This window comes from Bemisia tabaci, chromosome 9, assembly GCF_918797505.1.
Source record: "Bemisia tabaci chromosome 9, PGI_BMITA_v3".
NCBI classification, from domain to species: Eukaryota; Metazoa; Arthropoda; class Insecta; order Hemiptera; family Aleyrodidae; genus Bemisia; species Bemisia tabaci.
In genome coordinates, this window is record NC_092801.1 from 11,996,120 (window position 1) to 12,105,815 (window position 109,696).

General features: G+C 40.3%; 2 protein-coding genes across 2 annotated transcripts in view; both read right to left on the reverse strand.

Moving 5' to 3' along the window:
- Positions 1–5,864, reverse strand: part of LOC140225456 (uncharacterized) — a 10,988-nt gene extending 5,124 nt beyond the window's left edge. Inside the window, exons 1-3 of the mRNA XM_072304426.1 lie at positions 5,700–5,864; positions 3,030–3,138; positions 575–682 (exon numbers count right to left, since the gene is read on the reverse strand). Of these exons, the coding sequence (XP_072160527.1) occupies positions 575–682; positions 3,030–3,138; positions 5,700–5,858 (376 nt within the window). The 5' untranslated portion in view covers positions 5,859–5,864. The remainder of the gene's footprint in view (positions 1–574; positions 683–3,029; positions 3,139–5,699) is intronic.
- A 17,187-nt stretch (positions 5,865–23,051) lies between these two features.
- Positions 23,052–106,185, reverse strand: LOC109040220 (uncharacterized). The gene is made up of 10 exons (XM_019056048.2): positions 105,875–106,185; positions 104,007–104,072; positions 38,345–38,512; positions 35,482–35,620; positions 34,520–34,564; positions 33,913–34,004; positions 33,145–33,196; positions 31,493–31,660; positions 31,012–31,086; positions 23,052–30,102 (listed from the first exon to the last, which is right to left on the reverse strand). The coding sequence occupies exons 1-10, from the start codon at positions 105,952–105,954 to the stop codon at positions 29,980–29,982; spliced, it is 1,008 nt and encodes a 335-aa protein (XP_018911593.1). The 5' UTR covers positions 105,955–106,185; the 3' UTR covers positions 23,052–29,979.
- Positions 106,186–109,696: the final 3,511 nt, after the last annotated feature.

The window sequence follows — 109,696 nt, forward strand, 5'->3', positions numbered from 1 at the left end:
TTTCTGACCTTCGTACGACGAAATTATAATACATTTTATTTTTGCGTATGGACTACTTATTTCTATGGTGTTGAGTAACCTTTGGTTTTGTAAACTTTGGTTTTATAGTCTTATCATGAAAGCATTTAAGTAAATTTTTAGGAGCACTTTTTTCTCGCCCTCTTTTTCCTCCTTACCTTCCTTCTTTTTTCCTTCTTTCTTTCTTTCTTTGTTTTGGGCCCGAGGGGGGAGGGGGGCACGCCACCATGCTCCCATCCCTTCCTGGATCCGCCACTGCAACGAAATTTTTTTTTTTTTTTTTTTATTCAACAAATTATGTTACAACCACCTGTTTACAAGTGTAAATTAACTTGGTTTTACAAATATAATAACAAACAAATTAACTATTTTTAATTTTCATTTTTAACTTTTGCATGTATAACCTATTCTCACACAGCACCCAGACTACATTCATACACCTTAAAACTAGAGTAGTGGATTAGAAAAAAGAATTACAATAAACAATGAAAAATAAATGAGAGAGATCATAAAAAAAAAAAAAAAAATGCAACGAAATAAGAAAATTTATTCATACCAAAGCGGATCCATTTCCAAGTGCCTGTGTTCAGCCCGTTGAATCCACAGCTGTTACTGTCGAAGTCGCAAAATACGTCACGAGGAAAACTGCGCTTTTGATCCACTCCTGGAAAAGTAAAAGTGCGATTGTAATAAACACGTGCACATTCAGTTTGCGTACGCGTGCCGGCGTTTTGTTCTCTTCTTAGAAAAATATTCATGACGATCTTCACAAATTGGCAACACCGTTCTCGACCTCTGTATGTCTAGGCCCCAAGTTCAGTCGGTCATTAAACGCCACCCCCCCCCCTCTCTTAATCGCCATCTTTGAAAATACTGCCGCCTTAATAGTGCCGTAATAGTGCCGCTTGAGACTTTTAGAACTTACCAAATTTCATTTGATACAAACCGAATTTTCAACAGTAAATTCGGAATATTTTCATCCAATTTTAAATTATGTGAAACACTCGGGGAAAAATATACATAACTTTCCTTTGGAATGTATGTGTACGCGAAGAAAAGTTTCAGCACCGTCTGAATGTTCAAAGGGCGTTTTTGCGCGTTTTTTGCGGGCGCACGGAAGAACGCGCACAGAGCCTGCGGGCATTGGGCATTTGGGCCTGATATTGATGGACAAAGCTATAGACAAAAGGGGCGAAGAGAAAATGGAGGGACCCCGGATCTCGTTGGTGGAAGCGGATGGTTGCAATAGTCAAGGAGGAGGAAAGTAATAAACTAACTAATGTAGTCCACGAGAAACCCTATGGTCATTCCACAATTTTCCCCATTAGTCTATAGCAACCACCTGTTTCAACCAATAGGATCGCTTCATTTTTCTTTTATCTTCTTCGTCCATCGCTTTGTCGATAAATTTCACTATCAGCCCTCTGACATCGTTCTTTAAAGGTCTGTCGGTTTTTCGTAGCTATGATACAATCACGATACGTCGATACGTCATAACGCTGACGCGTCATGGCTGGAATCGGACTGCATTTTGCAATTAGGAACTATAAATTCCGGCCCGGTTTAAAAATAACGTGTGTGCCATTAGTTTCCTTATGCATATAAGTGTTTTTTCAGATGAGCAGAATTTATGGTTCCAAATTGCAAAATGCACCAATTAAGGTTCGTGTTGTGATAGACAGTTGGACTACATTTTGCAATTTGGAACTAGAAATTCTAGCCCGGTTTAAAAACAACGTATTTGCCGTTAGTTCCCTATGCACAAAAGTGTTTTTCCAGAAGAGCCAGAATTTATAGTTCTAAAGTGCAAAATGTAGTCCAGTCATAGATTGCACCTCGGTTTATGAACATCTGAGGGCCCGGGACTTAAAAAATGATTTTTTTTAATATGACGCGGGAAAAATCGGGAATATACTATCAGTAAAAGCGCGTACATACGTCACGATTTTCGAACTTTATCTGTGAAGCAATTTTTTATAAAAATTCAATATTTTAGCGGGTTTTTGGGTTATATTGCACAGTTATTTCCAATTTTTACAGCTTTGGAAAAAAGCAATTTTTTATGATACATCTGAGGGCCCGGGACTTAAAAAATGTATTTATTGAATATGACGCGGGAAAAATTCGGAAAATGCTATCAGTAAAAGCGCGTATATACGTCACGATTTTCGAACTTTTCTGCGAAGCGATTTTTTATAAAAATTCAATATTCTAGCGGGATTTATGGGTTATATTGCACAGTTTCCAATTTTTACAAGCAAAATCCGAAATACTTCGGGAAAAAGGAAGAAGGTACGTATTTATGCTGAGAGGAACTAAGTGAAAATTAATGAAATCGACGTATGTATTTGTTCAGGGATTGAGTGCCACATACTCGTATGGTTCCTCAAAGAAGATGCTCCTTACATGCGGCGAATACTGCGACCAGAGGTGACGAATTTCCGAGTCACTTTTCACACAATCCTAATTTTAAAATCATACCATATTATAGTCTGTCCCAGATAGGAAGAGCGCTGGAAAATCAGAATAATTAGCACTATTTGGCGGGTTGGAGGTACCGCAACCCTTGTTACCTGTCATCTAGTCGCCTCTCAAATGCGTCGCACAGAGGGCCACAAGCCACCTCGAGGCATCGCATACTCCCTTCGCATCTTTCCGCGATGGTTTTCCCCGAGGCCCAGGAGCGGATTCCCGACGTAAGACGCCGACGCGCCGCGGAGCTCATAACCAACCCTCTGTACAGTGCGGGGTTTGCTCGGTGATTAGTCGGGCACTATAGAACGAACGATACCTTGCTTCTACATAGTGCAAATTATTCTCATTTTCCAGCGCTCTTCCTATCTGGGACAGACTAAAGACTAAACTCACGGATAGTGAATAAATTCTGAAGGAGAAAATAACTGTTTTGAGTATTTTCCTCGACCGGGGGTGGCACCGCCACTCTTGATTGTCATCCCATCACTCTTAAACTTCTTTTCGGACATAAAAGAAACCTTACGACAACGACGTACCCTCACACCGGTAGAGATCTTGAATTCTTCGAACATCACCAGGACTAAGATTTTCACTCCTGATTATAGGTTGTCCGCTCTTCAGTCGAAGCGTTTGTTCTCCGGGAGTCTAACAGAACAGTAAAATTTACATTGCGTTAGAGATATTACTTATATGTATGTGCAAATGGGACACTAGATGGAATCATAAATTGATCACTGCAATTAACGCATGTCCTTCATCAAACTTCCTCATAGAACACAACGTGAAAACATTATCCTGTGTTACACTATCAAAACTAGCCATCAAAATATCAATTGATCAGATTGAAAGAATCAGATAGAAATCAGGTGTTGTGATTGGCTTATTCGATGACTTGGACCAATCACAATTGGACGTATTTCTATCAAACGGAACCATGTGCATTGTGACATGAGCCCTGTTATGCATGCATTCTTATGGGTCTCGGGGCTCATGGCTTAATGCACATAGTTCCGTTTGATAGAAACACGTCCAATTACTTTTGCTACCACAATTGTAATGATATTTCGTGATAGGCAATTTTTTAGCTGCCCGAATTTTTCTGTGCAATTTAAAAAAACAATATCGTGCATTAGCGACGGAAGTTAGTGCGAAATTCAACATCAGTTTTCTCCAAATCCCCATACAACATATTAAAATCCATTAATTGAGGGTGGCTTAAAACTGTAGTGATAAGTCTAGTGTTATATTCTTTTAAGTGTCTTCTATTTTTGTCTGCACAAAGTGTATAATATCTAATCTCACTGATAAAGGTTAGGTTTGCGCTCATCACTTCATGGTGGGTATAACACTGTTCCGGTTGCCCGGGGTCGGACACCGCAGAGACCGGGAACTGTACCGTTCCCTATGGGCTCGGCGATGCTCGTCCCAGGGCATCCAATTTAGAAAAAAGACTGTACAATTGTAAATATTTTTAGTCGATAAAAGCTAATTACTAATTAATGCTATAACAATGTATCATATTTCTGTATAAAGAAGTCGATATGTAATAAAATAAAACAAAGTTTTTTCCAAATGACACATTTTTTGAGTTACCAAATTTTTTTATTCTATCTTTCTCCCTCCCTTCCTCCGTGCCAATCTCCTCTATTGCCTAATCCAAACGGAACAAGCAATAGATTTGCAAAAATCGAATGACGTTCCGAGAGAGCAAACGCTCCACTCGCTGGAGTCGTTTTCGCTATCGAATTCGCTGGGGGGGGGGGGGGGGGCAGGAGACCTCGCAAGCTTAAGGATAGGTAATTGAACTGATTATTTTCCAAATCACGTAAGCACCAAAATTGCGAATGAGAGAAAAACAAGAAAACCCGTTTTATTCGCTGTGGTGACATTCTTCAAATTCCAAAAATGTATGTTCTTTTAGAAGGCTATTTTTAGATCTGACATGGTTGATCATGCTAGAGGAAAGAAAGAAAAAACAACTCCTCTACCACCAAAATAGAGATTGGTGCTTAAGTGATTTCAAAAATAACCGGTTCAATTCAGGGATCCATGGTTCTTATTGTATTCAATTATTAATTTAATTTAATTTCATCAGAGGCGGATCCAGCAATTTGGCAGCACCGGATTTCCTCCATTTCAACCTATGTTAAATAATCGATTCTTGTCGGAGCACTTGGCCCTTCCAAGAATCGATACATTTCCATGAGTTTAAATGGAGAAAAATAATGCTGCGAATTTGCTGGAGCCGCCAATGAATTTCATGAGCAATACGTTCAGATTCTTGGGAACCGAAAACAAGAGTTTTCATAATTGATCATCCTGGTATGAAAAAAAGGTAGGAAAAAATATGCGCGATTAATTTTTCAAAACACCCTCGTAATTTCTCTCGCGAGTTTAAACACGGTATGACGCGTGATATCCAACTTAAGCTCAGATATTTCGAAGAAAATCGATGCCATTTCATGTATTATACGTTAGCATAAAAAGACACAAAAGAAAGGAGGTAAGAGGAAAAACTTAGGCATGCTGATTCTGACATGCCAGTCTAATTAATGGGTGAATGTGGCAACAGAGCAGGGGGAGTAGACACGGCATGGCAGGTTGTCGCCACTCAGTCTAGCGAGCTCAACTAGCGACCTTCAACCCTTTTGAACAAGCCGCCAACCGTTCGAATCTGCCGAGGCGCCGCGCCTGGCGCCTAAATTGTTGGATTTCGTCCCGAAGAACCTCTACGAAGATAAATTCTTCTTCTTCGCTGACCTAGTTATCCATATTGCACTGTTACGTTAGAGACAGTATCACGTTTAGCGTCTATTGTTTTTCATGTCACTTCATGCTATGCGAAGGTATGATACATGAAACGGCAGCGATTTTCAACGAGGAATCCGAATCTGAGCTTATATTTTGAATATCATGCGTTTTCTTTCTATTTAAAATCGTAGGAGAAATTAGAGGGGTGTGCTTCAAAATTTGGAGGTTTTTTTTTTCTTATTTTTTACCAGGACGATCAATAATGAAAAATCTCGTTTCCTGTTCCTATTGATCCAAAAATCTTGCTCATAAAATATAATCACAATAATAGTTGAATTGAATAAAAAACGCATTGCGGCGAGGAGAAGGATTTTTGAAAGAAAGATAGAAAGAAAAGAATTAATGCATTTCAAATCTAAATGTATGTTTGAAAAGATTAAGACTCATTTTTTTACCATCGCGCAGGCCTCATCATCGTACATCATTATTGAATCCGGGTCGAAGGGTACTCCCAGCAAGTTTATGTCCTCCCTCTTAATTGGTTTGAAATACTTGTAGCACTCCTGCAAAAATAGTAAAGCAAAAATTAGTTGAAATGTGTAAGTAGGCAACATTTGAGAAACCTCTTAATATCATCACCCTCAGGTCAAAGTATCACAAGCACCATGCGACGTTTCAAATTTTCCGCCGCAATTTTATTTTTTTACAGAGAAATTTTCGGTTGAATCTGTTTGAAAATTTCCCTGAATTTTATCGGCAGCACAAAGAATATTCAGTGAAATTGTAGAACAGCTCATTTGAACAATTTTTCTGTAAAAAAAATAAGATGGCGGCGGAATTTTTGAAACGTCGCATGGTGCTTGTAATACTTTGGCCGGAAGGTGAAATTATGCTGACTGATAGTGGGCGCAGAATGCGCAGGCAGGGATGATGCAATAGGAGGATAAAGGAAGGAAGGGTTTGGAAGGGGCGATGGACCTGGACTCGAGGGTTAGGTTAGAATTTTTGCGTTACGGCTACACGCAAAGACATAAAGACGGAGCACTAAAAGCAAAAAATGAAGCTTCTAGAGCTTCTTTTCAATCACCTCTACTATTGGCTAGAGGATTGGCGGCGAAATCGGGACAAGTTTGAATTCAAATGTAGGGCGGGAACTAATAAATAAAATTGCGGAAACAAAGTATTTTAGGTTGATTTTTGCCCAAATTCAGGTACACACTCATATTTTTTTAACTTTAGGTTAGTTTCAGTCCGTCGTCGACCGATTAATTTCATTTGGGAGTAACGTTGATCTAGAACTGTAACGGCCTGTTTGAACCTGCAGAACCACCATGAGCAGAAGAAAAACTAACTTTATCTGAGATTACTGCCTGTTACCGAGCAAAAGTAGGTGTATTATATTAGGACGCAGACCGAACTTTCTTAGTATATTCGTTTTAGGAATTTAAAATACGTTTCAAAGAAGAAATGTGCAAAAATCAAGAGGACAAGTTCAAATCAAATTTCCGTTTGCCGCCATGGATTCCCGCGCTCATTTACACACTCACACAAGCGCGCAGCGCCGAACCTAGCTTCACTTTTTCCCCGTGCTTTTAGATACGAGCGCTCCGTCTTTATGTCTTTGGCTACACGAGATTCCCATTTTATATAGAGTGAATTTGGATATAGATCCCAACACTTGAATAGAGTAAGTTTAAAAATATTTCGAAAGACGGAGGTAATGTTATTCAGAGGAATATTATAAAATTCCAAATAAGGACATTTGGATTGCATTTTCTAAAAAGGAACCAAGAGCATTCCAATTTTGCTAAGGTTGTGCAACTTCGTTTACCTTGCAAATGTAAGCGGATCATCTAAACAAGTTATATCTCTACTCTCATTAAAATATAAATTCATGAAAAAAATTACCTTTGTAAATTTAATTTTTTGCATGATTTCAGTAATGGTGCTGCCAAGAATGTAAGTTGCACAATTATAGCATCATTGGAATGCTCTTGGTTCCTTTTTGCAAAATGCGATCCATTTATGCGAATTAGTTTTATTCTAATTTTACTCCATTGTTCGACAAAGTCCCCTTTTTCCCTTTTTCCCCCGCTTTTTCCTCTTTTCCCCCTTTTCTCCCCTTTGTTCCTCCTTTTTCCCCCTTTTTTTGACCCGAGGGACCTTCCCCTGGATCCACCATTGAATTCGGATTGGTTATTACCGGTCGTATATTATCCCAAAGTACTTCTAGAGAATAGTGTCTATCGGGCCGCATGTGCTCATCGTGAAGACTCAGATTCACAGGTTTGTCGATCGATTCGTCGATCGATTCACGTTTTCATTTTTCGATCCATTCATGTCGATCGAATCGACACCGTTTTCCCCTTTTTCCCCCTGTTTTTCCTCTTTTCCCCTCTTTCCCCCCCTTTACTCCCCTTTTCTCCCCTTTGCTCCTTCTTTTCCCCCCTTTTCTTGACCCGAGGGACCTTCCCCTGGATCCACCATTGAATTCGGATTGGTTATTACCGGTCGTATATTATCCCAAAGTACTTCTAGAGAATAGTGTCTATCGGGCCGCATGTGCTCATCGTGAAGACTCAGATTCACAGGTTTGTCGATCGATTCGTCGATCGATTCACGTTTTCATTTTTCGATCCATTCATGTCGATCGAATCGACACCGTTTTCCCCTTTTTCCCCCTGTTTTTCCTCTTTTCCCCTCTTTCCCCCCCTTTTACTCCCCTTTTCTCCCCTTTGCTCCTTCTTTTCCCCCCTTTTCTTGACCCGAGGGACCTTCCCCTGGATCCACCATTGAATTCGGATTGGTTATTACCGGTCGTATATTATCCCAAAGTACTTCTAGAGAATAGTGTCTATCGGGCCGCATGTGCTCATCGTGAAGACTCAGATTCACAGGTTTGTCGATCGATTCGTCGATCGATTCACGTTTTCATTTTTCGATCCATTCATGTCGATCGAATCGACACCGTTTTCCCCTTTTTCCCCCTGTTTTTCCTCTTTTCCCCTCTTTCCCCCCCTTTACTCCCCTTTTCTCCCCTTTGCTCCTTCTTTTCCCCCCTTTTCTTGACCCGAGGGCCCCTTCCCCTGGATCCACCACTGAATTCGGATGGGTTATTACCGGTCGTATATTATCCCAAAGTACTTCTAGAGAATAGTGTCTATCGGGCCGCATGTGCTCATCGTGAAGACTCAGATTCACAGGTTTGTCGATCGATTCGTCGATCGATTCACGTTTTCATTTTTCGATCCATTCATGTCGATCGAATCGACACCGTTTTCCCCTTTTTCCCCCTGTTTTTCCTCTTTTCCCCTCTTTCCCCCCCTTTACTCCCCTTTTCTCCCCTTTGCTCCTTCTTTTCCCCCCTTTTCTTGACCCGAGGGACCTTCCCCTGGATCCACCATTGAATTCGGATTGGTTATTACCGGTCGTATATTATCCCAAAGTACTTCTAGAGAATAGTGTCTATCGGGCCGCATGTGCTCATCGTGAAGACTCAGATTCACAGGTTTGTCGATCGATTCGTCGATCGATTCACGTTTTCATTTTTCGATCCATTCATGTCGATCGAATCGACACCGTTTTCCCCTTTTTCCCCCTGTTTTTCCTCTTTTCCCCTCTTTCCCCCCCTTTACTCCCCTTTTCTCCCCTTTGCTCCTTCTTTTCCCCCCTTTTCTTGACCCGAGGGACCTTCCCCTGGATCCACCATTGAATTCGGATTGGTTATTACCGGTCGTATATTATCCCAAAGTACTTCTAGAGAATAGTGTCTATCGGGCCGCATGTGCTCATCGTGAAGACTCAGATTCACAGGTTTGTCGATCGATTCGTCGATCGATTCACGTTTTCATTTTTCGATCCATTCATGTCGATCGAATCGACACCGTTTTCCCCTTTTTCCCCCTGTTTTTCCTCTTTTCCCCTCTTTCCCCCCCTTTACTCCCCTTTTCTCCCCTTTGCTCCTTCTTTTCCCCCCTTTTCTTGACCCGAGGGACCTTCCCCTGGATCCACCATTGAATTCGGATTGGTTATTACCGGTCGTATATTATCCCAAAGTACTTCTAGAGAATAGTGTCTATCGGGCCGCATGTGCTCATCGTGAAGACTCAGATTCACAGGTTTGTCGATCGATTCGTCGATCGATTCACGTTTTCATTTTTCGATCCATTCATGTCGATCGAATCGACACCGTTTTCCCCTTTTTTCCCCCTGTTTTTCCTCTTTTCCCCTCTTTCCCCCCCTTTTACTCCCCTTTTCTCCCCTTTGCTCCTTCTTTTCCCCCCTTTTCTTGACCCGAGGGCCCCTTCCCCCTGGATCCACCACTGAATTCGGATGGGTTATTACCGGTCGTATATTATCCCAAAGTACTTCTAGAGAATAGTGTCTATCGGGCCGCATGTGCTCATCGTGAAGACTCAGATTCACAGGTTTGTCGATCGATTCGTCGATCGATTCACGTTTTCATTTTTCGATCCATTCATGTCGATCGAATCGACACCGTTTTCCCCTTTTTCCCCCTGTTTTTCCTCTTTTCCCCTCTTTCCCCCCCTTTACTCCCCTCTTCTCCCCTTTGCTCCTTCTTTTCCCCCCTTTTCTTGACCCGAGGGCCCCTCCCCCCTGGATCCACCACTGAATTCGGATGGGTTATTACCGGTCGTATATTATCCCAAAGTACTTCTAGAGAATATTTTCTATCGGGCCGCATGTGCTCATCGTGAAGACTCAGAGTATGGCCCAGCTCGTGCAAGAGTATAGGCACCGTCCAGTAGGAGCCACCTATCAAAATGCGTTGCTCTCCACCGATCCTCCCACGATCGGCTCCTCCTCCGCTGCAAGTGGAAATCAAAATTTATGAACGAAGACACAATATGAAATTTTTTCAGACGAAGGAAAAGTCCCAAAATGTCCTACTACCCTACCTATTTCAAAATACCTCTACCCCTTAGTTACAAAATTCAATTCGCCACGTTGCACTTTGGAAAAAAAACACATTGGATCTAGAGTCCAGACTCTTGAAAACATTGACAAGCAAAAATACTCTTGATTCAATCGGATTTTTGCTTGAATCAAAAGGGAATCCGCCCAAATTAAGAGGCTTGGTTCTTGATTTAAGCTAGATTCTGATTGAATCAAGAGTAATTTTTCTTGTCGATGTTTTAAAGAGTCTGAACTCTAGATCCAATGTGTTTTTTTTTTCCAGTGCCTCGTAAAAATGGGGAAGGGACCGTTCAATAGTGTTAAGTAACGCACTTTTTCCGATTTTTAAACCCCCCCCCCCTTGTAACGCACCTGTAACGCATAGAGTAGAGACCCAAGTGAAGTGACCTGTTGTAAGTAGCACCTTTCCATCATTAGTCCGGCATTTTGATTGTCATTTTGTCTTCTTGTTTTCCCTCTCTATTTCTTTTATAGGCGAGCAAAAACACTAAAAAAATGGCCCGAAACTGTGTGTAACATGATGGAGAAATAGTGCTGGGTTCACACCATTTCGCGCGGAAAACAAAGCCGGGAAATTCAAAAAATTAGGATTAGAGTCAAGCAAATTTTTAATTACAGTCTAGAATTTTTTCAGGGTTTTGACTCATTATAGTTAAAACATTTTTTACTCTAATTGTAATTTTTGAAATTTCTCGGCTTTGATGTCCCCGCAGAATGGTGTGGACCCAGCACTATTTCTCCACCTGGTTTCTTTTATAGTATACATGCAGATGATGGGATTAGGGTCCAAAAATGTTTTCATTACAGTCTAAAATTTTTTTAGGGTCTAGAGTTAAAACATTTTTGACTCTAATTGTAATTTTTGGAATTTCTCGGCTTTGATTTCCCCGCAGAATGGTGTGGACCCAGCATACTATTTCCCCACCTGGTTTCTTTCATAGTATACATGCAGATGAAAAACAAGAAAAGTTGAAAGTAGAGGCAAATAAAATGAAAAAGAAGATACACACCCCCCGTGTAAGTCTGCCTCCTTAATAGTCACAACATCCTTTTCTCCAGTCCATTGTTGGAAGCGCACGCAGGTTTTTTCTGTGTACTCGTGCATAGCTGTCATTATAAGAAAACACCTCCAAGAATCTGGGCATCCTGAAACGAGGAAAAAGTGTGAATTACTATTTTTTATTCTATATTACCGAATGATTTTTAAGGTGATTCGATGGACGCCATATTTTGCGTCAGAACGGCATGCGATCTATCGCATCAATTGGTTCCATTTTTTCAGCTACTCGTCATTTTTCTCGAATTTTGAGATCGCAATTCTGTTGTCAAGAGCCTAAAGCACTCACTTACCAATTTTAAGAAAGAAATTCAACGTAATAAAGGCGTGTTTTTTTTTAGAGAAAAAACATGGCATTCAATATTGATATCGAAACTGCACTCGAATGCGATATTTTCTCTCTAAAAAAACCACGCCTCTATTACTTTGAATTTCTTTCTTAAAATTGGTAAGTGAGTGCTTTAGGCTCTTGACAACAGAATTGCGATCTCAAAATTCGAGAATAATAATAACGAGTAGCTGAAAAAATGGAACTAATTGATGCGATATATCGCATGCCGTTCTGATACAAAATATGGCGTCCATCGAATCACCTTAAAGACCGTATTCGAGTGGACCATTCAAAGGTAATTTTTATTTCATCGAATGCATCCGAACTGGACTTTGTACCAAGGAACTAAGGAAAAGTATGCATTTTCAGTGGTAGGGATCACCACACCTATATTTCTTGAGATAAGTATGGTTATTGAGTAAAAATTTTTTCGAAATTAGAAAAGTTGGGAACAGATTCACATTACTTATTTTCGTAAAGTTTAAATTTTTATTAGGAATTTCAATAAAAATCTCAAAGGTAACTTTTGAAATATTTCTTTTTTCGTTATGATCTCATGACATATTTCAGAACTTGGTCCATTATGATTGTCCCCCGACGGATTTTGCAAATAAAGTTGTGAGAGTTTGTCTCGGTTAATCAGTTGCACGATTTTGATGGTGAATCTCCGGACATAAATATCTCGATTGCAATGTTTCAAAATTTCCGATACCACTATACATATTTTTCCTCTATGTCTAATCTGCCGTGCTAAGCAAGAACGCCGTAAATCCATCGAGATTTTCCCTCGTTTTTTGGAACTTAATTTTTTATATAATGAAAACTTTTTTACCCATATATGCACCTCAAATTTTCAGGTTAAGTCCTTGATAGTATCTGCAAAAGAATTCTGTAAAAACGTCGTCCCAAGGTACACAAGTTTTTCTGCTATGATACATTGTTTCCAAAAAATGTAAAATGGCGTTTACGGCGTTTTTGCGTTGCACGGCAGTAATACAACCTATGACCGTTCGAAATTTTCTCGGAAGGTAAAAAGTATCAGTTTAATTTAGTGCGATAGAAATTATCAACCATTCTAAAAAAAAACCGAACGCAAAAGGGGATTTGCTACCTCACAAAGCTTGATTCGTGGTTTCATGGTTTCAATATCGATTTAAACTTACCCACTGCATCGTCTACTTTGTAAATGACAGCTGCGTGCCTCCATAACAAATCCCTGGCGTTCAAAAGTTTCTTGCTTCTGCGCTTTATTGAACAACAAAATGCATCGATGAAGTGAATAAACCAATTATTAAATCTACACACGAAAGTGACTTGACTTGAGCAGGAATAATTTTGAACTTCTAGCCATTCAAGGAAGTACACTGCCGTGCAAAGGAAAAACGCCGTATAAACATTCGAGAGTTGCCTAAACTCCTCCAATAAAATGTCTATTTTTGAGCAAAGTTATAAATATTTTCTCTTTAAATTTGCAGTTGATATATGTAGATCTAATTACGAAGAAAATTCTCTGAAAAATTGAACGGAATATATTCACAAGTTTTCCTATACATTCGTTTTTGATTAACGGAAATTTGGCAACTGACGAAGGTTCTTACGGCGTTTGTCCTCAGCACTGCAATACATCTCTTGAACCAAGCAGAAACTATTCCTATTCCAAGAAGAAAGTCAGTTGTATCAAGCAGAAATCAGCATGATTCAAAATTTGTATTTTCATTTAAAGAGGGAATCTTCTTCACGACGAATTCAAGTCATGTTTTTCCAGCCCTGCGCAACATTTAAGCGTGTCACGTCGTATCAAGGTTGCGGTTCAACTTTGAGCGCTGAAATAATGAAAACTGAGCATATTGCAATGCTAAAAACAAGTTGGTGCCTGTAAAAACTAGGTATTGGAATTGATGGGAATGTGGAGAAAAAATGTGTATTTGAAAGAGAGAAAAAATGGATAAATGCACGGTGAAATAAATGCTTGATGATGGCGGGAAGGACAGAATGCGAAGCAATGATGAGATCTGAAATGATTGGAGATAGAGGAATAATTCGAAATACTCTCGTAAAAGTATATTTTAAAAATGAATAAATCATCAAAAGAAAAACAAAAATGAATAAGTGGGGAAAAAAGTAATATCCGACAATAAAACGTGGTTCAGAAGGAATTTTTGAAACATATTATGTAGATGAACGAAATATAACGAGTTGATCCATCTTAACTGAGGGGACTTTCCCTGCATGGTAAAAATTGGCAGTAGAATCTGTGTTCCAAAATACCGTAGACCTAAAGCCGGCTGTAAGATTTTCAATAGCTTCTATAGCCGGATGCACAATTTCTTATAGCCTTTTATAGCCGATGGCGATTAAGCAACAGCCAGGCGATAAAGTGTATGCTAAATGTTACTAATAAAGGATGCTAGGACTTATTGAGTTTTTGGACTACCGCTCTATTTTTGGGCCGTAGTATCTTGATTTATTTTGAGCGGAAAGCTGCATACTTTTGAAGGATGCCTGCCATTCCTAATATGTTGGAGCGCCTTCAATTTTGTATGATACTGTGCAATACCTCTGGTGTGAAATAGTTGCTTCAAGCGCCGTGGCACGCTGCGGCGCGGCAGGCGGGAAGCCAGCGCGAAAAGCGCATTAGCGCCTACAAACCTAACAGGGATACTTCAAGCATTGCGCAATGCGTGAAGTATGCCTGTTAGGTTTGTAGGCCCTAGTGCGCGCTTAACTCTGGCAGCACGCCGCTCCGCTCTGTGTTAGGCGCCAATATATAACCTTGCGGAGTCAGCGTTTTTCAATCCATGATTTTAAAATGTTTGCACATCCTGTATGGATTATTCTCATTTAATTGATGAAAAATTATATGTATTAAAGGAAAATATAATGTGTGTTTTGTAAATATTGTGGTGGTTCCGTATCAAACTTAATGATTTCCAAAGCGCACGAATTTCTACACAATTTCTTATAGCCTTTTATAGCCGATGGCGATAAAGTGTAAAGCCCGGCGATAGGAGCTATAGCCCGACTGTATACTTTTTTTTTTCGCTTCGTATAGCCCGGCTATATGGTTTGCTCCGCTTTCTTCAGCCAGCTATACGATTTTCTATTGCCTTCTTTAGCCGGCTATAAGAATTCCTATGGGTATTATGAAACGCAGCTCCTATCGCCAATTTTTACCAGGGTTGAAATAAAGGTTAGAATGGAGTTGGTCTCTGAATGACATGTGCGTAGATTGATGATAAAGGGGTATCGTTAAGGGCATTTTTTGAGCCCACCCTGAAATTCCTCAACTCCACAATTTTTTGGTCATTGGAGGTCTATTATTTTCGAAATGCATCATGTTTTGGTCATTTCCGGTCTATTTCGAGGTCTGTCACTGGCCTAAACTATGGAGGCCAAAATCATTAATGAAAATTTTTGCGAAAAATGGGGATTTCTCGGCATTCGACGCGCAGTTTCAGAACGATCCCTTCGAAGGAGCAAAACACCAGAATTAAACCTTTTTGGCAGAAAATCGAGGAGTTGAAAAATTTCAGGGTGGGCCCAAAAAAGGTCCGTAACAATACCCCTTCTTTTATTACTCTTTCGAGAAACAAAATTTTCCATCCTCGAATGCTGGTGGTCGCGACTACTGTATTGCAAGGAGACTCGATCAGAACTGTTGTTGAGGAACTTACGTCACTACATCAAAACAACGTCACGTTGGCATCATGAATGAAAAACAATTGAAACAAAAAAAAAACATGTCTGTTGAAATAGTTATTTCATGACGCAAAAGGGTGCTCATACAGGAAAAATTTGAACGTGCTATACAATTCATGCTTTTAGGGCACACTACTTAACGTTTAACATTGTTCGTTTTGCATTCAATGTCTGGAAACTTTCCGTCCCGCGGGAAAGTGTTTCAGGCTAGGGTCATTTAGAATACCTATATACATACATAAAGCCGCTTTTATAGCGCAGCCTCGCGCTCTGCGACGCCCAGTCGCCATTGCCTCCTCCTTATCGCCAACCTTTTACAGGACGTCCACGCCGTCGCCTTCCGGGAGGAAAGAGTACCTATGTACAGGAGAGAATTGTCATCTCTGTGCCGCTCTCTGTCAGGCTATCATGGGGCTCCAAAGTTGGCCCAACGTAAACAAACCCAACCCAGACGAATAAGTATTATTGGCTAAGAAATGAATGGTAATCACACTCAAAACTTAATTTTCGGCAAAAATATTCGTCGAAGTTCGATCCGAACTCAATTCAGAGGTTGATTATAAAAAAATTTCTGTCACATCCAAAATCGCGTCTAGAACTTCGTAGAACTTTGTCACCATCTTGTTTGTTTACATTGGGCCAAACTAGGAGCGGAGGGGCTGGGGTTTGTTCACATTGGGCCAACTTTAGGGCTTCATGATAGCCGACCAATCAGAGAGCGGTACACTTTTTCTGTGATATAAGGATTGAGATGGCAATACTCTCCTGTATATAGGTACTCTAGGGTCATCATCATCACTATAATCTCTCTAAACCCCCTAAATTTTTATTCTCAGCCACAGTTTATTCTACCTTTCCACTGATCCAATTCCCATGATTTTTGCGGCTGTCAACAGGTGACAGTCCCTACATGAGCCCGCTTTATTCAGATTTTGCAAGTTAGACTCAGGTTTTTTCAATTATATGATATAATTTTGGATGCTCCCATCGAAACAATGTAAATGTTCTTTTTTTGCCATTATTCGTTCTAGAGATCTGCCATGCCGATTTCATGATTTTTGCGGCTTGTTGATTCTTGAGTCTCTTATTTTTATTGTCAATCTAGAGAGACAGTCCCTAGATGAGCCCGTCCTTCCAACGTGAATCCGCTAGGCAGGTCTTAGATGGCGCAGTATAAATGGAATGTTACACGTGAAAATGTTATTTGAAAAAAAAAATGAAAATAATGAGCTACTCATTCCGTCATCTAATGAAGATACTTGTTAAATAAGCGCTTTAATGCAGATTCTTCCCACAGTGGTTAACTAACGAAAGCAACAGACAAGTTGTTAAAACTGAAAAAGAGTGGACATTTAAAACATCCAAAGAGCAGTCAGTTGCACTTACATTATACTGCATTAAAAAATGAAAATTATGGAAATATAGATATTCCACCGATGCTGCCTTGATAGCAAAGAGAGCAGTAAGTGTCAAATTTTCGAAATCGAGTTTCCTTCAGAATTCGTCAGATCTCTTTCAAATGAAATCTTTGAAATAGCTAAAACAGCAAAATTCATCTCATTGTATAAAAACGGGACATATGAGAAAGTCGTAAGTGCAAAAAAATCGCGTAGTTTCAGGCAAGACAGCAGTAAGTGGCATTATTCCTCCAGGGGGCCAATGTAAACAGTGCTTTCAAGTACAGTGCCGCCACCGAAAATGCCGCCGGAGAAATTGGCCGAGGAGGGCCCTCGGCCTCGGCCAATTTCTAACCTGAAAATGTGTTTGTTGTGTGTCCAAACCGCAGCCACGAAATCGTGCAGAAGATAGCGCTTACGGCTGTCTTCCCTGACAATAAAGCATAAAGAGGCTTGCCTGCGATACCATATGTAGCGCCTTCGACATCCGTGAGATACTTCAAACGCTACACCGTGGCACATGCATTCCGATGCGCAAATTGCCTACACTGCGCCTGCTGGAGTGTACACCGTGTTTTGAGGTGTAACCCGTCTATCCGCAATTCACGACGTAGTTTTACACAAAGCAGCAACTCGTGACATTATTCATCCAGAGAGCCAATGAAATTGGTGCTTTCAAGTGAAGTACCGCCCTCTTCTTCCGATTTTTAACCTGAAAATGTGTTTGCTGTGTGTCCAAATCGCAACCACGAAAGCATGCAGAAGATAGCCTTTACGGCTGTCTTGCCTAACAGTAGCCTAGCATGAAAATGAAAAATACCCTTTTCATGTAATTGAAATAAAACCAGTCGATTTTTAATCATCCATACGATTTCTAGGAATCTTTCGGATGATTAGTGGTAATTTGGCAAAGAACGGAGGCTTCTGTCAATAAACTTTTCTAGTCAGAAGATTCTGAGCCTGTTTTCTCAAAACTTAATTTTTGCACTTACTGCTCTCTTCGCTATCACGACAGAATGGTGGTCCTCTCTTACCTTTCGATCCCATCCCCGGACGCTAGCGTACTCGTCTTCGATTATGAAGACCTCGACCACACAAACCAGTGAAACAAACACGAAGATGAACAATTTCAAACGGGTAATCACAACCATCTTGCTGTAACCAGTTGCTGATTCTTACAAATGTCTTACTAAGGTAATATAGTTACGAGAACGAGGGGGGAGGGGGATTTAATCTCTGATCGGTTAAATAATCTGTGACTATTCACTGGAAAAGGATCCGTTGTAGCGAAAAACTCAAAACTGCAACATTGGTAACACTGCTCAGCGGAGCGCTCAAATGCGTAACCAAAAAAACGCACCTCGTAGTTGTCACACGCACTAGCCGTTGGTTGAAAGGTGTTTCTAATGAGGGTTTGATGTTTTCGAGGTAGTTTTTCCGAAGTTTTTTATCCGCAAAATCGGAGGTCATGTCGAATGGGTCCGCTGCAGTGCTGCGCGCAAGGCAGACATCGAATTGAATTTTCAGATGAACCGCGCGAGAATCACCACTAGAAGTCTAGAATACATTTTTTAACGTGCAATGGACCACTATAGAATGGATGCAAAACATAAGCATTTTGATTCGTGTGTCTGCTTTAAAATATGACGCAGAACACGAGTTGCGCAACAAGAATTACTTAAATTCACTCCAATGGACTACCTACTAGACAAGATACGAAGTTACCGAAGCATTCTGATACATGTTTCTTGACCAAAATTTCACGTTGAACACGATTTACACGACGAAAATTACTGAAATTAACTCCTAACCAAGATATTTAATGTTTAATTAATGTTAATGTTTTTTGACGCGTAAATTCAAACGGTACCTCCCGCTCATGAAAACACAATAGTCTACGTAAATCAAGTCGCACACTAAACTTTACCATGACAATCTCTCCAATATGAAAATCTGGCAACCTCAATCTTGACGCTTTGGTTCAGCTATAGCAAGTTGCTTATAGTTTGAACAACACATGGTGGGAAATAAACATTGCTCAATTGAGAAGCTTGCTGAAACCGTTGCAATGCGCGATTTGACTCACGTAGAGCTTTGAGTTTCTTGTAACTGGGCAATTCAAAATTCTCGTAACCAATTTAAAATAAAAACGTTAATATCTTAGTCAAAAGTTGATTTTCGTAAGTTTCGATGCAAGAATCGTGTTCTACGAAACTTGTATCAGAATGCTTAAATTCGTACCTTGTCTAGTGGTTTATTATAATACTAATGTTTATACATAGCATATACTGATTACGAAAAATTTGAATTTCCCGCTCACGAGAAAAAAGAGTGCACTTGAATCAAATCGCGCACTACAACGACTCCGGCAGACTTTTCAATTGAAAAGTAAGCAAGTAAGTAAGTAAGTAAGTAAGTAAGCAATGTTCACTTTTTAGAAGCTTCTTTCAAAGATTTTTGTCGTATGAATCGCGTTCTTCGCGGATTTTTTATAAAAATACACACACGAACGCTGCCGTGCGAAGGAAGAACGCCGTATGAGCCTCCAGACGTTGCCAAGTTTCCTTCGATTAAGTTACAATACTGGGAAAATTGTGAATATTTTCCCCCAAAATTTCCAGACAATTTTGTGCGCAATTTAATCTGGAATATCTGAAAATTTCAAGGAAAAATGTGCATGAATGTCGTCAAAAATACATGTTTTATTCGGGGAAAATTGGCAACTCTCGAATGTTCATACGGCGTTCCTCCTCAGCACGGCAGCACGTATATCTAAATGCTTAATTCGTACCTCGTCAAGTGGTCTATTGCTGTAGTCCGTGCGAACAAAAATATGAAAGGGACCGCGCACTAAGAATCACACTCCGACCTCCTTGACCGAAATAGTCTTTCTGATAAGTTTCAGCCGCACTTAAAAGTCTCCTCTCCCGATATCGGTTTCACATGGGGATGCAAAGCCTTTAAAACTTCCAAAAGAATTCCAGGACGATTGATTTCGAGTTTCTACTGACGCATTTCTTTTTTCCCCACTGCGTCATATCTTTTTTCATCGTACCCTGTGAATAAAGTCATCGAGCACGCCAAAATATTCTCATCTTTCAGCTTTGCGGTGTGAACATTTTTTTTTGGCCCTTCGTATGCTTTCACTCCAGGATTTCGACGGTGAAACTACGAGACCACGTATCTCTTTTGCGGTGTTCAAAAATCTCTGCTCTCATTTTATTTTTTAGACGGAGAACGAATTAATTTCATTCCTTGCGGTTTCCGCAGAGTTTTCTTCGTACAGGGAGGAAAAATCACGAAAGGTTTCAAAAATTGGCGTTGAGTGGCTCACCATGTGAAAAATAAAGTCTGAAAGGAAATCTACGAAGTTGCAAACCGAAATGCGTGGTCTGGTAGTTCTACCTTCGATTTGCCGTATTTTCCGAGTGTGCAAATGTGCTTCAAATTATTTTTTCCCCCATGGATCAGAAGGCCACAGGAAACTGACTGAAATGTAAAACAAAAGCTCTGAGTTTGTTTTTCCTCCTTCTTTTTCGCATTGCTGGGGATCGTTTTTTTGCCGAACGTTACTACCTTTCAAAGTTGGTGACGCTCGGAGTTTTCACACTGAAAAATATCGTGTATTCGTTTGGACACGCGTATGGCACATGCAATGGCCTCACTGGAAAAAAAAAACACATTGGATCTAGAGTCCAGACTCTTGAAAATATTGACAAGAAAAAGGACTCTTGATTCAATCAGATTTTAGCTTAAATCAAAACGAAATCCGCTCAAATGAAGAGGCTTGGTTCTTGATTTAAGCTTAACTCTGATTGAATCAAGAGTATTTTTTCTTGTCGATGTTTTTAAGAGTCTGGACTCTAGATCCAATGTGTGTTTTTTTTTTTTTTTTTTCCAGTGCTCTGTTAAATAGACTAGGATGCGGAACTATTTTCTTTATTGAAAGAAATGAAAATTTAGGGTGAACTGCGTCAGTTTGAGGTCGATACATCGATTCTGATTTTAAATTAGTGAGTGGTACAAAACATAATGGTACAAAATATAAAAGAAAAATTAAAGTGCTTTAGAAATCATTAAATATAACACGGAACCAGCTTGATATTCCCAAAACACACATTATTTTTTCCTCTAATACATATTTGTTTTTCATCAATTTAAATGAGAATAATCCATGCAGAGTGTGGAAACATTTCAAATTAATGCGTTGAAAAACGCTGACTCCGCGAGATTAAATATTAGAGCCTAACACAGAGCGGAGCGGCATGCTGCCAGCACGAAAAAGCGAAGCGCGCACTGGCGCCTACAAACCTAACGGGATACTTCACGTATTGCGCAATGCTTGAGGTATCCAGTTAGGTTTGAAGGCGCCAGAGCGCGTCTCTCGCTGTCGCGCTGGTGGCACAGCACGCCGTGTCACGACGCGGCGCCTCAAGCAACTATTTCACGACAAATGTATTGCACAGTATCATACGAAATTGAAGGCGCTCCGACATATTAAGAATATCAGGCATCCTTTAAGAGTACGGAGCTTTCCTCGCAAAATAAATCAAAATACTACGGCACGAAAAGAGAGCGGTAGTCCAAAAACTCACTAGGTCCTAGCATCCGTATTTAATCACGTTCAGCATACGTAATTTTTGAATTTCATTAGAGAAAAATGGGACTCGATTTAGGCAGAAACATTCTTGAGTATGCCGTCAGGAAGATTTTATTTTGAATGCAGAATAAAGTCGCTGAATGAAAGCGTGTTTCTGCTTGATATACTTAAGAGTGACTTAGCTTTTTATATAAGCATATTTTCTTCTTAACACAAGCATTATTTTCTGTATGGATTCATAAGGAAATCTTCTCGGCGGTAAATTTGAGCATATTTCTGCTTGAATCAAGTCACTTGTTCCTCTAATGAAGTTCAAAAATCATGCAAAACGTTATTGAATGCGGATACTGAGACTTATAAAGTTTTGGATTACCACTCTCTTTTTGTAGTCGTCACTCGATTTAATTTGCAAGGAGACTTTCTGCTTTTGAAAGATGCCATCAATCAAGATACGCTGAGGTGATTGATAGACAAAGTTATGGACAAAGAAGATAAAAGGAATATAGAGGGATCCTATTGATGGAAGCTGGTGGTTGCACTTGACAATTCCCAAGGAGCAGTGATCGCGATAAACAGCGATTTTATCGGTTGATTATCGCGATTATATCGGTGGCAATTTATCGCAATATTATCGAACAAAAAATTGAGATTTATGGCGATTAAATCGCTATGCATCGCAATTTTTTGTTCAATAAAATCGCGATCAATTTTCGTCGATAAAATCAAGATTAAATCGTCATATATCGCGATTTTTGTTGCGATAATATCGCGATAAATTACCGGGTGATAAAATCGCGATTTTATTGCAACAAGATCGAGGATAATCGCTCATATGTTGATGATCTTAGCGATTTTATCGCCGACAAAATCGCAACAAATCGCGATTTTTCGTTTGAAAAATGCTAATTGGGTTGAGGTGGTTAATAGACTAACTAACAGCAACCCAAGAGAAACCCTAGTGTTGGTCAGTCATTTCTACCTTAGTGTGCAGGAACCACTCATTCCAACCAATGGGATTGCTCTATGCTCCCTATGACTTCTTTGTCTATCGCTTTGTCTATCAATTTTAATAATCAGCCCGCTGGTTGAAAATAAACTCTGTTGATAAAAAAAATGCTCGGCATCTTCGACTGAGCAACAGTGCCACTTCTCCGTAAGATGACTTGTGTATATTCGCTATTAAAGGCGCTTTTCAAACCAGATTTTCTCGAGATTGGCATATGTAGCAGTATTCAAAAATAGGAATTTGGCGACAAACAGCAATTAAGTTATTGGTAAATAGTAAGAGATTGGATAATGAACATAGTCAAGAATTTTTGTCAAAAATACCTATCTTACAGTGATAAATTGCAATTAAAGAGCTATCTACCTATTTCGTATTCTAAAGTCGAACATGAATATTTATAGCAAGTTTGTACTTCAGAGGTACATATATTAAAATTGCTATATAGTGGAGGTTTCATAACAGTGAATAGCCAATAAATTGACTAGAAATAGCTAATTAAGCTATCAATCACTATGAAGCACTATCAATCTTGAAATTCTGCTACATGGAATCAAATAGAAAGTTCTATTTAAAGTGATCATCTTGCGCGGATAATTGTGAGGAACATAATAGAAAATCAATCCTGGTACTCTGGTACGGCGCCCTTTCCTTAAAGACTGGATGACAATCTTTGTAAGAAGTTTTCTACGTTTCTGCTCTTTCGCATTGAAGTCCTTCTTTCCATTTGTGGTCTCACATTGATTCACTTCAAGGGTGCTGATGAATAAAAAAGAGAAAAATAATTGAAACTTTCGCTTTTATTATAAAATAAAGTATCACAATTAAGGCAAGTACATATTACATAACAAGTTAGAACAATATGTTACAATTGTGACATTAATACGTTAAATGATGATCTAAATTTTGCCACGGATCCAGAAAGGGATCTTAAACTCATGTTATATGACTGAGGTGAATATTTCTTTATCAAACTCCCTGGAATTTTATGATTGGGCTGCCTTTGATTCTGAGTTATTTATCTTTTTGCAGCAGATGGAATTCGAAGTGAAAACAAGTGGGAGCAGTAGCTTCAAAACAATCTCATGGTGCGCAAAATAATGAAAAATTGATAGCAGTTAGATTCTTTAGTTTTCTGTATCTTGTGTGTTAAGACCTTGGGGCATTTGGCTTCAGAACCAGAATTTCCTTTGGTCCAATAATGAGGAACTCGTGGCTGAAAAGATAATTTTTTCAGGACTTTAATACGTTTGCTATTTTGCATGTTGCAGCACAGTCTGATCCGGGATCAAAAAGTGTTCTCTTTTCCTTGCTAACGAGCTCTCTGCGCACTTTCGCACATCAGATTTTCACTGTTTGGACACAGCAGTGGTGCCTTATGTATATGCAAGTGTATGTGTTAAAAGTACTACTTTTTAAGTTCAGTATTCTCAAAATTGACACACAGGAAGTTCCAGATTAAAAGTCATGCTCCAAAAATCGTGAAAACTATAATATTTGGAAAAAAAAAATTAATTATTGCCGAGTTCCTCAATATTTTTTAACTCGTTCTTGACTGGACTATGCAGTCAATAACATAAGATGAGACTGATGACTTTAATGTGATATTGGTGATGATATGCATGGATTAAGCTATGTTGATTCTGAACACTAGGTGTGCGGTGAGTTCTTCGAAAAAGACCCTTGAATTAATGAAAGCCAATTCAAGTGAGCACCAAAAAGAATACTGAACTAAGAATTTTGCCTAAAATTTACTCTATTGCGACTCTCTTTGGAAGTTCATAAGTTTCATTCAAGGGCCCCTTCAAAGACGAAATTCTATATTCTACTTTAGGTGATAAAAGGATAGCTCTGAATGAACACAAAATTTGGAAAACTTAATTTTTCTGGAGGAGCTCGGAACAAACCAGCAATTAAGAACCTGACCAGCAAAGATTAATTGGATTGCGTTCAGCAAAAGAAGACAAAGTTATACGTGAAACAAGGTTGCTCATCAGTTACTTGGAAAATTCTCCAGAATAATCAATATGGATAATTGACAACCAATATGGATAATCAACAATCGATATAGACCATCAACAATCAATATGGACATGGTTCCTATCTCGAATTTAATTCGGTTCCTTGGAGATTTAAAAGAAAAACGGATGTAACTTGGTTCTTTTGACAAGGAGTTGATTTCTATCTAATTCAGATGACGGGGAGAAACCAAGATTTGATACGATAAAAATAAAAATAATACGCCTTCTAACAAATGGGCCTTAGATATGGGAAACTCAAAATTGAGAAATTAATTCTTTGCTTAGAGAGGTTTTTATTAATGGTTGTGCCGGCCGTTACTAAGGACCAGACCTTTTCCTTCTCATTAAAGATTGTTCTCTCCTACTAAAAGCAACCAAATTTTGAGGCAGCAACAGAAGGCAGCTATATTTCACTGACCAAAAATTCTTGATTTGAAAATAAAAATGCAATTGGAACAAGAATAGAAGACTTGAAAAACAAAAATATCAATGGCTTAACTTGGAAATCACATATCTCAGTTCAGAACTTTGTAGACCTCCTATCATACTTTATTCTTAAGCTCAAATCCAGTCAATTTAGTTTTTTATAAATGTTCGTACATTTTTTTCTCTAATTAGACAATTATGACAAATTCAAACAATTGAGTTGCCTCATTTCCTTATGTAAATGGTGAAATTTTATAACATCCCCATTGAGATACTTGGTTTCAAGGTTTGGACATCAACACATCTTAAGATGTGTTAGTATTTGCATGATATTATGGTCTTCAAAAATAAAAATCTGAATTTTACATTAATTACAACAAAATATACAACGATTGCGTATCACACTTACAAGTTCTCCACAAGTATACATTTTACACACAGGACGGAAGTTCTTACGTACTGGAACAAAATACTGACATTATCACTGTTTAAAATATTAGAAATTGAAATGTGTACGTAATGAATCGGACTTCAGTTAGTGTTGAAGTTCCATTATGATATTTATTTTGTTTCACAATTCTAGAGGTGGGAATTTTTAAATTAAATATGCTATGAAAAGAGCCAAAATGAAAATTACAAAAAAAGCAATCAGAAAAAGACTAAATAAAATTATTCAACTGGAGAAAAGATGAGACAAACCCAATTTGGATCCATCAAAATGAGAGCGGAGACGAGTTTCGACCACTGATTTAACTTGGGACTACTGGATGGAAAAAAAAGATAAAATTCAGTTGAGCATTAGCAGGAACAAACTATAAACAGTCATAACAAACAGAATGATAGAATTGTTTTCCACTACTCACATTTACTTTTGGTTCTATTTTAGGTTGAATTTGTACTACATGAACTAAATTTCGATGCGATAAAATTTTAAAATTGAACTGAAAAAAATTTTCCTCCAAGCTACAATTGTTGCAAGTTATGCTATGTGAAAAAATTCAAACTGACATTTGACCTACAGGATGTGTTCTCAAAAAAGTATCTTAGACTACTGTTGCTGCCCTTCACATTCACACGTTTTCTTACTTTCAACCAAAATATCGATCTCACATTCCATCACAAAAAATTTGGAAAACTGAATAAATAAACAGATTAGAGATTAAAAAATTATCAAATGATTACACTGAGTACATAAAGACAATCAATTAATTGATTAGTAAAGTGAATCGCACCAAAATAAAAACACCTAGTTTGATCAAAGTAACGTTATTACATGAGCACCATTAAACGAAAATTTTCAAACAAGAGAGAACTGAAAAATATAAAGCCCCTACAATGAAATGATCTATGAGCTCCTAGAAAGGGATTCATTATCTATAATCCTTTTTCGTTTGATAATAGAATGAAAAAATTTATAATGGGTCAGTGGAGCCTTGTTTTTTGTTTTTATTTTTAAAATTCATTTTCTCGAAGTAGTATGTGAGATGAGCTCCCAGTAATTCATTCTGATTTTTTTTACTCAAAATGACAGAGAAAATCCATTTGAAAGCCACCACAATATGGACCCATTCGATACAGCATTTTTGGCGGTCTCTCATGGCTTAGATACGCGAGAGAGTCTGCATTCACTGATTGGCTGAAGCCCAGCCAAAGGAATGGCCTAGCATGTCATCCTCGACTGTAAACTCTTTCAAGTGAAATTTTTCATGAGATTTTTTTTTTTTTTGGAGGGGGGGGGGGGGGGCTCATGGAATTTTGCTTTTGTAGCAACAGTTGGATAGTCTACGTAAATGTTCTACCACTGACCCTATCACTGATGAAATGCTTCCCAGCTTGAACAGAAATGAGCCTGAAGAGAAATAACAATACTAATGAATAAAATTGCACCAAATACATCAAATATTCGCTGAAAAATTGCACAATATGTACTACGATTGCACAAAATCACAAGGGTGCACTTTAAAAAGGGAAAATTTTAAAGGAAAGAAGAAAGAAAAGAGGGAAAAGGTTGTTTAGATGTTTATAGAAGATATTCTCAACAGCAGCAGTTTCCTTAGACATTAGAACAGACATTACACTGCATTTGAGGAGAGAAATACACGGTTTTTGACTGGCACACTACCATGCTAAGGAGAAAACTCATATGTGCAATCAGGCAATGCTGAATTTTCTGGAAAACTTGTGAATTTTTTCGTTGTAAATAGAAAATTTTATTCATTATTCAATCTACGGTTTCTGAAAATGTCAAGGAAAAATGCTCTTAATTTTTCTCAAAAGTAATTATCTAAATTCGGCGACATTCAAATACTCTCGGAGAGTTTTCTCTTAGCATGGCAAGGCAACTAATTGAATCAGCCCCTGCTGAAAACTAGGGTCATATTCCAGTTTTGGAAAACTGAAAAATCGCACAAATACACAGATAATAACAGAAATATAACAATGGAACTGAAGTTTAGAGTAATGACGTGTACAGAACTCTGTAAATTTTTCCCACATAATAAAGAAGTCTGCCACTGAGTTAAAATATGTCAAATGTTTCACAACTGAGTTTCTGTTTCTGCAGGTATTATTGAATTTTATACAACCGAAATTACTTTGTAAATTGTAATTGTGAAATCACTAAATAGGAACTTAAGGACGATATGACTATGTATACAAACGAAATGAGTAAAATATAAGTACGAGGCTTTGCGTCACTAACGTAACGTGTTAAAGGATTACTCATTTTAGTGACAATTTAATGCTGATCATCAATTTTTTCACAAAAATAACAGTATTAATTCCTTATAGTTCTAATAATTAGTTCGGTGTAAAAAAATTAATATGTTACTGAAAATACAGATGAATTTGAAAGATGTTTGAAATTAAACATTTGCATTCTGAAAATTCTAGAAAATTTGTTTACCTCTTTCCCTGTTTTTGAAGTACAAAAGTTGCCTTGCAGTTTTAAAATTCTTCAAACAGGGCGCAACCATATTTGAGTAGGAATTTTAATATACAGCATCTTAAACAACACACTGAGCTATGCTCTTCAGAAAGGCTTGCTATATCAGTAAGCCCTGCCTAAACCGATGAAGATCTAAAATGTTGAGCACATTGCTTTCACAAGAGACAGATTTCGTGCACATGTTGCTTTCTGATTTGCGCTAGGCTACATCCTTTTTTAAGATGCCATGCCTCTAAGCTGAAAAAGATCATCTTCGCGTAATATGCAATATCTGTATTTTGCTCTGGTAAATTTTTACTAAAAATAAATTATTCTTATCACCTCCCCAAGAAATTAAAAGAAAATACTCTCAGTCTATTTAAATAAAATTTGAAATTTTCCTTCGATAGTCCATTAATAAAAATATGTAAAATAAAATTGAAAATTACAGTGGCAATTGGATACGACGACTTCTAAAGGACCAGCCTTATTTAATTGTTTTAACCAATGCATAAAGTCATTGAATGAATGAGATTTCACCTGCAGGACCGACTGGATCACATTGTTATGACCAATGAATTGTTATAACACTACACATCACTTGTATACTCTTGACAATTCAATTATCTAAAGTTGTTTTCTTTTTTCCTATCCTTCCGATTGGTGCAATAAATAGATATTTCAGTTCGACAGAAGACAAAATAAAAATAAAAAAACCTGTAATAGCATATTGATTGTTTTAAAATATGTCAAAAAGGGTAACCTTTAAAAATAAGACATGTGCTTTCTTTTCTATTATTTTTATTTAATGGCTTTCAGGGGAGTTATGACTCCTCAGAAGTTTTGTTGAAAACCATCCTTTCAAAACTGGTCTATAGATGAAACAAAATCAATTTTTTTTTTAATAATTGGTTAATTTGTTATTATGCAAATAGTATTTGGAACAAGTTACGTCAACTGGTAAAAACAACTGAAAAGTAATTTTTGATAATGTGACACCTCCTAAGGAACGGTTTGAAATCGCAAGCCAGAAAAGCATGCATTTACCGTGCGTGTTGACTAAAAAAGAAGGCATCATAGGGAATTTTTCATTTGAAAAGGCAAAATTTCTGGTGAAACCAAAGAGAGTTACCACATTCATGGCAGCTAAGCAAAGGTGGGTTTTACTTTTCAGATAAGATAACATATGAGAAAAGAGACCTTGGTGCCAAGGTACTTAAAGGGACCCAGCAAAAAATGCCACAAGATTTTGACGCCGCCTAAATTTCTTTAATTGAAATGATTTCTTTAACAACTTCCAGAGCACAATGTGATTTTTGGAATCCGACTTTCTACGTGCCAATTTCAAGAAAACCAGGATTGGTTTGTGAATTTTCCCGCATTTTTACACGCATCATTTAGTAGAAATTTTGCAACACATTTTTTTCACGGTTTTTTCTCCTAAATTTCACCACACAGCTCAAGTCCTACACCTCTAAAAGGAAACGTTTGTAAAAATGCCAAAAAATCCACTTTTCTTGACATTGGCACATGCAATTTAAAAAGTTCATTGTGCTCAAGCGGTCATAAAAAACATTGTTATCACATAATAACAAAATTAAGCTGAATTGAATTTTTCGATATTTTGTGCAGTGTCTTTTAGATACTGCCACTAATTTACAGAGGAGTGTTTCACAAACAGTTCTGTGCCATAAAAATCCAAAAGAGTCGAGTTAAATCAAACCAACATTGTGAGGGTATAAAGTTAGCAATCTGAAAGCCATGGTTCCATGAAAAAATTACTGGATCTTTAAGCTTTCATGCTTCAGGCTCAAAATTGGTTGATTTTTTACTCCCTTGTCTAATTCTTAGAGACTTGCTTGTATTTTTTCGTATTGAAAACGCACATCTTGACTCCTCAGTCCAACGTGACAAAATTTATTATTGTATCTTTAGAAATTTACCTCTGTACACAAGGGCCTCTTTTCTGTACACAGTCACATGTTATCAACGCAATTACATAAGGTCATAAAGCCTTCATATAATAAATTTCACTTTGGAGATACATTCAGAGCTCTTAAAGAGTTGCAAAAAAAAAAACCACCGTTACATCAAAAAGCGATGACTTGGAAGAATACAATAAGCCTTTCCATAAAAGTTCCTTTTGGGCTGGTACGGCTGGAGCAAAAAGCCTTTCTGTTGCGATTTCATCTCAACTTATGTTTGGAAGCATCTTCAAACACTAGATAACTTAAACGAGAACAAGTGCTGGCAAGACAAGGGAGGAAGTATGAGAATCTAGAATATCCTCAAGATTCAAAGCCACTGTCGGACAAAAGTGCGACCATTCAGGCGGTTTCATTCTCCTGAATCTTGATCCATTTTATCGAGTCTACTTCGGATGGCTGCCTCGAGAACGACTAGATCCGAATAGTCCAATTCCGATACCAGATGCATTACGGCTGACATTATGTTTGAGGTCTGTGAATAAAAGGATAACACAAACATATGATATATAGTAATTACGATATTTGGACTGCATTCAGCAAAAAGGAACCAGCGCAATTGCAGTGTTGTAAAAATGTTGCTCCCTCATAATTATCTAAAAAATCTCCCAGAATAGCAAATAGTTTTTGCTTCCCACCATAAAAATCGGTAATTTTCAAGAAAAATAAGTGTGTAAATTTTAATACTGTACATATTTCAAGTATTCTTTAATGAAGAAGTTGCACAATTTAGAAAACACTGTAATTACGCTGGTTCCTTTTTGAAAAATGCGATCCATTTAGCAACCCATGTAGCTAAAAATCAGGACTGGTAATGATATTGGCATTGTATTGTTCTTTACTGCTATGGAACTTCAATTTGGACAGAATTATGCAAGACAGGTAGAATTGTTGCTTGTTTACTAAAAATAACATGAATGAACTTCGATTCTTTGACCTCGAAGATATAGTTTCGACTTTCCTATTGTTTTCAAATGCAAAAGGTAGAAAGACATTTGATGGAGGTCGTAGGAGCCTGTGTTCACTTCAGATTGGTGCCAAATGACATTATTTGGTTCGGCGCAAAATGGTGGTGCTTTGAAATCGAAGAAAATTTGCTCTTTTTGAACTGCGTATTTCTTGCTTTTTGAGTTACTGTTACTCGTTTTTAAGGATGCTTCATGATCTACGCATCGTTTACAATTGGAAAAATGTATTCCCAAGTCAAAATTCGTTCATGATTTTGTGACCATGCATCGAAGATAGCAGTGGGGCTCACTTGGGCACCCTATATTTATACTGATTGGATTTCCTTCAGATTGAAGTCTAAATTTTTACTAAAAGTACTCTTCAAAAGAATGAAAATAAAGAAAGAATGTTTACTACATATGTTATTTAAACTTACTCTAGAGGCTGAGCGCCTGCCCAGGATTGAGGCTCGTCTGGAGAGAATTTCCTGCGACCTGAGGTCATTGTTAGACTGTGACACAACGAAACAGAAAGAATTATAATACGATTAAAAAAAAAAGAACTCAAAAAATTGAACGATACATAAGTCTTGAAGTTTCAAGACAAAAATCTTAGGTTATAGAGAAACGCAGTTTAAGTTTTCGCAAAAAGTAAAGGTGAATTTTCTGCCGAAAGATAAGGTCCTTTTTCATGGATCTCGTCACTGATACTGGCTACAGTAATGAAATGAAAAGTTTGCTTGGAATTACATAAAAATAGACTGCAAGTAGGCTGTGCTGATTTTGATAGCGCAGTCACAAAAATAAAAACAGCATTAATGACTTGGTGTTATCTCAGCAGAAAAATTTCTAAAGTTAAATAGTTTCGATATTCACCTTAAGTTATAGAGGTATAAGATACAAGCTGAAAATACTTACATGAGAAACTATTTTTGGATATGTCTGTACATAACTCTCTTCTTGCGACGAGTAATTTGGAATGTATCGATGGCCGTTGGTCGGACTTCCTTCACTGCTACTACTTTCTTTGTGAAGCCCTTGTCTTGAGCCCCAATTACTATGGTGATTATTTCCTACATTATTTTCCTAAATAGATAAAAAATAAAATGTTAGTAAAAAATATGAATATGCATTCCTTTTTCACTGATGTGGTTCAGCTCTACTTTAGCATATTCTGATTTCAGATTTTAAGACTTAGGTTACGATGATCTCAACAGAATCTTGCAGAAACATTAACTACACTACAGGGCAGCGAAAGACTAAATTGCCAGACTCATGAAAACAAGTATTGCTTATTTTAATCCTCTGATTTAGAGCGACAGCTCTGAGCTGTATGCTCTACACTGGGCCAGTTCTGGACTAACAGCTCAGCCATCTATCGACTTAGTATCGATGTTTACGATATATTGATGATTCTATGATAGATAATGTTTTCGTCAATATTTATAATCGTAGTATGACCAACCTAAAACTTATTTTGTACAGACATCAACTTCTTAAACTTTTCCAAATTCTTAATACAAAACTTACGGCCCTTAGATTCTTTCTCCAATCATTTTCCAGCTCTCCCACAAAAATTTTACATTTGCTATTTCGAAATGCTTCTCATTTTTAGTGCCAGCACTATACGTTTCTTTCAACTGACGCAACAGTAACTTATAGCTCAATTACTATATTTTTTATTATTGTGCCATTGAAGATGTAATGACCTTAAATTTTTCTGATTTTGAGATTTTCGTTATTTCGACAGCAATAACAATAATATGAAGTGATTTTAGCTAAATTTTCTTCTTGTTTCCTCAAAGAACTTGTCATAAGTGCTTAGTATTTCGATTTTAAACCCCGGGTAATGAAATTAGGAGTATTTGAGAATGCTCAAATTCTAGGTCAAATTCAGGATCAAATTTAATCATAAACCAACTCTTAAACTCTAGGTTAAACTCTTTAGGAGGTAAAATTCTGATTTTTATAATGAATAAGTCAGGCAGACCATTTGGATAATCAACATTATGAAATATCAAAAGTCTTCCGAGCGTTACGTTGAACAAACTGCGCTGTTACACTTGAACAAAATTTAACAAGGATTTTTTTTCATCTCTTGAGAGACAGAAACAGAGAAAATAGGAACAGAATACTCTACAGAACTATTTTTAGGATATTAGATTAATGATACTGACTTGAGTTCAGAGGCGAGTAATAAAAATGGGTAGGAACTTACAAGGTATTAATGGATCAATTATTTGATTGCTCCTTTGATAAGTTATAGTGCATACTATTTTGCAGACATTTTTAAACTATCGAATTAGAAACTTCCTTTTGAAAAAGAAAAATGAAAAGTGGGATTGTTTACTGCTGTTAAGCTAAATATTTAACTGTCAATCTTTCAACATTCTAACTTTCATTACTCGACAATCTTCTTCAATTCTTAGACAAAATTGTTGGGATTTGGATGGCTCAACATTTAAACAAATTGAGCACACTCCAAACAATGCTGTTCTCTTTTAATGGAACAAACAATTTTAAATACAAACATTTACATAATATAATGATAATAAAATGAAAGAACACACCTCAGGTAATGAGTGATTTTGACTAGAGTGATACCTTGTTGAGTTAGTGTAACTGGAAAAAAAAAAACAAATGAAAACAGATAGTTAGTGTTTCGTAGTTTCTTCTTGAGGCTTCAAATATAATTTCCTTTCAAATGAGTTTGAGTTTTTGATGGAAAAGACGACAGCTCAAAGGAGAAAAAATCGATGAATTGAAACATGGAAAACATTTTACCTCTTACATTCTTGAGGAAGGAAAAGAAAGAAATACATATCTGAAAATTAAATTTAATTGAGCAATATAGTCACAACAGTAGTGCAGTAAAATGATTTTTATGATATATTTCGTAAGGTTTCAAAATAACTTCAGATTCAGAGGTGGCCTGCATGGTTCATGGCAGGTTGGCTTAAAATATAAAAATGTGAATAAATTCAAGTATTTTCAAACGCAATTTTGGCAAATTTTTAATACAACTGCGTGTGCAGTGAAACGTTTCAGAAAATTATGTTTCCTGACAGTTCAAAAAAATAAATTGGTTAAGAAATATACTAGGTATTTTCGACTATTTCTGATAAAACCGGTTGTACCGGTTGAAACGGGTTGTGAATGAGTATTAAGCAACCACCAGAAAACGTAGTGGAGACTAGGTCTCTGGGAGGAAAATTTGGTACAATTTATTCAGCAAAACAAATATTTAAAAGGAGTGTATCTAGGAAGAGAGAATAATTTTTGTTAGAATACTTATGATGAACTGTCCAAAATCATTTTGAGCCTGAGGAGAAACGTACCTAATTTGTTCTTGAGCTGGTTGATATTCATAAATATCTCTATCTCTACTTGGACTATCTTCTGACTCTGGAGATGGCCTAGATTGTTCCTCCTGAAACAAAGAAGTGAGAGAAAAGAGTTTGTATTAGGCTAAGCTTGACAGAAAAACTCTGCAGACAACTGCAAGATGAATGTGAGAAAGTCACATGATTCAATGGGAAGTAGTGAAGTTGGATTTTGTTATTTAGACTTTTTCGCCGCCAAAATGTTAGTAACATATCTCCATTTTGAATTTTGAGACACTGAGATCCCTTTTTTGGTGGCCTGTAACTAACGTAGGAATTAATCTTCTGCATGCATTCACCTAAAATATTTTAAATTTTACTTTATACTCACTGGAGAAGGATAGTGATAAAAGAATGGAGTTATCAAACAAACACTCATTTAATTTCTAAATTCAGACAGGACCTTCACTGATTTCAATAAAATGAAGCTAGACAAAACAGAATCAGAATATTTTTGGAAGTGGTCTCCAATAAATATATAAGTCTAAACCTTCTTAGCTACTTTAATGCAAATAAAATACAGTGAGTTCAGCTAGGTAATAATATAGCTTAAAAAACTTACAATAATTTGTGATCTCTGGTACTGAACATCCTCAGTTTCAGATTCCTGGAATAAAAAAATAAAATCAGGTGGGTATTAAAATTTTGGATTTACTTCAATTTTATCAAACTTTGATTCACACTTTTGGAAAAATCACTTGAACAACAAAAACAAGAAGGATAATCATTACACATAGGTAAATGATTAAGAACATTTAAAAAAGTTAACAAAAATCCGTTATAGTGGCAAATTGAATACGCTTTGCCAGCCAACAGCCAAATCAAGCATTTTCTCATACACAGTAGCCAAGTTTCGACAAAATGATAGCTATTGCCAAATTTAACAGGACAATTTAATTTTTTACAGGAGAACGTTTGTGCAGATTCCTTCGAAATTTTTAAGGAATTTGCTTTTTACTATGGGGAAAATTCACAGAACTTTGCACAACAATCCGCACAACCGTTTTCATGTAAATAATTAATTGCCCCATTGAATTTGGCAATAGCTGATGTAGCTTGGTTCCTTTCTGCTTAACGCGGTCCAAATAGGACGTACATATAAAAGTTCATAATGAAATCTACAAAACTCCAGCGGGCCGATTATTGAAATTTATAGACAAAGCTATAGACAAAGAGTGAAAAGGGAATTTGGAGAGATCATATTCGTGAAAGCGGGTGGTTGCAATGGACACAGGAGGTAGGTAATAGACTGACTAACGGCAACCGACAAGAGACCTATTAGTATGTCCATCATTTTCTCCTTAAGCCCATAAGAACCACCAGTTTCAACCAATGGGATCGTCCCATACTTCCTATGTCTTCTTTGCCTATCAGTTTGTCTATAAATTTCAATAATCAGCCCGCAGGGCAGTTTGAATGATTTTTACACATGATCCAGCTAAAATAAGATAATTTTTTCGTGTTTCTTGGACTTTACAGACCAGCAAACACCCTACGGAACAGTAAGTAGACAAGGAAATTTACCTCTGGAGAAGTATCCGTTAAGTCCGGATGCTGCAAAATATGACCTCTTCGTGCGGCCTCTCGCTTTTCATCTGGCGTGATTTCTACATTGTCCAATTTCTTTAAATTGGGTAAATTCCTAATGACGGTCAGTCTATAACTGTGAAAGTAAACAGAAAAATGAAGACTCATTAAGAAGAAGACACATTATGTTGGTGTCAAATACAGAAATATGGTTAAAAAAAAAAAAAAAAAAATATGAGAGAGGTTCACTTGCTAAATGAATCACACGACAAAATTAAAAAGAGTCCTGCCTTTAGGACCTCTTGAGCACTTTAAAAAGAGGGATTGAAGGTGGAAGAACTACACTAAAACCAAAATTTCTCGAAATATTATTTTGACTTGAAGCGTAGTTTCTTATCGAAAATATTTGGGTTTTTTTTTTTTAGTTAAATCCGCGCGGATTCATCTCAACATCAGTTTTTTTAGTTAAAAAGCGTCGTTTTGCTATCGTCGAGTTTAAGTTTAAAAAACGACAGCAAAATAACGTTTCTTTAACTAAAAAACAACTGACTTTAAGTTAAATCCGCACGGATTTAACGACAAATTTTAAAAATTTCAAAAGTTGAGAGCAAAATAGGTTCATCATTTTGACAAATTTGGTGATAAAAGAGAGAATTTTTCAGAAGTGAACGAGGAAAAAATTTTGGATCGCGTGAAACGTTTGACCGAACGGCACTTAATGCACCCCTGTAACACCCTTCATCTCTGCAAATTAAAATCGAACCCAATGTTGTTTATTGGCAAGCAAGCGGGCAAAATGAACGCCATGAAAGTTCAAAATTATAATACAAGGACACAGAAGGACACAATTAAAATTGAGGATATTCCCATCGCTAAATGTTAGATTTCCGACTGCAAGTTAACGATTGATTGGTTCAATCAGAGCACAATTAATTGCCTACACCCAATATTGAAGGCGCTTCAAATCCCCTTTTACAACAGAGACAAGTGAATTAAGCTTGAGCATGAAGATGCTACCAACTATAATTCTGCCGTGCCAAGGAAGAACGCCGTATAAGCCATCAGATGTTGCCAAATTTCTTCAAATCATGAAATCATTCTTTCAAAATCATGAATTTTTGGGAAACTCAATGAATATTTCTCTCCCGATTTTTCAGAGATTTTTGTTGGTAATTTTATCCAAAAAGTCTGAAAATTTTGAGGAAAAATATTTATAACTTTTTTGAAAAAGTACCAATTTCTGAGAGAAGTTTGGCAACAATCGAATGCTCATACGGCGTTTTTACTTAGCACGACAGAATTACTGGCCCCCGCGAATGTTTCGGGCAAATTCAATTCCATCTTTCAGAAAAAAAATTAAATGACGATAATCGAAAGCAAGCGATTGAAACACGAATAAATAAAAATTCGGCTCGCAAATACTTGAAAAGTGTTGGAGTATTTTTGCCAACGTGCCTGAAATAAATCAGCATAAAGCTGAAAATCTCAATACAGAGGGAAAGGCTCATTCGAGCACAAATTTCCCTCTGAGAGATATGCTGTTTGGAGCAACACTAGTTACGTCCATCCAGGAACAGGCCCGCCACAAGGGGGGGGGGGGGGGATACTGGGTCCCTGGTACCGGGCCCGGCCCTGAGGGCCCGTGACGCAGGTGACAAACCACTACGAATTCATGTGTAACCCTTGTCTCGTAGGAAAAAGTGAAAAAATTACCCTAAAAATTCCGCAAAAGGTGAATAAAGTTTCAAAAACACGCTAGGGCACTATAAAATTTTTCTTACTTTTTTAGAGATTTTCAAGATTTTGAGTATATGTAGAATGATATTTTTAGTAACTGTGTTTCATTTTCTTCCGTTGTCGGATGCTAAGAGGCTCCTTTCTGGGCATCCTCGACTTCAATGGCTTAACTCCCCTTGCCATAGACGTACGAAAGGGGAGTCCAGGGGGGCCCGGCTCCCCATAGAATTGAACATTATCATCTGCCCCCTCAAAGAAAAATCTATAGATGTTTTGAATGCAACAATTCGAAGGTTCCGATGCTAGGGGGCCAGAAAATTGGTACCAGGGCCCGAGCTGGGATGTGGCGGGCCTGTCCAGGAAGGCAGCTGCAGACGCGTATCGGCCTTGCTAGGCCGTCCTCAGTGCAGCTCAGCCTCCGGAATTTACTGCTACCAAGCTCGGGAGGTCGTGAAAACCAGCCCGAGACTTGGGCAGGCGGACGCTGGCGGCAAGTAAACTTGCGCCATCTAGTGAGCGATTATCCAAACAACTTGAAAAGTGGTATCGGTGCATGCAGGGTCGCTACAGAATTTAAAAAATGAATTTCCCAAACACGTTTTGATAAAATTCTCTGACAATTGAAGTTATGCCAGATGCAGAGCTCCCATTCCATGTTCGTCAAAAATTCCGGGATTCGGAATATTTTTGCTCCAATTTCTACCGCTCCACGACCGTCAAAAGTTCCGGGATTCTTTTGAGATTTTTTAAAAAGTTCTGAGAATGTTCCGGAAAATTCAAAAGATCCGGAACAGAATTTCAAAAGTTCCGAGAAAATGCATGAAAATCTCAAAAGTTCCGGAATTCGGAACTAGTCCCGGGAAAAGGTATAGCACTACCAGAGGGTCAAAAAGACATAAATAGGAATAGGTTTCAAGCAAAAGTTGTTCGTAACGTCAAACCTATTCAAGAAAGCAAACAAAGGTGTCTCAACAATTTTTCCCCGACATTTCCAGGTTTTTCCTAACTATTTAAAATTCTCTGACGTTTCCCGGTATTCTATGACCGGCAAACCTGTGCGTATGAACGAGTTTTACATCAGGAAGAAATTTGATGATTTTTTCTGATTTAAGTAGAAACTTACTTGTCATGCTCGGCGCAAGGATTCTCATCCAGCCACAGGCAATGCAACGACGGACAACTTTTCAGGTAAATTATATCCGATAAATGCTGAATGTTATTCTTCCGGATGAAAAGCTCTTGTAGCTTTGGCAAGTTTTGGAAGTCCTCGAGGGTAGAGATCTGATTCACACTGTAACAAAAAAAAAAGAGGACTGTGAGATACAACTGCAAACGGACACAAAAAAGAGAGTATACGAACAAGGGATAGTAACTGCAGAATTAAAAATTTCGGTGTTTATGGTCACTTTGAGTTACATTTTTTTCAGTCACCAAATGGACTTGGTGTATCAAACGAATTTTGTGTTAAATCTACCAAAACCGTAGGTTAATCTGAGACTCCTGGCGGATGAGGAAAGAGTGCTGCTGAACTAATGTACCTACTCTTGTCTATTCCGATGTCACTCAGAGGTTTCGAATTGCGAGTGGCTAGCGCATTGGATAATCACTAATGATTGTGAACCCGGCAACTCGCGCCTGATTTTTAATGAGGTCACAAATTTTCAACCGAAAGATTTCTCAATGTAACCCAAAATGTTAACCGCGCGTTTAGGTTACGTTGTGTTCTACTCCCCATTCTGACAGAAAATGTAGGTTACTTTTTCTTACTATGTAGGAACTGCATCTTCGGCTCATCGACGGTGAAACTACCAAACCACGTATCTCGTTTGCGGTGTTTAAAAATCTACGCTCGCATTTTATTTTTTTGAAGTAGACCAAATCAATATCATTCCTTGAAATTTTCACGGAATTTTCTCCGCACAAAGAGGTAAAATCACAGAAATTTTCAAGACTGGATGTTAAGTAGTTTTTCATTTAAAAAATAAAGTATGACAGGAAGTCTGCGACGTCGCAAACCGAGATACGTGGTTTGGTAGTTTCACCGTCGTCATGTAACCCAATACTATCAAATCAAAGCGAACTAGCGAAAAAGTTCCGTCGAAGCTCATTTGCATCCTTGGACCAAAAGGACACGGTTATTACCGAGCCGAGAGTACGGCCATACATGAAACAAAAAAAAGAGCGGCCGATATAGGACACCGCGCGATCGAACTTTTTTTCTAGATGCATTTCTCGACGAATTCCCTGGCCTGGTTTTGTTCTGCCGAGCTGAAGAAGACCGCCGTATGAACCTTCAGGCGTTGCCAAATTTCCATTGATAAAACACAAATAATCTGGTAAACATATGAATATATTTCTTTCAATTTGTCATATAATTTTGTTCGCAATGTTTCGCCTTAAGTTCCCGAAAATTTCAAGGAAAAATATTAATAACTTGCCTTAAAAATTAACAGTTTATAGAAAGAAATTTGGCAACTCTAGAATGATCATACGGCGTTCTCCCTTAACACGGCAGTATTGGACACTAGCTACTTTAGCTCGCTTCCTGGACCCTCGATCGTCCGCTTCGTGAGAGCGCGGAAAACTTTCAGCGGGCCGATTATTGAAATTGATAGACAAAGCTATAGACAAAGACGACAAAAGGGATTTGGAGGGATCCTATTGGTGGAAGCAGGTGGTGGCAATGGACATAGGAGGTAGGTAATGGACTAACTAACGGCAACCTACTAAAGACCCGACAGTTAGTCCATCATTTTCTTCCTTAGTCTATAAGAACCAACCATGTCAACCAATAAGATCGCTCCATACTCCCTATGTCTTCTTTGTCTATCGCTTTGTCCATCAATTTCAATAATCGCCCCGCAGGAGCGGATATTGAAAGTTTCGGATTTTTGGTATCATCTGGACATCAACAGCTTTCGTTCGCAACAAGAATCAAAGAAATCGGCCCAGCGGTTCCTCAGAATTGGACGTATTTCTGCCAAACGGAACTACGTGCATTACGCCGTGAGCTTTGTTACGCGTGCATATTATTATTATAATCAGTATTTTTCCCTCTCCTCTCCGGTTTGATTCTCTCGGCCATCATGTAGTCTGCAGGTTTCCATTTGGAATTTTTATATTTTATTTTTATTCTTCCGACTGAAAATGGTTCAATTTTGAGCCGGAACGTCTCGGATTTTCCTGTGTACTTTTTAGCCCTTGTTTCCCGTTTTTTCTCCTAAGTTTTTGTTACCACCATTGTCACGGGCTGCTGCTGTAGAAATTTTAACTTTATAGGTATAGAGTAGATTTCTCGTTCCCTGACGAATCCCGGTAAAATTCCCGGCTTTCCCAGATCCCAGACCCCTCGACGGAGTTTATAGACTGTTTTCGTTCGAATGCGTCCAAATCGAGTCGTCCTGAGCTCTCCGCTCGAGGTATCAGGATAGGAGGAAACAGTGATGCAAGGAAGAGAGGGATAGGCGGAGGGGGGATACAGAGTCGGAGGAAGCGGCCGAAAATAAGTTGGGACGAACCTCAGCTCGGCTTCGGGGGCAGCGACAAACAGGAGTTCCGAGTCCTGACTCCAGTGCACCGCATCGGTGCCCCTTCAAAATATATCAGGCCCTATGCACGCTAAAAGCGCGCAAGTTCAGAAGCTCATGAGCCCTAGCTTCCTGCGATATAAAAGAAAGCCAAGGCACTTGAGTTCTCGGACTCACGCTCTTTCAGCATCACGCGTCGATTCATAAGGACCCGCGTCCGGAACTCGCGGGTCGAGTGAGATGGTGCGTGTCTTCCATCAATGTGCCCCCCCCCCCCCCCCCCCTCGCCCTACACCTTTCCCAGTCTGAAAGAGACGGATTGAATCGAACTGACAAGACGTGAGCCATGAGGTTTCGGAGCACGACTCCTGATGAACCCCGGCCCGCCACATTCGGAGACAATGTATTTATAAGACCTGGTACTCCCGATTTGAGCGGTGTAGTGCGGTAAGAAAAAGTAACCGACATATTGTGATGATACGAAAGTAAAGAACGAAGTATAACATACTAGGGGGTAGTGGGGGTACGCTCAATGGCCGCTACGCGGCTCAACATCCAGAGGGCGCGAAACGCTCTCTAAGGTGAGCCACCATGATTGACCTCTTAAATCTTCGAGCTTTTCAAAATAATAGAAAAGCTTTCATTGACCGAATAATGAAAGCACCAAAAACATTCTTGGAACTAAAAATTCTTATAGGCGCCACAGAATCGCCTGAGAGATGGAAAAAATCTATAATCATACCTTGAATGGACCACTAGACAAGGTACGAATATAAGCAATCTGTTACATGTTTCTTAACCAGAATTTCACGTAGAAAACGATTCACACAACAAAAATTACTGAAACCAACTCCTAAAGAAGATATTAACGTTTTTATTTCACATTGGTTACGAGGAATTTGAACTGCCCGCTCACAAGAAACTCAAAGCTCTACGTGAGTCAAATCGCGCACTACAACAGTTTCAGCAAGCTTCTCAATCGAGCAATGTTCATTTCCCACCATGTGTTGTTCAAAATATTAGCAATTTGCTATAACTGAGCCAAAGCGTCAAGATTGAGGTTGCCAGATTTTTATATCGCAGAGACTGTCATGATAACGTTTAGCGCGCGATGTGAATCACGTAGAGCATTGAGTTTTCATGAGCGGGTGGTTTGAATTCACGCAACGAGAATCATTAAATATCTTCGTAAGGAGTTAATTTCGGCAATTTTCATTGTGTGCATCGTGTTTTACGTAAAATTTTGGTTAAGAAACATTTATCAGAATGCTGAAATTCGTACCTTATCTGGTGGCCCATTCCAAAGAATTAAACATATAGTTTTTTCTCAAGAAAATTCCGGGGAAAAGGGAGAAAACTCCGGATTCTTATCAGGCAGTCAGCTCCGGAAAATCAGGAGATGAGCATTGAGCATGGTCAACAATTGATCGTGTTGTATATATCAAACAGGTTATAATGTATCGATTGGTTCAACATGTTAACGTAGCCTCAAAAGTCAATTGAGTGATCTTTAGGAACGGGGTTTTTGTGATGGATCTTTTATTCTTATGAGTGCCGCATGATGGCAATCACAAGTGAAAGGTGAAATGTTTAGGAATTTTCTCATTTTCAGCTTTTCTAACTAATTAATAACTAATAAAACTAATTTCTTCCTAAAATTTTTGTTTGAGGTTATGTTCTATCGTTCTGAACCAAAAGATACATCGAATCAATATCGAATATGATCCATTCCAGACATCATGGTTAAAACTCAGCGTGCAACCCATATTTTGCGACCTTTCCTCTCGACCCAATGCGCTTTATGACCAACCGCTGGGGGTTGGGGCAGGAAAAATTTTGACATTGCCACTTGTACCTGATTCCAATAAAACACCAGTCAACTTTTCCACAAGACAGGAAACCCCCCGCAGCGTGGCAATGAATCCCATGGTTAATAATAGAAGCTTTTCAATCTCCCCGCTGCGCGACGGGGTGAACTTGGGCGGCCCAGCAGGGGGAGGGAGGGGGTGACGAGATGTGACTCACAGGGTTTTCCCCGATTTCCGCAGCCTTCACCTCTGGCGCGTGCTTCATCGCGAACACTTCATTGCGCCAGAAAAGCTCTTCCAAGGGGAGAGTGACACCATGTGTCGCAGTCTTCAGTCTCGTTTGCCCTAATGCCCCTTTTTTGCATGGAAGAAAATAGATGTATCTAGAATGGCGTAATCAATCATTTCTGCTGCATACAGCGAGCCATTCCGACGACGCGAAGAGAGTGCTGTCTTGTCGACGAAAAACTTGTACAAGGATCCAGCCTATGTCAAATGTTTCTAATGAAATGGAAATTTTCTGATTTTTTCCCGAAAAGTTTGTGAATTTTTCTTCAAACTTTTCAAGAATTTGATTCGCAATTTTTTTGGACAGGAGGGTTACATTCACTGGAAAAAAAAACACATTGGATATTCAATCAGAATCTACCTTAAATCAAGAACCAAGCCTCTTAATTGAAGCGAATTTCGTTTTGATTCAAGCAAAAATCCGATTGAATCAAGAGTATTTTTTCTTGTAAATGTTTTTAAGAGTCTGGACTCTACATCCAATCTGTTTTTTTTCCAGTCATCATATTGGAAATTAATTGTATTATTCGGGTCGGAAGAGATATTAGGAATTAGAAGAAACAATGAAAGAGACTTTGGCTTCTAAGGAACATGAAAACCAAAGTTTGCACAATGTTGGCCACAATGCAATGCCAGTGGTTTTTTTTTCCGAAATACACTTCAATCCTTATCGTGAAAGTTAGATCAAAATGAAGAGATTTTCCAAAGGAAAGTTAATTTACAGCTCTGAGGTTATTTTACAGTGTTTAGCAACGCCTGAATCCCATGTAGCACGGTTTGCATTAAATTGAGACCACATGGTAAATTTACTGCCATGCATACGAGTGATGTGTATGTTCCCCATCAACCAAATGAAGGGTCCTTTCTGATTCTTTATTGCGATAAAATTCAGATGGGTTGCATTTTCCTTTACATTGCAAACTGTCTACCTTTCATTTGATCGTTTGATTATTTAACATATCTGCATTTATTGAAAAAACTGTAAAATTTCAATTTAAGCATAAAACGACAGCAATTTCACTGCATTACCTTTGCAACTTGATTTCAAAAAATAGTTTCTAATCAGGAAGGTGGCGCTTAGCCGTTTTTTTTTATTTCCACCCTTCTTATGTATTGTTTTTTAGCATGGCAACATCGGAAATGAAAAGGGTAGAAGAGAAGGGAATGACCACTCTGCAGCACTAAGAAAAAACGCTGTATGAACCTTCAAGCGCTGCCGAATTTCCTTTGATGAAACACGAATTTCTTGGTAACCTTATGCAGATTTTCCTTCCAATTTTTCAGATAATTTTGTTCGCAATGGAGATGTTGCATGTGTGAGGAATTTGCGATTTGACGATTGATTCTTATGTAAAAGTTCCCGAGAAACACAATGGTGCCACTGATTTTTTTCTGTAATCAACTCCCGAGCTTAAAAAAAGCTCTCAAGTTGAGGCCAAAGTGGGCGGGATATCCCACGCTATCCAGAGAGTCCACCTCTACATCAAAACAAACTCTCCATGCGAAGATAGGGAGCAAATACATTGACAGGGCTGCCACTTTATTTGGGGACTCCAAAACTGAAAACACGGCATCACTGCTAATGTATTTGCTCCCTATCTTTGCATGGAGAGTTCGTCTTGATATAGACGTGGACTCTCAGGGTAGGGTGGGATATCCCCTCCATTTTGGCATCAACTTGAGAGCTTTTTTTGAGCTTGGGTGTTGATTTCAGAGAAAACCAGGGGCACCATCGTGTTTTTTTGCGAACTTTTACTAAAGAATCAGTGGTCAAATCGCTAATTCCCCACACATGCAACATCTCCATTTCACCTAAAGTTTTTGAAAATATAAAGAAAAAAATATGCATGCATAATTCTCCTCAAAAATGAACATTTTATAAGGAAATTTGGCAACTCTCGAATACTCATACGGCGTTTTTCCTTAGCACGGCAGCACTCGAGTCGGAGTTATGAGCGTAGCGTGCAAGTCAACCCCTCCACTCATTTACATCGTAAACAAAACGTGAAACTCCCCCGACGTCACGACGTCACAGAATCAGATTGGCCGCCTCTTTTTCGCGTCGCAGTGACCCAGCATTTCGGTCATTACCTATTCATTTTTTTGGTGCCCTCGCCTCGCTATCGGGTTTGCGAACTCCGGAAGAAATAACCCGCGAATTTTTCCCCTCGAGGTCGCATTGATAATTAGCGCAAGCTACCCTCAGTGACGTCGGTCAAGGCTCGATGCACGTGCGGATAGTGAAACCACGTAACCACGAAACCGGTATCTTCATCGCAGCACTGGAAAAAAAAACACATTGGATCTAGAGTCCAGATTCTTGAAAACATTGACAAGAAAAAATACTCTTGATTCAATCGGATTTTTGCTTGAATCAAAACGAAATCTGCTTAAATTAAGAGGCTTGGTTCTTGATTTAAGCTAGATTCTGATTGAATCAAGAGTACTTTTTCTTGTCGATGTTTTTCAGAGTCTGGACTCTAGATCCAATGTGGTTTTTTTTTTGTTTTTTTTCCAGTGTTGTATGGTTCTCTTCGCTAAAATGGCAGAATATTCTACCACCAGCGATTCGTGCGTGGATTGCGGGTGCACGGGGTAAACCTTAAAGCATGGTATACACTCCAACAGGCGCAGTGTAGGCAATTTGCGCATCGGGGTGTGTGCGCGACAGTGTAGCGTTTGAAGTATCTCTCGGATGTCGAAGGCGCTACATATGGTGCGCGCGGGCGAGCCTTTTTATACTGTTATTGCTCGCGATAATTATTATTCCGATTACATAGAAAAGGTATTATTCACTTTCATGTTAGGCTATTGTTGGGCAAGACAGCCGTGAGTGCTAGCTTCTGCATCCATTCGTGGTTGCGTTCTGGACAAACATCAAACACATTTTCGGGTTAGTAATTGGCTTAGGAGGGCGGCACTTTACCTGAAAGGCCCGTTTTCATTAGCTCTGTGGAGAAATAATGTCACTTACTGCTGTTTTGCCTGAAACTACGTCATATTTCGCCCACTTACGGCACGACTTTCTCATGTCTCGTTTTTATACAATTAAAATGAATTTTGCTGTTTTAGCTATATTGATCGAATTTTGAAGATAACTCGATTTCGAAAATTTGACACTTACTGCTTTCTTCGCTATCACAGCAGTACACGCAAGAAAACGCTTGATGAGGGAACAAAACTTTCAGACGTATTATTCTTACCCTGTCTTGTTCTGATGGTTTCAATTAGAGATTGGCGGACCACACTGCAGTGCAGAGGAAGAACGCTGTATGAACATTCGAGAGTTGCCAAACTTCCTTCGATAAAATGTTAATTTTTAAGGAAAATTATGAATATTTTTCCTGGCGATTTTCAGACGTTTTAGATCAAATTACAAACAAAATTGCCTGAGTAGTTGGTAGACAAATATGAAAAAATATCCTGAAAATTAGTGATTTGCCGGGGGAAATTTGGCAACGCCTGAAGGCTCATACGGTGTTCTTCCTTAGCACTAGAGTTCCCTTTGTACTGAGAGTCAAGACAATGTGAATCCATTTCTGATTGGTTCCCGTATTTTAGGCCTTCACTGTGTAACAAACGGGAATAAAGATTACATTTTCACTCGATTGCAAAGATTATATTCTGGATAATGGACCAGGGAATTACGGGTTCGGCCAAGGAAACAAACGGAATGAGAGAAGGGGACGGAGAAAGGAATTTGGAGAATGGGACGATTCAAAGATTACAAACAACGTTTAGTTTCTTTAAACTTTATTCCCGTTTGTGACTCCACTTGGAGGGGGTGTTGTCTTGACTCTCTGGTATAAAGGGAACTCTACTTAGCTCGTGGTAGTCAGTCTCCTTGTCTGGTGGACGGTTATATTTCAATTATGCTTTTTAGTTTAGTTGCGGTGCGCGGCGGCGGGAAGAAAATAAATCAAAAGCAATAAATGAGCGCATTGGATACTGCATTCCGGAGCGAGGGAAGTGTGCGCCATGCAACGTTGAAGCGGCTCAAGATCGGACGGGATGTCGGCGTCACGCGAGCCTTGTTCGTCCGTCCATTGTGACGGCTGACGACCCAAGACGCGACGCGACGCCACGCGGACGTTGCCGCTGCACTTGCGTCGTCGTCCGCAGATGCTCACTCACGTCTCTATTAAAAATGCCACAAAAGCATTCCCGGGAGAACTTGAGGATTGCGGTGAATTTGCACCGGAAGCAAAAGAACAAATACACAGAAAACGGCTGAGCGATTTTCTGATATGTGATCGTTTCAGAGCTTCCCCGCTTGTTACTTTCTCGCTCTCTCGCGGGTAGAGGAAATATGGATTCAATTTTGCAATAAGGAACCACTATCTCTGGCTCTCCCATAAAAGCACATATTTGCATAGGGAAACCAATGGAATGTATGTTGTTTCTAGAATGGGCCAGATATAGTGGTTCCTTACTGCAAAATGTAACCCATATAGTCATCGTCCAAGAAGAAAAAAAATTGAAAATTAGTCATTTCTATGCGTTTCAGGGTGCCTGGCGCAAAAATAACTTTTTTTGAAAAAAGTGTATCTGCCTGTCCGGCGTCCCCGGCAAATCTGTGTACAGCCATACCTAAAAAATGCGTTATAGATGACCAAATTAATGGTTCCCTTATGCACGTCATGTGATTTTGGGGTATGACAAAACTTAGGGGGGAGCAGGGGAGGGGTTGCAACACATGATTTTTATCAAATTCACGTGGAAGGCTCACTTTGAAGGATTGCAGATTTTGAAAAAATGCTCGTAATTCTTTGAGACTAGACATCAAGCACCACCTCGGCCATTTTTTTAAGTTCCTAAAAGGTCTTGGGACTGAACTCAAAATTGAAGGGATACGGGTCGCCTAAAAAGGGCACTTTGCTCTGCGAGATCACAAGGTCAACTCACTTTGAAGAACGGTAAATTTTGAAAAAATGCCTTTAATGGAGATGTTGCATGTGTGAGGAATTTGCGATTTGACAATTGATTCTTATGTAAAAGTTCGCGAGAAACACGATGGTGCCACTGGTTTTCTCTGAAATCAACTCCCAGGCTCAAAAAAAGCTGTCAAGTTGAGGCCAAAATGGAGGGGATATCCCACCCTACCCTGAGAGTCCACGTCTACATCAAGACAAACTCTCCATGCAAAGATAGGGAGCAAATACATTGACAGGGCTGCCACTTGATTTGGGGACTCCAAAACTGAAAACACGGCAACCCTGCTAATGTATTTGCTCCCCATCTTTGCATGGAGAGTTTGTCCTGATGTAGATGTGGACTCTCAGTTAAGGGTGGGATATCCCCTCCATTTTGGCCTCAACTTGCGAGTTTTTTTTGAGCTTGGGAGATGATTTCAGAGAAAACCAGTGGCACCATCGTGTTTCTCGCGAACTTTTCCATAAGAATCAACAGTCAAATCGCAAATTCCTCACACATGCAACATCTCCATTCTTTGAAAGTGGTCATTAAGCACCACCTGGTTCATTATTTTTCTAACTGTGTAGATGCATTTTCTTGAAACTTCATTTTTTGCTTCCTGCTCTTTTCCGTTGGACGGTAGCTAGACGGCGTGGCGCGCGACAGCGGCCGAGAGGTGCGAAGCGCGAACCCGACAGGCGAGAAGGAAGCGCGCCGGGAGTTGCGCGGGCACCCATTTAATTTCATTTTTCCGCGGGTTTTCGGACGCGGAATCCAGGCTCCGGGGCCCGGGTTACATGAGCGGACGCGAAATGGGAAAATTATAACGCCGAGCGACACTTCCACTTCCTCGCCCCTTCGACTCCCGGTCCCGAACAACGGAGCGAAACACCGCTGCGGCCCCGACGCTGCGCCGGACGATTATTGACATTGCGTTCAGCAAGGACCGGACCCGCCGCGCCACGGCCGCACTCTTGGTTCCGAGGCCGATCTAGGCGGCATTAATTCGAAAAAATGACTTTTGGAAAAATTGAAAAATAGTACAACTGGTCGACACTACATACTCTGGAGGGTATTTCGGCCGAATATCATGATGATTGGATGAGTGATAAGGAAATGATAAGCTCCTAAAGGTGAGCGCGCAGGCCGTTCTCTCTGCGGCTGTATCCATTTCCTCATTTATCTCATTCGAGTGATGTTCCTAATAGAGGTTTGTCGCCATTTTGGGCAAAGAAACAAGGTTTTGAAGGTAGAATCCTAATATTCAAGTGAATTTGAAGGTTTACGATGTTTAAATCATAACTTTAGATTAAGTCTATGGCTCTAGATAAACCATTAGACATAGCGCTATTTTACGTTAATTTCGCGTAATTTTCCATATAAATGGCTGAAAACAACTACTTTGCCGGCCTTTGCCGGGTCTCAAACGGCCATTTCTAGTTAGTACTAATCCTAGGCATGATGTAGAGACAAATATCTTTTGCCAGTTTTTGCCTATTTGTGAAATACAGACTTTTAAAGGTCGCCCGCTCAGCCCTCATGAGTACTGTATGTGGGACGTTACGGGTGGGTGATATCGTTCGACCTCTCAGGCAATGTCAAAAAACAACTTCTTTCCATGATATTCATTCAGAAGGAAGTTTATTCAATCGGTTTTCCAAAGAATTACACAAAAATATCACTTCCACGGGCGTGCAAAACTCTGAGGAGATCAAAATTTTTCGTGTTAAAAATGATCTAATACTACTAAAACGGCCAAAAACAACTACTTTGCCGGCCTTTGCCGGGTCTCAAGCGGCCATTTCTAGTTAGTACTAATCCTAGGCATGATGTAGATATAAATATCTTTTGCCAGTTTTTGCCTATTTGTGAAATACAGCCTTTTAAAGGTCGCCCGCTCAGCCCTCATGAGTACTGTATGTGGGACGTTACGGGTGGGCGATATCGTTCGACCACTCAGGCAATGTCAAAAAACTACTTCTTTCTATGATATTCATTCAAAAGGAAGTTTATTCAATCGGTTTTCCAAAGAATTACCCAAAAATATCATTTCCATGGGCGTGCAAAACTCTGAGGAGATCAAAATTTTTCGTGTTAAAAATGATCTAATACTACTAAAACGGCCAAAAACAACTACTTTGCCGGCCTTTGCCGGGTCTCAAGCGGCCATTTCTAGTTAGTACTAATCCTAGGCATGATGTAGATATAAATATCTTTTGCCAGTTTTTGCCTATTTGTGAAATACAGCCTTTTAAAGTCGCCTGCTCAGCCCTCATGAGTATTGGATGTGGCTCGCGTGACGGGTGGGTGATATCGTTCGACCTCTCAGGCAATGTCAAAAAACTATTTCTCTTATGATATTCATCCAAAGGAAGTTTATTTAATCGGTTTTCCAAAGAATTACCCAAAAATATCATTTCCATGGGCGTGCAAAACTCTGAGGAGATCAAAATTTTTCGTGTTAAAAATGATCTACTACTACCAAAACGGCCCAAAACAACTAGGTACTTTGCCGGGTCTCAAGTGGCCATTTCTAGTTAGTACTAAGTAATCCTATGCATGGTACAGAGACAAATATCTTTTGCCATTTGAAGCGAAAAAAATACATTACAACATTTTAAATTTAAGGTTGCTCTGGAATTAAAAAATCAACAGGCATTGCAGTTTCGTGAATTTTTTCCTGCTCACTGGTCGAAATGGTTTGATAGGGGCGACACCCTTTTATTGAATTTTTATACTGCCATTTCTGAAACTGCAACCAGAAGTAGATTCCAAAAACAGATCGTGCTGACTGGATGCTTCGTGAAGTTATTCAATGTAACAACACCCCCCCCCCCCCCTCTTCAACAAAAATATCACGGTCATACCAGGGTCTAAATATTAGTAAAATAGTAGATCGCTCTTGATGACTATAATCATTAAATTTGTCAAGATTATCATAGTTCAAGCACAGAGCCACGTTGTCAAATTATTAATCCCGTGTTGAGTGCGAATTTGCTATTTTACGCATATTTACCATATTATGGTTAACGATAGGGTCAAATCGACTTTAAATTCGTGATCAGCGACCCAAAAAACACATATAAGCATATGTTGCACGCTGGTAAGGGTGATATTCTAATTAATGCCGCCTAGATCGGGTCTGGAACCAATGTGCGCGCGGAGCTGAACCGCTACAAAGTCGCGCTGCTGCCACGCCAACCCCCCCCCCCCCCCCCCCCCCCCCCATCGCGAGCCGGCGGAAAGACACCTCGAACCTGCAGTGCTGAAGAAAAACGCCGTACGAACCTTCGGACGTTCACTGGGGAAAAAAAAAAAAAAAAAAAACACATTGGATCTAGAGTCCAGACTCTTAAAAAAACGACAAGAAAAAATACTCTTGATTCAATCAGATTTAAGCTGAAATCAAGAACCAAGCCTCTTAATTTGAACGGATTTCCTTTTGATTTAAGCTTAAATCTGATTGAATCAAGAGTCCTTTTTCTTGTCAATGTTTTCAAGAGTCTGGACTCTAGATCCAATGTGTTTTTTTTTTTTTTTCCAGTGTGTCCTTAAAAGTTTGGCACTTTTGACAAATTCGAAAGGAGTATATTTTTCAGAGAGTTTTGTTCGTAGTTTATGTAAAGTGTCTGAAAACTTCAAGGAAGAATTTTCATAACTTCCCCCAAAAATAAGTAATTTCTTGGTAATAAAATGGGAAAAGATCTCAAACCTGGCTTACGGTCACTCTAACGACCCTCGACTAACGAGCACATCCTTCTTTCCCACCTGTCTTTGGTTCCGTTTGGCAGAAATACGTCCAATTGGACCACGTTTTGCAATAAGGAACCACTATTTCTGGCTCATTTTAGAAATAACATATATATACCATGAGTTTCCCTGCGCTGGAAAAAAAACCACATTGGATCTAGAGTCCAGACTCTTAAAAACATCGACAAGAAAAAAAACTCTTGATTCAATCAGATTTCAGCTTAGATCAAGAACCAAGCCTCTTAATTTGAGCGGAGTTCCGTTTGATTTAAGCTTAAATCTGGTTGAATCAAGAGTCCTTTTTCTTGTCAATGTTTTCAAGAGTCTGGACTCTATAGATCCAAGGTGTTTTTTTCCCAATGTATGCAGAAAAGTGATTTTATGGAAGAGCCAGAAATAGTGGTTCCTTGTTGCAAAATGCAATCCAATTGTTCTTTGACGCTTACGTTACTTAATGTTCGACTACGTAATAAATACAAAATATTTGATTCCTTTCCTAACTATCTAGTTTTTATGCTACTGAGGCCTGTAAACATACTCGGGTTGTTGCATACTCGGAAGCTATTGGCCGAAATGCTTTTCCAAGCTGTGCGGAACCAGCCGCGACGCTGACCGCAACGGCGACGCCGATGACATAAGGATGAAAATTCCTCGTCGGTAACGCCCGAGTATTTCCGGAGAAGGAGAAAGGAAATTCTTCAGAGTCACCGTCCTCCGGACTTGCTCCGGGAGGAACGACGCGACGCGGCGCCTAACTCGCGGTAGCGTGCGTCTTTTTACGCGAACCACTACTGCCGTGATAGCGAAGAGAGCCGTGAGTGCAAAATTTTCAAAATCGAGTTTTTTTTCAAAATTCGTCTGGACTCTTTTAGATGAAATTACTGAGACTGCTAAAACAGCAAAATTCATCCTACACTGAAAAAAAAATTCTCGGCGTTTTTACCAAGGTCCGTTGGTACCTTTACCATCTCACTTTTTTTACCAATTATTGGTAATTTCACCGAGGCAGACTAGTAAGCTTACCTAAAAACCGGTATTTTTACTGTTTTTTTTCAGGTAAGAAGACCACTTTTATTGGTAATCAATTCCCGGTAAATTTGCCATTTTATCTCGGTAATTCTACCACAGTCGATAAAAAATATTGGCGTTTTTACTGGGGTCCAGTAAAATTACCGAGAAAGTCAATAATTTTACCGAGATTTCACGGTAAAATTACCAATTCCATGAATGGTAATTTTACCAAGAAAAAACTGGGATCAAATAGAACCCTGAATTCTTGGTAATTTTACCCTTTCCTTAGTGAATACACCGAGATTTTTTTTTCAGTGTAATTTAATGAAAACGAGACGTATGAAAAAGCCGTAAGTGCACAGAAAATGACATAGTTCTTTTTTCAAGACAGCCGTAGGTGCATGAGAGCCAATGAAAACAGTGCTTTCAAGAGGAATGCCGCCCTCATCTGCCGATCTCTAACCTGAAAATGTGTTTGTTGCGTGTCCAACAAGCTACCACAAAAGCACGCAGAAGATAGCACTTACGGCGGTCTTGCCAAATACTAACCTAACATGAAACTGAATTTTACCTTTTTCATGTACTTTAAAATAAAATCGGTCGAGTTTTAATCCCCCTAATAATTTCTAAGAGTCAATCGAATGATTGGTTGCGATTTGACGAAGAACGGAGGCTTCTTTTAAAAAAACGTTCCACTCAGAAGCTTTTAGGCCCATTTTCTCAAAACTTAATTTTTGCACTTACGGCTCTCTTCGCTATCACGGCAGACTAGGGTGTCTACGAAAACAAGCTCGCCAAAACTGCCGTGATAGCGAAGAGAGCAGTAAGTGCAAAAATGACGTCTTGAGCAAACGGGCTCCGAAGCGTCAGACTAAAAATTTTATTGAAATAAGAAGCCTCCGTTCTTTGTCAAATTGCCACTAATCGTCCGAGAGACTCCCAGAAATCGTTCGAATGATTAAAAATCGACTGATTTTATTTCAAATATGCATAAAAAGGGAATTTTTCATTTCTATGCTAGGCAATGTTGTTAGGCAAGACAGCCATTCAGGCTATCTTCTGCATGCTTTCGTGGTTGCGATTTGAACACACAACAAACACATTTTCAGGTTAAAAATCGGAAAAAGAGGACGGCACTTTACTTGAAAGCGCCGATTTCATTGGCTCTCTGGATAAATAATGTCACTAACTGCTGCTTTGTCTGAAACTACGTCGTGGATTGCGGGTAGACGGGTTACACCTCAAAACACGGTGCACACTCCAGCAGGCGCAGTGTAGGCAATTTGCGCATCGGAATGCATGTGCGACGGTGTAGCGTTTGAAGTATCTCACGGATGTCGAAGGCGCTACATATGGTGCGCGCGGACAAGCCTCTTTACATTACGTGAAATGGGTATTGTTCATAATCATGCTAGGTTATTGTTAGGCAAGACAGCTTTAAGTGATATTTTCTGCATGCTTTCGTGGTTGCGTCTTGGACACACAACAAACGCATTTTCAGCTTAGAAATTTGCAGAAGAGGGCGGCCCTGTACTTGAAAGCACGGTTTTCATTGGCTCTCTGGAGGAATATCACTTACTGCTGTCTTGCCTGAAACTACGCCATTTCTTGCGCACTTGCGGCTTTTTCATGTCTCGTTCACATACAATTAAGATGAATTTTGCTGTTTTAGCTATTTCAGTGATTTCATCTAAAAGAGATTAAACGAATTTTGAAGGAAACTCGATATCGAAAATTTGACACTTACTGCCCTCTTCGCTATCACGGTAGACCAGGGTGTCTACTAAAACAGGCTCGCCAAAAATCAGTATACTTTTACTGTCCTTTATCAATGCACTCCCAAGAAATTAAGTGTCTATTAACAGAAAAATTCGGTACGTTGTTTAGTTTTCTCCTACATTCATCGTTGAATTCAGGAAAGAACAGGATTTTTCGAAAAAATTGCAAAGATAAAGGGGGCCTAGCTCCGACCTGAGGCACTTGGGGGGGGGGGGGGGAGGGGGGCTGATGACTGAATAGTCATAATTTGACTCATAGATCTCTCTCCTACGACTGGACGGTTTAACCCTGTGAAACCCTGTATATTCAACAGCACGAAACTACGGCTCGATTATAAATGTAGAAAGTTTTTTACAGCATAACGTTGATTTAATGTCCGTTCGCTTTCCGCAGCTTTCGTGCCTACTTATTTGAATTCAAGAGCAGCAGCGTGGCGTGCTTTGCGATTCATCGATTGGTCTACCATTTAAACCTATGGAGAAGGATCGATAAACAGGGTGTTCACAGCGAACACTTTAATGATCGATTCCTTACCACAGCTTCAAACGGGGAAAAATCGATAATCGATCATTCACGCCTCGCCACTGTCAAGAGCTATCTTATTTGCCACGATTTATCTCACGAGAGCGCTGGAAGTTGATTGAAAACTAGATGGAGCTTGTGATTGGCGGAGCGCTTTTAAAAGTCGACGTGCCACATCGGGAGAGCATAGCGACGGTGAAACTACCAAACCACGTATCTCGGTTTGCGACGTCGCAGACTTCCTGTCATACTTTATTTTTCAAATGAAAAACTACTTAACATCCAGTCTTGAAAATTTCTGTGATTTTTCCTCTTTGTGCGGAGAAAATTCCGTGAAAATTTCAAGGAATGATATTGATTTGGTTTACTTCAAAAAAATAAAATGTGAGCGTAGATTTTTAAACACCGCAAACGAGATACGTGGTTTGGTAGTTTCACCGTCGATAGCTTATTCTGCCCTGCCGTGCTAACGAGAAACGTCGTATGAGCCTTAAGAGGTTGCCACATTTCTCCGGGTAATAATACGGATTCTCGCGAAAATCTGCGAATATTTCTCCTCCGAATTTTCAGAGAATCGCCTTCTCTATCAGATCTGAATCCTCTGAAAATTTCAGAAGAAAATAATTACAACTTTCCGTAAAAGTTAACATTCTATCGGAGGAAATTTGGCAACTCTTGAATGTTCATACGACGTTTTTCCTTAGCACGGTAAATCGGGCTACACGCCGAGCCCTTGCGAGTTACTTTCAGACCCGTGAACTGATTTCAAGCTTTGTAATTGGGCGTATTTACGCTAAAAGGAACTATGTGCATTCGGTTTGCCCATTTCGGAGCCCGGAACGTACGGTATGTTAATAGAGCCCGTAACTTTTTTTTCACTGTACCTATTCGACAACCTCTCGGAGAACGCGCGTTCAGCGAACTCACGCAGTTCCATACTCGGTGACCGAAGAAAACGAGGCTGCGTCAGGTTTTTTCTTCCTTTTTTTTTCAGCTAGCGGTCCGCACTGGTTTCGCTTTGACCAACTTCAGAAGTGTCGATATGACTGAAAACCGAAGAGGGAAAATTAAAACGGGGAGGAAAGGGCCGACTTTTAAGGGGTGGGCAAAGCTCCCTGCCCTTACAAAAACTCGTCGCCCCTCTGGGTTGATTACTGAGTTTGTAGACAAAGCGATAGACAAAGAAGAAAAGGGAGTATGGGGCAATCATATTGGTTGAAACGGGTGATTCTCATAGACTAAGGAGGAAAGGATGGACTAATTGAACCAATGAGTTCGAAAACACACCAACTCGGAAAAAAGTTAGTTTCAGAAAAACCTTTTTGGTGCCAAAGGACAAATACTTAGAGACTTTGTAAAGCACCAAGTTGAAATCGATACACCATGTTTGATGATAGAGAATTAAGCGTTTAAAAATTTCTGAGTTGATGTGTTTTCGTTCTCACTGACTTTCAGATACTGATTTTTCATGGTCTGCCCTGAAAAATGTATATTTTTCGACCTGAATAACGCTTGAATATTTATATAACTTGTTGGCACAAGGTATACTGAACCGAAAAAAGAAAACCGCAAAATCGGATGGTCACCCGTTTTCCTTGAATATGGCCAAAAATTGGCATTTCCAATGAAATACTTCGATTCTCCCCTTTTCCCGTCGCTGTTTCAAGCACTTTCGATTGGAATTTCAAAGTTCCCTTTTGCATGCAGATGCTTCTATCCATAAGTGTTACTAAACCGTAAAAAAGTGAAACTCGAAAAAAACCCGAGTTGTTGTGTTTTCGAACTCACTGATTCAAATCATGGTATACACTCCAGCAGGCGCAGTGCGACGGTGTAGCGTTTGAAGTATCTCTCGGATGTCGAAGGCGCTACATATGGTACGCGCGGGCGAGCCTCTTTATACTTTTATTGCTGCTGAAAATCGAAAAAAACCCGAGTTAGTGTGTTTTCGAACTCACTGATTCAATTATAGGGTCTCTCATGGGTTGCTGTTAGTTAGTCAGTTACTTACCTCCTTCGTCCATTCCAACCACCAATTGTCACCAATAGAATCACTTCATTTTCCCTATCTCTTACGTCTATCGCTTTGTCCATCAATTTCAATAATCAGCCTTCTGACCACGATTTCCTCCTTCAGAACCTACCTATTCGACAACCTCTCGGAGAACGCGCGTTCGGCGAACTCACGCAGTTCCGTACTCGGCGACAGAAGAAAACGAGGCTGCGTCAGGTTTTTTCTTCTTTTTTTTCAGCTAGCGGTCCGCACTGGTTTCGTTTTGACCAACTTCGGAAGTGTCGATACGACTGAAAAACCGAGGAGGGAAAAATAAAGGGGGGGGGGGGCACTAGGAGGGGCGGGAGGTAACGGCGGAGCGCGACCGCGTTGGAGCGACTTGTAAAAGAAGTGTGCAACTTTCACATTCATTCATTCGCTTACTCACTCACTCCTCCATTCATGCGTTCCGGATCGGCCGTAAAAAGGGCTCCGCCTCGTCTGCGATCAACTTTTCGCGCCGCTCTGTTGCCGCGCTCGCTTCCACCTCCAGGTTGTAAATTGATTCATGTGTAAAATTTTGCAAGAAACAAGATGGTGTCGATGGTGCCACTGGTTTTCTCTGAAATCAACTCCAAAGCTCAAAAAAAGCTCTCAAATGGAGATGTTGCATGTGTGAGGGATTTGCAATTTGACCATTGATTCTTATGTAGTTCGCGAGAAACACGATGGTGCCACTGGTTTTCTCAGATATCATCTCCCAAGCTCAAAAAAAGCTCTCAAATCGGGATGTTGCATGTGTGAGGGATTTGCGATTTGACCATTGATTCTAATGTCAAAGTTCGCGAGAAACACGATGGTGCCACTGGTTTTCTCTGAAATCAACTCCCAAGCTCAGAAAAAGCTCTCAAGTTGAGGCCAAAATGGAGGGGATATCCCACGCTATCCTGAGAGTCCACGTCTACATCAAGACAAACTCTCCGTGCAAAGATAGGGAGCAAATACATTAGCAGGGTTGCCGCGTTTTCAGTTTTAAAGTCCCCAAATAAAGTGGCAGCCCTGTCAATGTATTTGCTCCCTATCCTCGCATGGAGAGTTTGTCTTGATGTAGAGGGGGGCTCTCAGGATAGCGTAGGATACCCCCTCCATTTTGGCCTCAACTTGAGAGCTTTTTTTGAGCTTGGGAGTTGATTTCAGAGAAAATCAGTGGCACCATCGTGTTCATTGTGCTCAGTGGCAACATCGATAAGGAAAAATACTTTTGATTCAATCAGATTTAAGCTTAAATCAAGAACCAAGCCTCTTAATTTCAACGGATTTCCCGTTGATTTAAGCTTAAATCTGATTGAATCAAGAGTCTTCTTTCTTGTCAATGTTTTCAAGAGTCTGGACTCTGGACTCTAAATCCGATGTGGTTTTTTTTTTAGTATTTTGTCAGTTTTGTCGAAATTTTTGCGAGAAATTCAAATCTGAAATTTTTCGAATTTGGTCTAATGGAGGTCCTGAAAAAGTTTTCTGTTGAGGAGGTACTAAAGTTCTCGAGAATGTACTGAATAAGTACTGTAAAAGTACTGACTTTTGGCCGGTGTGTTTTAGTAGACGCCCTGGACTACTCTAACCATGACCACCATGTTTCAGACGTAATCAATGCGGTGTATTGCACGTCACGCCAGTTTGTCCACGCAAAGAACCTGGACTGCCGTGCTAAGGAAGAACGCCGTATGAACATTCGAGAGTTGCCGAATTTTCTTTGATAAAATGTTTATTTTTGAGGAAAATTATGAATATTTTTCCTTGAAATTTTCAGGAGCTTTAGATCAAAATACAAACAATATTCTCTGAAAAATTGGAAGAAAAATATTCATAAATTCACCAGGGAATTCGTGTTTTATCGGAGAAAATTTGGCAACGCCTGAAGGCTCATACGGCGTTCTTCCTTAGCACGGCAGAGGACGAATCAGCTTAATTGATCGGAGAGGCAACGCAGACGACGCTGACTAGCGAGACCACACTTGCATTCACTCGATACACTTATGGCCATTAACCGATGGAGAGTCTATTTATTAGCTGTTTGAAACTGGGAACACAATAGCATCCTATATCGACGCGCCACGACGGCTCGCTGGACTTGCTCCGGTAGCCTATTCTGCTTGTCACTCACGTCACAGTTGGACGTATTTCTATCAAACGGAACTATGTGCATTAAGGCATGAGTCCTGAGACCCATAAGAGTATATGCATAACAGGGCTCACGTCATAATGCACATAGTTCCGTTTGATAGAAACACGTCACAGTTGGAGATTTCCTCGATTCATTTATGGGTTATTGCTTGCGATTAGCTCGCTTTTTTCTTCTTTCGCCTCCTTCGGATGCGCTCGTTCTGCTGCTTGGCGTGCCTTCGAAGGAGAAAATTTGGTCAACGAACGTCATTTGGACCGTGAGCTAGTTACGATGGTTATTCAAGAGGCAGCTCCATGTTTTCAATTTGGTGAGGAAAGAAAAAAAGAAAAGGAAAAATTAAAAAAGGGGGGAAAGAAAAAAGAAGAACAAAGAAAAAAAAAGAAAAAAGGAAAAAGAAAGAAAAAAGAAAGAAAAAAGAAAAAAGGAAAACAAGAAGAAAAAATAATAAAGTAAAACAAGAAGAAAAAATAAAAAAGTAAAACAAGAAGAAAAAATAATAAAGTAAAACAAGAAGAAAAAATAATAAAGTAAAACAAGAAGAAAAAATAATAAAGTAAAACAAGAAGAAAAAATAATAAAGTAAAACAAGAAGAAAAAATAATAAAAAAAGAAAAAATAATAAAAACAAGAAAAAATAAAAGAAAACAGAAAAAATAATAAAGTAAAACAAGAAGAAAAAATAATAAAGTAAAACAAGAAGAAAAAATAATAAAGTAAAACAAGAAGAAAAAATAATAAAAAAGAAAAACAAGAAGAAAAAATAATAAAAAAGAAAAACAAGAAGAAAAAATAAAAAAAAAACAAGAAGAAAAAATAAAAAAATTAAAGAAAAAGAAAAAAAAGAAAAAAAGGAAAAAGAAAACAATATAAAAGAAGAAAAAGAGAAAAAGAAAAAACGTTGAAAATAAGTAAAAGAGAAAAATGAAAAACATAAAGAAAAAAACGGGGGAAAAAAGAAAAGAGGAAAAAACCAGAAAAAAAAGTTTGCAGCAGAAACGAGGTGGCAAGTTTTCTTGGACTTCCAAATTCCCTATAGCTTTCCCCCAACTTCCTCCCCTCTTTTTGTATATCTTGATTTTCCTAACTTTTCGATGATAAACTCAACATTAAATCCATTCCGTTCTAATAACTAGTGTACATAAACCCATGCAATGTTGGAAAAGGGGTGACTTGAGTGGCGTGGTGTGCTTTGCGATATATCGATTGATCCGCCTTTTAAAACCATGGAAAAGGATCGATGACCAGAGTTCTCGCAACGAGCACCTTAAAAACCGATTCTTTACCGTAGATTCAAATGGGGGAAAATCGATAATAATCGATCACTCCCTCCTCGCCACAGGTTGACTTTACTCACGTGCCTATCTTGGCTCGAATGTACTGGATTGATGACCAACATACCTGAAACAATAATACGACAACATTAGCGACCGAATTTGGGAGTGAAGCGTGTCCGAATGAAACACGAACCATTTTAAACTTATAAAACATACTTTGCGGACGAATCAATAATGGCTACTGGATGCAACTATTCCTGCTCTTGTGATGCCACATTTTGCAATTTGGAATTATAAATTCTAGCCGGGTTTAAAAACAACGTATGTGCCATTAGTTTCCTTATGCACGAAAATATTTTTCCAGAAGATCCAGAATTTATAGTTCCAAATTGCAAAATGCAGTCAAATTGAAAGCGCACTTACTTATTTAATATCAACACTTGAATGCGAACATGCATGTATATTCGTACTTCAACCATGTACATGTCGCGGCACGGCATGAAAGTCGTAAGTGCGCAAAAAATAACGTTCCAGTCAAAACAGCAGCAAGTGACATTAATCTTCCAGAGAGCCAATGAAAACTGTGCTTTCTGGTACAGTGCCGTTCTCTTCTGCCAATTTCGAACCTGAAAATGTGTTCGTTGTGTATCCAAAAAGCAACCACAAAAGCATGCAAAAGATAGCACTTATACGGCTGTCTTGCCTAACATGAACATGAATAATACCTTTTTTATGTAATTGAAATAATAATTGGACGTATTTCTGCCAAACTGAACTATGTGCAATAAGACGTGAGCCCTGTTATACATGAATTCTTATGGGTCTCGGGGCTCATCTCTTAATGCACACGCTGGGGAAAAAAAAACACATTGGATCTGGAGTCCACACTCTTAAAAACATCGACAAGAAAAAGTGCTCTTGATTCAATCAGAATCTAGCTTAAATCAAGAACCAAGCCTCTTAATTTAAGCGGATTTCGTTTTGATTCAAGCAAAAATCCGATTGAATCAAGAGTATTTTTTCTTGCCAATATTTTCAAGAGTCTAGACTCTAGATCCAATGTGTTTTTTTTTTTTTTTTTTTTTTTTTTTTCTTTTCCAGTGCATAGTTCCGTTTGGCAGAAATACGTCCAATTATCGCGGGCAATAAGAGGCTTGCCCGCGCGCACCATATGTAGCGCCTTCGACATCCGTGAGATACTTCAAACGCTACACCGTGGCACATACATTCCGATGCGCCAATTGCCTACACTGCGCCTGCTGGAGTGTACTAATTCTTGATTATCTTGAAAATTCTAGATTCAAGCAAAAATACTACTTGCACTGGGAAAAAAAACACATTGGATCTAGAGTCCAGACTCTTGAAAACATTGACAAGAAAAAGGACTCTTGATTCAATCAGATTTAAGCTTAAATCAAGAACCATGCCTCTTAATTTAAGCGGATTTCGTTTTGATTAAAGCAAACATCCGATTGAATCAAGAGTATTTTTTCTTGTCAATGTTTTCAAGAGTCTGGACCCTAGATCCAATGTGGTTTTTTTTTCTCCAGTGCACAGTTCCGTTTGGCAGAAATACGTCCAATCATCGCGGGCAATAAAAGCATAAAGAGGCTTGCCCGCGTGCATCATATGCGTAGCGCCTTCGACACCCTGGAGATACTTCAAACGCTACGCCGTCACACATACATTCCGATGCGCAAATTGCCTACACTGCGCCTGCTGGAGTGTACAAATTCTTGATTTTCTTCAAAATTCTTGATTCAAGCAAAAATACTTCTTGGCGGCAAATTTAAGATTCTTTTTTTTCGGTGTAGGAGGTCTTGGGGCTCATAGTATAGATTTGGAATTCGAAGATTGTCAACCGAGCGAATCCAACGGTTCTTCTTGTTTTTCTCGAATTCGCGATTTCGGCGCTTACGTGATTAGGAAGATAATCGGTTCAATTTTTTTCCACGGTCGGTTTTTCCCGGGACGGCAACCGGGCGATAATTACGTGGAGTCATCAGTCACCGGTGCCGAGGCCGGCGACGGGATTCGGTAAGAGCCTGGTTATCATGATCGGGAGCGGCACAATCTAGCCATTGAGCAAACACTTTCTCCGACTCCTTCCATATTTGATCGTCGCTCGCCGCAATTCTCTATTGTCCGGCCTCGCTTGGCGCTTCGCTCTTCGGCGCGCAGTGGATCGAGCCGATGGGGGAGATTCAAACACATAAAGACGGGACGCTAAAGAAGAAAATGAAGCCACCTCTCCTTATGGTTAGAGCAGCAGAAAAACTAACTTTATCTGAGATTCCTGTAAGATTCCTCCTTGTTACCAAGCCAAAATGGTTTTACTATAAACATTCAAAATTCCAACTTTATTTATCGGCTCGTTTTAGGCATTTAAAATGAGATTCGAAGAAGAAATATGGAAAAATGAAGAAGACAAGTTCAAATCAAATCGTTTCCCGCACATAGATTCACATCGCCAGAATGGCTGCACTTCTTACTCGTGCTTTTAGATACGAGCACTCCGTCTTTATGTCCTCGGAGAGATTGGACAGAATTCGGACATTTTAAAAAGCTTGTGACTCCGTTCATATGAAACTTTGAGGTTTTAAAAGTGGTTCCATCGGCTTTCTCGTGAAATTTTCTTGGAGTGACACCCCTTCCAATTTTAAATTTGACGAATTAGATATCAAAATTCGCAGTTTTAGTTAAAAATTTCGTGTCCGACTTCTCTGATTGACTCGATCCACTGTGTGGCGTGGTGCGACGGTGCGAATCCCGATCAGAATCTGGTCTCCTATTCGGTCGCCCTATGGAAAAGCGCCGTATGTGCATTCGAGGGTTGCCAAATTTCCTCCGAAGGCAGTGGCGGGGGGGGGGGGGGTGTATGCATTCGTGACAGCTTCGAATGTTCCTGAAGTGCCTCCAATAGAATGGTTACTTTGAAAAATTAGAAATGATTATTTGTCCTTGAAATCTTTAGCTGTGGTGGATCAAACTGCGCATTTCTCCAAAAGAAGAGTTTTACTGGAAACTGGAGGCCCCAGGCCGCTTCTCACTCTTCTTACTCCCTTTCCTCATCCCGTGCATCGAGCGTCTTAAAAATATTTTATTATAGGATAGAGAAGACAATGGACCACTAGACAAGGTACGAATTTGAGGGATCTGATACATGTTTCTTGACCAGAATTTCACGTAAAACACGATTCGCACAACAAAAATTACTGAAACCAACTCCTCACGAAGATATTAACGTTTTTATTTCACATTGGTTACGAGGAATTAGAACTGCCCGCTGACAAGAAACTCAAAGCTCTACGTGAGTCGAATCGCGCACTTCAACGGTTTCAGCAAGCTTCTCAATCGAGCAATGTTCATTTCCCACCATGTGTTGTTCAAACTATAAGCAACTTGCTGTAGGTGAGCCAAAGCGTCAAAATTGAGATTGCCAGATTTTTAAATCGCAGATACTGTCAGTCATGATAACGTTTAGCGCGCGATGTGAATTACGTAGAGCATTGAGTTTTAATGAGCGGGTAGTTTGAATTCACGCTTCAGGAATCATTAAATATCTTTGTAAGGAGTTGATTTTGGTAATTTTCGTTGTGCGCATCGTGTTTTACGTGAAATTTTAATTACGAAACATGTATCAGAACGCTGAAATTCGTACCTTGTCTAGTGGTCCATTCGGCGACATTCGAATGCACACACGATGCTTCCCCTCGGCACAACATCCGAGGCTATTTTTCCGTGCGAATCGGTGGCCGTGGAACCACGCCGCGCCATCGGGCGTTCGTCAGCTCCTCACACGTATAATGACTCGACTACCGGTTGCTCCGAGTTTCCTTTTTATTGGTCGGTCATCAGCCTCCGCGCGTCGCGTCGGTCGCTGCTGGGAGAAAGACATTTCGCCGCACTTTCCTATCCAAACATCGTAAACGAGGCTCATTTACGGCCCAATGCAGCGTGCAAAACGACGAGGCCACTGGATGGGAGACGTGGTACTTGATGCCTTGCCCCGCGCTTGAAGGATCTTTTTTTTGCACCACAGCCCGGAACACACGTAAAATACCTACTCATACATCGACGTTGATGGGTGAAACTCCCAAACCAGGTATGTCTCGTTTTACGACGTCAATTGGACGTATTTATACAGGGTGTCCCAGGATTAAATACGAATATTTAAGGAGTCGCTTCTTTAGGTCAAAAAAAGACGTTTTTGAGGGTATAGCTTTTTTTTCCAAAAACGCTTTTCCTGGGGGCCCACCCCCACTCCGTTCACGCCCACCCGCGCTCCATTTAGTCCGAATTATCTCGAAAACGATGAGTCATAGCGAAAAAACGCAAGACTCACTTTCGTAAAATTTTTCAACGCTAAATCTAATGGTGTCGTCAAAAAACAATTTTTTGTCGCTGGAAGCATTAATTTTGGCTACTTTAAGGCTCGATACCCCCTAAACCCCCCTTAAAACGCATTTTCTCTTTTTTGAAGGTCAAAAATGAAAAAAGCGCTGAAAATTACCCCCATTCACCAATTCTCATTAAAGTTGGTTGATAAACATTGTCACAGTGTTAGAAAGACGATTTTTTTCTCCAACTTCGGGAGGCCGTGGCCCCCAGGGAAAGCGTTTTTGGAAAAAAAATTGCACCACGAAAACGTCTTTTTTCTATAGCGCTTCTCTAATACGAACGTGTTAGAACTTTCTTGCTTGTTTTTACATCGGTCCCTAAAATCCCATACGTAGCCTGAGCCTGTCCCAACGGAGCAACTGCGACGGTGACGCGACGTCAGGGTGGCGTGGGTGTTGTGCGGATACGGTGAGGAGCTGTCGGACGAACTCGGAGTCGGCGAAATGATTTTAGCGTGCGAAGGAGTGATGAAGGCGAGTGTTTACGGCTTTAGCATTGCACAAACTCGCCTTAATTAAAAATGGCGCCCACACGCCATACTCCGCGGAATCCCGCCGTTGTCACGTCCGTCTCACCGTGGATAATAACTACCAGAAAGGCAACAGTCGGACATCTTTGCTAGAGTACCTATATTAAGAGAGTATGGCCACTGGGCCCCGTGGAGAGGCTTAGGACCCAAAAATGGCGGTGCTTTGTTTTGAGCTTCCATTTTGACGCCATTTTGACGAGTGGACACAGGGCTTTACACATCCTTGCGGACCATTGAGTACATAGAGTCGTAATGTAAGTGGGAGAGCTGGCGCCACTTTTAAGCATATTCCATGTCCCGAATTCCGAGACTCCTGTGTGACGCCGGGTCACTTTTTCGATACATGATCGATTGTTTGCGATACACGGGTACCCGGCCATCCGATAACAACAACAAAGGAGATAGGAATTACCACGTATTCCACACCGCCATTTTGGATCGAAAATGTATCGAAAAAGCGACCCGAACTCGGCGCAAACCGGGCTCGGAATTCGTCGAGCAGAACATGGCGCCAGCTCTCCCATTTACATTACGACTCTATGTACTCTATGTTGCGGACGTGGTTCCATATCAGAAGCATTAAATAAAGGTATCACGGATTAATCTATTCTAAAGAAGTCCTCACTTATAAGTCCCCCCTATCCGGGGAGATCCGAATTAGCCGGTGCGCTTTTTGATAACATCGCCACTAGTATACTAGAATTCTAGAGGCAGGTTGAAAGCAATAAGCGCCCCTATCAGCTGAGCGCTTAAAAGTCTTGGACATTTGCAAGAATGGAGATGTTGCATGGATGAGGAATTTGCGATTTGACTGTTGATTCTTACGTAAAAGTTCGCGAGAAACACGAGAGCCAACTTGCGGAAATCAACACAAGTTCAATGGATGAGTCAGCGAGCTGTTCGATGGATAACCCCCAGTTTGACAAACTTTCTCAGCAAACCAATCAACATCAGCCATCAACAACCGAGTAGACGATGGATGCAATGGCTGGAGAATTGGCAACGCCGGCCAAGATGCACATGGAATGGGATGGATCGTTGGATGTAAACAAACATACAACTGCATAGAGAGATCGATTGTCATTGAAAATGCGTCTAACATGGATTCGGTCGAGCTCTTTCTACAAGAGAATCTGGCTTAAATTGGCTCGTACTAAACAAGGATTTAAAGATTATGTTTATGAGGCCTGTACTCAATTATCAGGGTGTCTACTAAAACAGGCTGACCAAAAGTCAGTACTTTTGCAGCACATTCCCAAGAAATGCAGTACCTCTTTGGCAGAAAAATTCGGTGCTTTTTCAGAGCCTCCATTTGATGAAATTCGAATAAGAATTTCGAAAATACATTTTCGCTCGAATGACGTAGACACACAATTCTATTGGTGACTTATAGATTAACTGACTGCACGATCACAATCTTGTAGGCAAATACTACTCTCAGAATCAACGCGCACGGGATTGCATACTTTCCAGGCTAAATTAAAAAAACACGGTTGGTATGAAGGAAAATATTCCGGACCTTCTTCCGGAATTTCCGCGCTTTATCAGTACTTCCGGACCGCCCTTAAAAAATCAGTACTACATCCGGACTTTCCGGACACCTTAGTAGACACCTTAATGTAGCCAAGAAGGACCAGTCAGTCTAGCCTCCAGATTCCTCGTCCTCATGACTGGAAAATCTTCCCAACAACGTTATCTTCGTAATTTGAAAGAATGTTTTAACTTGCAACACTCCTTAACCCCCCAAGAAATGTGGCGAAGAAATCCGGGAAATTTCAGGGAATTTCATTTCAGGGTGTCTAGTATTTTTAAATTTTGAAAAATTCTGACATTTTCTTGATTTTTCCTGATTTTTTCATTTTGAAAATTCCTGGTATTTTGCTCATTTTTCTTGTAAAACTATATTTATTGCATAAATGCATGCGGAAACTAAATTTTCTGATAAATAAAATACAGGCGAAGAAGATGGACGGAAAATTTTGAACCCGCAACGATGGTGACACTGCGATGAGGCCTTCACTATACGACACAAGCGCTACGGGCGAGAAATTATCAGAAACAAAGACGGCGCGACGACTCCTGGCACCGTAGGCAAAAAGCAGTAAGACTTCTCCGCTGAGGAGATTCGCGTAAGAAAAATTCCAGATAAAACGTCCGATTTTTCCGATTTTCCTGATATTTTCCTGATCGGTCCAAATGGATCTCTAGACAAGGCACGAATTTCAGCATTCTGATACATGTTTCTTAACAAAAATTTCACGTAGAACACGATACGCACAACGCAAATTACCGAAATCAACTCTTTACGAATATATTTAAAGATTCTTGATGCGTGAATTCAAACCACCCGCTCATGGAAACTCAATGCTCTGCGTGATTCATATTTCGCGTTAAACGTTATCATGACAGTCTCTACGATTTGAAAATCTAGCAACCTCAATCTTGACGCTTTGGCTCAGCTATAGCAAATTGCCTATAGTTTGAACAACACATGGTGGGAAATGAACATTGCTCGATTGAGAAGATAGCTGAATGCTGAAACCGTTGTAGTGCGCGATTTGACTCACGTAGAGCTTTGAGTTTCTTGAGAGCGGGCAGTTCAAATTCCTCGTATCCAATGTGAAATAAAAATGGTAATATCTTCGTTAGGAGTTGGTTTCAGTAATTTTCGTTGTGAGAATCGTGCTCTACGTGAAATTCTGGTTATGAAACATGTATCAGAATGCTTAAATTCGTACCTTGTCTGGTGGTCCATTGCGAGTGGCCAGTGCAATGGGAAATCACTAATAACTGTGAACCCGGCGGCTAGCTCCTGATTTTTAATGAGGTCACACACATTCAACCAAAATATTTCATGAATGTAACCGGGTAACCCACAGAAAAACCAACCCAAAATGTTAACCGCGCGTTTAGGTTATACGTTGTGTTCAGTAATTTTCGTTGTGAGAATCGTGCTCTACGTGAAATTCTGGTTAAGAAACATGTATCAGAATGCTTGAATTCGTGCCTTGTCTAGTGGTCCATTCCTGATATTTTCCGGTTTTTCCTGATGCTAGTCCCCCTTTATTTTCTGAGTCCAGGTTCCGCGATTCCGCATTTTCTCTATGCACTCGCGATTTTCATCGTCGAATTCTGGTGTTGGGCAGGAGCGCGGCGATAATGGCGGTTTGGGCGCGCGGATAATCAGATTTAGTGCGGCGCGTCGGGTCAGAAGGGCGTGCAGGCGGCTCCTTGCGCCGCCGCTATTCTTCCAAGCGGCACTCCATCCCGGGCTACATGCTTCGCTACTCCGTCCAAGGATAGTGCAATCAGAATGCAGTCCCGCTCCTTTGCCTTTCTACCGGGACGTTGCGAAAACCTCCCGCCAATCGCGGCGCCGCCACCGGCCGCGCGCCGAGCCGCTTCCCGCCGACCGTAAAACTCCGATCCCCCGCCGCCGCCGCCACGAAATCTCGAGTGAATCGACACAGAATATTTCTGTTTATTGTGGAATCTATACTGAGCATAGTTTTTCGATACAGGGGTTCTACAGAATTCAGGAGATGAAAATCCCTGACATTTCCCTGATTTCCCTGACATATTTTGGTGAAATTCCCTGACAATGGAGATGTAGCATGTGTGAGGGATTTGCGATTTGACCATTGATTCTAATGTAAAAGTTCGCGAGAAACCCGATGGTGCCACTGGTTTTCTCTGAAATCATCTATCAAGCTCAAAAAAAAGCTCTCGAAGTGAGGCCAAAATGGAGGGGATATCCCATCCTACCCTGAGAGTCCACCTTTACATCAAAGCAAACTCTCCATGCAAAGATAGGGAGCAAATACATTGGCAGGGTTGCCACTTAATTTGGGGACTCCAAAACTGAAAACACGGCATCACTGCTAATGTATTTGCTCCCTATCTTTGCATGGAGAGTTTGTCTTGATGTAGAGGTGGACTCTCAGGGATGTGACGGATGGTTAAGAAGGCGTAATTGAAAATAGTTTTCTAGCAAAATTTGTTGATCGACACGTTAAACCATTCTAGGGAGCAGATTAGGGAGGCTTAATTGTTTATCCCTGACACTTTCGTCATTTTCCCTGAAATTTCCAGGTTTCCCTAAGACTTTTTCAAATTCCCTGGCATTTCCCGGTATTCCCTGAATCTGGCAACCCTGTTTTACTTACTTTTCGAATAAAACTCAATATTAAGTTCATTCCGTTCTAAGTATACATATATCCATGCAATGTTGGAAAGGGGCAACTTCAGTGGCGTGGTGTGCTTTGCGATACATCGATTGATCCGTCATTTAAAACCATGGAAAAGGATCGATAAGCAGGGCGTTCGCAACGAACACCTGTATAATCGATTCTTTATCATAGCTTCAAATGGGGGAATATCGATAATCGATCACTCGCGCCTCGTCACAGATTGACTTTACTCACGTGCCTATCTTGGCTCGAATGTACTGCATTGATGACCAACATACCTGAAACAATAATACGACAACATTAACGACCGAATTTGAGAGTGAAGCGTGTCCGAATGAAACACGCATCAATTTTAAAATTATAAAACATACTTTGCGGACGTATCAATAATGGCTGATTATCGATCATTTTTAATAGGTTCGAAAGGTATATTAATCGCAAAGCACGCCACGCCACTGATTCTCAGCACTATCTGGCAACATTTCTCAGCTTTCAACTCACGGGCTGACAAAACTTGATCTTATAGCGTTCCACTCGAGGACGTGTGACAAAAGCGTGACTTGATTCAACAAGTCAGGGCAGAACATCGTAAGAGTCTTCAGAAGTTGCCAAATTTCCTCGGACAGCTCATGGATTTTCGGTAAAATTTGTACATATTTTTCAACCGATTTTTCAGAGAATTTTGCTCGTGATTTACTCTAGAGTGTCTGAAAATGTCAAGGAAAAATATCCATTACTTTCTTCAACAATAAATATTTTCTGACAAGGAATTTGGCAACATTGGAATGCTCTTGCGGCGTTTTTCCTTAGAACACGGCAGTTGGGTGGTCAGGATCATTGCTAATCGTTGCTCTGCCGGTGAAAAAGAAGTAAGTCTTTATTGGCTGAACCACGGATACTACGGAAACATACGCGCTGTGGGGTTCATGTCAAAATGGAATTGAGTCCTTTTTGCAATATGAATGTTTTACGCAGTTTTAATTTTGACGAGCCCAACATTCAACCGCAATCACGTTACGAACAAGGAATCTGCCGTGATGAGAAGACCCACCGTCTGAAGATTCAAGCGTTGCTAAAGTTCCTCCGATGAAACACGAATTCTCTGGAGAACTTAATTTTTTTTCGGGGAGAAAATTTTTCTGGAAATACCAACATTTTCTAGCTGATTCATAACTTTTAGAGTTTGTTGATCGATGAATCGTTGGTAATCATTCGGTAATGCGATGTCTCTACAATTATGGAGCATGGATGTCAACAAAGCCATCTAAAAATTTCGAATGCGAGAGAAAATTCGAGATTTTAAGGGAAAACACAATATTTTCCTTAAATTTTCATTATTAAATATTTACGGACTTTCCCAAACTATACCAGGACTTGTGATGCTGTTACTAACTAGTAATAAGAGTTGCCACAGAATTTAGAAAATTGAATTCCCAGACGTTTCCCTGATATCCCTATAACAAAGAGGTGTGTGAAAAAACGGCCAAAAATGCCTCAAGGCATTTTCGAATTTTGATCACTTGGGGTGATACAGTAGCTTCCCAGACGCCCAAAACCGGTCGCCGTTTTGCTTAGAAGCGCCGGGTTGCGACGTTGCCATTTTTTAAAGTGGAAACCTTTAAAAATTCATATCTCCGCCGCATCTCAACCGATTTCAATGAACTTTTTTTTAAAATGTTCCTCTTAAATAGAGCTTTCTAGTGGTATATAGTTTTCTGGGGTTTACTTGGCTTTAAGTGGCACTTACGCGGTTTTAGCACTTCTTGATAGACACAAAAATGTAGTTTTTATTTTACCACGATCGTGGAATCGACGAAATCTAAACAAAAAACCAGTCTAAATGAAAGTTCAGATTCTCACCTTTCTAACGAGCACAAGATCATCCCGGGGAAACGTTTAGTTTCCGAGATATGACCGCTCAAAGTTGGTCACATGCGCTTTTGCGCAATGTGAATGCGCCTTATCACTAAGTCATTCGCGAACTGGGGGTCCCTTATGTTCAATTTACGTTGAAATAATTACACAGAGCAGTAAGGTGTACAACACGAGCCGTATTTTCACCTTCGGCTGCTGATGTGCGACGTTGCCATTTTTTTAAGTGAAAACTCTTAAAAATGCATAACTCCGCTGCATTTCAACCGATTTCAATGAACTTTTTTTTAAAATGTTCCTCTTAAATAGAGCTCTCTAACGGTATTTAGGTCTCTGGATTTTATTGACTTCAGGGCGGCACTTAGGTCGTTTGTATGGTTTTTTGCAGAGATTATTCATATAAATAATTGAGTTGCTATTTTTTTTCTCTTTTTTTTTTTCGGAAGGGGGTCTGTATTTCCCCCGATTTTTTTTAACATTCAAACTAGACCGGAAGATCACCATCGCTTAAAGTATAATGCAAAAATCTTGGTAAATTAACAACACCAACTTCCCTTGTACAATGAGAGCGTCGCTTTCAATATTTGTACACGTAAGAATAGTGATTAAAAGAATCCCTTTTTTCAAAGTTCTCTCTTTTAAATTTTGCCATTTCAAACCCTCCCACAACCCGCGGAAAAAAAAATAAAAAATAAAAAATAGCAACACTATTTTCTATATGAAAAATCTCTGCAAAGAACCATATAAACGACCTAAGTGCCGCCTTGAAGTCAATAAAATCCAGAGACCTAAATACCGTTAGAGAGCTCTATTTAAGAGGAACATTTTTAAAAAAAGTTCAATGAAATCGGTTGAAATGCAGCGGAGTTATGCATTTTTAAGAGTTTTCACTTAAAAAAATGGCAACGTCGCACATCAGCAGCCGAAGGTGAAAATACGGCTCGTGTTGTACACCTTACTGCTCTGTGTAATTATTTCAACGTAAATTGAACATAAGGGACCCCCAGTTCGCGAATGACTTAGTGATAAGGCGCATTCACATTGCGCAAAAGCGCATGTGACCAACTTTGAGCGGTCATATCTCGGAAACTAAACGTTTCCCCCGGGATGATCTTGTGCTCGTTAGAAAGGTGAGAATCTGAACTTTCATTTAGACTGGTTTTTGTTTAGATTTCGTCGATTCCACGATCGTGCAAAATAAAAACTACATTTTTGTGTCTATCAAGAAGTGCTAAAACCGCGTAAGTGCCACTTAAAGCCAAGTAAACCCCAGAAAACTATATACCACTAGAAAGCTCTATTTAAGAGGAACATTTTAAAAAAAATTTCATTGAAATCGGTTGAGATGCGGCGGAGATATGAATTTTTAAAGGTTTCCACTTTAAAAAATGGCAACGTCGCAACCCGGCGCTTCTAAGCAAAACGACGACCGGTTTTGGGCGTCTGGGAAGCTACTGTATCACCCCAAGTGATCAAAATTCGAAAATGCCTTGAGGCATTTTTGGCCGTTTTTTCACACACCTCTTTTGATGATATTCTCTGACAATTAAAAAAATGCCAGATGGTTAGAAATCAATATCAGAAATAGGTTTAATTTAATTTGCAATTCAATCGAGTGCACATGCAGATTTAGGGGAAACTATCCATGAATTTCCACAAAAATAAATATTCTATCACACACTGGAAAAAAACACATTGGATCTAGAGCCCAGGCTCTTGAAAACATTGACAAGAAAAAGGACTCTTGATTTGATCAGATTTAAGCTTAAATCAAAAGGAAATCCGCTCAAACTAAGAGGCTTGGTTCTTGATTTAAGCTTAAATCTAATTGAATCAGGAGTATTTTTTCTTGTCGATGTTTATAAGAGTTTGGACTCTAGATCAAATGTGTTTTTTTTTTTTCCAGTGCAGGAAAATCAGCAACGCTGGAGTGCCATACGTCGTTTATACCATTGCTGGCTCCGTCTTACTCTGTTTCGCGGTTTTCGTTTTACAACTACAACTTTCCGCGGGGCCCTCGTCCGATTCGATGAGTAACTCTCGTAAACGGAGAAACTTCCGCGGTTTATCATTCCCTCGAGTTTTCTGCACTTAGCGCACAGTAAATCGAGTCAATTGGAGAGGTCGGACATGAAAATTTCGACTGAAACTGCAAATTATGATGTTTATTTAGTCACATTTCAAATTTCAAGAGGTACTTAAGGTGATTCGATGGACGCCATTATTTTTTTTGTGTCAGAACGGCATGCGATATATCGCATCAATTGGTTCCATTGTTTCTGCTACTCGTCGTTTTGCTCCAATTTTAAGATCGCAATTCTGTTGTCAGGAGACTAAAGCACTCGCCTACCAATTTTAACAAAGAAATTCAACGTAATAAAGGCGTGGTTTTTTTCAGAGAGAAAACACCGCATTCGATACTGATATCGAAACTGCACCTGAATGCGATACTTTCTCTCTAAAAAAAACTACGTCTTTATTACGTTGAATTTCTTTGTTAAAATTGGTACGTGAGTGCTTCAGTCTCTTGACAACAGAATGGCGAACTCAAAATTGGAGAAAAATGACGAGTAGCTGAAAAAATGAACCAATTGATGCGATATATCGCATGCCGTTCTGACACAAAATATGGCGTCCATCGAATCACCTTAAGCAAGAAAATTTCACGAGGAAACCAATGGAACCACTTTTAGAACCTCAAACTTTTTTATAAACAAAGTTATAAGCATTAAAAGTTTCCAAATTTCGTCCGCCCTCTCCCATTGACTCGATCCACTGTGCGGCGTTTATTTGTACTCGAAGATGGGTCCGCTCTTCAAAACTTTCACGATTTGACAGTCCCTCTACTTCTCTTTCTTCGCCGTATTACTTAATTAACTTTTATTTGATGTATTAAGTTGCTTCTTCAATGCAACGACTATTTTCCAAAACAAGACGGCTATTTTGGGACGTTTAGCTTTTTTTTTATTATGTTCAGATATCGTCGGCTGCACTGCCGCGAAAGCGATGAGAGCAGTGAGTGCAAAAATGAAGTTTTGAGAAAACGAGCTCGGAAGCTTCTTTCGGATTCCTTCTTCTTTCCGGCACAACGGATTCCTTCCATTTAAACCTATGTTAAATAATCGATTCTTGTCGGGGCACCTGGCCCTTCCAAGAATCGATACATTTCCATAGGTTTAAATGGAGAAAAACAGTGTTGCCAATTTGCTAGATCCGCCAATGCTTCTGACCGGAAAATAATATCGAAAGAAGCCCACACTCTTTGTCAAATGACCACTAATCGTTCGAAAGACTCCTAGAAATCGTTGGGATGATTAAAAATCGACTGATTTTATTCCAATTACATAAAAAGGGAATTTTTCATTTCCATGCTAGGCTACTGTTCGGCAAGACAGCCGTAAAGGCTATCTTCTGCATGCTTTCGTGGTTGCGATTTGGACACACAACAAACACCTTTAAGTTAAAAATCGGAAGAAGAGGACGGCACTTTACTTGAAAGCACCAATTTCATTGGCTCTCTGGGTGAATAATGTCACTAACTGCTGCATTGTCTGAAACAACGTCGTGAACTGCGGGTAGACGGGTTACACCTCAAAACACGGTGTACACTCCAGCAGGCGCAGTGTAGGCAATTTGCGCATCGGGATGCATGTGCCACGCGGTGTAGCGTTTGAAGTATCTCACGGATGTCGAAGGCGCTACATATGGTGCGCGCGGGCAAGCCTCTTTATGCTTCTATTGCTCGTGATAATTATTATTTCAATTACATAAAAGAGTAGTATTCATTTTCATGTTAGGCACGACAGCCGTACATACTACCTTCTGCACGCTTTTCGTGGCTGCGTTCTGGACACACAACAAACACATTCAGGTTAAAAATTGGCAGGAGAGGGCGGCACTTTACTAGAAATCACTGTTATCATTGGCTCTCTGGAGGAATATTGACACTTACCGCTGTCTTGCCTGAAACTACGTCATTATTGCGTACCTACGGCTTTCTCACATGTCTCGTTCTCGTTTTCATTAAAATATGATGAATTTTGCTACTTCAGTGATTTCATCTGAAAGAGATTGGTCGCGAATTTCGAAGGAAACTCGACCTCGAAAATTTGACACTTACAGCTCTCTTCGCTATCACGGAAAATTAGATATGGGCCCTTCTTGCGCGGTGAGCGCGAGTCTTCTTGGCACCGTGGTCCAGTTGCGCGCTTTGCGATAAATCGAATGATCTGCCATCAGGGTGTCTACTAAAAAAGGTATAGCCAAAAATCAGTACTTTTACAGTACTTTTTCAGTACATTCCCAAGAAATTCAGTACCTCTTCAATAGAAAAGTTCAGTACTTTTTCAGTACCTCCGATTGACGAAATTCGAAAAATTTAAATTTCTCGCTCAAATTACGTCAAAAGTGACAAAAAAATTCCGGGCCTTCTTGCGGAATTTCCGCACTTTTTTAGTATTTCTGGACCGCCCTTAAAAAAGCAGTATTTTTTCTGGAAATTCCGGACTTGTAGACACCCTGGCCATTTAAACCTATGGGAAAGGATCGATAGACAGGGTATTCGCGACGAACATCTCGATAATCGATACTTTACCATAGCTTCTAATGGAGAAATATCGATAATCGATCACTCACGCCTCGGCACTGCCGTGGTCGAATTGAAGGCGGAAGACGACACAGGGTGACGTCATCCGGGGGCGGGCGGGGTCCCGCCGTCCGCGAAAAAAGGTGCTCGTCAAAGTGACACGCTGACACTTCGCGACACACCTGCGTCTCCAACGTCCACGTCGGATGAGCGCATCTCGATCCTGATTAAAGCTGCCAGATTGCACGATAAAAAGTGAATATTTTATACGGGTTTAAATGAAGAAGTGTGCTGATTATTCAGCACTTCCTGGCAACAATGCGATCCAGGAGCCAATACTACCGTCCTCGGCAAGAAAAGCGTACGAGCCTTCAAACGTTGCCAAAATTCCTCACATAAAATACGAATTTTCAGGGAAAGTTGTGAATATTTTCGTCCAGTTTTTCACAGAATTTTTTTCGGAATTTAATCTGCGGTATCCGAAAATGTCAAGGAAAAACATCCAAAACTTTCTTCAAAACTAAGCATTTTCTGAGCGTAACGAACAGTAAAGAAAAACAAAAAAATAGAACAATTAGAAACTAAGGAAAAGGAGTGAATTTTATCCCCGAACTGGTAAAAAAAACCTCTTGGACCAATGCCGCATTGCATTGACTTAAGAGTGCAGATTCTTGTCGCCGGATTTAAGAGTCTTGAACTCTTGTTTCAAGCGGATTTTGCATTGATTCAAGCGAATTTTGCATTGAAACAAGAGTCCAGACTCTTAAATCCGGCGACAAGAAACTGCACTCTTGAACCAAGAGGTTTTTTTTACCAGTGCGTGCTTGGACGAGATCGCCGCATGTCCGCACGGAATCGAAACAGATGCATGACAGTGGTGTGGCGTGCTTTGCGATATATCTGCCATTTACACCTGCGGAGATGGATCGATAGACAGTGTTTCCAACGAACACTTTAATCATCGATTCTTTCCCATGGTTTCAAATGGGGAAACATCGATAATCGATCAATCACGCCTCGCCACAGAACGCACCTTATGCACATAAATTGAGCTATGTCACTTGTCACAGCATCCAACTTTCATCTTCAATTCGGATGCTTCACTGATCAAGTTGGATCTTCGATGGGAATCTGGGGGTCACATACTAAAATTCTCTTACAAAGTCTCGCATTTTTCCTCGGACGCGATTCCCGAACGGAACACGAGGCATTAAAATTTAGGAGAAATCTTAAGTCGAAATCGAAAAAAACCTCGAAGAATTCAAACGCTCGTCTCTTTTTCGGAGGCGGAATTCCTTATCGCGCCTTATCAACTTTTGCAATTTGCCTGGCGCGGCAAATGATGGTAGTCGATACACAGTATGCGCACAATGAGCATTATTTTAGAGGATTCGGGATAAAGGTGTACGTATGAGGTGCGTAACACTTACCATTTTTTTGATTGGCAATAAAATCGCGATTTTATCGACAGCGATTTAACGCAATATTGTGGAACAAAGCAATTGGTAAATTGAGATAAAATTTCGATTTAATCAAACGCGGTTTCGTAGAGATAAAATTGCGACGAGATCGAGAATAACCGCTCAGGTGTTGATGATCCTAGCAATATTATAACCAAAAATCATGACTTAATATACAAAATATCTCAATTTTTCCGTCGAAAAGTGCAACTTGGGCCATGTTCCGGGGGTTCTTGGTCCTTTTCAGAGCGGTCGCTTCCAAATTTTGGGGGTTCCCAAAAGTAGCTTCATCCTTTGACATTGTATCACACACAAAATTTCAAGTCTCTATCTCGATTATAGTTCAAAAGTTACAAGGGTAATAGCTGGTATTGGTGTAGCGGGATTTTAAGAGCACCCTGTATAGTAGTCACCGATACGAATCAAATTTTTTCCCTCCTCGTGTAGGGGTGCAATTTTTCATAAAAAATAAAATATTGAAATTTCAAGTGAAATATTTCATGAAAATTTAGACAAATACGGAAAATACTGAAAAATATTTTTCGCAATTAAATGCGACATTAAAGAAAGAGAGGCGACTGGTTTTTGCTTTTTGGTGTTTTTTATAGCATGTTGCATACACTGGGAAAAAAACACATTGGATCTAGAGTCCAGACTTATAAAAACATCGACAAGAAAAAATACTCTTGATTCAATCAGATTCAAGCTGAAATCAGGAACCAAGCCTCTTAATATGAGCGGATTTTTTTTATTTAAGCTTACATCTGATTGAATCAAGAGTATTTCTTCTTGTCAATGTTTCAAGAGTCTGGACTCTAGATCCAATGTGTTTTTTTTACCAGTGTGCCCAGCAGCCCTTGAAAATATGTTCAATTTTTCACAAATTTGTGAAATTTCATAAAAAATCTCACGGAAATTTTCAGTATTTCATATTTGTCATTTCACCCATGCAACCCTGTCCTCGTGGGACCACTGTAAGCTGAGTTGGGCGTCGCGTCGCGCTCCATTCATAAAATTCCAAAGCCGCTGACGCTGACTTGGTTAAACTCGCGGGCGCCTTAAAATGGACAGAACGAGTGCGTACGAAACCGAAACTAAGGTCGACAACCGCTACCGACTCACCGCGGCGACCGACCCGATCGGCGTTGAGAGAAGCGTCCACCCACGCAGACGACAAACCGGTCGCCACGACGACGCTCTACCGTGACAGCGAAGAGAGCAGTAAGCCAGGGTGTCTACTGAAACAGGCTGGTCAAAAATAAGTACTTTTACAGTACTTTTTCAATACATTCTCAAGAAATTCAGTACCTCCTCCAACAGAAAAATTCCGTACTTTTTCAGTACCTCCATGTGATGAAATTAGAAAAATTTCAAAAATTTGAAATTGCGACAAAAATGACGAAGAAATGAAAAAAATTCCGGACCCTTTTGCGGAATTTCCGCACTTTTTCAGTACTTCCGGACCGCCCTTAAAAAATCAGTACTATTTCCGGACTTTCCGGAAATTCCGGACTTGTAGACACCCTGTAAGTGTATGCTGGGATAAACCTCGAGACACATAAAAGCATGTGCTAACCATGGCTCATACATAAATTCACTTGCTGCTCTCTTCGCTATCACCGCAGCGTTGGTAGTAAAAGTCGTCGACGAAAACCGAAGCCTCGTGACCGACGCATCCAAGTCATGCCATTGTCCACGGCAAAGACAGTATGTTTTAAAGACCTCGCATTACTATTTTACCTTTTGAGTAGGTGGTGTCTGGAATTCTAGACTGTGTTCATTCCCAGATTATTCCCTGATTTTCAGGAGCTATTGTGAATCGATCGGCAAAGCCGTAAACCGATTGGCAAAGCCGTAAATTGATCGACAAAGCCGTGAATTTATCGACAAAGCCATGAACCGATCGGCCAAGCCGTGAATTGGTCGACGAAGCCGAATTAATCGAAAACTCCATGACTCGATCTACAAATCCGCGAATTGATTGAAAACTTCATGAATCGATCGACAAAGCTGTAAAATGATCGACAAAGCCGTGAATAGATCGAAAAAGCCAAGAATCGATCGTCAAACTCGTGGGTCGATCGAAAAAGCCGTGAATCGACCAATAATCGACGAAGCCGTATCAATCGAAAACTCCATGCACAGATCGACAAAGCCGTGAATTGATTGAAAACTTCATGGATCAATCGACAAAGCCATCAATCGATCGAAAACTCCATGAATCGATCGACAAAGCCGTGAAGTGATCGAAAATTTCATGAATGAATCGACAAAGCCGTCAATCGATCGAAAACTCCATGAATCGATCGACAAAGCCGTGAATTAATTTAAAACTTCATGTATCGATCGACAAAACCGTGAATTGGTAGACAAAGCCGTGAATTGGTAGACAAAGCCGTGAATTGATCGACAAAGCCGGGAATTGATCGACAAAGCCGGGAATTGATCGACAAAGCCGTGAATCTATCGACAATGCCGTGAACCGATCGGTTCGTGTTTTTTATTTTTCGACCGATAATGTCTATCGTATCCATACCCTCCTTAAATCACTCCATACGCAAAAATACGCCGACAAAAACCAAGGCATCAACGCCTGAGGCCCTCTCGAGGTGTTTGTCACCTGCATCGGCGTGATTTAATTTGACGTGAGGTGTAAATTTAAATGGTCTTTAAATAGCGTTCAGGTGTGACAAATACGGTCCGACAGCCATCCATGCGAGGGCGAGGAAGTCCTAATGAGGAAAGAAGCTCATTGATGGCGCAGGTTCGAGCCGCCCGAATTCGTGGGTTTCGCGGTTCGGAATATTAAAGAGCGGACAGAAAAAAAGCGCCGAGTAAGCTGGTCACATCAGTTTCGCGCGGAAAATTATGGAATAATCGAAAGTAGTCTATTTTTATCAAATCACGTCGCGTCGTCTCTCCGTTGCCCGTTAAGGAAAAACTTGAGAAAGGAGATTGGCTTTTTCGACTTGTAGGGTGCTCATGCTCATGACGCAATATGATACAGGGCGTCTGCAAGCCATAAAATGAGTATGCGAAACACAAAAGCACTGAAAAAAGCTTACGAACAATACAGACATACCGTCCATTCCGGGCTCAGAGGTTGAAAGTTCCGGGTGCTGGAGCCGTGGCTCCATTTGCTCCGGGCGCTACGCCCGGAACTTTCGGCCTCTGAGCCCGGAACGCGGACAGTGTGTCTGTACAGCCCGTAAGTATGGCTTCCACGGCCGGAGTTTTTTTTCAGTGAGATGAAAGTGAACACTGGAGAAAGAATAATATGATCTAAAGCAAAAATATTCTAAAATGTATTCTAATTTGCCGCCGATGGAAAATTTCTCTGAAATGGACGTCTTTATGCTTAAGGGAACTAGGTAGAGACGTGTGGGGAAGATGGGGTGTGCTCGTTTTAGCTGCATAGGAAACAATTTAAAAGTAGTCGTGATTCCTTTTGGGAAAAAGTGGGATTCTACGTTAGATAAAAAGGATTTAATGTAAAATAAAGAATTAGGATCAAAAGAGGCTGGAATCAAGAAGAAGGTAGCTTTTATCAAGCTAAAACTTGCTTTATCCAAGCGATTTGTTTCTTGGTGCACGAATAAATATTCTCGACGGAAAATCCAGTCAGTTTTCCTGTGATTAACTGATTTTCTCTCTCTAATTCACGATCTGTGGTCCTCTGATAAACAAGGTACCAAGTTTAGGAAAAGTTTAAAATTTCCGGATATTTACCGACTCGCGATGGTCACAAAAATTTCGAATTAAATTTGCCTGGTATTCCAGGTTTTTCCGGGAAATTCTGAGAAAAATCCCTGAGTTTCAAAATAATGTGGTATGATAGAAAACGACTTGACGTTTCGAAATTTTCCCTGACCTATTATATTCCCCTGACCTATTATATTCCCCTGATGTGCCCCCGCAGTGCTGCCGTAATCAGACATTTTTGCTGGAGGGGGGGGGGGAGGGGCCCAGAGGTAAAAATTTCCTGAAAATTACGAAAAGTGACGTTTGTAGGATATCGAGACCCCTTTGACACCCCCCCTCCGGCTACGCTTTTATCCCCCGGTTGCCTCTGGCTGTGTATATACCCCTGACCATATTTCAGTAATCCTTCCCTCCCCCTTCCCTTCCCAAGAAGCGCGGTACACCTTCACACATTCACTTCTTTTCTATGACGTGCCGCTTCGAGGCAAGGTTCAACGAACAATTAGTATTCAACACACCGCGGGATAAATGATGAAGAAAAGGAATAGAAAATACTCAAGAGTATGTTCGCCGCACCATGCATCACACTGTGCGACGTCTGAATGAAGAAGGGAGGGGGGGGAGGAGAGGCATGATGGGAGCACCTGAATTCTTTACCTAATTGAGTCAATTACGCCAACTTGCGAGCACACTGGACGACACTACGCAAAATCATCTATGGACAGCAACGTGTCCGGTTTTGAAAAATCTCACCTACACGCCGAATTGCACTGAAAAAAATTCTCGGCGTTTCTACCAAGGTCCGTTGGTACCTTTAACATCTCACTTTTTTTACCAATTATTGGTAATTTTACCAAGACAGGCTGGTAAATTTACCTAAAAATTGGTATTTTTACTGTTTTAATGAGTAAGAATACCACTTTTATTGGTAATCAATTACCAGTAACTTTGCCATTTTATTTCGGTAATTCTACCACGGTCGATAAAAAATATTGGCGTTTTGACCAAGGTCCAGTAAAATTACCGAGAAAGTTCAATAATTTCATCGAGATTTCTCGGTAAAATTACAGATTCCATAAATGGTAATTTTACCAAGAAAAAACTGGGGTCAAATAGAACCCTGAATTCTTGGTAATTTTACCCTTTTCTTCGTAAATACGCTGAGATTTTTTTTCAGTGAGCTTTGACACTTCAGATAGGTGTATTTCAGTGGCGAAGCGAGAATAATCGATTATCGATATTTCTCCATTTGAAACTATGGTGAAGAAACGATTATAGTAAAGTTCGTTGCGGACATCCTGCTTATCGATCCTTTTCCATAGGTTTCAATGGCAGATTAATCGCAAAGCACGCCTTAGTGTTTAGATTTTTCGGGACCTCAATCAAGTGAAATTCATGGACTTGCTCGTGACTTCGAGACCGGTCATAAGAATGGAGATGTTGCATGTGTGAGGAATTTGCGATTTGACTGTTGATTCTTATGTAACAGTTCGCGAGAAACACGATGGTGCCTCTGGTTATCTCTGAAATTAACTCCAAAGCTCAAAAAAAGCTCTCAAGTTGAGGCCAAAATGGAGGGGATATCCCACGCTATCCTGAGAGTCCACCTCTACATCAAGACAAACTCTCCATGCAAAGATAGGGAGCAAATACATTGACAGGGTTGCCACTTTATTTGGGGACTCTAAAACTGAATACACGGCATCACTGCTAATGTATTTGCTCCCTATCTTTGCATGGAGAGTTTGTCTTGATGTGGATGTGGACTGTCAGGATAGCGTGGGATATCCCCTCCATTTTGGCCTCAACTTGAGAGCTTTTTTTGAGCTTGGGAGTTGATTTCAGAGAAAACCAGTGGCACCATCGTATTTCTCGCGACCTTTTACATAAGAATCAACAGTCAAATCGCAAATTCCTCACACATGCAACATCTCCATTACCGATCTCCAGGACTTTCAGGACTTGAACACATCCTATACATTTCCACCTGTAACCACGGTGACAAATTCTTAAAACTTTCGTAAATTTTCGAGGGAAAATCGGCAACATCGGATTCGAAGTGCCACCGTGACTCATGAGTCAGGCTCCGGGAGCGGGGGCAGTTATTGGACGAGATGCGACGCGCGGTAGGAGAGGAGCCCACAAATGAAAAACAAACGCGCAATTGAAATGCGTGTAATTGAGTGTATATCAGATGTGACGTCACGACTACCATATCGGTCTGTGGATATTATTAGACCCGTCACCGTGCGACAAACAAATCAGCCCATCAGTCCGATCGTCCCCCGAGACGCTGCGACCCACGCAGGTGCTTACGTGAACGGGAATTATCACAGGACTCAAAATAGTATTTGTATCCGAAGAAGGTACACTGAAAAAAAAAAAAACACATTGGATCTAGAGTCCAGACTCTTAAAAACATCGACAAGAAAAAGTACTCTTGATTCAATCAGAATCTAGTTTAAATCAAGAACCAAGCTTCTTAAATTAAGCGGCTTTCGTTTTGATTCAAGCAAAAATCCGATTGAATCAAGAGTATTTTTTCTTGTCAATGTTTTCAAGAGTCTGGACTCGAGATCCAATGTGTTTTTTTTTTCCCGGTGTAGACTTGAAGTTCGTGGAACTTTAGTCATTACGCCAAATGCTTATAAAAGTCTGTTACACTAAAAAGGAAACTCCGGCCGTGGAAGCCGTACTTATATGGGCTTTAGACATACCGTCCGCGTTCCGGGCTCAGAGACCGAAAATTCCGGCTCTAGTCTTCGGAACTTTCGCCCTCTGAGCCCGGAACGGACGGTATGTCTATAAAGCCAGTGACTTTTTTTCCAGTGTATGTGCACTTGATTACCTATTTGGGGAGAGTATAAACTGGTCGAAGTATGGAGATCGTAGGGCCCAAAAGTGGAATACCTATATGGGGAGAGTACGGACTTATCGGCAACTTCGAGGTTAGGTCATGGAGCTCTTAGGGCCCAAAGGGGCAGCCAAGGGGCATAGATTTATGAATTCAAATTATCCGGAGTGATTTATTATCACTATTCTCACGATCCGTGTTTGCTAAAGTACGAATTCGACTTAGTTTTGGCGTAAATTTACCCATTAAAGCGGACGAGCGCTTATTTACGAACATTCTTGGCCATTTTGGTTTGATATTGAAACCTGAAGATTGGCAGTGACATTTTTCGTTTTCAAATGTTGGCTGTCTTTTTTGGGCCCTAAGAGCTCCATCTTTCGACGTGTCCTTACTCTCTCTATATAGGTACTCTGGATCCCTCCAGATCCCCTCAGTCTTTTTTGCTACACTTTTTGCGGAAGTCCTGTCAACACAACTGGCAAAATTTCACGGAACTTTGCGCGAAAGTTAAGTTCCGTAAACACATCTCTAAATGGACAAGGTCCTCCATTTATAAGAAATGAACCAAAAAATTATGAAAGAACAAACATAGATGTGGTTTAATTAGTTTAACTTCCACCGCTGCGCGCCGGGCTGATCGCACTGTGTTTGGCGCAATGCGTGAAGTATTCCATCAGTCTTGTAGGCGCTATGCGTTTCAAGCCAACCGCTGCTGGCCGCACTGTGTTTGACGAAATGAGTGAAGTATTCATGCAGTCTTGTAGGCGCTAATATGTGTTACATGTCGACCACCGTGCCGAGGGCTTGTCCTTTTCATCTCAAGTCCTCGTCATCATTCCTCTCTGCGCTGAGCTCCAGGCCAAATTGCATGTTTAGTTCCTCTCTTAACTCGACTAATTAAAGATGCTGTCTCTTGTATTACCGAAAAACGACAAAATTAGAAATTACTATACTCTTAGGAAAGAGAGATTTTGCCCCCTTTTCTCATTGATCATTTTTTTTCGGAATCCGATTTTTTTTATACCTACATTTAAAAAAATTGCAAAATTTGCCGCCCCTAAATTTGCCGCCATGGGCTGCGGCCCATGTGGCCACCCCCTTAATCCGGCCCTGTCTTTGCCTATAGCTTCGTCCATCAATTTCAAAAATCGACCCGCGGGTCTAACAAGCGCAACTTCCTTATTTCATGGCCAGAATCGAGACGATGGAAAAACGAAGCGTGTGACGTAGTCGAGGATCAGAGGTCCCGCAATTGCGGTGGTGTGTCGTGCCGCAAATGGCATATGTCGTGGTTCGATGTGAAATGCGCGGTTTGTGTTTGAGAAAGGATCGGTTTGTTTGCGCTCGCTCGGTTTGCCGATTAACCGCGGACTCAGCTCCAGAACGGAGCCGATTTCATCGCTTAACTAACTCCGTCACTTCATCGCGGTTAAATTAACGTCGATCCATCGGTTTTGCAACTTTTGACTAAACTACCGTGATAGCGAAGAGAGTGCACGCTGGGATGAACCTCGAGACACATAAAAGTATGTTCTAACCATGGCTCGTACAGAAATGCACTTTTTCTGTATGAACCAGTGTTCGAAACTCACAGGCGTCAGCGCGCCAAATGCGCCTAAAAAATCGGTCATGGCGCCTAAAAGATGAAGGCTCAAAAAACACATTGGATCTAGAGTCCAGACTCTTAAAAACATCGACAAGAAAAAATACTCTTGATTCAACCGGATTTTTTCTTAAATCAAGAACCAAGCCTCTTGATTTGAGCGGATTTCCTTTTGATTTTAGCTTAAATCTGATTGAGTCAAGAGTATTTTTTCTTGTCAATATTTTCAAGAGTCTGGACTCTAGATCCAATGTGTTTTTTTTCCAGTATGGGTACTCTATTTCGTCTTACTGCTCCCGTAGGCATGAGACCTCGAGTACCTATACTGAAAGAGTATGGCAACTTGTGTTACCACCTATGATTGGCTCAGCCATCTTAAGCTGAATGGAGCCCTTAGGACCCAAAAATGGTGGACGCCATAAGTTAATGTAATGCAAAATGACTCAAAATGTAGTTTTCTTTGCTTATCGTAACGAGAAATTTACCCAAATGCACTATTGCGACTTCTTTACATATTTTTAAGGCTAATCGTGTGCAATTTTCGAGTGCAATTATCTTAGATGCAGTAAGGTTGGCAGCAAGTGCGGTTGGTGATAACCGTCAAAAGTTGGCAATGACCCCCCTCCCATCCTCAAAAACCAAAACAAAGCACCGCCATTTTTGGGTCCTAAGCCTCTCCATAGGGCCCAGTAGAGTCCCTTTATACTGAGAGTCAAGACAATTTGAATCCATTTCTGATTGGTTCCCGTATTTTAGGCCTCCACAGTGTCACAAACGGGAATAAAGATTACATTTTCACCAATTGCAAAGATTATAATCTGGAATGGACCAGGGAATTACGGGTTCGGCAAGGAACAAACGGAATGAGAGGAGGAACGGAGAAAGGCATTTGAGAATGGGCCGATCAAAGATTACAAAAAACGTTCAATTTCTGTAATCTTTATTCCCGTTTGTGACATCTGGAGTCCCTTTATACTGAGAGTCAAGACAATTCGGCTCATGGATGTCATAAACGGGAATAAAGATTACAGAAATTGAACGTTTTTTGTAATCTTTGATCGGCCCATTCTCAAATGCCTTTCTCCGTTCCTCCTCTCATTCCGTTTGTTCCTTGCCGAACCCATAATTCCCTGGTCCATTCCAGATTATAATCTTTGCAATTGGTGAAAATGTAATCTTTATTCTCGTTTGTGACACTGTGGAGGCCTAAAATACGGGAACCAATCAGAAATGGATTCAAATTGTCTTGACTCTCAGTATAAAGGGACTCTAGTGACATCCATGAGCCGAATTGTCTTGACTCTCAGTATAAAGGGACTCTAGGGCCCAGTGGCCATACTCTCTTAATATAGGTACTTTAGTAGGCATGAGACCCATTTTGGCAACGTAGACTCGGGCGCTCCTCTGACAGAGTGGGTGATCGAATCTGGCGCTGGGGACCGCAATCGCGACTCGCGACCGCGTCGCCCGTCGCGTAGGATACCTCGTGGGCCGCGCTTCGTCGTTTTTCTCCTTTTTACAGATCTCCAGGCGCAACCACAACACCAGCACTGGCACCAGCATCGCGCCGTGGAACGGTCTCTTCTGCTGGACGCGAGGCCCGGACGAGCGGACGAGCGGACGGACGGCGGACCCGACCTCGCTGGACGCCTACAGACTCGCGATGAGCGCCACGCATACGGCACGAATCCTGAGTTCCGAGCTTAAAAATGGACGGATTTCTGCCCATGGAACCCGGAGACAGGTGAGAAAGGAGGGGTGTGCTCGTCAGCCAATGGCCGTTAGAATGAGTGGGAATTGTAAAGCGCCAGTGACGTCAGCGGCGATGATGGAATTTTCGTCCTTGTGTCATCGTCGCACGGTGAAACAATCTAATAGAGGAGATCGGACGTGAAATTTTAAGGCTAAAACTTCAAATTTTGATGTTTATATAGTCACAAATTCAATTTCAAGGAGTGGTCCTAAAGGAGAATATCACGAAAAACCCAATGGAACCACTCTTGAACTTTTTTGTTTCACATTTTCGGAAATATACACAGAAGAAAAAAAAAAAAATACGTTGGATCTAGAGTCCAGACTCTTGAAAACGCTGACAAGAAAAAATACTCTTATTTCAATCGGATTTTTGCTTGAATCAAAACGAAATCCACTTAAATTAAGAGGCTTGGCTCTTTATTTAAGCTAGATTCTGATTGAATCAAGAGTACTTTATTATCTTGTCGATGTTTTCAAGAGTCTGGACTCTAGATCCAATGTGTTTTTTCCAGTGCATGGTATACGCTCCAGCAGGCGCAGTGTAGGCAATTTGCGCATCGGAGTGTATGTGCGACGGTGTAGCGTTTGAAGTATCTCTTGGATGTCGAAGGCGCTACATATGGTGCGCGCGAGCGAGCCTCTTTATACTTTTATTGCTCGCGATAATTATTATTCCGATTACATAGAAAAGGTATTATTCATTTTCATGTTAGGCTGTTGTTGGGCAAGACAATAAGTGCTGGTTTCTGCATGATTTTTTTCCTGTGCAAAAATGGACGTATTTCTGCCAAACGAAGCCGGAGACAGGTGAAAAAAGAGGGGTGTGCTCGTCAGTCAATGGCCGTTAGAATGAGTGGGAATTGTAAAGCGCCAGTGACGAAGGAATTTTCATTCTTCACTGGAAAAAAAAAAACACATCGGATCTAGAGTCCAGACTCTTAAAAACATTGACAATAAAAAGGACTCTTGAGTCAATCATATTTTTGCTTAAATCAAAAGGAAATCCGCTCAAATTAAGAGGCTTGCTTCTTGATTTAAGCTTAAATCTGATTGAATCAAGAGTATTTTTTCTTGTCGATGTTTTTAAGAGTCTAGACTCTAGATCCAATGTGTTTTTTTTTCAGTGCAAGAATTCCGACGGCCGAATCGCGGTCCAAAATGGCGGGTTTCCGCCGTTAAAAGTGCATATTTTTCCACCGTGGGCGATGCGCCTGGTCACGTAGATAACTGCGCTGCCTCCATTATTGCGGCCGCTCAACGCGAAACGCCCGACTGCGCATGCGCGGCGGCCAGCTCGAGCGCTGATTTCATGCCGATTTTTCGCGCCTCTTTAACCTCGCTCACTATTTTTGTCCATTGCATAGGACGTTGAGTCTTTCGGGATCCGTAGCTCCGGATTCCACCTTGGATCTTTGAAAAATAAAACACTGGGGGAAAAAATCGCTTGAATCTAGAGTCTAGACTCTTGAAAATATTGACAAGAAAAAAACTCTTGAATCAAACGGAAATCCGCCTAAATCAAGAAGCTCGGCTCTTGGATTCAACACTGGAAAAAAAACACATTGTATCTAGAGTCCAGACTCTTAAAAACATCGACAAGAAAAAATACTCTTGATTCAATCAGATTTAAGCTTAAATCAAGAACCGAGCCTCTTAATTTGAGCGGATTTCCTTTTGATTTAAGCTTAAATCTGATTGAATCAAGAGTATTTTTTCTTGTCAATGTTTTCAAGAGTCTGGACTCTAGATCCAATGTGTTTTCTTTCCAGTGAAGGAAAATTCGGATGGAATCAAGAGTATTTTTTTTGTCAATGTTATGAAGAGTTTGGACACCAAATCCAATGAATGCGTTTAAAATTAGACGCATTTATGCAGGGTTGCCACAGAATTTGGGAAATTAAATTCCCTGACATTTCCTTGATTTCCCTGACACATTTTAATGAAATACCCTGACAATTGAACAAATGTCTAATCGTTAAGAAGACATAATTAGAAAGAGTTTTCAGGAAAAATTTGTCGTTCGAAACGTCAAACCCACTCGAGAAAACAAGTGAAGGTGATTTGACGATTTTTCCCTGACATTTCAAGGTTTTCCCTGACTTTATAAAATTCCCTAAAATTTTTCTGACACATTTTGATGAAATTTCCTGAAAATTGAACAAATACCAAATCGTTATTAAGACATAGTTGGACATAGTTTTCCAGCAAAATGTGTTGTTCGAAACGTCAAACCCACTCGAAAAAACAAGTGAAGGTGATTTGACGATTTTTCCCTGACATTTTCAGGTTTCTCCTGGCTTTTTAAAATTCTCTAACATTGTCCGATTTTCCCGGCATTCCCTGACGATGACAACCTGATTTGTAACGATCTACATCTTTCAACTGGAAAGAATATGATTACGAGAGAATATTTGGGGAGGTTCGATGAATGCTGACATGATTGAGTATACGGATGAACTATGAACCGGTTGGAATAATTTGAGATCACAACAGCCAGGTGTCATACTTTTTATGAATTTTATATTTGCCAATCCAAAAGTCTTCGAGGAGTTACGCCCATCATCAATGGCTATATTTGGATGACCGAGTCAAAGCATGCCTTAAAGAAAGCTCGTTTTAGTTACATTTATAGCTACAAATGATGGGCGTAACGCCCGTAACAACTGGAAAGCCCCTGGCGAAATTAAATTCGTGATAATATGACTCTTTTGATGTTGTGAATTCCAGCTTATTCCTATACCAAATTGAACTGGTGAAGTCTACAATGCTCATTCAAGAAACTATAATGTAGGTACCAGCTGAGCTGCATTGGGGAAAAAACACATTGCATCCCCTTATAGGGTCCAGACTCTTAAAAACATCGACAAGAAAAAGTACTCTTGATTCAATCAGAATCTAGCTTAAATCAAGAACCAAGCCTCTTAATTTGAGCGGATTTCCTTTTGATTTAAGCCTAAATCTGATTGAATCAATAGTCCTCTTTCTTGTCAATGTTTTCAAGAGTCTGGATTCTAGGTCCAATGTGTTTTTTTTCCAGTGCAGAAATAAAAGACGGCGCGACGACTCCTGACACGGTAGGCAAAAAGCAGTAAGACTTTCTCCGCTGAGGAGATTCGCGTAAGGAAATTCCTGATAACCCGTCCGATTTTTCCGATTTTCCTGATTTTTTCCTGATCGGTTTACTTTCCTGATATTTTCCGGTTTTTCCTGATGCTAGACACCCTCACTGGGGAAAAAAACACATTGGATCTAGAGTCCAGACTCTTAAAAACATCGACAAGAAAAAATACTCTCGATTCAATCAGATTTAAGCTTAAATCAAGAACCAAGCCTCTTAATTTGAGCGGATTTCCTTTTGATTTAAGCTTAAATCTGCTTGAATCAAGAGTATTTTTTCTTGTAAATGTTTTCAAGAGTCTGGACTCTAGATCCAATGTGTTTTTTTTTCCAGTGTGGGTGCTCTATTTCGTCTTACTGCTCCCGTAGGCATGCACTGAGAAAAAATTCACTGCGTTTTTACCAAGGTCCGTTGGTACCTTTACCATCTCACTTTTTCTACCAATTATTGGTAATTTTACTGAGACAGGCTGGTAAGCTTACCTAAAAAAAAATTGTGATCTAGATCCAATGTGTTTTTTTTTTTTTTTTTTTTTTTTTTTTTTTTTTTTTTTTTTTTTTTTTTTTTTTTTTTCCCAGTGCACCCTGTTAAATAAAGAGCACAAAGTTTAGTGGCCCATTATTTTAGTATAGAAAACGGCATGTAGCTTTCGCCGTCGGTTGGGCCTACCATAGAGGAAGGATCCCCTGGAGCACGTTCCACCGGCGAGGAATCAGGAACTCGGGCAGTATCCCGCTCCGTGGAAGGAAGTCTCCACTTCTTCGGCTCGGAATGGGCATCTGGGCAATGGCTACGCGGCCATGCCATTCCTTTCGCTCGTGGATCCAATTAGCCCGCGTTCGCGTCTTGCTCGCTCCAACGGACGACGGCACCGATGACGTCACGACGTGCCTTACTCGCACGCACGCTGCACTTGCGGACAACGGGTTCTCGCCGCGAGATGGAGCCGTGGAATGGATCCGTCAAACTGGAGCATTCGAGCCACTCGCGCTAGCTACTCGCGCGAGCCGCCCCTCGGAATCATAGACATTCGCTCGAGCCTAAACGAGAGGATATAATGGGTACATGTTGCTCCCTCGCGGAGAGTGATTCGATCAACATGAATCGGTTGAAGTGGAGAAGCCTGTGTCGATTCGATCGACACGAACCCATCGAAAAATAAAACTGCCGTAATAGCGAAAAGAGCCGTAAGTGCAAAAATTAAGTTTTGAGAAAATGGGCCTAGAAGCTTCCGAGTGGAACACTTTATTAAAAGAAGCCTCCGTTCTTTGTCAAATCGCAACCAATCATTCCATAGACTCTTAGAAATCATTGGGGGGATTAAAACTCGACAGATTTTATTTTAAAGTACATGAAAAAGGTAAAATTCAGTTTCATGTTATAGGTTAGTATTTGGCAAGACAGCCGTGAGTGCTATTTTCTGCGTGCTTTTGTGGTAGCGTGTTGGACACACAACAAATACATTTTCAGGTTAGAAATCGGCAGATGAGGGCGGCATTCCTCTTGAAATCACTGTTTTCATTGGCTCTCATGCATCTACGGCTGTCTTGAAAAAAACTATGTCATTTTTTGTGCAGTTACGGCTTTTTCATACGTCTCGTTTTCATTAAATTAGGATGAATTTTGCTGTGTGACGACTCCTGACACGGTAGGTAGAAAGCAGTAAGACTTCTCCACTGAGGAGATTCGTGTAAGAAAAATTCCTGATAAAACGTCCGATTTTTCCGATTTTCCTGATTTTTTCCTGATCGGCTAAAATTCCTGATATTTTCCGGTTTTTCCTGATGCTGGACACCCTGCATTGCCATGGTTCCATTTTCGGCCTTCTGAAGACAACCTAGTTTTGGGACTTTTTAACCGACGCAAATGACATAAGAGATTACCACCATCACCTTCGTGTAACGAGCGTAAATACCGCGAGCCGCATTTCTCGGCGTATTTGACAGAAACCAAGCGGAAGTCACCTCCTGGCTTCCCCGTTCCATTCCCGGGCGATACGAATCTGAAGAGAAATTCGAGGCCGGTCCACGCGAAGATAATGAAACGGTTGTTGGTCATCGATGCAGCTTGTTGGTTGTCGGTCGCTCCTGCGCTCCCGGTTTACAGTCGTTACTCGGCTGAAAAGCGGCGCTTTAATTACCGCGTGGCAGCTTAATTGGCCGAAACTTGGCTCTCCGAATCTCTCCTCGCAAACGAAAGCTCCGAACTGTTCGGCGACTTCGTACTCTTTTATTGTGCACAGCGGTTCAGGCGTAATGGCTGTTGGGTGTCGTTACCTCTAACACGATACCGAAGTCAAGTAAATAGTATTCATAGTACACGTGGTGTATTCATAGTAGTTCTACGCTGCCGTGCTGAAGAGAATAGCCGTATGAGCCTTCAGACGGTGCCAGATTTTCTTGGGGAAAAAATCAAATATTTTCGGGAAGAAATTATGCGTATTTTCCTTTCAAATTTTCGGACAATTTTGTTCGTGATTTGATCTAAAATATCTGAAACATTCAATGAAAAATGCATTCTTTGCCTATCGCTTTGTCTATCAATTTCAATAAACAGCCCGCTGAAATGGTTCAATTGGTAACACTCTCCTTATACACAACTTGTGGAACGAGTGGACACGAGTGGAAATTGCTGAAAACGGTTGTTAATCTATACTGTGGACAAATTCTATAAATCGATAGACAAAATGATAAAGGGCCAATATCGCGATCTGATTGGTTGAGAGAGGTAATTATTATAAACTAAGGGGGGGAAATGATGGGCTAACTACGGGGTCCCTCGGGGGTTGATGTTAATAACATGGACTATTATAACCTCCTTCGTCCATTAATTGCGATTACCGCGACCACCGTTTCATTTTCCTTATGTCTGCTTTGTCTATCGCTTCGTCTATCAATTATATACAATAATCAGCCCGTTGAAAGGGTTCAACTGAACCGATTATTTCCGAAATCACGTAAGCGACATTTTTCAATTTGGTGGTAGAGGAATTGTTTTTTCTTCGTTTTCTCTGGTATAATCAATCATGTCTGATTGCAAAATAGCCCTCTAAAAGAACACGTATTTTTTTGGAATTCGAAGATTGTCAAAAAAGCGAATAAAACCGTTTTTCTAGTTCTCCTCGTATTCGCAATTTTGGCGCCCACGTGATTTGGAAACAAGTCGGTTCAATTGGCAACGCTCTTCCTTTAAAAAACTCTGGCGGGACCAAGGTGGCAACTGGTGATAATTTTCCACTGGCGGATGATGCTGGCTCCATATCAGGGAATGAATCGCGAAATCGGGGCTCACAATGTGACAATGGAAGCAAGAGTTTTCCCCGGCCGCGGCTGGCGAGTCGCGAGTGGACGAGGACGAAGACTGTGAAAGTATGACGACGACGTCAGACGTCAGACGTCAGACGTGATACCATCCCGGGAGCCCGGGCACCGTGCTCCCGTCCTGAGGAAAAAACGCCGTATGAGCCTTCAGACGTTGCCAAACGTCTTGCCAGCGGGCCGATTATTGAAATTGATAGACAAAGCTATAGACAAATGAGCACGGAGGAAAAAACTTCGTGTGTGGGACCCGAAGTTTAGGTCATATGGATCTCTGAAGTTTTCGGATTGAGCATCTGAACACTTAAGGTCTAGCTGCCGAAGTTCAGGTCAGACATCTGAAACTTCAGATCTTACATCTCAAGTACTTCAGTTCTTACATCTGGAGTACTTCAGATGTGAGAACCGAAGTTTTTCGGATGTGAAAACCGAAGTACTTCGGATGTAAGAACTGAAGTTTCAGATGTCTGACCTGAACTTCGGCAGCTAGACCTTAAGTGCTCAGATGCTCGATCCGAAAACTTCAGAGATCCATATGACCTAAACCTCGGGTCCCACGCACGAAGTTTTTTTTCCGTGAGACAAAAGAGATATGGAGAGATCCTATTGGTGGAAGCGGGTGGTCGCAATGGACACAGGAGGTAGGTAATAGACTAACTAACGGCAACCCACGAGAGATCCGACTGTTAGTCTATCATTTTCTCCCTTTGTCTATAGGAACCACCCGTTTCAACCAATAGGATCGCTCCGTACTCCCTGTCTTCTTTGTCTATAGCTTTGTCCATCAATTTCAATAATCAGTCCGCAGGGTGTCTACTCAAACAGCGGACTGATTATTGAAATTGATAAACGAAGCGATAGACAAAGAAGACATAGAGAGTAAGAAGCGATCCTATAGGTGGAAACGGGTGGCTCTTATAGACTAAGGGAGAAAATGATGGACATAATTATGGATCTCTCGTGGGTTGCCGTTAGTTAGTCTATCACCCACGTCCTTTGTCCATTGCAACCACCCGCTCTCCACCAATAGGATCCCTCCAAATCCCTTTTGTCATCTTTGTCTGTAGCTTTGTCTATCAATTTCAATAATCAACCCGCAGGTGGGCCAAAAATCAGTACTTTTACAGTAATTTTTCAATATATTCCCAAGAAATTCAATACCTCCTTAATAGAAAAATTCAGTGCTTTTTCAGTACCTCCATTCGACGAAATTCGAAAAATTCAAACATTTTTTCTCACGGAAATTGAGACAAAAATGACCAAAAAATGAAGGTCTTATTCTAAAAAATCTCCCAAATAAGGCAATAATGAAATTGGTCGGTATCTTTAATGCTGTTCTACGATTTAAATACATTCCCACACAATGGAAAATGGCAGAAATTATCACTCTGCTCAAACCAGATAAACCGCCTGCAGAATCTGCATCGTACCGGCCAATTTCTTTGTTGCCAGTTCTGGGAAAACTGTTTGAAAAGTTGTACATAAAACGTCTCAATGAAATAGTCAAACAAAATAATTTAATTATCGATGCACAATTTGGCTTTCGAGCTCAGCATTCGACAGTTGATCAATTACATCGCATCACAAAATTCATTGAGGACGCCCTTGAAAAGGGGGAATATTGTGTGGCGGTTTTTCTTGATGTTGCACAAGCGTTCGATCGTGTCTGGCACGAGCGTCTCATTGGAAAGCTTTTCTCAATGCTCCCTTGTAACCATGTGGAGCTCCTGTCTTCTTTTCTCACAGGGAGACAATTTCGAGTTCGTTACGAAAACTCAACCTCTGGTTTCAGACCCATTAGAGCAGGAGTTCCTCAGGGTTCTTGCTTGTCCCCCCTTCTTTACTCTCTCTTTACAGCGGATATCCCACAGTCCGGGAGGAGGGGTAAGTTGGGAGTTTACGCCGATGATACTCTCGTGTTGGCTTCGTCTAAGAGCTATAGAGAGGCACGTCATACAACTCAACAACACTTGAATAAAATCAACAAGTGGACTTTGAGAGATAAAACAAAGTTAAATGCCACAAAATCGGTAGAAGTAATCTTTACAAATCGCCCTTATAAACACATTCCACTTTCCCTAGGGAACGATATAATTCCACATGACACAACTGCCAAATATCTCGGACTTCACCTGGATTCCAGGCTCAGGTGGGGCACCCATATTAAAAAGAAAGTAGCCCAGCTACGTTTAAAGTTCTCTAATATGCAGTGGCTCGTCGGACGAAAGTCACGGTTACCTTTAAATATCAAGTTACTCCTCTACAAGTCAATGTTGAGGCCTGTTTGGAGCTATGGCTGCCAATTGTGGGGTTGTGCAGCCAAAACAAATTTAGATAAGATAGAAGTAATACAAATGAAAATCCTGAGAAGCATAGCTAAAGCTCGTTGGTACGAGAGGAATGTCGATATCCGGGCAGACCTCGACATTGATTCTGTGGAGGACTACATCACCAAGATGTACACCGCATATGAGAGCAGGTTGCATCGGCACCCCAACCCTGAAGCGCTCGCGCTCTTGGAATGGGACCGATGCCTCCGCCGATTAAAACGTCGCAAGCCCCATGAGCTTGGAATCCAGGGGTTCTCAAAATTCTCATAATATTAATCATCGTGCCTCTCTACGCTCTTAGGACGTGATCGGAGGTTCTTGGCCTTTGACCGAGTCCGGTCGCCAAAATCCAACAATTAAAACAAAAAGACATTTTTAATTTGAATTAATTGTGCCTTATTAGCTTCTCAATGCATTAGAGATAGTATGTACTTTATAATTTGTAGTATTAGTAGTTAAGTATTAAACTTAATAGTTAAATTAAGCTTTTAAAAGACAAAAATTTTGTCTAAAAGTGTTAAATTGTGCATACTCAAAAAGCTGGGCCAAAAATCAGTGCTTTCACAGTAATTTTTTAATATATTCCCAAAAAAATTCAATACCTCCTTAATAGAAAAATTCACTACTTTTTCGATACCTCCATTCGACGAAATTCGAAAACTTTCAAACATTTGAATTTCTCGCTCAAATTGAGACAAAAATGACCAAAAAATGAAAGAAAATTCCGGACTTTTTGCGGAATTTCCGCACTTTTTCAGTGTTTCCGGACCCCCCCCCCCCCCTAAAAAAATCGGTACTATTTCCGGACTTTCCGGAAATTCCGGACTTGTAGACACTCTGCTTACGAAAAATCACGAATCTTCGAGAAAATGTACATGGATTTCTCATCCAAATTTTCGGAGAATTTCGGCCGTAATTTGATCTGAAGTGTCTAAAAATTCAAATGAGAAATATTCAAAAGTTTACACAAAAATAAGTATTTTCTGAGAGTAAATTTGGCAACAATCGAAGGTTCATACGGCGTTTTTCCTTTGCACGGCACCGTGCGTCTCCATTCCGGCCGGGATCAGCCGCTTGTCTCTCCAGCGACCAGCAGATCGATTATCGAACGACCCGGATCGATACAGCCCTATCTTCACGATGCTTTCTATCGAATGAGTTCACAGATTAGATCGTATCCGATACATCAAACAGGTTGGATCGCATCAATATCGATTGGTTCATCACGTAAACATAGCCTCAAAAGCCAAAATTGAGAAATCTGCAAGTATGGCAATGCATAGAGAAAATGTTTGGAATTTTATCATTTTCAGCTTTTCCGACTTAAATTCTGGAAATTTTTGTTTGAGATTATGTTCTATTGTTTTGAACATAACGATACATCGAACTACGATTGAATACGATCTATTTCGATACCGATTCAACGATCGATCCGTCGAATCGGAGACCTCGACTCGGAGACTTGAACGCGGGGATAGAACAATAATTAACTGTCCCTCGAGAATCGTCTGATTCGGACGAAGGAACGTAAATCCATTCCAAGGTTGCAAAATTGGCTCCAACAAATCAATTTTTACAAGATTGCTCCCGTGGAATTTGTCACAGAAAATTTGCTGTTTTTTTTATTGAAATTAGAAGAGAAATCCATGAAATTTTCAATTAAAAATGCCTGCGATTCTCCTAGCAAAAATGCGATTTGCAAAGGGAGATTTGGAAACTCTGAAATGTTACGTTCTTTCGTGAGGGGAACGAAGGAATGTGTGCTATCCGTTCCGGCGACGGTCCATTTTGAGGACACGATCGCTCGGTCGAGCCATAAAAAGGGTTTCAGTGTTTCAAAAAAAAAGACTGAAAAAAAAAAATTGTTAAATTCTAAATAACATACGCGTGCGTTTTTGGTGAACATAGAAACAAATGTATTCTTGCTGCGAGGTAATTCTTCTGTGAGAAAGATATTTTCCGTTGTCACATAATCTCTGCGGCAACGATTCATTTGTCTTACGATATTTGGGAGATCAGGCTCAGGAATGCTGAAAGATTATAGTTGTTTTGTCAACAACTGTCTTCTGCCAATTTCTAACCCGAAAATGTGTTTGATGTTCGTCCAGAACGCAACCACGAAAGGATGCAGAAGCTATAGCACTTACGGCTGTCTTGCCCAACAAAAGCCTAACATGAAAATGAATAATACCTTTTTTATGTAATCGGAATAATAATTATCGCGAGCAATAAAAGTATGAGGAGGCTCGCCCGCGCGCACCATATGTAGCGCCTTCGACAACCGAGAGATACTTCAAACGCTACACGCCGTGGCACATACACTCCGATGCGCAAATTGCCTACACTGCGCCTGCTGAAGTGTATAGTGTATACCTATACCTTGCACTGGGAAAAAAAAAGAACACATTGGATCTAGAGTCCAGACTCTAAAAAAAAAGCCAAAAAAATACTCTTGATTCAATCAGATTAAAGCTTAAATCAAGACCAAGCCCCTTAATTTGAGCGGATTTTCTTTTGATTTAAGCTTAAATCTGATTGAATCAAGAGTATTTTTTCTTGTCAATGTTTTCAAGAGTCTGGACTCAAGATCCAATGTGTTTTTTTTCCAGTGAATGATTTTTATTTTTCTTCTTCTTCTCCTTCTTCTTTCGTAGCATTTCTCTCTATTTGAGTTTTTTTAGCATTTCTCTCCATTTGAGTTTTTTTTAGCATTTCTGTCTATTTGAGTTTTTTTTAAGGGGGGGGGGGGGGAGGGAGGTCAGCATTTCATTTTATTTGAGGTTTTTGTCGCATTTCTCTCTTTTTGAGAAATCGTTTTCTGAGTATTCAACTAAAAGCAGATGCACCGGCTTACATAGTCCGATGATTCCTACAAGAAGTATGCACAATGCACAGTTTACGTTCGAGATTAAGACCACGCGCTTTTATAGTAACGGTCCCATTTCCCACGATTTGTGTTTTCACCGTGATAATTGATATCCACCTCGTGCGAAGCTGGAGCGCGGGCACAACGCCCGGCGATGCTGCCAACTTCCCGCCTAATTATGAATTTCATACTCGATTCACGTATGAAAATTCGACAAAATTTCGTTAATTATGCAGAGGGGTGCGCATGTCCGGACTTCGGAAACACGGCGCTCGGACTCCTTTACTTGCGGAGGCAGCGATTATTAGTCGCTATTGTTCGAGTTCGCCATTTTCTTCGTCGACCTACTAAGAATTTGAACTGCCCGCTCACAAGAAACTTAAAGCTCTACGTGAGTCAAATCGAGCACCACAACGGTTTCAGCAAGCTTCTCAAACGAGCAATGTTCATTTCCCATCGTGTGTTGTTCAAACTATATAAGCAATTTGCTAAAGCTGAGCCAAAGCGTCAAGATTGAGGTTCCCAGATTTTTATATCGCAAATACTGTCATTTTAACGTTTAGCGAGCGATGTGAATCACGTAGATCATTGAGTTTTCACGAGCGGGTGGTTTGAATTCACGCACCAAGAATCATTAATTATCTTTGTAAGGAGTTGATTTCGGTAATTTTCGTTGTGCGCATTGTGTTTTGCGTGAAATTTTGGTTCAGAAACATGTATCAGAATGCTGAAATTCGTACCTTGTCTAGTGGTCCATTTAAGTAGTCTGGTACATATTTCATGACCAAAATTTCACGTACCACATGATCCGCGCAACGAAAATTACTGAAATTTTCCCCAAACCAAAGCTTGCCAAGATCGTTGTAGTGCGCGATTTGATTCAAGTGGACTGTTGTCTTTCCTATGAGCGGGGTATTTCTTTAAACAATGTAAACTAAAAACGTTAATATATGTGTTATGAGCTAATTTTAGTGATTTTTGTCGCGTGAATTGCGTTCTACGTGAACTTCAAGCATACCCAGGCAGCAATATCTCAATTTAGAACTTTTAGACGATCAGATCCCTTTTCCTGCGGAGAGTCAAACATAAATTCGTTTCCATCGTTCTGAGAAAGATGGGAAAATTCCTAGAAATATATATAAAGCTGGTCCTGACTCCATCGCTGCGATGAATCACAGAGCCCATTCAGAGGCGCTGAAGCTTAAAATTATTAATTCATTTCAGCTGGCAGCTTTCTCGATGAGCTTTAGAAACTTTACCGAATGAGGAGCTGGTATTATCATTAGACGACTCTCGGGTGTACCGAAGTAAAAACTTGATCTGGTGAACCGGCGCACAATGAGTACACATAAGAATTCCTGCGGTCTTAAACCGAAAGTTCGAAATTAGTCGATCGTTCGAGGGATTGATTCGTGTTTCGAATGGCTTAAAAGCAAGGTTGCCAATTTTTTGCGACTCCTGTACGGAGATGTTGCATGTGTGAGGAATTTTCTATTTGACTGTTAGTTCCTATGTAAAAGTTCGCGAGAAACACGATGGTGCCACTGGTTTTCTCTGAAATCAACTCCCAAGCTCAAAAAAAGCTCTCAAGTTGAGGCCAAAATGACCGGGGATATCCCACGCTATCCTGAGAGTCCACCTCTGCATCAAGACGAACTCTCCATGCAAAGATAGGGAGCAATTACATTGACAGGGCTGCCACTCTATTTGGGGACTCTAAAACTGAAAACACGGCATCACTGCTAATGTATTTGCTCCCTATCTTTGCATGGATAGTTCGTTTTGATGTAGAGGTGGACACTCAGGATAGCGTGGGATATCCCCTCCATTTTGGCCTCAACTTGAGAGCTTTTTTTGAGCTTGGGAGTTAATTTCAGAGAAAACCAGTGGCACCGTCGTGTTTCTCGCGAACTTTTACGTAAGAATTAATAGTCAAATCGCAAATTCCTCAAACATGCGACATCTCCATTATGTACCCAGGTTTCTGTTTGACACTCCTGGCCTCGTGCGCGCGAAACTTTCTGATCGCTCGCGGCTGGAGGCGATGATCGTTAATCGGACGGGTTTTCTGATTGTGGCGGCGGCTGATCCTGATTCCGATTCCAGTCAGTGGGCCAGCCACGATGACGGGCCAGCCAGCGCGGCTCCATTTTCAGTCTGGATGCCCCGGCCCGAACCCAAGTCGATCTCAACACCAATAATCGACTATCGATATTTCCCCATATGAAGCTATGGTAAAGAATCGATTATTATCGTGTTCGTTGCGAACGCCCGGATGAGCGATCCTTTTCGTACACTGGGAAAAAAACACATTGGATCTTGAGTCCAGACTCTTGAAAACATTGACAAGAAAAAGGACTCTTTATTCAATCAGATTTAAGCTTAAATCAAAAGGAAATCCGCTCAAATTAAGAGGCTTGGTTCTTGATTTAAGCTAGATTCAAGCAGATTTAAGGTTAAATCAAAAGGAAATCCACTCAAATTAAGAGGCTTGGTTCTTGATTTGAGCTTAAATCTGACTGAATCAAGAGTATTTTTTCTTTGCCAATGTTTTCAAGAGTCTGGACTCTAGATCCAATGTGTTTTTTTCCCAGTGTAGGTTTGAATGGCAGATCAATCGATATATCGCAATGCACGCCACGCTACTGATCGGAATGTACGCAAAGAATGATGGATCATCGATATTTACCCGTTTGAAGCTAGGGTAAGGAACCGATTATTATCGTGTTCGTTCCGAAGGCTCGGATAATCGATCCTTTTCGTAGGTTTGAATGGCGGATCAATCGATATATCGCAATGCACGCCACGCTACTGATCGGAATGTACGCAAAGAATGATGGATCATCGATATTTACCCGTTTGAAGCTATGGTGAAGAATCGATTACTATGGTGTTCGTTACGCACGCCCGGATAATCGCTCTTTATCCGTGGGTTTGAATGGCAGATCAATCGATATATCGCAATGCACGCCACGCTACTGATCGGAATGTACGCAAAGAATGATGGATGCTCGATATTTACCCGTTTGAAGCTATGGTAAAGAATCGATTACTATCGTGCTCGTTGCGAACGCCCGGATAATCGATCCTTTTTATAGGTTTGAATGGAAGATCAATCGATGCTCCTGCCCGAGCCCGAGTCGATCCCAACAGTAAAATCGATTATCGATATTTTCCCATTTGAAGCTATGGTGAAGAATCGATTATTATGTTGTTCGTTGCGGACGCCCTAATAATCGATCTTTTTCCGTGGGTTTAAATGACAGATCAATCGATTCATCGCAAGCACGCCGAGCTACTCTGCCGTGCTAAGGGAGCACGCCGTATGAACATTCAAGAGTTGCCAAATTTCTCTGAATAAAATGTTAATTTTCGAGAAAAGTTATGAATATTTTTCCTTGAAATTCTCAGGAACTAAGAGGTGAAATTGAAAACAAGATTATCTGAAAAATTGGAGGAAAAATATTTATAAGTTTACCAGGGATTTCGTGTTTTGGGGGTGGAAATTTGGCAACGCCTGAGGGTTCATACGGCGTTTTTCCTTAGCACGGCAGAACTGATCTCAAGACGGCTCCGGGCGTTTCTCTCGTCGCGCGCGCGGGCTCTGTCATAGAAAGTGACCTACAATTGCCCCCCGTCTTTTTGTTCGCCGATCGGCTGGACCTTACTCCCCCCCCCCCCCCCTCAAAAAAAAACAAACTGTCGCACAATGAACCGGACTGATAGAAGAGATCGGACATGAAATTTTTGGCTAAACTTTCAAAATATTTATGTTGAATTCGTCACAAATTCAATTTCGGAAGGTGTTTCTGAGCGGCAATTTCACGTAAAAACCGACGCTCTTGAATTTTGTGTTTCATATTTTCGAAAATATAAGCTTTCAAAGTTTCCAGTCCGGCTTCTCTTATTGACACGTTCCAGTGTGTGCGGTCAGCTTCAGAGGCGGATCCAGCAATTTGGCAACATTGGACCCCCTCCGTGTAAACCTATGTTAAAATATCGATTCTTGTCGGAGCACCTGGCCCCTCCAAGAATCGATACATTTCCATAGGTTTAAATGGAGAAAAACAATGTTGCCAATTCGCTGTAGCCGCCAATGGTCAGCTTCAGCTGTGTTGACAGTTGATAAAATAGAATAAATATTTGTGTTCTTGTGTTATTTGAACCGCGTTAAGCAGAAAGGAACCAAGCCACATTAGCTAATGCCAAATTTAACTGGACAATTTAATTTATACATGAAAGCGGCTGTGCAAATGTTTTTGCAAATTTTGGTGAATTTTCTGCATAATAGGTAGGAAGCAAAATTCTTGAAATTTTCAAAAAAAAAATCCGCACAAACATTCTCACGTAAAAATTGAATTGGTCAGTTACATTTGGCAATTGCCAATGTAGCTTGGTGGTCGCGTGAAACGTGACACACAAGAAAAAAGAACGAAAGTAAAGAAAAAGGTTTACACATCTTGAAAAGTTTGGGAAAGTGAGGAAATCTTTCAGAGGTGAGCGAGGAAAAACCCTTGGATCGCATGCAACATTCAGCCAATTGGCACTTTTTGAGCCCCTGCCCCCATCCACGTGGGGGAAAACTGCTTCCTCCCAACTTTCCATCCCTTACAATTAGCAAGAAATGACATCCGTGAGCATTGAGAAAAATTGTATTATTTGGTCCTAAGTAAAACCGCCCTGTTTGAAGGGGGAAAAAGGGGCAAAAATAGAAGTAAAAAACTGATTGATGACAATGATATCAATGATTTGAACTTATTTTTGGTGCATGTTATTAAGCTTTCATGGGGATACTGGCGGGTAGTACCTGGAACCAAGGTTCTCGCTTTCTCTGTCTGGAGTAATAGAAATCTTTCACATTCTGATTGAATGAAATTCATCGATGTTCACTTCAGGAGATGTCAATTGCAAAAAAATAGTCCGTGCTGATGACGGAACCTTCAATTCATAGGGCTCCTGCACCTTCTCTGTTATACTTTAAGAACTTTTCTGTTGTGAGAACAGAACTTCGGTCGTGAGTATAGAGTACTCTGTCTTCATAATGAAAACTTCTGTAGCTGTGGCAAAGAAAGTGCAGGAGCCCTGTACTATTTTTTTCAGTGCAGAGAACGTCAGTAAAATTTCAAAGGAAAAAAGCAAGATAAACATTTCTTACCTCAGTGACAAAACTTGACAGTTTCTGAATTTTCTACACACGCTAACATCTGAGAGATCGGCTCCCCTGAAAAATACAAAAATAATCAATGGATTATTGAAAGACCAATTTTTTTTCTTCACAGAGATTTCACAGGTAAGTACATCCTATGAGATGTAAAAATATTTCAGCATGAAATAAGAGAACAACTTTTATTCAAAAGATGCTTATTACTTAATTCAAGAAGAGACAGCTGAATACTTACTAATTACGTAGTATGAAATATGTCTATTGATGGAAAATAGGAGACCTTCGTGCTAAAAAAAACTCAAATTTGAGATTCTACTACCACCCCCCTACTGAAGTTTTTAACTTGATGAAAACAATGTCAATGAATGTCAAGTCAATACAGAGTCACAGCAGTTTGTAGTTTGCAGTTGAGAAATATGCTGTTCAGGGAAAAACTGCTGTTACTTACTTACCTTCATTCAAAGATGTTCATGTTTTAATTTTAAAAAATAAATTGCAACTTCACCCTCTGTGTTGTTTGCAAATAGACTAAACCATTCGCAACTCACAGAAAACAGGAGAGTTCATTTCATTACGAACGCAAAATCTGTTTTTCAACACAACTTCAAAAAAGTTATTTTCTGGAAAATTTTCCACCTAGAACTGGAGCCCTTTTTTCCATCGACAGTCATGTTGTGTATGTCAAGGAAGAACACCATATAAGCCTTCAGATGTTGCCAAATCCTCTGACGGATCACGAATGCTCCGGAAAATTAGCAGGTGTTTTTCTTTTGTTTTTTTGGAGAATTTTGCCAGAAATGTCTAAAAATTTCAAGGAAAAATATTCAGAAATTACTTTAAAAATAGGTACTATCCTGAGAGGAAATTTTGCAGCATCTGGAGGTTTATACCATGTTTTTCCTTGGCATGGCAGTGTGCTACTCTGCCATGCTAAAGAAGAACGCTATAGGAGCCTTCAGACATTACAGAATTTCCCTTGGTAAAATATGAATTTACAAGGAAAGTTTGGAATAGGTATTTTTCATTGAATTTTTCCAACAATTTTGAATGTGACAAAATCCACGCTACCTAAAAAACTCAGGAGGAAATATTCGTATCTCTCTATAAAAAAAAAAACATTTCATGAGAGGGTATTTAGCAACTCTTGAATGTTCATACAGGGATTTTCCTCAGCACGACAGTACTCAAGACATGCTTTGATTGACTGCCTGTAACTGCCACAAATAATTTACCACTGTCACATCTACACAGTCCTATTAAGAGGAAGCCATTGCATGACTTCCATTGCATCTGCTATCAGGTACATATTATCCACAGAAAATAATGCATGTGTAATTCAAATCTAAGTCTTATCAATAACTTAGACAAAGTTTTACTGAACATAATATCCATTGCCGAGAAAAACTTCAACTCTTTTAACTACCTAAAAATTACGTAATGAATCAGGGATCTCATTACACTTGGCGCATGACACCAATCACTAATTATGACCATACTTCCTGCAAAGATAAAGGCTTTTAACAAAACACACCACCGGCTAGTATTGCGTGGTTGTGTGTTCCTACTGACGGAAAGATAAGGTTAATATAGATGTTTTTAGGAGAACAACATAGTAATACCCTGACAAATCAATTATGTGCTAATTTGTTTGAAACCTTCGAAGTGAAGAGAATATTTACTGAATGAGGATATTCTAAATTAGCTCAGACAGTGGTAGTGACAAGTAGAACAGTGCAAAGCCTGGATTCATTCGACTGTCGCTTCGACTTTAGGTCACTTTCTTCAGAGTCCACTCGAAAGGAAGTCGAGATAGATTTTCAATCGTAACGGGTGGAAAATGGAAAAGCTCAAATACAAACCAGCAATTGAATTTCACGATCGCATCCAAGGAGGACTGGCGAGTCCTGGCGAAAACCATCTCCTCTGTTAATTTGGTCATCGTGACTCCGGAGATTTTCTTGTCCTCGAAACAGAAACGCAAAATCACAGAACTGAAGGCAACTCACGACACTCCCGCGGATTCAAACACATTGCGACGAAAACGAAAATCAAACCACACCGAGACGGGAAAATCCAATCCGAGTTTCGCACATTTAACCTCATTCGCTCACAGGATCAAAAGCTCCGGGACACACTTGTACACCAACTGCTCAGCTGATAAAAAGTTCGACGGATAGTCATATGTTTTGGTGACGGTGCTGCGCTCTAGCGGCGTCGGGCGGAACCGAGCGCTCCCGCTCTTTTCCAGCGCGGTTTCTCGTCGGAATTCGAATCTGCGGGCTTCTTCTGCTATCCTGATACTGAGGTTCTCTGTTCAGCTGAATTAAAACCGGACGCGGCTCCTGTCTCGGAGCTAATCCGCGGGTCGTCCGGCTCCGGGTGGCTCCGAGCTAGCTCCGCGAGAAAGCTCCGCTTTTTCTCTCGTCGATGCGCCGGAACCGACGGCCGGAACTCGGCCCGGAAAATCCGCGATCTTTAAAGTTTGATACGTTTATGTCATCGGCGGAACTTGTGGGGAGGGGGGTGGTGTTTGGGATCCCCCATCCCCCCCCCCCCCCCATTGAAGGGATGAGTGCTAGGCACAGATAGCAATCGATTGCAATTATTCCATGGTAGAATTATTGCTGCGGCATCGGAGTGTCGTGTATGTTGCGTATCTACTGATTGAAGGGGCGCCTCTTGTATGTGGAGATGAGATGAATCGCAAAAAAATTGAAATAAGTTCCAATTGGATGGATTACATTACGCGATGAGGCACTATACTGCCGTGCAACGCAAAAACGCCGTAAACGCCATTTTAAATTTTTTGGAAACAACGTATCATAGCAGAAAAACTCGTGTACCTAGGGACAATATTTTTACCGAATTCTTTTGTAAATACTATCAAAAACTTAACCGGATTTGAGGTGCATGGGAAAGTGTTTAGTTCCAAAAACGAGGGAAAGTCGTGATGGATTTACGGCGTTCTTCCATAGCACGGCAGTGTAATCTCTGGCCCATCCGTGAAAACACTTATGTGCATAGGGAAATTAATGGTACTTACGTTGTTTCTAAACTGAGCAAGAAATTGTAGTTCCGAATTGCAAAATGTAGTCCAATTGAGGGGCTTAGAGGACAAGGCACTTAAGTGCAGTTTTTAAAAACATTGAGATATTGATGATTTTAAGTAAAACTAGTCTTGATACGTGTTGTGTGAAAAATTCGCTCCCGAATTCCTATTTTTAAGTATCAAAAAGTCAGTTTGCCTGAACTTTCTTCCTTCTAGGATCCATGTAATTTCGGAACTTCTAACATGTATTTCTTGAATTGACGAAAACTGCATTTATGCGCCTTGTGCTACGAGCCCCTCAATTCTCATTGCATCGCAAATTGCGACTAGTTTCCTAACACATGGAACTCATTTTGCTGATCGTTTGAAATCGGAATTTACTTATTGACCAAATGGACCACGTTTTGTGATTGGGAACTAAAATTTCAGGCTCGTAGCACCTAGGTACCTGTTTAGGGAAACTTATGGCACATGTGCTGTTTCTAAATTGAGTCAGAAATTATAGTTCCCAATTGCAAAATGAAGTCAAAATGATGTACATACATGAGAATATTGCAATTTACTAATTGAAAAATCGCAATTTCATTACATTGCATGGCCGGATTTAGGTACCTACTTGCCGTCCATGGGCCGCCTGTATTTTGCCGCCTCCTTCTCATTCGTTTTGAAACGTCGATAAAAACCCTCAAGTGAACGTGCCGGAGGGGGATGGGTGGATAAGACGCCTTTACCTACTCGTGTTGAGTACATTTTTTGCGAAAGCCCTGTCAACACTACTTGCAAAATTTCACGGAACTTTGCTTCTCCATTTATAAGGAATGAACCAAAAAATTATGAAAGCAGAAACATACTTAAATGGTGTATAATAATTTTAACTTCCGCCGCTGCGCCGCGCTGATCGCACTGTGTTTGGCGCAATGCGTGAAGTATTCCTGCAGTCTTGTAGGCGCTGTGCGTTTCACGCCAACCGCTCCTGACCGCTTTGTGTTTGGCGCAATGGGTGAAGTATTCATGCAGTTTTGTAGGCGCTAATATTTGTCACAAGCCGACCACCGAGCCGAGGGCTTGTCCTTTTCATCTCAAGTCCTCGTCATCATTCCTCTCTGCGCTAAGCTCCAGGCCAAATTGCGTGTTTAGTTCCTCTCTTAACTCGACGAGTTAAAGATGCTGGCTCTTTTCACCGAAAAACGACAAAATTAGAAATTACTCTATCCTCAGGAAAGAGAGATTTTGTCCCCTTTTCTCATTGATAATTTTTTTTTCTGAATCCGATTTTTTTTATAGGTACCTACATTCAAAAAAATTGCAAAATTTGCCACCCCCTAGATTTGCCGCCATGGGCCACGGCCCATGTAGCCACCCCCTTAATCCGGCCCTGTTACATAGGGAGAACGGTTGAAACTTAACACTATGAATAATATAACGAATTTTTTCGACAGGACGACGTAACGACGGAAATTTCCCGAAATTTTCAATGATTAATTACTCTCATTAAAGATCAAAAAGTAAATTGTCTGGTGGAAGAAAATTCAAATGAGAGTGATGTGACAGGGGGAACTTCAAAGTACCCCTCTTACCTCTCCCCCCCCCCCCTCTTTTAGTATGTACTTTGAAGAGTCTGTTCCTCCAGCAGCGATAAAAATCTGTGATTTTAGTATGATGACGCCAAGAGTATGGGGTGTCATGGTGTACTTTAGACTTTAGGCTTAACCCATTATACTTTTTAGTTAAGTGTAATATTGCCCATTTTAGTAGCAAAAGACTTGTGTGACCAGGGGGGGGGGGGGGAGGAACAATTTTGTGTCAGATATGAATTGTGAGTATTTCCTGAAGTTCTGATCAAGATTTTGGATACTTTAGTAGTAAACAAAAACTTCTATTGACCAATTATAGGTCAAGCTTAAAAAAATTTAAAAAAAAAAAAAAATATTTGAACAAAGCTTTTGCCCAATATGGAAAGGTTTCATACAACTGTTTGGGCCTAGGGGATTACACTGAAGTTTGGTTTAATTTTGTGATAGAGAGAACAACAAAATTGAAATTTCAACTTATTCAATAATATCTCTTATATTTTTTATCAGACTCAGGCACTCAAGAAATTGTGTGATAATTACTTCCAGGGCAGCGCAGTGTTGAATGATTTTTCAAATTTTTTACCAGTAGGACTGTATCTATAGCAGAGAGAAAAGATAAAAAGTATTTTCTGCTGAGGCTCACTTTTCTCTGGCATGACCCTCTCTTGACTGATGTTTCAGCCTTTACTGCTACATATTATCTATTTTATTATTCCTTTCTCGGAATGAACGAATGTCCAATAGTCTCTCATTGAGTAAGTAAAATCTGACGAAGTGACGAGAAAGCAACTTTGCAAATTGAGAACTTGTTTTCAGATTTTCTCTTTTAGCACCTGTCTGTTTAGGGGGTGGATTTGATTATAGATTCAAAATTTCCATGTTTCATCGCAGAGATCCCCAAAGGCTTTTCCAAGGCTCCCTTGGAAAATCGTAAAATATGACATCTGAGACGTAATTTGATGTTATTTTTGATCCCGATCTTGCATGAAAATACTTCGATTCTTCAATATATTCTTTCAAGAATATATATTTTACTTCCATTCATCTTCTCTTTTTCC

Excerpts from the sequence above, each read along its gene's own strand:
- LOC109040220 (XM_019056048.2), bottom strand. The coding sequence starts at position 105,954 with ATGACCAAATTAACAGAGGAGATGGTTTTCGCCAGGACTCGCCAGTCC. Across the intron at positions 38,513-104,006 it reads TGTCAAGTTTTGTCACTGAG|TGTGAATCAGATCTCTACCC; the intron begins GTAAGAAATGTT and ends TTTTTGTTACAG. Across the intron at positions 30,103-31,011 it reads GCAGGCGCTCAGCCTCTAGA|ACCTCAAACATAATGTCAGC; the intron begins GTAAGTTTAAAT and ends TTTTATTCACAG.